Source organism: Argentina silus (assembly GCF_951799395.1).
Source record: "Argentina silus genome assembly, chromosome: 4".
NCBI lineage: Eukaryota > Metazoa > Chordata > Actinopteri > Argentiniformes > Argentinidae > Argentina > Argentina silus.
Genome location: NC_139658.1, coordinates 18,333,107 through 18,443,907, shown reverse-complemented (window position 1 = coordinate 18,443,907; position 110,801 = coordinate 18,333,107). Strand labels below are relative to the sequence as shown.

The following is a 110,801-nucleotide window of genomic DNA, read 5'->3' as shown; positions in this document are numbered from 1 at the left end:
GACCAGGCTGAGAGGCCGCATTAGTGGTAGTGGTGGGAGGATAGAGTGGGAGGGAGGAGGAGGGAGTCATAAATATCTTGTCCATTACCAGGAAATGGACTCCACTGTATTGGAAGGAGCTATGGATTTTTTGTTTAATTATGCACTACACAGCAACCAAGGCCATTGATGCTGTAATGCAGTGCTGCCTATAATATCAGACATGCTGCCTATGGCAGGCTGTAGAAAAGGCCCATCTTCAGTGGAGGCACAGGTCAGAATCTCACATGATCCACAGTGATCTGTGACACTCCACATTGATTGTGCTTCATACATTATGGTGATATTGATTGGTTCTCAGAGCTATGTTGTGTATGTTTTCATTGGAGGGACCCTTGCTGCCAAATCAAGCTAAATTCTGTATTTCTGACTCCATGCAATGTGCATACAGAGGCAGCCTGCAAGGATTGTTAAAGAGCTCTTAAGCATATTCCTCAACCTTGGTTGGACCCCATGCAAATATTGGGGGGAGGGGGGCATTCGCATTCTGAAAAGCTTGTTTTTACAAGTTAACACAACTTTAATTTAACACATTTGCATAATAAACCTCTTAACTACATTTACAAGGAACGGCACTTATGTGGTTTGGACAGTGTAACTGAGTCCTATCAGTCTGTGACCATCATGTAAACTCAGTATTCAATATAGCATTGTCAACTTGTATCCTTGAATATAAACAAATCAAGGCAGCATGAAAAATTACACCATTGATCTGTTGCTCATGTCGAATAATGTCATATGGAAGTGTACACACACATACACACACAGTGTGGTAGGATCAGAAACGTAATTGTCCACCAAATGGTTAGGGCTGGTATTGCTAGTCACGTAATTTGATTCTAGATCTGTTGCTTGAGACAACCTCTACCCACTGCTTCTACTAGCTGCCATGGCCTTCCACCCAGACATTAATAAACAGAACTGCTTTGGACAAACCCACAGTAGAGGCTAGGTCCTAATACAGCGCATATATTATAATCATCATTATAATCAGTAAAACTAGTGAGTGTTGAATGCAAATCTTTTGTGTGATTGGAGGTTGTGAGGTTAGTGGGTTCACTTACCACTGGTGTAATAGCGGGTTATTGCTTGGAAATGCTGACACAAATAACCAACATAATCATTCTGTAGACACAAACTATAATCAATGTTTTTATTTCATCTTTGAAAAACAATTTTCAGAATTGCTAGTTTAACAAAAAAAAAAAAAAGCCCCCAAAATATAATGAGAAAATCTTACGTTCAAGTTTTAGAAAATACTTTCTGTAAAAGTTTTCTGAACTCTAGATGTGAACAAAAGACTGTAAATCATGTTTGCACTATACTGTATGTATTCTGTATCTCCTGCATAGTTTCTGCTTAATATCAGCATGTTCATGACCCCTGACCCTTCCACATCATCAAGTCAATCAAGACTCCTTTTTAACATAAAACTAGATCATAAAAATAACATTATTTGACTCAGATATAACTTGCTTGTTGAAATCTCCATCTCTTTTCAACTGAATACTACGTTGGTCACTGTGGCACTGCATCCAGGACAGCTATAAGAGAGCAGCATCAATAGATTGCACCCCTTCAACCATGCCTTTATTTATTTTTCAATTCTGATTGGTGGCATTTAGGAATCCATACAATAAAGCCAACTCAATAATGACAAAATATATTGCAGAAAGATTCCCATATACTATGTAAGTGAAAAGGTTTCATATATTCAGGATTATAATATAATAACAATTATGAGACCTTGCTTTTGGAACGTTATGTTATGTTAAGAATAATAATTTTCAGGATTTTAAGTGTGAGTAATTGCAGGAAATACAACATCAGTAGCGTGCCATTCTGATACTTGGGAATGCTGAAAACATCTTCAAATCCTGTACTTTGTAAGTTTGGTGGAGGACCAATAAGAAAGCCCTTCAAAGAACTCACATACTACCTGACCATCATAGACAATCTTCTCTCAAGTGCAAATTTGACACTCTTGCAAAGTGAATGTTATTTTTTATTTCAGACATTTATGGATGTTTAGGTCAGGTAACATGCAGGGCCTTAAAAGTACAGGCTCCCTATACTTAAACAGAGAACCTACACGTGTAAAAGCAACCAGACTGAATCAGTATTCTGACTGGAAAAAAAATGAAAGAAGGGAACCTGAAGCTGAAAATGCTTTAATTGAATAGTAGTGTGAATATTTGACTACCCCAAACCCCTCCCACAACTCCCACCCACTGCACCAAAACAAAGTGTTGAGCTTTGGTAAATGTTGATCGCTATGAACTCACTTAACCTTTAGTGAAGTTTTCTTTTTCAGACATAACAATAACCAGTGCACCCTCCACCATCTCCCACCACCAGAAATGACATTTCACCATCCTACACATCTGACAAATTAAGGTGATTCTGACAGACTAATATGTTTAGGAATATCTACAGAACAGAAACCAGTATCAGGAAACATGGAGTAAATTCAGTACAGACATTTATCTGACAATGTAGACGTGGGCTAAACAAAAGCAATACCCACAGCCCCTTTTTTTTAATCCCAATGAAACAGCGGAGTAAGATTGTTTGGTAAGAGTATTTTATGGATTACTCAATTTCAGCCAAACATTTAAAGAGACAAATAACAGTTATATAATTGTAGAATGAACAAAAAAAAAAGGGGGGGGGGATGTGGAAACAACTGGTGCTTATTCCAAAGCTTCAGTTACAGAAAGAAACCTTAGGCACTTCATAGAGTGTAGTACTAGAGAATATGAGAAGGCGCTTTATCTCATCAATAAAAGAACCACAAAACAAATCTCTTTGGGATGCAGTGACTCTGATTGGGTATGTCCTCATACGTTCACAGCTACACTTGAGGGGGGTTTCTCCTGTTGAGCATATCTTGCTAAATCAATCCAGTTTTGGCCACCCATCAGAAACAGCTGCCACCCCTCAATGTGTACAACACCTGAGATATGGCAGTGAGTACTGTTGCCGTTCTGAACACTAGGCAACAAAATGAGAATCTCAGACAAACAGTCCCCCTTCATCAACGTTTTTTTTTTTCAGAATTAACATCTCACCTAAAAAGGATACATTTGAAGAGAATAATAGTCAAGTGGCAATGAGTTGGCAAAGCATCGAGTAAGGGCTGACGGTAGGGGGCTAGCGTATAATTGTGCTCGGCCTGGGCTGCCCATTCAATAGTCCCCCAAGCTAACCCCCAAAAAATATGGCACCCAGAAAGCTTGACACAAATTAATGTAACAATAATAATTCTGAAACAAGGCCTCAATTGATCCTCTGTGGCAGTGTTTATCAACTTCAGTCATAGGGCACTCCTGGTGTTGGCAGTCCAGTACTAACACATCTGACTCAACTACTCAACTAATAATTAAGCCCTTGATTAGTTGACTCAGGTGTGTTAGTACTGAGGAAGAAGAAACATGGGCAGCCTTGGAGGTACCTCAGGACCAGAGTTGATAAACAGTGCACTATGGCATAAGAAGTCCAAATTCTAGAAAATAAATCACTTGAAATTGTAACAAAACTATGAATTCTATACCAGTGCCCATTTAAAGGGCATTCAAAACAGGGCACCCATTTGATGCATCTCAGGGTTGATCATCATAAAGAGGCGAGGTTCATTCTACACCATTGCTTTACACAATTGGTGTGACACTTTGATTGTAATGGTCCCTATTGGCTGAAGATGATGTCATCTTCAGCAAATGAGAATGGAGGATTTCATATATACACATACCGATACATACACACTGTGGCTGTTGGTGTATGGCTGTTCTTCCTCAACATCCAAGACATTACAAAAAGTCATGGCCTGCACTTCTAACCAACGAATCAGACATTTAAAAGACATCTTAAAAATGTATAGAAAAACCTAAGGGTTGAAAAAGAACAACCATTTCTGCAAGGAGCAAAGCTTTTTCTTTTCTGTAGAAAAAAAAAGAAAACCGGATTAAATGTATTTTTCTTATTCAAAAGGCACAAAGAGGGAGATCCGTAGCTCCCCATGTAAGGTCTGGCCATATGAGGTCATGCCATACTGTATCATGTCATGTCATCTTATGTACTGTATTGTCATGTGTAGATGTGCCTTGCTGGCCTTGGATCACAAAGACCAGCAGGTCAGCTTCGAAAGTGAAATTCCTGAAGATCAATCCACTCAAGCGAGAAAGGTCCTTTAAAAACAGCCTTTTCATTCAGAACATTGTACTAAGAAATGGAAATTAAATCACTGAGTGTGGATTGTGAGGTTTCCCTGCAATCCTTTGGAGTCCCCCATAAGTGTTTATATTCAGATTATTGTCAAAGCAGAGGTGTAGAGAAGAGTCCTTTTTGTTGCTATTGGTGCTATAATTTTGTTTTGAGAGAAACAAAAGACCCGTCCAGTCTGAATGACCAGAGAAGAAGAGGATGTATTTGAGTCCTCATTCAAAATGAAAAAGAGCAAGTCACTTGTTTGTTGGATTGTTCCCAGAGCGGCAGTTTCGCAGCACCAGCTTACATTGAAGGAGGACAGATGTAGCAGTGGACAGCTGTCCAGACACACGGTTCAGGGCCAAACATTAACACCCACAGAGTGTGAGAGTGCGTGCGTGTGTGTGTGTGTGTGTGTGTTTGTGTGATACATGGTACAGAGTGTGTGCGTGCATGTAAGGTTTGGGATGTTTCTGACGATTGATTGGTGTGGTCTGGCTGACAGGGGGCAGACTGCCATCTGCTGGTGTGTGTGTGCATATGTGTGTGTGTGTGTGTGTGTGTGTGTGTGTTTGTGTACGCGCATGTATGTGTGTCATCAGGGGGCTCGTAGCTGCTGCAGTTTGGCATAGACGTCATCTGCTTCACTCAGCTCTTCAAAGACAGGTAGCAAGCTCAGCAGCTCTGTGTCCTCCAGGTCGTCAAACCAGGACACCACAGGCACCTGAACACAGACACAGACACAGACACAGACAGTTAAGACATAGACTGCAATACTTCCATGATGACGCTCTGAGTGAGAGAAGGCAGGTCAGCACTCACAGCGTTCTCGGGGTGGAAGATGTAGGAGGCTGGTGAGTTGTCCAGGATGAGGGTCTTGTTGAGCTGGCGACCCAGGCGGCTCAGGTCCTTGACATAGCAGCCCTGGTGAAACACACAGGACTCCCGGAAGAGACGTGTACGGAACACTCCAAACTCATCCAGCAGGTCTGTCACCGGGTCTGCATACTGCAGGGGGGAACAGGGGAGACGAAAAGAGGACATTTAGTAAAAGAATAAAGACAAAAAAGAGAGGGGGATAAGCAGGGAGCAGAAAAGAGAAAAGGATGTAACGTGAACGTGGTAACTTGAGTTGTTCTTTCTGGGCGTGATGAAACTATTATTGCTTATATCTACCAAATTAACAGATATGTCTTTATTCCACCAGGTGGCGACAAATACTATGGGAGTAAGCATTAGTAATAATTATGTGTGATGTGCAGGAGTAATGTTACCTTTGCAAGACTGGCAGTGAAGAGGACACACTCAAACAACTCGCCCATCCTCTGCAGAAACTCATCCACATGTGGCCTCTTCAGCACGTAAACCTGGAACGCACGACAACACGGTTAAAGCACCCGTTCTTGAAAGAAAAGCACGGCAATCTAGCAGTGATAAACTATCAATACTCCTCTAAGTACTAAATGACTAGCAGTGTCTGTTTAAGACTAGAGCACACAAGTCCCTAAGGGCAGCAATGTCTCCTGTGGGTTTTAACTGACGACAGCTACTCACTGGCTACACAGTCTACTCACCTGGAATAACATGCCTAAAGCGGTGGCTAATTGAAAAGGCAACAATGAAAACAAAACAAACATAAGTGAGCACAAGAGGACCAATCATCCACTCCTAAACCCATTTCACACGCAGGAACATGCTAGTAAGCTAACATCAGAAAGCCGATCTAAAATATGAATGTTTGGGGGAAAAATATAGTTCAGCCCTGGCTGCCTGTTCACTCTCCCTGTTCTTTCCTACTCATTCGGAGTTTGGGTTAGGGATCTCATCCAAGCATCTGTCTGTGTGGTCGTTCTGGAGGGCTCTTCTGGAAGTTGGCAGCCACCTCCTGAAACAAGTAATCGAGAATAGGCCGTGCTGGCGGGAACCAGCCTATCCTGGATTACTTGAACCGGGCAGAGGCCAGAGAGGAGAGCAGACTGTCCCACGATGTAAAAGCAGAGGCAGGGTAAAGGAGGACACGCTGACTCTTGAGTTAACTACACTGTAAAATCTAGTGTACGGTGTAAATCAATAAAAAACCTTTAAAATGTATATACTTGTCATCAGTACAAAGAAATATCCATTCACATATAATAATCACAAACATGGCTTCATGCAATCATCATGTGCATTGCAGCATATTTGAGGAGCATTAGTCTGCTTTTCTAATGGGTTGTAATTGCTGAGCATGGCCATAGGGAGGCATAAGTCGCTTATTTGTTGCAAGGCCCTTCATTAGTAAATGTAGAAGTGTAAATATCACTGTTGTAGTCATCCTCACTGCAAATTACCTGGTGTGTTGTTCCTTCAATTTCCACAGGTACAATGAAGTCAGCATTGCTGATGGGCTACAGGATCAAACAAGAAGAATACATATTTATCTCAATCACAAATGTTTTTTTTTATCAAATCAAGGTTGCAGTACCATGAAAAGGGCTTAATTGGTTTACATTTAACAAAAGTGGCAATTATTCAAATAAGGGGCACAGCGACAAATATTCCCAAAAGCATGAGGAACTTCATAATAATATGCATAACAGCCTCAAAAACAGACTTTCCGTACCAAAGGCAGTCAAAGTAACGGCCTGTCAAGAGAAACAGATCAGCAGGGTTCTGAAAGCCCTGTACAGTTACTGCTGTCTGCTTATGTCACATCTACTGGCGATTGATCTGTTGATGAACACCATCATCAGCTCCTCTTTCACTCTCACAGATACACTAATGAGGCCAATGATCCAGCTCAGGTGCACAACCCGAGACAAGCACACTCCCTTTCTTAAAAGAGGACTGAAGTGATACTATCCAAAGCAGTTTAAATGATTGACACAGCCTTTTCGGCCATCTTCCCACTGTCCAAACTATATTGTTCACCATCCATGTGTTGTTGTTTTCTTTTTTTTTTTTTACCTTGAAGGAGCTGTGCACCAGTGTCTCGTCCAGGTCAATGACCACACAGATTTTCCCCTCGTCCTGGGGGGTCACCTCGGGCAGCAAACTGGTCCCTGGGACCTGAGAGGGGCAGGGTGAGGTTTAGGGTAAGGGTCAGGGTAGGGGTAGGGAGGTCAAAAAGGACACAATCAGTCTACCTGCACCAATATAGGACACAGGCACACCTTCCTTCTCCGGCTAACTTGTACAGTATCATTATAGTGCAGTCTTCCTATAACTTGGAATCTCCCGACTATGAGTCTTTGCTGAAAAGCGAAGTATATTTTAAGTACAGTATAGAATGCTTTTGACCACTGTAAGCTATTGATTCTTATAGCCATGATTCTTGTAATCAGAGTGTACTGCAGTGGACCTTTTCCCACTAATCTGAGACAGCCATACACACACCCCACACTGACGATTAATTCCAGGGAATCATTTTATGACATGGAACCTATTCTCAAATGTTTTACATAACAGTTAATTATCCTTGAGAATTGAATGGAAGGAGAAAAACAAAGAGTATCTGAATGAGGGCAATAACAATTTAACACTTAAAATGTCTTATGCCTCAGTCTGTTGATGTGCTTGCGCATTCTACTACATAACATAAACATTGTTACAATTTAAAAAATAATTCCAATACTTTCAGACATTTTTCCGTAAACAAACTTGTCATATTACACACTGTCCCGCAAAGTATTCACTGAATCAATTTATTTCTTCAAAAAGCTTGTGAAAATAACATGTTATAATGTTTACAACGTGTTTGATGGTTAATGACCGAAACACAAAATACTCTGAAAACAGCAGCTGACAGCCTGGGCATCATAACCAAGTTGATCATTTTGGCTAACCACAGCCAGCGTAGTCTAGTCTACCCCCTTAAAACCACAGTGGCATTGTCCTTTACGTACTTGATGAAACTGGTAGCGAAGGTTTTGAAGTAGATCAAGCTAAACAAAGAGATGAAAAGACAGTTAACTATTTTCTACAGAACTATCAGTCATCCATCCCCACCCCACCAACAGGGTGACATTTCACACAATGAAAGACAGACCAAAATTCTAGTTCTAAATATAACAGTCATGAACTGTGCTAGGAAGCATTTCTCTATGAATTAAATATTTGCAACACAGTTCTTACATTGGCTTGAGGACAATACTGTCTGATGCCAGGAGCTGTCTGACACCTGGGAATTATGAGCTACAACAACCTACAACATGCTAATCTGACGGGTAACGCTAAGCTTACCCATGCTTTGTCTGGAAACTTTGAATAAAGACATAGTGTAGTTTAGAGCAACCAATAGCTTAGTAATCTTTGCTTAATTAATACACAACATGGATACTTACGGTACTACGGTCTCTTGACTATCACATTTGGCAAACATTTAAAACATCATCTGCCAAAGTGGGCTGTTAGCACAGGGAATATCTGAAATTGTCATTCAAATGGACATACGCCCACTTCACAATGCTAAAGGCATCTCATTCAAAAATACAGGGAACAGACATGTGAAGTCTGACAGCCTTTAAACTAAAATGAAATTATTGCCTTTTGTTCATTAAATTGTCTAGATCTCCATCCTCTATCCTGCCCCAATTAAATCCTGCAGTTAACTGGGGATTGAGCTAATTTCTGTGATGCCTGTGAGCAGTTTAACATATAAACTGTGTAGAGACATGAGTAATTAAGCCAGGAAGAAATGTAATTCAGAAAGTCACACTGATATTAATCAGCAAGCTAATGACCTGCTTACCTACTGACCCAAATAGAGTATGGACCAGCCCACCTGGTTAATTTAATGACTAGAGCCATCGTGATTCAGATAAATGTAAGGCCTCATTAGCCATCTGATCCCATAATTATATTCTTTATCCATAACAGAGAACAGTAGGCTAAAGGACAGACAGCATACACATTTTGGAGAATGAAGTTCAGTCTCTTTAGCCAACAACGTTAAGGAACAAGTTAGAGCAGGTAGAGGAAATGGTGAAGATAAGCATAAAGGCAACAAAGTCATCTAGTAACCTCACAATGGCCTTTGACAGGGTCCGATTAAGCTTGCGTCTCGTGTAAAATGGCATTTTCAACTATGTTTTTGACTGGAGTTTACACACAAACATGCAATGCTATTGTGATTGAGCATTATTGTGCCTAACTCTCATTATGCTCTAAAAAGTACCATCCAAAGTTAACAGCTAAGGCGGCGTGCAGTGCTACCTTGGCAATCGTCCCATTGTCCTCAGGAGGCAGTAGGGTATCCTGGGCAGGGGGTGGAGGCTGAGAGGCATCCTGTGCTCTGAGGCAACAGAAGAGCGCTTTGAAGATATTCCGGCTCCGAGGCTTCTTTGGGGAAGATTTGTTCACCTGGCCTGGAGGAGAGAGAAATAGGTCAACAAATGAAACCACACAACGAAGCACAACAACTAGCCTATCAAATGAGAGATGGAATAGTGTTTAAAAAGGGGCAGTCCAGCGAAAACTGCGATTTAAATCGAATCGATTTGAGCTTTATCTGAAAGTACAAGGATCTGTCCCGAGTCTGAATCTGTCAGATATTTTTTAGCCGAGTGCGAGCTTTCGTCACATTGTCGCTCATTAACATCTGCCAATAACGTGTTGATCTCAGTTTTCTAATCCCTTCCATGACTTCCACGAAAAAAACTAGGATTTTCGGCAGGTGGATGAACACAACTTTCTAACGCTAACTACTTGTAAACTGCATGAGAGGTACATTCAAAATGCCCACTCGGGTTAAAACAAGAAGTATACGGCCAACAAGTGAAATTGTGATGTTATCAACCCATCATTAGCAGAGTGGTATATCAGAAGAGTGGTGACAATTAATGGGTACACTTTCTATTGGCTAAGGCCAAGCAGCAATGTCTCCAGGCGCCGTTCCTTTACCACCGCGCCCATTGTTTCGAATGGAAGTCCAGTACACAGCAAGCGGACGACAACAAATACACGCCATAGTCAAAACAGCTAGTTCACAGCTACTTATTTGACAACATTGTAAAGTATGGCTATAGAAAAATTCAAATTAGTGGACATTGTCTTCCTATTATAGAAACATTAATTTCCATCTATATCTGATGGCATTTTTTTTCCAAAGTGCGCTTGGGTGCCATGCGCGACCTGTGTTTGGGCGCTTTTGGAGACTGAAATAGTTCCTTCACGCAAACCTAGGGAGCAAGTTGCCAGGCAACCATTTGCTTGCCTGACTAGCCAGTCTGATAAATATTGCTAGCATAGATTTTCATTTTCGAAATGAATAGATACTGCAATTTCAACCGCAAAACGTCTTAGTTATGCTGAAAGTTGTGTGGTGAAACCAATTCAAAACAGATTTTCCAAATGTATAGTAGTTTTATTGTTTTACTTGAGTAATCGTCTGCCATTTTCCTTGAAGCAATGAAAATAGATTGGTGCTTCAGCAGGAGATTGCGTCAAATGTAGGATTCATGGAAATTGACAGCCCATCAATGGTCAATCTGAGAAGAGAGGCATTGCAAAATGCAGCTGCTATCTAGCTAACGTTAGCTAGGTATAAAGCTAGCAAGCATTTTGTTCACATGGAGCTAGAGGTAATGTGATAGCTAGCCTACTTTGTCTTGTCTTGGGTGGTTAACATGCAGAAATCTAGCAGTAGTTGTTACAGCAGCCAATCGTGTGTTCGGTAATGTTATGTTCATGCTGAATACTCAGTGAATGCATAAATTATATTACCATGCCCAGCCAGTGGGCATGCTCTGTTTTCCTGATAAGTATAGGCATAGGATATAGCAGTTTTTTATGCATTGTGATGACTGTTACAAGAAATATTATCACATAGCAGTTTGTTATTACCAAGGGGTAGTGTGCAACTGAAATAAGAGCAATTGAAGTTGGCTGGACTGCCGCTTTAACAGAAATATATGATTGGTTGGTTGGTCAGTTGGTTGGTTGAGACGATTGAATGATGCGATGGGCAGGGCAGTCTAAATTAATCACAACCCTAAAAAAAAAAAAACCTGCATTCCTCTCTAGGAGAGAATACTGCTGCCACTGGATCCATCAAGCCTCTGTCACCGGCCTTTACTGAGGCTGACAGATCAGAGCGGAGAGGAAACTGATCCTGCTCTGTTTGTGACTATTTCTGCCTGGCCACAGTTCACAGGGTCAGAGGGAAGAGGAGAGAGCTGGCTCCATTTACAGGCCCAGGCATCTGGAGGCACAAGGAGGAAGTATAAAAAGACATTGACTGACTCAAGAGCAAGAGGAGGTTAGCTACAACCTAGTGCTGACGAACATTTAATGACAGCAAATGTCTATTAATAGACAAATACCAACATTGCTATTAATAGTCACTCATGTTTCAGCAACAAAAAGCAACTGATGAACAGAAGAAGCTGTTAAGTGTGTCAGGTACTTTGGTTGTGAAAAGAAAAAGGAGATGACATTGATTTGGCCTAATCAAAATGACTTCCTCAAAATGCTCCCAACTGGGTGAGATAAGAGACACACACAATCACAGTCTGATGTGAATGGAAAGCGGTAAAAATTTACCTCTCACTCATCAGTTATGAGTTAAATGCTTAATGAACTGGCCAAATAACTGGTGTGAATTTTAAACACCGTGTGAGGGGGAGGCGATGAGGCAGCACACAGACACGAGCCACTTCAAAACGTCTTATCATTTGCCGTCTCATTATCACAAACCAGGTTTTGTGGCTACAGCTGCGACAGCAACCTTTCTTTGATAACTCAAGTGTTTGCCTAACAGGTAAATGGCAATAAGTCCATAGAGCTAATGCATAAACATTACATAAAAACTTATCGGATGAAGTTACATAGATCTACCTGAAATGTGCCTGTTCTACTGCTGAAGCACTCCCACGGTAACAGGGGACCACAATAAAGTTTCAGTCCATGTGTTCAGTCTTCCTTAACTGTCACTCTGTGCTCATCCAGTTCAGACATAGCCTACTTCAGTCCGACTAAAAAAAAACTCTGACACAAGTTCCCTCAATCAACCTCAAATTAAATGTGGTTGATTGATAAGATTATTACTTGTTCTAGGGATTTGGTTTGCCCTAAAACACTCAACCCGTGTTTCAACCTGTCATTTTAAACCCGACGCACAAGATTCAGATTGTTAGCCTCGGATGGAACCTTCGTTTTGTTTCTTAGCAGGAATGGAACTCCATTAATCTATTTTATATTTGTACCTGTATGTAGACAGCTAGTGTCAATAGGGGACACAGGTGAGGAGAAGAAGCTGTGTAGATAGTTGCAGTTCGAGATTCAACCTGAGTCGTTGTGAAACATATCTGTGCTCCAGCACCATCCCCGCAGCACTAACCACTAGACCAGACTCTGGCACTCAGCTGGAACTTTCAGTGCAGTTCGTGCTCTACACCAAGGAATGCAATGCTCAACACTAACTTGAAACAAACTCATCCTACCATCTCTCTAGCCATCCCTTTCAGGGCATGTGACAAGTGACCGCCAACCTTCCAAAATGCTGTCATAAGCATAGCATGCTACCAATTTAAACTATTCCTATATTTATAAATGCCATTATGAGCAGGTATTTTCACTGTCATGAGAGGCACAAACCAAGTATCAAACACAGTGGGAGAGGTGTGTATGGTGTGTTGCTTAATTCATGGAACCATGACCAAAAAACATCCAGCCAGAGTAGTCACCCATCTGGACACAGGGACCTTCAATTAAATCCTACACAGCGACCTAGAACACAGTGCCTTCATATCAGCACACCATCGAATGTCTTTGAATGTCCTGTGACAGGCTCCTAGAGTAGACAGTGTAGTTAAATGGGTATGGTCTGTTAGCAGCCTAGTTCAAAGCCCTGAGCAAGGGTGAATAGTTCTGAAATGGTGTATAACATAATTTGCATGGCTGTCCGTTATTGCTCAGCACTACTTCGTGTTTCACCTTCAGCGAAAGAGGAACAATGCACATAATATGGATAATTTAGCTTATGAATGAAGTCTAACTCAGTGTATCTGCTTTGATCAATTAAATCTAAAAGTCAACCCAACGGATAACGCACATTCCAGGCACGAGCTACTTCCTAACTTTCGAAACGAAGGGGGCTGGTCTGTATCACAACAACCCAACCCCAAAAAAATTATTAAAATCGAACGATTTGGCTGCCGTAACAGAAATGCACTGTATCGGACAGCTTAACAGAAATGAAGTCTATGAACTTTATCCAGGGATAGGGGTTTCCTGCTGACCTGAGTGCTGTGTTGCCGGAGTCTGTAGCAGCTAGCTACGTTCTGTTCGTCAACGAGCGCGCGGAACGTAAAATGGACACCACACACACAGACACAGTGACAAATCCGAATCAATAATGTAACAGCAACGACTGGAATGACTTCGAAAATTGTTGCTTTAAATCAGGCACACTTTACATTAACTGAAAGAATATATAGTTGCCCTGACATTTCGCGTTCAATCACTCATTAGATAACTAGCTGCAATACGGTAGCCTCGCGCAAGTGAATCACGTACGACCAAAAGGAAAGAAGGTAAAGCTAATCGCTAGCTAGCGTAGCAAGCCTGGCAGCGACTCTCCCCACAAACAAGATTAAAAACGGAGAAAGTGATCTCATTGTTGATAAAAAACGAGGACTTACCTGTTTTGGACGGCAGTTGACTATCTTCTTTCTGCACTTGAGTGATAATAGAACTTTCCATCTAACAAATGCACAGCCCCTCAAAGTCCAATCCGTTCCCCCAAATCGCAGGTACTTTCAACATTCAGCTAGCTGGCTAGTAATCGCGCTTACCAACTCGTTGTGGTATCCAAATTATTCCAACAAGATTCCCTGTTTTTTGTAGAAATATTGGATAGTTGCTTGAAATTATCTTTTCCTAGTTCAAGCTACCTAATTTGTCTCATGAGGTGTATTGGTATAAAGTCACAGTCCCCTCTGATAGCTAGCTAACACTAGGAAAGACCTCGTTATTGCTCCAACATGGAGAATCCAGGCGAAAAAAGCAAAACAACCGAGGAAATGGGGCAGGGTGCAGTTTCAAGTTCCCCTTACTATTGATAAACAACCCCGAAGATCATAATCCTCAATAAAAAAAACAGAAAATAAATTGGTACAATAACCGTGTATTTTTGTACAAAGGAAGCTCGGTGTGCATATCAATTTTATAATTGGTTGTTTTTGTTATCAGATCCTTTGTTTTTCCTTTTCTGACGACTGTGGGCGCCTTGAAACCGTTCATCTTCGCGGATTGGATCTTGTGGAAGTGGGAGTACCACAGGCATTCTTCTCAAAGCGCTTCGTTCGGGGCGCATTCCTGCGTCCGCTCGTAGTCGCAGGTCTTGACAGCGCTCAAAATCCATACATTTACATAAACAGCTATAATTGCACTGTGTTGAATAATCGACTTTTATTCAGAAGCTTCATATCGGAAATGTAAATATGTGTACATTATTCTCATGGTAATGTAAACATGTTTATTTTATGTTACAGTAAGATATGTGTCACGTACATAGTGCAACTATTTGGTATAGGCCTATTGACAAAATTATAACTGTCTTGTAGGCTATTTGCGGCTACGGAGGACAAAGGTATACATTAAGGCTAGACGTAGTCGTTTTTGTTCTTTCATTTTTTTTTTTTTATATCTACAGCATTCTTGTTCGACTAGGCCTACAAATCGACCTAAAGCCCATTAGTTAACCCAATGCAATGTTTCACATCAACATCACGTCTTCATACACTGGTGATAATCCCTTGTGGTTACTGTGTGTATTGTGCTGTATTTTATGTTTGACTAAATGCTTCACTAAAGTTCCCCCTGAAAAAAATAAGTTTATATTATCTATCTATCGAATGAGAATCAAGCCTCCATACAGTACATTCTCCATATTTCTCGATAGTCTGGTCCAATTTGCTTGCTGCCATTAGTTTACTAATGTTTAACAAACTATAGAATCAATAAGATCTGCTTTCTTCAGCACAGTTTCTATCATAGACAATGATAATGTAGAGATCAGTATCTGATTCTCCATGACAATTCCACTTTTTGCAATATGGTCTGCAAAACACAAAGCAATTTACAAGGACAATATGTTTGTGTAAGGATTTGTTGAACTGATTTTACTTATTGTTCACAGAGATGTGAGCATGATGTTGATTATAGAGATATCACACTAAAGGGATGCACCAGCTAAAAAACAGCTGTAATAAATTAATCAAATGAAAACAGAATAAACTACCCTCTAACTATTGTCAGTGTGTAAAAACAAACAAGCAAAAAAATAAATATATCTGTATTAAAAGCTAATGAAAAACAATGTGCTGTAGGGTGGGAACTGTGATGGATTTTACAGGAAAGCTACATAACATGTTATGTGATTCTGTGGGCACTGATTGACATATGGCTGTGTGGATTGTAAAGAGTAGATTCTGTTCTTTGAAACTGCATTTTTGCTAAGGAAGTGAAAAAACAGTGAGAGGTAATTCCAACATTCTAGGAAGAAAAATGGAACATATAAAATGCCATTTAAATTATTCAAATGATCTTTTACAGGCACTGCTGCTTTGAATGTGTAATGTTTTTTCATAAATTATCATAGCCTCTGAGGACAACTATCACGGAGTAGCATATACATTAAATGAACCTGGGTAAAAGAGAGAGCGGAAGAGACAGCACATGTGCATACAGGAGAAGGGTGAGGTAACAGAGCAATCGAAGAGATTCATGCTGGATACCCATTGGTTGAATATGAGGAATTTATGGAAAACTATACAGTGGTCACATGATCCTCTACGTCTGACAGGAACGAGGGAGCTGGTCAGTGGTGAGAGGGACAGGATAAGCAGGGGACACCAGAAACCACAAGGGTGTGGCATGCAGTCACAGTGAAGCAAACTGGTTTAGTCCCTTTATATTAAGACCCTTGGATATATAGAGACAACATCACACAAAGTTAACAGAGATGATCGCTGTAACAAATGTAAAGATGCTACATAAAGCAGACACAATTGAGTTTTTGGCACATATTAGGGTAATTGTACACTTTACTCCACTGCATCAATCAATTTATCTTTCATCTGCATTGTAAACCACAAGCTGCATTCATGTAAGACAAGTGAAGGCAACTCCTGCACCATGTGATTTGCAGGAAGAGGCCAGTTCCCCCTCCTCCTTCCCATCTTGCCCTGAGGTGGCCTCTGCTGTAGGGCCCTGCTGTTTCCCGGAAAAGGGGCCTAGTGGGCAAACTGTGATGCCTGGACAGAGGGAAGCAAAGAGAGAGAGAGCGAGAGAGAGAGAGGGGTTCAATGCAGAGGTGATGAGACGTGGAAAAGAGTGGGGGAAAGGCGGGAAGACTCACACTCTTACATAAAACATTTATGTATAAAGCAGCTATAAAGCAGCACACTTGAGATTACTCACTTATCGAAAACGGAAAACATTCATTGAGACAAGGACCAGCAGCAAGAAGATAGGCTACCTGCTAGCATGGTTATTTGTATGGGGAGGAGGATTAAAACACGATGATTGATATGATTGTAGAAAATATAGGGTTTAGAGGGGATGCTGATCCTTCCAATAGTTGTAGGATGGTATACAGTTGTAATTCTGTTGCATGAATTTAGCAAATGTGGGTGTTAAACGACTGCCAATGCGAGACTCTAAAGACATAGGTAAAACAAATAACGTGGGCGCCCTCGTGTGTTAATTGGTTGTAAACAGCGTCAGCAAATTCTAGGTTTACCAACATCATTTGAAAATAACAATCCCTGAGCTCTAAATTTGAAGCATGTGAATGTTTTCCCATAATAATAATAAAAACATTGCCCAAACGAAGCCATGAGTTGGTAGAAATACATAAAAAGATTTGGATTATACATTATCAAACATAATAGCCTATCTCAATGCTATGAAAGTCCATACCTCACAAACTTCAGAATGTCAACAAAACTGCCAGATGTGAGGACATCCTGTTTTGCAGGGCATTTGTATGGAGTCCAGTGTAAAGGCGGGCCAGCCCCAGGGAGACACGTAATTTTTGGAGACAGGCCGGTTTACCGATTGGGAACTCGTATTTCCGAGTTTCCTACAGCTGCCGAACTCACCATTTTAATGCACATTTTAACCTCATATTACGGTAAAGTAACTTATACGATCGGAAGTGTGCGACTTGACGACAGCACGTATTAGCCTTTTCATACTACTGCCCAAGCCCTCTCTTCCGCCCTCCACTCGCTTCGTGCTCAAAAAGCATTGGAGGAGAATATGTAAGGGGAGGAACCTAGATCACCTCCAATGCGTTTTCAGTAGGACAGGACGCTGTTCTTGAAATTTACCCTACCAGGAAGCCTTTTCGTCTTACCTCTCGACAGAGTTAACGAATGTAAGTTGTTATTATTATTATTACCCATCACACTAAAGATTGTCGTATCACTGAATATTCCTGCTGTAGCTAGCTAGCTGTGTTCTGTCCTTCACAAACTAATATGGTATGGTATGTTCATTTGGTTATCGGGAACTAGATCCATAATTAACGTTAATAAACTAAAAGAAACATACTTTATACATACACGTGTGAATGCAGAATACTATTGACATTTTTACCATTACTGTCGAAATCAGCGTCTCTTTTCTGACAAGGAAGTGAAAGGTTACGTGGACACGCCCATCCCTACCAATCTAGACTACTGTTATGGCTCTACTGCTATGCAATGTATATGTAGCACATGTAGCTATAATGTCAAGCTAATCTTTGCAATGAACTTGTGTAATTTGGACATCATGCCACCGAATGCGTAGCTATAGGGTTAAATGTAGCCTAATTGGCGAAGTTGGCTACTTTGTGTTATCGGTCAATCAAGGCTGTACCCATGACCCATGATGACTGACATCCGCTTCTCTGTCCCATTCGTATCCTAGTCGTCATCATGTCGATTGATAAACACGTGTCCGTCTATGATGAGGAACATTCTTCAAAATTCATGAGAAAAGCGAAAGAGTCACCTTTTGTCCCAATTGGTAAGTTTAAAATTGCACTTGCAATCTAGATTGCAACACAATGGTTTTTTGTTTGTTTGTTTGTTTTTTTACATGTTTTCCACTCAAACACAGCTGTCTCCATCTTGTTATCCATAAAACCTATTAACCTATTTAGTGTCCTGACTCCAAGGTCACTCAGATAAAGACATCCAGATTTAGTAATCAATTCTGCACTCTCCCCTTGTGTTACAGGCATGGCAGGATTTTGTTCAGTCGTTGCCTATGGCCTGTACAAGCTCAAATCGCGGGGCGACACAAAGATGTCTGTCCACCTCATCCACATGCGTGTTGGAGCCCAAGGCTTTGTGGTAGGCGCTATGACCATAGGTAAGTCCTAATCCAATATGTGCAGTGTAACAGACACACAGGCCCCTACCTTATTAATTTACAGGGGCAATGTGTCACAAGAAAGAAGCTTCACTTTCCTAATATCTCATCATTGTGTTATCCTCCTCACACAGACCTTATAGTAGAACATAGCTCAAAATAATATGATCAATATTAGCCTCATTAACACTTTGATAGACACTGGTAGTAATTTAGTTTCAGTACATCAGTGTATACATTGATTTTAATGTCTTCTTTCAGACAGAAGGGTTAATATCAAATTAATTAACTCATGGTGTACTGTTCCTTGTCTTAAGAGTATATTGACTGGCTAACATCTGCCTGTTTTTAGGGGTGATCTACTCCATGTATAAAGATTACCTGGCCCCCAAGGACCCAGGTCAAGACAGCAAGTGAGTCTCCCAGCCACCGGTATGAGTCACATGGCCTAAATCTCTCCACAGTTGCTGTTCCTGTGATCGACCTGTAGAAATTGAATTCTCAGATTCCCATGGGACCATATACTATATTAAAAACTACCTCTCTTCAGCCAAAGTTAAATAAATTAATAATAAAATTATTATCTTGGATCATGTCAACATTTCATGTATATTTGCCTCACAACAAGTAAATCTGGATACTCTTGTGGATGAGTTAAATACATTTAAGAGGAACAGGACCAGCTTGAGACTGCTACACCCATAGACTCCTATGGCCAAACCATGTCCACCACTGACCACTGTTAACTTCACCAAGAAAGATTGTTGTTATTATATTATATATAGCATATTGATTATTTTCTTACATTTATTTTAATGTATATTTAAACTGTAAAATGTTTTGCTCTAAATGAACAGGCACAGAAATAGAAGAAGGGATTCTCTTTCTGACTATCCACTCTCTTAATTCAAGAGAAGCACTGCATAACAAAAAAACCTTATCATGAAGCTCACAGTCTCAAAAGACAGTCTTTTCAGTCCAGCCTTACAGTGATGTGTTCTTTGTACGTAATGAAAGTGAAGTATTTAATTATTTATCTTTGGGAGGCGACAAGTAGCTTTGAAATAAAAAATAAAGTTTTCTTTTGGACAAATATTTGTTTTATTTGGCATGATTTTGTCATTCAATTCTTACAAAATGTATGGTTTCAGCAAAACTCGTAACAGCCATAAACTGTTGATACTTTGGTTATGCTTTGAAAAAAAGAAAATACAAAAATACAGAAGTCATAAAATCTCTACTCGGTTTTACATGTACAAAAAGAATAGTACTGGCCTGGCTTTCTACACATACGTTCCCAAATTAAACTTTACAAGTGGATTATTTCTTTGTTTGAAGGTAACATGAAAATAAAAAATTGTGAGCAGAAAGACACACAGAGAACTTGTAGTTATGATAGATAATGTAATATAAGTGTTCATTTAGACAATTTGTATGTAAGATCTCAATGAAAACCTGTGTGGAACAAATGGTTCCCAACCACATTATTTGAAGTCTGACCAACTACTGTAGACTCCAAATGTAAGTGTATAAAGACTAACATCTAATAACAACTGTGTAGGTGGGGCCCAGTATTTCAAAACTTTAAATCTCTGATTATGTTTTGCGATCCAGGATAAGATCTATCAAGTAGATTTTTAGTATTAGGGATGTCAGACAGCTCGATCTGATCCTGGGTTAGGGTTTAATCTGATTCATTATTTATTTATTTATTTTTAAATATGTTTTTAGGGTATTTCTGCTTGATTAGGATAGAGACAGTAGAGATTGACAGGAAGGATGGGTGAGAGAGAGGAGGGATGACATGCAAGATATGTCGAGGGTCGGAATCGAACCAAGAACCTTGCGAATATATGGTATGCGCATTAGTGTGCTACGCCACTAAGCGTCCCCAATCTGATTCAGATTAAAAGTTTTGAAATAATGGGCCCAGGTGCTGAATTTAGCAGCAATACCTCTGACTTCATAGACATGGCCAAGCAACAGCAGAAGTATTAACTTTTCATTATTATGGGCATCAGACAAGCACTTTACCTCAGATGTTCATATGGGTAGAAATTTCTTTAAAAAAAAAAAAAAAAACAGACTGGCTTTCACAGAAAGTGGTCAGTACATATTTGTAAGTATGGCATCACCATATACACTCACCGGCCACTTAATTAGGTACACCTGTTCAACTGGTTTCTTGAATTAGTTCACTGTACTCCAATGGCCTCCACAGTCACCAGATCTCAATCCGATCTCAATCCACAACCTTTAGGATGTGGTGGAACGGGAGATTCGCATCATGGATGTGCAGCCGACAAATCTGCAGCAACTGCGTGATGCTATCATGTCAATATGGACCAAAATCGGAGGAATGTTTCCAGCACCTTGTTGAATCTATGCCACAAAGAATTAAGGCAGTTCTGAAGGCAAAAGGGGGTCCAACCCGGTACTAGCATGGTGTACCTAATAAAGTGGCCGGTGAGTGTACAATACCATTATCCATTAGAAATCGGTACAGTGACACAAGGGGACTTCTTTTGCCTCTACAAAGCAACAGATTGACAGGTGCTTTGGAGTGATGTGTCAATATGGCATGACATTAGTGTGAGGGTCACATCACACTATATAAAATTAGAGTCACTTGACCTAAAACATGAATTTTTATATTTTCATTTGTACATCCCACGCACCCGAGCATTGGGTGCATATCTTAATTTGAAAATAAATAAATAAATAATCTTCAACTTGTAGCGGAAATGTCCCAGTCATAATTGTAAGTGCTGGAGCTACTAGGCTATGGAATCAAATTGAATTGTTTTTTGTTTTGTTTTGTTTCATCAATACATAAAAATGAAAGTTCTCAGAGTTACTCTCACCAATGAAAGGGTCTCATAAATTAAATTCTACATGTGTGTACGTCTGAGGAAATCAACTTTTGGTAACATCATCTCACTATGTACTGTGTGTCACCCATCTAAAATTATTATGGCTTTTCAGAGTCATATGGAAATGCTGACCTGTTAAAAAAAGATGGCTAACTCGTAGAATGTTCCTTATACCAACTTAATCAAGAATGTTCAACATGATAACAATCAACAATTCATTGGGGTAACCCTCATCTGAATCAAACTGACCAATCGGTAACACTTTACAGATTTGCTCTATTTGTGTTGTAGTAATGCTGTAATTAATTAATGACTATGCACTTACAAAGGAATGTTAATCTTGTCATTAGTATTTACAGAGTTACCACACAGCTAAAGAGCAACTTAATGTCAAGTGTGACCGGCCAATCATAGTGTGACCTGCCTAGTGGGATGTCAGGTAAAGGGGTAATCCTCTGTGAGGGTTAGACTAGGGCTAGATAAGAGCACTTCAGAAGGTCTTGTATTAAGGCATAGGTGGAGCACTGCACTAGCCTGGTTTCAGTGGTCCCGTCCACCAAGTTGGGTCAACCTTGTGTGTGCTGTCTAGCTAGATTACCAGTAATGACGTTCACCTCTCCAATGCGTCTTCTATCTCTCCACCAGGGTGTCACTGTCCATGTCATTCAGCAGGTAAATGTCTGTGTGTTTCGACAGCCCCAGACGCATCTGTTAGAGGAAAGAAAGAGAAGGGAGGAGGGGAAATCAAAGAAGGAATGATTAATCTCACACAATTTAAAAATGGATTCCTTTAACATTTATGCAAGCACTTGATTGGTTTGATGTGTCATCAACTCATGCATGCACTTTCATATGAGCTAGGCTTAGACTATTTAATCTCAAAGCACTTTTCATGTGATTGTGGCCAGGATCGTGATCAGACACATATGTTGGAAAATATAGGGTTTTGTTTCAATTCAGAAAATTCAAAGAAATCCCATCACCGACGTCAATCAGTAACATGGACTACACCACTCAACAATACTTTTGGCTGACTGAGCTTTCTAACAGTGATATTTACTCATGATTGTGAAGTCAAAGTACAAAGTTCATGAGCATAAAATAAGCCAAGAGTAATGAGTCGCTTTGGAAGCAAACACTTAGGTTATCAGATCAGGACTTGCATTATGAAGTGGTTAACACCACCACCCACATTACTAATGAAGGTTTTTAACAATTGCAGATCGCATCTTGTATTGATTTTTCTCTTGCTTTGATTTTTCTTCATTAGAGGTGGTAGTGCCAGGAGGCCTGCTCACCTTTGGTGGAAGTCACATTATGAAACCACACAGGTATGAATAGTAGACAACACTTCCCAGTCACCCACCCTGTTCATCCACTAACACACACACACACGCAGCGTAATGTTATATTTTCCATTTGCTACCCGTGAAATGGTGCATGGGTGAGAAAACAGACTTGAGGGACAACACTTAAGTGAAAAGGCTTTACACAAGACAGTCATGTCATATGATAGGCATTCATTGATAACCTCAGATGTGCATTTGTTCAATGGATATTTAACTTTTGACAATTAAAAGGTTTATAACTATTAAGAGAATGTTAACATCCAATCTCATAGATGGACTGCCTGTTTTCCACATCCTTTCCACTTCAGTGTTGCGCTGACTGTGAGACTTGATGGGTGTCTTTGCACAGGTTGGTGATGAGCAGTGATGTGGATGAATCATTTACTTACTGCATGGACCTCCTGTACAACAGGTACTGCCAGCTTGTAACATAAGTGAACACAAATCATCAAATGCTTAAGCAACGCAATGACGACAGTAGACTGAATCAATCATATAATTCTCAATGAAACAAACACACCTAAATCTCTCAGAAAAAAGCTTCAACGAAACTGGTAGAAGCAAAGCTGTAACGCAACTCTTCTGTTGGACACCAAGACACAAGACACCTAGAAACATCCATGGTTGTTTTTCCTTTTATTTTGGATACATGGTGTTGCTTCATTCAGTAGTGAAAGACAGACACTGTCATATTGCTTACATCTACAACTTAGTTTTGCTCAAAACAGTTCCAACCGACTTAAAAGTCAGAAAAGTGCAAACATAGCCTGACTGTCCCTGTCTTATCATTGTATCAGAGAGAGAGAGAGAGGCACAGGTATGACAACAGATGGGTAGATGCCTCAGGACAACACTCAAATATTGTATAGTTATTTGAATTTTATAACCTGGGTAAAAATATAGTAAAATCCTTAAAAGCTGAATTATTTCTAGGTAAAAATAGATGAGCCTGACTATACAATAACTTCATGACGTAGGCCTACAAGTTGCACTTGGTCCATTGCTCTAAACATCAATAAAGTTGTTCTATTTGTGTATCTTCAATATTTAAACAATAACAGTGAGGGCAATCTGGTTGAAATATGAATTGGTTGAGGGCTACAACATAATTCTATTCTTTGATCTATTCATCAAAGGTTTTGGTGTAATTACAACAACCAAAGAACCTTATGGAAAGCACTGAGGCATTATAGGATTTACCCCAGTACACTTTAACAGTTCTGACACACACACACACACACAACATATCAAAAGTAACATTCACAAGATAAATGAACTATTTCATAACGGACAAGATGTTGTTACGTGTCGGTTGTAATGTTATTATAACAATATTATAGTATAACAATATTACTACTCATTTCACAGTACAAATACATCTCTACCAGTTTTATAACGGACACTTGGCAAAATGCTGAATAAAAAGGAAAGCAAGAATTCTTAAATTACTCGCCATGACACGGAAATTAGACACAAGTTAAGTTTCCATTATCCTTTTTTGTCACATCAAAATATAAACACCTTTCTATTCTTCTCCCCCGAAATCCTCAACTCTGGTTTCTGGTAAATAACACACACCAATACACATACAGATGTTTCCACACTGGCAAAGCCCATTGCCTTCATTGAAAATAGTGATGACTGTTGAGATGTTTTGATAATACTGAATAAAAGCTTATTGTTTGTATAACGTCTGTTCAACCCAAGATCCATGTACCCCATGTTTGCTTTTGCTGAGAGATGAGTAGAAACTTGACTGTACCGTGATTTCAACATTGAGCACAATTCAAAAAATGAATTCAATAACACCGTGAGGAATAGGGTATACTTACATTTCACCAAATAATAAAAAATGGTGTCTCCATGTACAGATTTATAATAATGGAAAAGCTGTAAATTACCAAATATATAGCAGCTGCCAAACAGACTTTGGTAATGAACAGGCTTATGATGTCAGGCAAATAACAAATAACTATCGTACAAAATAGATACGGACTGTTCTAGGTCGCACAAGGCTTACTTACAATTGATGTGCAGGTAGTTGAGAACTTGAGAGTAATACTGAAAAACGGATTTTTTCTTAATAAAGAGGTTGAATCTCAAGGTAACAAGGATCCTCTGAAGTGACTGACAGATCTCTACACAGGAAGAGGTTATTTGTTGTAATTGTGAGTTATATCACAACCTTCACACAACCCCATGTAGTAACTCTTCACACCATTAACATGTTAATTGATGAACACATGTTTTGTACTGTACTTAATGATATCTCCAAAACCTGTCTCTATAAACAAGGGCGGTCGCTCTCTCTTTGAGAGAAATGGTGAGTCTGTGGGGGTTAATTACTGTCCTGTTCAGTTTTAGGTGTCGTACTCTGGCTGTTCCTCTACAAGCAGAGTGGGTCTGTTGCTTACCCTGCTGCCCACGTCCAGACAAGAGACCCCCAGGGCAATCAGACACTGCCACACCTGTAGAGATGGGGGAACAGGGTGACAAAGAAAAAGGGCTGCATCAGTCTATTCCTCGTGATGGTATATACGGTCTTCTTCCAAAACTAGCCTTGCATTCAGTTCTCCAATAGTCAACATTGAAATGTAGCTTGTCATACGGATTGATATCCTCAAACTAGAGAGATAATTATCATATCTGGAAATATCTGAAACCTTTGCAGTTAACTAATTCAACTTTGTTCTCTGTACCACGTCAGTAGTGTTCTCCAATGCCTTAGAGTAATTTATTGCATATGGTGTAACATCTGGCAACTCACCAGGTAGGTCAGGAAGCACAGGTAGGCTAGGGAGAGGACGGCAACCACAACGTAGAGCGTCACACTGTGCAGGGTGGCCACGTAGACCACCACAAAGTACATGTTGATAGCACAGACCATCAGGATGATCACCCCTCCGCCAATCTTCCACACCCTGTGGAGGACATTCAGATTGATATCATTGCTATGCCTATCTATGTTATTTCTATCACATCTCTCTCAGTCTAAATATATAATACATTTGACTCAAAGTGATCTGGATGAGTCACGGAATTAAACGACTGAGAAGTCATTTTAATCCGCAAGAGTCGACTACAAAAATATCACTCACAGTCCATTTGCAAATTCACTCATTATGGATGTAAGACTGGTGAATGTCAGGATCGGGATCAAAGCAAACGGCAACTGTTGAGACAGAAATAACAGTCAGAACAACCCGCAGCCACTCCATATCTCAGAATATACACATCATCATAAACTAGGAAAACAAAAGGACAACATTTCAGCTTCGTCAGGACAAAGTTGGTCATCTCCAGCTTTAGAACCAACGGAGGAGGACCATTGGGATAATATGCCATAAGATCCAACAATGGACATGCTGCTTCCATTGCCATTAAAAATCGGGAAGACCCCCCCCACCCCACCCCACCCCACCCAGAACAGCCCCCCCTGTCTCCAGGATCTCTGACCTGCATGCTCTGTAGTACGTTGAGGAAGTCGTTCATGCCCGTCAGGCGCTGCACGTCCTGGAAGACGGCCACCAGCAGGGTGGGGACAATGGCAATAGAACGGGTCAGCAGCACCCGTGCGAAACGGGACCAACGCAGATTCAGGAAACCCTGAGACAAGAGCAGAGAGAGACCATTTGAATATACAGTAGACAAACATGAGGCACATACATACACACACACACACACACACACACACACACACACACACACACACACACACACACACACACACACACACACACACACACACACACACACACACACACACACACACACACACACACACACACACACACACACACACACACACACACACACACACACACACACACACACACACACGCATTCTCACCTCCATTACAAACTGTCCAGAATAAGTGCCTGTCATGGTGGAGCTCTGTCCAGCTGCCAGGATTCCTATGGCCCAGATGTAGAGGGCCGCAGGGCCAAAGAAACAGCCCAGGACCACCCCCTGTACAGCAACAGTGACAAGAGTACAATGGGTTAATACATAGTCGTCGTCGTCCCACCCCCACATGGCTATTCATTTTATCAATACTGAACAAAATGATTTTGGAGCAAAATATTTGACTGATATAGCTGCTGCTGTATATACATTTTCAAAGAGGTTAGGCATAGCGGTGAAAGGTTTTCAAGTTTGTTTCATCAATAAAAGACGTACCCCTTTATAGATGTCCACCTGTAGCGTGCTGTTGTCCAGAGGGAACAGATCTGTGTGTGGACTGCCAGTCTTATTGCACATTTCATTCTGTGATACAGAAAATAACACAACGTCACAAAAAAAGTACATCACTGGTTTAGGGGTGTAGCATTCATCTGGTTATTATTATTTTATTTTTTTTAAATATATTTTTAGGGCATTTCTGCTTTATTGGGGATAGAGATAGTAGAGATTGACAGGAATGATGGGTGAGAGAGAGAGGAGGGATGACATGCAGGATATGTCAATGGCCGGAATCGAACCAGGGACCGTGCGATGATATGGTATGCGCCTTAGTGTGCTACGCCACTGAGCGCCCCTCATCTGGTTCCTACGGTACAGCGCTTCACATGACACTTGTAACAGAGCGTTCTATACTAAAACACAATAAAAGACTCAATGATGTGTCTCTGTCTGTATTACTTATGCTCACCACTTCAATGTTGGTTTTCTTGTAGAAGGCCTGTGCAAACACAGCCACGACAAAGACGTTGATGAGGAAGGAGATGAAGAGAGCGACGGTCGACTCGATGAAGAAGTATTTGTTGGCCTCCTTCACCTCCTTCTTGTTACCACGATCTATTTGCCGAGACTAGACCGTGAAAGAAGATAACAAGATTCAAATGAACTGTTCATTATGTGAACAGGCATTCTCAATGACATCACACTTTCAGGTCTTCTAAGTGCAAGTCAATGACTCCCCAATTTGTTTTGTTGCACTATGTTGATGAAAGCCTCTGACTCCTGTGGTCCATGTCATATTTTAGCCCAGGTGAGGTGTGGGTCTCTTACCTTGACGAGGGCTGAGTGCAGGTAGATGTTATGGGGCATGATGACGGCTCCCACGATGCCCACAGCCTGCTCCAACTGCAGAGGGCCGCAGCCTTCACAGTACGGCACAAACATCCCCTTCAACAGCTCCCCCTGGTCCGGCTTCACCATGACATACTGGAGAGAAACACAACAGAGTTAGACATACACATACACACACAGACACACACACACACACACACACACACACAGCTATGGTGCTACATACAACTACAGAACTGGTCAAACTCCCTACAACCACCTACAGTATCTTCAACACAAGCCTGTTAAATTAAACTAGAGAAAAGGATAATCTTACCTCATAACCAAAGCTTATAGCCATGACGGTGATGAGAAACCCGAAGAAGGCTTCAAGTTTCCTAAGGCCTAAGAGTTGGCACATTAATGAATACACAAACAGAAACCAACACCAATATCTGTGGAATGAGTATTTCGGTAGGAGGAGCACTTACCATACTTATCTAAAAAGAGGAACACAAATGTGTCAACGATGGTGATGAGCACACCCCCCCATAGTGGAATCCTGTTGGGAGACAAAACAAATCAATCAAATGTCTGTTTGACCCCTAACTTTGCCCTCTACTGCAGCAATTATGTGAATTCAGTCAGTACATTTGTGAGTTTTGGTGGTAACGTGGTACTGTAGCTACCTGCCCACAGAGAGGAGGTTGAAGGCGATGGCACAACCAATGACCTCCTGCATGTCTGAGCCAATAATTGCCAGCTCCACCATCAACCACAGGATGATACGAGGAACCTGAGGGGAGGAATGAGGAACACAATCCAAAATTGTTGTGTGGTGTAGAGTGAGTGAGTGTGTGTGTGTGTGTGTGTGTGGAGAGAGAGAGAGAGAGAGAGAAAGGGTTACTCACAGCGGGATACTGGCGATTGCAGACCTCAGCAAGGTGCATCCCTGTGACGACCCCAAGGCGAGCTGCCAGCCTCTGCAGGAGGAGCCCAATGATGGTGGCTCCTAGGAGTACCCAGAGTAGCTGAGGGAAGGACAAAGAGAACAATACAAAAATGAGTGACAGGGGAGGAAATCATTCAGTGAAAAAGATGCAGACCAGAAGAATGGGAGAAGTATGCAGGCTACAGAACACAATATTATTGTCCACCCCGAGATATATTTGTCTCTAGTTCTATGTCCTATTATTAAACACAATACCTCTGTTAAGAGCATAAGCCCCTGTACTGGGCTGGACTGCGTCTGTGGCTGTACTTCACCTTAAATCCTGCTTTAGCTCCAGACTGCAGGTCAGACTCAATGTTCCCTGGGTCCAGATAGGCGATGCTCATCAGGAAACCCGGTCCAGTAAAAGCCCAGAGTTTGCGGAAACTGAACATCTGAAAAAGAGGAGCACAAAAAATTATTCAGGAACATAATCTTTTCTGGTGTATTTCGGGGGTAGTAGTTTTGAAAATAGCCCATTTCAGGGTAGTTTGGATAGTTTGCAGTAGCTGTTTGGAGTATTTGGGACATTTAGGGATGGTTTGGGCTAGTTGTGGAAGTTGTTGGGGTATGCTATACTTGGAAGAAATCCTGGACCTCCCAAAGACCCTGTGAGGTGATAGACTCATTAGTACCTGGGTGGCGTCCTCTGGGATGGGCACCTTCTCCTCAAAGTACGTGGAGAAGGGTTCCTCCTGGGCCACAGGCGAGGCCGGGGGGGAGATGGAACTGTACTGTGAGGCCTGGATAACCCCATTCTCCTGAGGGGGCTCCTCTGAGAGAGGGAGAAAGAGGGGGAGGAGAGAAAGAGAGAAAGGAAGATATGAAGTTTAGAGAGGGGCCAAGAGAAAGTGAAGGTGCTCGCCTACCGGGCAGCAAACGGAACAGCCCCTGCATACTTGCAAGCAATGGTCAGCCCCCAAACCCCTGCCCAATCACTCCACTCTTCCACCTCGACTGGTCGCTTGGCACCGGCGCCTCTATGTGGATACAGCAGCCGTGCTACTTGGTCACGGCTTTTCACTGTCCTGGCGCCCCGCTGGTGGAACGAGCTTCCCACTGCTGTCATGACTGCAGAGTCACTACCTATCTTCCACTGTAGATTGAAGACCCATTTCTTCAGGCTACATCTTAACTGTCCCACCTAAAGACATCTTCATCCCTACTACCCCCCTGTGCAAGTTTCTCTCCTGTAAATAAATACATTTAAAAAAAAAAAAAATTGTGACTGCCAATAACCCTTGGTCCTAGCATAAATTATTTTTTCTTATGATGACTGATGGATAGATGATTCACTTACTTAGTCAAATGTATTTGTTGTAAGTCACTTTGGATAAAGCCGTCTGCTAAATGCCATAAATGTAAGGGAAGAAATTAAGTGAAATACTGATCACACATGACTATGTCAGATGAGTGAAAAGCCTGTAATCGAATTATGGACTGTTGATGTGTGCCTTAAATGCTACCAAAGTCTATAAAACATCTGAATCTGATATAATAAGCCATACTCACTCAATTTGGAGTGTTCATTGCACCTCTTTTCCCTCATTTCCCAAAGGCTCCTGGCTGGCTTGGGTCTAAGTCCAATCCTCTGTCTAGCACTTGCAGACATTTATTGCCTACATTTATGTACTTCACGGAATGTCTCAATGACTTCCTATTTCAATACATGACTCAGGATGGTAAGGGCTGAGTTTGCAACCCTTGCTCTTCAACCCATGGAAAAAAATGATAAAAAGCTGTGTCACAATCGCCTGATTTCTATTGTTCCCCAATCACTAGGCCTTGCCACACACAGACACAGATGTGCAAGAACACAATCACACATCCCCTCTAACCACTAAAGTTCTTCCCAAATTAAAAGTCATGACCATGCTGTTTCTGCAAGAGCACAGCATGTCCCTTGACCCAGTGTCCTCTGACACTTTGAGTAAAAATGACATGAATTGTACCATATATAAATTAAATAATTAAATTAAGACAAACAAAAAAACATGAATATTAAGTATGTATTGTAAGGATATAAAATATGCAACAAAAAATAACTGTTTGAGGTTCACTATTTCGTGACAACGGTGATACATTTAAGCATACGAGTAAAACGATCACAAGAGTCTGACAAAACAAGGTTAAAATGTATAAAGTAGGAACATTATCTTTAAGAAAAGGCAGGGTACAACAAAAAAATTTTTTGGCGTAATGTGAATGTATTGTTTATAATGGCATTGGGCCTAAGCCTATATTCCCCCTTGTACACTGACCAAAGTAAGGCGTGGGACTGAGTGTGGTGGAGTGGGTCCTGTTTCTGTTATTGTAAGCCTACCTTCCAGGAGGTCTTCTTCCCGCTCTGGCTTCATCAGGGTGGGCTTGGGTTAAGGGGGTGGAGGGGAATCACTGGAAAGTCAGTGGCTGAAGATCTGCTTAGAAAAAGACAAATGTAAACGCTAAATGGCTAGGACTTATACACACAATACTGAAGACATATACATACAATACTGTAGAGAGAGACCACTGACACCACCAGCCAAGGTTGAAGAAATGTAAAACTGGACCATTCAACCTTGGAAAGGGTTAGCCTATTTACAGGCAGAGGTATCCCTCACGCCAACCACAAACAGATTCAATAGGCTAATCAACATTTATTTGAAATAAGTGAGAAGTCTTTGAAGTCAAACTCATCTCAAGTTTTTCAAATAATCGAGTTACATAGGCGATTCAACCCAGGTCTGGTATTTTCCTTTGAAGAGAATATTTTCCATATTTATAATGGGAAACAAGTAGGCCTAGTCCTAGCCCCCTCTTTAACCGTATTATAAATAACCTATCAGGGGAAAAAAACTGTAATATCAAAGTGACTCAGCGAAATACATATTGTATGTGCAATGCTTCCTACCCATTTCACTTCTCTCAAGGTCTATCACATTCAATCCTCTTATTTCACAAAGTAGCCAATGGTCTACTATCAACACATAACAAAGTATTCCCATAATCTGGAGATTATGGTTGTTTGTTTTTTTGTCAACCTTGGCCACAAACCCCTATCATTGCAAATAAGTTGGATGCGTGCGGGTATACTCACAAACAAAAAAAGTCAAGTCACCACTGCTGGTCATTCATTTTTCCATTGCAGAGAGAATGTTGGTCTGTGAAAGCGTGTGACTATGGAGTCATATGACCTCACAGAAAACTTACAGCGGGAGAGAAAGATTGTGGTGGAAAAGAGTGGGGGCAGTCCTCCCCTAGCAACAGTCTCCCCCCTCTAGTCTATCTACCAGACCTAATCTCTACAAAACAGCTCCATCACACCATATCTAGATGTCACCTCCCTAACGAACAAGGACATTTTACACCCTAATGACATACAACAACAACAACAGATGAGCAGTCGTTAATGTCTTGGTGAAGAGACTGAATGCCTCAGAGGGCAACTTCTTGGCATTATAACAATAGGAATAGGAGTTGACATTTAAAGCACAGGCAGATCTAGGGCTACCAGGCTAGTTGCCTGTGGGAAAAGCTGGGCAATTTTGGATTGGAATGCTTTCCAGACTGCATGAAAAAACACCATAATCTACTGGCCTTTCTCGACTAATATTAATACTACTAATAGAAACACCATTTGTGCTGGGCATTAAAACTACAAGTAAAGAAGATGACACAGAAAGGCTCCATAGTGGCAGTGATATACCAATCAATGACTGATCAGGGTCAGGCTGACCATTTCGGGTCAAATCTCAGGTTGAGTTGCTTTCAGTGAAAATAAATTGGCTAAAAAAGTAGCCATGCCTGCGGTCAAGATCCTGTAAAAGGCATAGCTACGTAGGCAATAAATGAATGACTTGTGTGTTCATACACCTACAGTACACTAAATGAGGCCTTTGCCAACTTGTTGTGTCACGTTGACATTGAGTCAAGAAATTCTAAAGTAGTAGGAAGGTGAAATTGTTCGACGTTATTTGCGTTGACCCTGTGTCGTTGTTTGCACTGACCCCCCCCTAGACATGAGCTAGGCTAGCCAACTTCCATCACCACAGCCCAAATTGGTTAGCTCTAAGTAACTACAGCTAACTAGCTAACTATGAACACATATGTGTATGCCAAGACCATAGAAGATAGATTTGGTTAGCTTGGTTGTTATTGTCATAATTATACTTGCCATAACTCGTACCTAACCTTAACTAGAAGTAGTTAGCTGGACACCATGTAACTAGTATAAATAATGCAAAACTGACAATTAGTTACTGTAGCAAGTTAGCAAGCTAGGTATAGCCTAGCTATATGAGCTATCTGGCTATATACACAGCCAGCTGGTGGTGTGTTAGCTTGCTAAGGCTACTTAACTTAAATTACATTAAATGGGAACAGCAGTTGGTATAAAAACGTACTTACCGGGGTCAATCTTATGTGGAAAAACAGCTGATAATTTACATTAAATTCCGATGACATAATATGTAGATATTAAACTGACATTACATTAGGACATAGTTGGCTAGCTAGCCAGCTGGTCAAAAGTCGACACAGACTCCACACACACTTCAAACACACCCACATTGTCATGTTATTGGATAGACATAATGTCATTCTCATGTCATTGGCTGTGGATATCCGTCACTCAGAAACAAGGCAGGGTAAAGTTTCGTCACTTTAGCAACGTCACCTTACTTTACTGCCCTCAAGTGTCAGAAAGAAAAAAAGGTAATAAAAAATGTAATAAAAAAAATCTCTATTTAATGAACCAACTGCAAAGGGTTAAGTATTCGGTCAGAGTTGTGGAAGCTACTCTGAACATTTATTTAACTAAATTACCAATTACTTAGGGAAGAAGTTGAACTAGACTAAAGCTACCCTTGAGAGAAATATGGTTTGTCAAACTAAAGCTAAAAGGAAAAAGTAGTTCACTACATCGAAACTACTTCTTCAGTAGTCAGTGAAAGATGACCAGTCCATGTGACGGAAGGTGTGCGACTGAAACACTAAAATCACTGAGAAAGCTGGTGAGGTGGAGTAAAGCGGGGAGACTGGAGGTCGTGGAGGAAGACATAGTAGGAACATTTGATGTTCAAGGGTTGGAATTATAGTTAAATTCCAATGGGTTTTTTGTTTTCTTTTGGAAAAATGTAGTAAGTAGTGACAGTAGCTTACTACACTGCTACATAGCAAAAACTACCAGCAAGCTACTGGAAAATGCTACGATAGTTGAACTACATGTAGTGGAACTACTCCCCAACACTGTATTCAGTCTAATTGTATGCTACTCATCTTTATGAGGATGATTATAGTTGGCCAACATTTTCACACCAAGAACATGATGTAAAAGTTGCTCATTCATAACATCTCAGATGGCTAAAGGGTCTTGTGTGTGTCATGAAATGAAGGCCCACTATCATACAAAAGAAACAGAAAACTGTATGATATATATGCCATTTTTATCCAAAGCAACTTACATTGCAGTGAGTGCACACATTTTTCAGTATATATGGTCCCAGCAGGAATCAAACCCACAACCTAAGCATTGTTAGTGCCATGCTCTACCAACTGAGCCACAGAGTAAATACAGTAGATACAGTAGATACAGTAAAGATAGAAAAACAAAGAAGCTATCACAGGTATGGGTTAATTTATTCCAATATTCTTATGAAAACAACACAATTACAGGAGCATGATTGTCAGAGCATGTCATAGTAATTAATATAATCTTTATACCAAATGTCTCACTGCAGAGAAATATTAATGGCAAGAGTACAGAAGCTCTATAACCAAACACTGCAAATATGAATTGTGACCATTGAGAGATGCTTTAGCAGAAACACACCCTACCATACAATGAATCTCTCACGTCTAGCAAGACGTCGTGGAATAGATTAAGGCAGACAAACTTATTCTATAAATTCCTGCATGTCTATAGAACAGATCAAGCCCCCTAGAGTGTACAGAAATTATAACTGTTTCTCAAGTCAATGCACAGAGTAATAATCTGTTGGCATGGCTATCTCTTGCTGTTCCACCACCTACTTTAAACTTCCTCCTGAGTTGACTCTTCCATCTTGGATGTGTCACAGGATTTATCCTCCAAAAGGATATTTTCAGATGCTAAGTTCCTATACCCCTCCTCTTCATCTTTAAACATATCAGTGTACTGACAAGTTCTTTCATCATCATAAAGGTGCAGTTCGTCATTCACCTCAAGCCCCTTTACTGCTACACATCCACCCTCCCCCTCCCCCTGCCTGCCATCACCCATAGCCCCATCAAAATCCCCATTAGCTGTTTGATCAACTGAACTTCTATGTTCCTCCTCCTCAGGGTTCATCTCTTCCTCAGCTTCTTGGCTGTTTGCAATTTCCCCTGCTTCGATTTGTATATCCTCTATCTCAACCAGGCACCTCTCACTCTCACAAGGCTCATTTGTGGCCCTCACCTCATCTCTACCATCCTCTATCTCCCCCTCCACTACATTATTGTTGCCTGATTTCCTAGAGTGGCTCCCTCCCTCTCCCTCAGTTACACAGAGCTCCTGGTTAGTATCTGCCTCATCGCTGATGTCCTCAGCCTCATGCTCTGACTCCTTCTCTGTCTCCGAGTCAGAGCTGTTTGTCTCTGAGTCCCCCTCGCCCCCCATGATGACAGTGTTCCCAGAGCCATGGCTATCTGTGCTGCTACAGGAAAGGGTGTCGTCTTCAGCCGTCCCACTGGGCTCCTCATTACATTTTTCATCCTGTTTTGTTGTTATCATTATGTCTTCCACATCCTTGTCTTCTTGAACCTTCAAGTCCTTTGCCTTTTCAAGAAAGACTGTTTCTCCACTTTGGCCTCTAACATCACCAGAGCTGGTTATTGTGTTCTCCTCCAGGACATTACTGCTATGGAACAACATCTCTTCTATACCTAAATCCACCCCTGGCTCCGGGCATATTTTGCTCTCCAGATCCAGTGTAGCACTGTCCTCACCTGCACTCTCTGGATCCCACTGCTCACCTCCCTCCTCTTCTTCATTCTCGGAGTCAGGCGCTGTGTGTTTACGGATCCGGTTAACTGCATCCCAGAGGGTCTTGGGGTATTTGGGCATCTCTTTATGTGTGGTGGTTTGGGACAGGATGGGGTTAACAGTTTCAACCGGTGTTTCAGGACTAGTAGAGGGGTCTGGAGGGGGTGGAGAGCTGGAGGGGGAGAGTGGAACTGAGGGAGAGAGGGGAGGAGATGGAAATTGAGACAGGGAGTTGGAGTCTGAGAATTCAATTGGAAGGGGTTCGGAGTAGGGACTTAAGCTTATATCTGAGATGGGGAGTGAAGCCTGATCAGGGAGAGAGTGAGGGTCTGTGTTAGACAGTGGGGTATGCGAAAGAGAGATGACCTGGGAGGTTGATGTCAACAGGTAATGAGAGGGAGATGGGGATCTTGAATGAGAGGGGGAAGTAGAATCTAAAGATGAGTGCGGGGGCGAATCAGGATAGCTAGGAGACGGGTTGAGGCAAGTGGGTATGAATACAGCGTCATCATGGCTCTGCTGAGGGCTGGGTTCTAGTGGGGGCTCATGTGTAGTTTCTGTGCCCTGTAATGATAAAGCCCCTATTTCAGGCAGAGACTCAATTGAATTCTCCTCAGACAAATCACATGTATGTTCCCCCAGCTCTCTGGGATCCTCATTATTCTCTGTTGATGGTAACTGATCACCTAAAGTAACATCATCCACTGTAATACAAACATCATCCTTAGCTTGACCAAGCTCTGATGGTGACACTAGCTCCATCAGAGCAACTTCAGAGCAACACTCAGAGGTACTCAACTCACTGTTCTTATAATTTGGCAGCTGTGAAAATTCACCATCCTCTGTCTGGTCCTGAACACTAGTGTCAATAACAGGGATTGCATCCTCTGTCTGGTCCTGAACACTGGAGTCAATAACAGGGATTACATCCTCTGTCGGGTCCTGAACGCTAGTGTCAATAACAGGTATTAGATCCTCAACACTGGAGTCAATAACAGGTATTAGATCCTCTGTCTGGTCCTGAACACTGGAGTCAATAACAGGTATTAGATCCTCTGTCTGGTCCTGAACGCTAGTGTCAATAACAAGTATTAGATCCTCTGTCTGGTCCTGAACACTGGAGTCAATAACAAGTATTAGATCCTCTGTCTGGTCCTGAACACTGGAGTCAATAACAGGTATTAGATCCTCTGTCTGGTCCTGAATGCTAGTGTCAATAACAGCTATTAGATCCTCTGTCTGGTCCTGAACGCTAGTGTCAATAACAGGTATTAGATCCTCTGTCTGGTCCTGAATGCTAGTGTCAATAACAGGTATTAGATCCTCTGTCTGGTCCTGAACGCTAGTGTCAATAACAGGTATTAGATCCTCTGTCTGGTCCTGAACACTGGAGTCAAGCAGAGGGATTCCTAGAATCCTCTCAGCACGCTCCTCTAAGGTCTCTCTTTCAGGGATCAAAGGTGAGGAGGGGGCAGATTCAGAGAGTTGGCTTGTCTCTTCTGTCTGCTGAGGTGTGTCTGTTTCCACAACAACCAAATCAGAGGGTGTATGTTGATGTTCATCTACATGTTCTTGTAACTCTGACTCTGTGAATTCATTCTCTGGCTCCTCATTCTCTGGCAAAGGGCTGATCTGGGTGAGAGAGAGGGTCTGCTCGGGTGTAGCTTCCTCTTGGTCTTGGTAATCTGATGGGCCAGGCTCTCTGAGCAGGCTTGAGTCTAAATCAGGAATAGGCGGGTCACTGTGTGACGGTGAGCACAAATAATGGACATGTTCTTTTTTAGGAGGGAAAATAAACTCCACTCTGACTACAACACAGGTTGCGTCAATGACTAGAATTCCACTACTGCTGTCAGACTCTGCGTCTTTCTTTATCTCCAGCCGCCTAACTTCAACGTCAATGGGATGACCATCAAGTTCAGGACTACTCTCTTTATGGTCATTATCCAAATCCTTCCCTGGTTCACCCTCTTCCCATCTGCCCCTCAAATAGCATGGCGAGGGACTGTCACTCTTGGCTTTGCCCATGTGACTGGGCTCCCTCCACAAGGGATACTTGACTGACACAGGAACCAATGGCTGAACCTCTCTTCCCCTGGATATAGGGGATGAAGTGTTAACATCTATGCTTTCTGGCAAGACAACATCTCCGTCTTCCTTACTGGGCAGACTTTGGAGGTTTCTCTCCCCTCCATGCTTTGGTCTGCTTTGGATGGCCCTGAGCAGCTCCTCCCTGTGGGCAGCCACCTGCTCGCTCTCCATCCAGTCTAGCGCGCCCTTCAGTTTGGGCTTGAGACTGCTGTCCCCTTTTGGGTCAGGGGGCTGAGCAGAAGCGCTGCATTCGAGCTGAAGAGGCACACCGGAATCCACTTCATCTGCAAGCTTATGTGATTCACTACTGTGACTGTCGCCATATTCCCCTGAGCCTACAGATACCCCTGCTGACTCTGTGGTTGGTACATTTGTCAGCGATGAAGTGCTGAAGAGAGGCAAGGAAAGGGGTTTTAGTGGTTCCTCGGCAGAACTTGACAAACCCGCCACTCCACCCATTCGGGACACTAAGCAGAATATGGTCTCTCTTCCTCTCCTTTTCTTTAGGCTGAGTTTCCTTCCTATGATGGCATTCGAATCCTCATTAAGGTTGGTTGTCTGAGGCTGTTGTGGGGTCTGTGGCAGAGATGAGAGGCTGGCAGCTTGAATGTGCATGTTCTGTGAATGGGCAGGAGTGCCTGTCCATGGATCAGCTGTAGCCTGTTCTTGATGCCTGTGCCCTCCAGGACCTGACCAGGTCCTCTGCTTCCAACCCCTTTTCAAAAACTCCTCCCCCCCATCTCCCCTCTCACTCTGATAATCTACAGAATAGTCCTGCTTCCTCGGAGTGGGCAGGGTACAGTATGTGTGTCTGTTTGCTCTGTGGTCCCACCCAGGATACATAGAAGTTATGGTTTCTTTAAGGGAATTTTTCTCCGAATGCAGCAGAAGTGGTGAAACGTTATGTGGGGAATTATAAGGCGGTGGTGGAATATAGCCAGGAGGTTGGCTGAACACCCTTTTCTGGATGCTTGTCTCATTCTCCTTGGTGTCTGATGTGTAGGTGGTATCTGGGACAGGGGGCTGTGATAGACGATGAGAAAAAGTTTGCTGTGTGTCCCTTTTCTCCCACTGTCCCCATTCTCTCTGCTGAGCAGGTAATCCTGACAGATGTAATGCACTTGCTCTACCTTCTGTTCTACTTCTGCTACCCCACTCCAGGACCCTGTCGCTCTCTGGTGCCCCCTGGGTCGCCCCCCAAAGCCCCGCCTCCATGCGCCTCTTCCTGGGTAGTGAGTGGCTGTAACGAGCCGCCCAAGCCTCCAGCTCCCGATAGCTGCTGTCACTCAGACTCCTCTTGGCCACCTCCCTCCTATAGCGGACAGGGCTACAGGGCTCCCACCTCCTCTGCCACCCCTCCCTCTGCATCCTCCTCTCACACTCCCTCTCTCTCTCCCTCTCCCTGGCTGCTCTGTGAGCCTCTCCCACTACCCATTCTCTCTCTCTATTCTCTTGAGCCTGATATTCCCTAAAGCCTTGGAGCTGGCGAGGCTGGCTGTCTAGAGCAAAAGGGAAATGAGAGGCAGTGGACGGCAGGTCTGGATCAGTCCAGTTGGTGTAGTCCTGTAGGACCCCTCCCGTCCTGGACCCCGGTACAGTCCAGCAGCTGGGCTCTCTGCCCCGATCCTGCCGCTCACAAAGGTACGGCTGAAAGTCTGTTGCCTGATGCTTGTCCTGATATCTATGCAAATAAAATAAATGACATGATGGAGAGAATACAAAGTTATCCCCATTCTGGTATTGCAGCGCACAGTGAAATACATTACAGGGCAACACCAACCAAACCATTTTTACTTAATCAATTATTTCATGTAGTAGATGCAAAACACAGAAAACTTGGTTAAAGACACAATCTTTAATTAAAAAAACAATTCAATGTCAGCCCCTCCACATAAAGCTGAGGGATGGGGTTGGAGAAATGTTACCACTCTCAAATTAATAATTCCAATTTGAACTCTGGATGCAAGGACTGACAGTCTGTGACATCAACATGGGAGTTTAAACATATTTTGAAGCTATACAGTGTTTGTTTACATTCCTGTTGTTTGTAAACATTGGAGTAAAACAACCTTACATTTTGGGTTATGGTGGGGTTATGACAGTTGAATTAAGCTCATGAGACATATATAAGTCATATATATCAAGAGTCAATCATAAATGTACTGTATATACATAAAAAAACGGCTTCAGGAATTAGGATCGTGGCTTTAAGCCATGTTAAATTTTAAGTAGCATGGGTTTTTAATCATACTTATTGGTTATAAACATTCTGCTCTCGTAAGGAACATTCTGCTCTGCTTTGCCAGCACACTACACTTATTTGTAGAGGTTGCTCATCTGACATGCTTTTAGACAAACATAGTACATTGCTTTGAAACAGCTTTTAGGGACCTGAACTCACGCATGTGTGTAGTTTCGTCCAGGAACAGTACCAAATTTGGCATAGTGGGGTGGTTGCCCCTGATTCCCAGCCCAGAACTCCATGACATAAGGTCCGAAACCATGGACTGACTTCTGAAATATTGTTCAGAAAAAGTGCATATTATTTGATTGTAAACATGTTTTTTTTCAAATCACATAACAGTAACGTACGTTTTTAGCTTTTTTCAGGACAAAAAAAGTGTTATTCAGTGGATTGGATGTACAACTGCAGTTTCAATGTTGAAACTGAAAATTAGACTTATAGTCCAGATGTAGTAGATCATGTCAAACTAAGGGCCTATTCAATTATCTTGCCGTTTTTCTATAAACATTTGTAAACGATACAGCTGCATATAACACAGTTATCCAATGACTATCACATCACAGATCACACCATACCTTTAGTCAGTTTTTCAAGATGAGTCCTTGCTGCTAGGGCACAGTCTGATGCTGTCCGAACTAACAAGGGAACTTGTTTTAAAAAGACAATGTTTTTCACCCCCGCCCCTCCACGCACCACACACCCTCACTCCCCCGTCACTGGAAGAGGCCGTCCTCCTCTCGTCCACATCCAACGTTCCCAATCAAAACACCACAGTGGAATTCTTTAATTAAGTCTTTAAAAAAAAAAAGTACACTCTCCCAGTTCCGTCATCCCCCACCTGTTCCTAAACTTAACAGATAGTAGAATGAAAGGTCCAGTATCACAGCAGTGGGAACATGGGACACATGGTGTCTCTACATACACATGGTCTAATGTGACACTGCGGTTTGAAAAAACAAACGGCTGCTCTCAAATGCTTACCTCAGCACTTTTTGGAAGTCAATTGTCTAGGGCCACAAAGCCTGTCCGCCATGAATTTATTGGACTGAGGATCTGATACCATTGGGGTAAGATTGAGGATTAGGGAGTGCAGAGGTGGACGGTTTTGGGTTCGGGAAGGAGATGAGAAATTAGAATAACCCTAGTACAGAATGATCGATCTATCCACATATGTCTCAAATAACTTTCAATTGAACAGACAGTTGACATCCATATATTTTATTGTTGATAAAAAATGTAATACATAACAAATACAAAAGAGGGAGATAAAAAATAAAAAAGAGAGAGAGAGAAATGGCGTATTCTAACAAATATACAAGGAGAACACGTGGATATACACAAGTTTTAAAAAAAAAAATGCAATTACTTTATTTATTTTTTCAGTGAAAAATATCCATCCAGTTACAACTGTATTTGTTCAACCTTTTTGATGTAAGTTTGTGTAATTCTCATACTTATATTTGCAACCAATTAACAGAATTTCATATTGCATTTTGTGGTGTAGCACCATTTCCATTTTCCTCCAATTTGCATTGTACATCACCACAATAATAGTCTATGTCAATATAAAAGGATTATTAGACACATTGTGTGACACAGTTGTGGACCACTGGTTGGGAGCAGACTCTGAATATAGATAGGGATCTGTTGTTTTGTCGGGTGAGCCATAGCACAGGGAGAGATGGAGGGGGGGACGGCTGGTCTCTCTTTCTTTGAAACTCTCCAGCGGAACAAACAGGCTTTTCTTTTCTGAACAGAAACTCTGTACATCAGCAGAGAGCAGTAGAGAGAGGGGATGAAGTGCGAACAGGCAGTGGGGGAAACAGCAGAATCTGTCGATGTTGACAGAATACTTGTGGAAAGAATGGAATAACAGTATTTTTGTGTGATGAAACCCTTCAATCATACAAAGGCCAGGCACTTCAAAAAGACAGACTTGAAAAGACAACTTGAAATCACTTGTGATTGACTATAGTAAGGTGACAAAACGGGAAAAGGCACTGTACACTGATTTTAGTTCAGTATGAACAGATGATGAAGAGGTCAGAGCAGTGTCTAAACACAATAACACTACGAAGGCCATCTCTTTTTTCAGTTTCCTCTTCTGGGTATCCGTCACCTGCAAGCTCTGCTTTTTCCCTCTGACATTGGAGATGTCTTGGGGTACAGTGTGCTGGCAGTCAAATACCCAATATAAAAACAGTGAGGCACTTATAACAGAGAGGATGTCTCAAAGACTCTCTCAGCTTAGTGAGTCAGATACAATGTTCTTCTCTATTCAACCTATTCTCCAAGCCTTGTCAAAGTGTCATTAATGTCGCAGCTCCTTCCTCAGTGTAGCACGGTAGATATTGATGTTCTGTGTGGGGTCACGGTGCACACACTCCACATAGAACCTCTGTGGCAGAGTGTTCCCATAGAAACCAGGTGTCCCGTGCTCTACACGGATCTTGGAGGAGAGATAAGCCACACCCCCATCCTTGCACAGGTGGGTCAGTGTGTCCAGCAGGAGAGGGTATGTCTCAGAAACATACACAATGTCTGCACCCAGCACCAGGTCCCAGTCAGAGGCAAAGCTGTTCTGGTCCTGGCCCCAGGAGAGAGGGAGGACGGCGGGAGGGGCAAAGGGCCAGCCAGAGTATGGCATATTAGCCGAGACATTGCTCTGCAGTTGGGGGATGGCTAAGGGGAGGTCTGTCAGGGTCACATCAGCTCCTGCAACAACAAATGTAAAGAATGCTATGTTTAAGGTGAAATGTTCGGGTTCATACACAATTGCTACGCCAAAATAGACATTAGACGGCAAACATTTTGTATGAAGAAGGTGTACAGTAGTCCTGGTAAGATCACAACTAACTACTGTGAGGCAAACATTACCGACCTCTACTGGACGGACAGAGAAATAAACAAATCAACATACCCAATCGTGCTGCCAAAATGCCAACAATGCCAGTCCCTGCACCTAGCTCTATGATGCGCTTTCCTCTTAGGTCGAATGTCTTTTCCTCGAAGTAGCGGCATAGCTGAATAGCCTTTCAAAGGAAATAGTAAATAAGCCTATTCCATGTTACTCAGAATCTCATTCATACTATTAGCATAATTACACAATCTAGCAGATTATTCAGCATGTCTGATTCTGTTGTAACTGTACTAAAGATGACTATAGACCAGCGATGAATTGATATTATGCAAACTTACAGCATCCCACACAGGCGCTGCCACGCCGAGGTTGGCGCTGAACACCTGGCTGATCTTTAACTCTTGACCGATGAATTTGTACACGTTTTCCTCTGAAAATGTATCAGCAAATAAGCTTTCGCCTACATAAAACGGGAATCCTTCTTGATCTCCATTTACAGCCATTGTAACAAAATACTTTGACTATATAAGCGACATTTCCTATGAGAGAAGCATGCGTTCAAAGCAGAAACTCAGCAGTTGGGTACGTTCCAGACCGCTGTTAATCTTCTCGGTTGCAGCGCGTTGAGTTCTGCTGCGAGCAGTGTGAAGCTAGCACAAACTGGCGCCAATAACGATAACCTTTCAAAGTAAGAGTCCCCTGTTTGAATAGGATTTTCTTTTTAAAACATGCTATTATCATTGTTCAAGTATTGTTGTCTTATTGAACAATATAAAATTGTTTGCCTCCAGATTATCAATACATTATACAGAATATATGTTACATAGAATAGATTACAGATCTTGTTCATGATACTTTGTCATGGAAATTCAGATATACACATTTTCATTATATCTACTCCACTGGAATAAATAGGAAGTATAAATATGTAATAAATATCTATTATTCAAGGATAGTTCCATAATAATTTCAGCTTTTATGTATACAAAACACATGTTGTATCACATCGCTAGAATGTCTACAAACTAAATATGTATTTATATAAAATATAAGTATTTGATATCAAAAAAGTGTCAAAGGGAGGCATCGGTTAATAATTGAATGAGGGACTTTTATTTTTACGATTGGAGGGCGACTCGCGATGACATTTGAGATATCATTGCTGCTCCTTTGCGCTGGCTTCACGAAAGTTTACTAATCAAGTTAATCTTCCTTATAATACAATTATATTTCCTAGTAACTTGCATTACGACTATCAACACTATCAATAGTTGTGCATTACTGTACAAAACAACCTATTCAGAGATTTCAGAAGAGGCAATCCAAGACACCTAATATATCACAATTTTAACTCCACTCACCGGAACTAAAACATACCACACCCTTCAAGATATTTCTTATTTTAAATTCCTCCTTTCTTCAATATAATAAACACCTGAGACAGCTATTTTCTGCAATATAGACCTCTCTCCCTATTCCACAACAACAATAAACACATACACGGGATGCACCACCCCCCCCCCCCCCCCCCCCCCCAAAAAAAAGATTTGTCTATAACTGTGTTATTAATAGTAGAGTTAAAAAACACATTGAAATATTGCACAGAACTGAAAATGTATTTCACTTGAACATCGCATGCTACCTGCGCTCATCCCCCACTACGACCAAACTGTCTGACTCACTGACTGTATGCAGGTTGCAGAGGGCCCCCTAAACTTGCGAACTACAGCCTAAAAACAAAACACCCCTCCCCCCCTCGTAAACGGTAGTTTAAATCAATTTTGATCTAGATCATGTAACATTTATTACAGTATTCTGCATAGTTGCGGTCCTCCGGATAAATAAAGATTACGAAAATATCGAAAAGATCCCATAAATAAAATCATTCCCCATTATCTGCAATATGACAACAATGACAAGACAATAGATTTTATTTTCAGTGTTTGGTATACATGAGCAGATAATCACAGGTATTGACAATTAACTCAATTCCCAAAGTCACTATCGGCTCCCATAAGAAATAGATCACCATAAGAAAAAGGCACATCAACAGCTTACTGGTAGAGTTCGGCTCACCATCAAGTGAAGCCCATTAACACTCATACCATTATACAGGTAGAATGTGCAAAGAAATTAGATACTCTGAATACTGACAATTACCATGCACAAACTGACAGAATGCTAAAATTTCCCCAACATGTGCAACAGCAATCAATGCATGTTCCTTTGGCTCATCAGGTGCGTCCAAGTGTACTGTTTTAATGTTCATAACAGTTTGTTCAATGGTGTAACAACACCATTGAAGAGTGCATGGTCAAAGAAATACATAGAGGCACAAATCTACAAAAAATGATATTTATTCCCTTTTCTTGATTTCACAAAATGGTACAGACCACTTTATTTAATAAAGTGGCCCTTAGCCTGAGATAATCGGAAGACTAGATTGAGAGTGGTAGCGTACATAAAGGTAATAAACATCCTCTGGTCCTGACAGACACCGTTCAGCCCCACTGCGCCTGGTCTAGAGGTAGGTCTTGGGTACGATGGGGTCTCCGTACATGCAGTCCTCCTCCAGGGCAAGGTTGTACTGGCTTCCACTTCCACCCTTATAGGCACTGGTCACAATCCTGAGCCAACCCTTCTCACCCTGGTTTGAAGAGAAAAGCAAAGTTTGTCTGAAAGATCAGGGGGAAATCAAGTTTCTATAGAAGTAATTATTGGCTGGGATAATTTGCCTCAATGTACCGCATCCAATTCTACAGTAGAGCAATCATGGAGTTTTCTGCTGTAGTTCCACATGAACATCACAGCAAACATGCATAAAGACTGCATCCTCCACACATTTCCACAGTGAAATAACATTCAGTCCATCATTTAACATGCAGGAGCAACATCTCGTCTGAATAAAAAAAAAAAAAGAGATATGACAATGTGGAAGTGTGGCATCTTCATGCATGTTCACCATTTTCAGAGCCATGCAAGCCAAATCAGTGGATGTCAACCAATACAGCTTAATGACAAATACCAATACTGCATTTAACAAGGGGCTTACCCAGGGCTCTCCCCAGGAGTTGCGGACGATCCAGTATTCAACACCGTTTTCCTCAACACCCCAGCCGGCCACAGACACAATGTGGTTGATGTCAGGACTCTCTACAAACTCTGAGTACACACCTCCAGTGTAGGCATCCAACTTGTCTGTGGCCATGATCCCACAGCTTTAGAAATGAAAAAAGTATTAATTTCCCTTAAATTGACACCATGAAACTAATAGACATTCACCATGACTAAAGCCAGTTCCAAACCTGATGGGTCCTCCAGCGTAAAGCTCAGCCTTCATCTTGTCCCTTCCGCTGACTGCTCCAAAATCACCCACTTTCCACAGCGTGTAGTTCTTCACAACATTGCACTCCCCAAAAGTGGTGCAGGTCCCACACTCGTTGAATGGTTTGCACTCTAACACAGTAGTGGAGAACATGCTAAGGCAGGGAACTCAATTGGACCATAACTCTGAATCAGCAGTGGCATTTCTGCATATCACAGACCAAAACAGTTCTGGAGTCCTGGTCTCTCTACAAAAAGGCTATGCATGTGCTGAGGGATAACTCACTCTGATCTTTAGCCTGGTAGTTGTTGCAGGTCTCGTCAGGGATGCCATGTTTGTTGGCATACTCCCACACCCCAGAGTGGTCACCGCCGTGACAGGAACCTGCCTCACCACAGTCAACTACATTCTGGACAGAGAGGTAGGCAGAGGGCCAGGCACCCTTTCGCTTGATGTTGATCCGATCTGACATGGGAACAAATACAGCAGTCTGAAATAAGTATAGAACACATCTGTTCACGAGGTAGAACTTCACTAGGCCAACTCCACCACAAAGAACTAATTGCATGAACAAAAGAGGAAGTGAACCTTTCATGCCATCATCCATCTGAATTTGGGCCAGTGGAGTCATGTGTGAAATGCCTGAATGCCAGGCATGTCTAAACAATTATTGAAATTTACTTTACTTGCAAAATAGGTTATTAGAGGTTAAGGCATGCTCAAGGCCTACCTGCCATTGCACTGGTGCTGCCATGGGCCCAGCAGGAGCCACAGTACTGAGGAATGTGCTGGTTGCGGGTAGTGCTGACATAGTTGGTGCCATTGATGTTCCTCCAGTCCCAGGCCTTTGGCAGCTCAACAAGGTTCAGGAACTCATGGGGACGGGCTGTTGTCCTATCAAAAGAAAGGCAGGATTGTCTTTTTTGTTATGCATAGTTAGTGTAGTGAGAGCAGCCCAGATGCAAGCATGATGGAAAATGCACTGACTTGGCCTCAGTCCCTAAATCTTCATGGTTCATTTGAGTACTGACTAGACAAAATGCAAAATCTGGCCAGATAGTTTACTCTAATATTGTTGGACAGCGGCCGTTTGTCAAGCAACCACAACAAGCATACGCTCAAACAGAATGGCAAGTACCCATAACCGTCATGCAAGCGTTTGGAGACGTCTACCATTTGTGAAATCTCATAAGGGTAGAAATGTCATTGCCATTTAAAATCAACAAAATAGCTTCCAAACGACACCTACAACGTCAGCCCATGCTACTTGTGATCCAGTCATCCTCACAATTCTAGTCACAGACTCAAGCCAGAACTTGGCTACCTTGTCTCCACCCTGGTATTTGCTGCCTTCATTGATTGCAAACGTCGGATAGCCATGACATGCTTTGCCTGCAATAGACTGACACGAGTCAGAATAAGAAATTCTGCTATTTATAGGTCCTATTCATTCAAGTTGTTGCACCAACTCATTCAGTTCATTATACTCAGGAACAAACTTTCCAGGCACTCAGACATCTTGTTAATGTTGGTCTTGAATGTCGCCTACAAAACCTATCAAAGTCAATTGAATGCAGCAGGTGCGCAGGGAACTTGTTGTTTTGCCTAGCTAGCACAAGAACACGGCAATATTAAGGTATGCGGAACGCATTACTTCCGTTAAGTGGATTTTATACAATATTATGTTGCTCAAAGTGAAATCACAGCTAAAACAAAATGAAAAGCATTCTATGCATTAATCGAATCATTAACACCAACTTGCGTAAATCAAAGACAAAATAACCTAATACTTCAGAAAATAACTGACACACTTGCTAGGATTAAAAATACATTATATCATACTTTACTCCGAAGAAGGTTTTCCTCAGCATGGGCCGATAACATGGATGATTCTCGTTAAAATAACGTCCAGCCAAGACCCCAGACAACAAACAAAAGAACAACAGCACCACACGAGCCATGTTGAACCGAGAAGTCATATGACTTTGGGGAAAGTTGGTGGGGCTTTTATACTGTCAGAGGCAGCCCGTGCGCGCGTTCCAGGACGACTACATTGCTAGATCTCACAACGAATGGATCAGAGTTGTACAGTATTTAACACACGATGCCCAGCTGCGCAGTCGATTACGCAGTACGTAAACATTGGTTGATGCACGCAGACTGACTGCATTTATGATGGAAATTTTGATACACCATTATGTGTGCAAGTTGATGTTTAGATCAGTGCTGTGGTCAGCTGAGTCAGAGGCTGCAACCATAGACGTGTTATTGCATCCAGGTACTCTTTGGCTGAGTGCACTCAAGCCGACAGCGTGATTGTCATTCATAAATAAAAGTGAAAGCAGTGGTTGGAAGAAACATCCAGATATTGTTCTTGTCCATATCAATCAAGCACAAATTGATTGTTTACTGCTTACTACGTCATTTGAGAATGCTGACGCATTTCTACTGTCAATTCGAATTATTTCATTGTTCAAAGAAACCAAGTCCAAGGCAGATTGTTTAATTATTTATTCCAAAGATCCAGCTTTTATATACATTGGTTATTTTCCCCAATGTCCAGAATGACGGGTTTGACGTTAGTGGATAAGCTAAAGCTGTGGCTACAAACAAATATGTGTTCGCCTGTTAAACTAAACAAGCCAAATTGCTCAAGCAATACATAGAAACAGAAATGGAGACAATCACACAGGATTACATACCTCATGTTTGTTGTAACTGTTGCGTTTATTGATTTCATAGCTGTGGTGAATTTTTTAATAATAGTGATATTACTTAGATTTTCAGGAAGGCAAGACACTAAGTGCAAACATGCAAATAAATGTAGTTGCACAACCATCATCCCCGTCAACTGTTAAAAGGACAGAAACAAATAAATTCAATGACAGTCAGTCTCTTTTCAGATTCTTTAATCACTGCACCTTTAAGGAGAGGAACTGAAGGGTGGAAATGCTTTCTAGGTGATCAGTGCATGTCATAGTAAAGGGGTGTTCATCAAACCTGGTCTTCAGAATATCAAGTAAGTGATGGCTTTTGTTCCATCCCATTACAAATACACCTGATTCAACAACCAATAATCAAAACCTAGACTAGTTGAATGAGGCATGTTGGTACTACAAACACTTTCACACCCCACTGTTCCCCTAGTTTAAGACCCAATCAACACTGGTGAATGGAGTGGAGGTGTGTTTGTCTTGTGGCAGTTGTGGAGTTGGTGAGGCCAAGGAATAGGGGTATCTGTGAGGGTTTTAGATCAGTCTCCTCCTCTTGCAGTCCCTCTCCATCTGGTCCCCTGAAGCAGCATTGGCCACTCCCAGAGGAGACACCATGTTCAGCATTGGGTCATCTGAGGCCTCGCCAAACAGGGCCATGAGTAGAGCCACACCAAAGCCTGTGGCACGCTCTCCCTGCATGAGAAAGAGAGAGAGAACCAGGACAGGTTATGCCTTGTCTAAGTGTTGTGGGGGTGAACTCGTGAGCTACCCGGTCATAATGAGTCATCTTGCCCAAGACTTGAAGGCTCTTGTTAGGCCCCAGGGCTAATCCCTTGGGCTAATCCCCAAAGTTTGTCTGAATAGGGATAGGCTAACATGGATCTTGAGTTGATAAACAGGTTTGATACCCCAATTAGTCCCAAATATTGTTATTGCGATTCCCATGTGATTGGGACAGTGACGCTGGTACTCACAGCATGGACAGGGGAGGCAATATCCACGTGGACCCAGACCCCAGGCCAATCGAAGCCCAGGTGGGAGCCGATGAAGAGGCCAGCACAAGAGCTCTGAGCATTCTCCCGGTCCTATTTGACAATAAGGACAATGTGTGAAACACTCAACATGATAACCATGACCTACATTTAACACAAGGGTTCAATCAGTTCAATCATGGTTCAATCAAAAATATTCATCATACATGGCCCATGGGGATATTTTCTTGATGGCAAATATACACTGTAGGAGGGTAATATATTAAAAAACACTACAATAGAATTTGGGAGAACAGTCCTAATGTGCCGCAGAACAATAACCCCTCAACAGAATGTGAGACCTGTGATCCCCAATTCTGCTCAGACACAGAAGTAGGACCCTGAATCCTGAATCCCTATCCCGTAGGCATGTGTGTGATTCTCAGTACTTGAGAAGTTTGCGGAGGTGTAAGCAATATAGTAGTTAGCCGAATCTTGCCCTTTCATAAGCCAGGTGGCCGAAGGCCTACAGAGAGGGGTAATTCTGCAGCACACTATGACTGTTGATCACGCACTGTTGATCATAAGTGCATCAGTGGAGTACGGCACTCACTGCCACAGAGTTCTTCATGTCAGCCACTGCTGAGGTGAACTCGCTGAAGTGCAGCTCTGGGCAGTAGACCAGAGGGTGAGCCAAGTCTCCACTGGTGCGTCCCGCACGCACACATGCCGCCTCCCACTGCTCGCTATTGGTCATTACTGCAGCATGGTACTTCCCTGTGGAGATTCCCTGGGAGGGACAGACACAAAGGAAACCATTGTTTGAAAGAAATAACAAATGACTATGTTGAATTTTTTTTATTTAGGACAGGTATGATGGCGATGTACTAAATTGAAAGTAGGGGAAACTTAAACACATTAAAACATTTTCAAAAATAATTGTAATGGAGGTTTCATTGAATTGAGCCCATGGATCTTAATTCCAAAGAACAGCAAACAGTAGCGTGACATGAAAATTGTGCAATATGCCTCTCAAGTGGCAATTTATGATGGTCAGCAAAAAAGCTGCTTACTTATGAGTCAGACCAAAGTCACTATTGCTCTGTATTGAGTAGCTAAAATACCCAGTGTGTTGCATGTGATCTTTCATCAAAGCATCATGAGGGTTATCACATGTTCTTGTGGCATTGTCACCATAAACTGTGCTCTGAGTTTGAGAATAACATTTTCAAACACTCCATCTGTTATCCTTCACTGTACCCAAAGAAACATTAAAATATCAAGTACATTGTCCAAGGCAACAGCAAAAAAGGAAGTGCACCGAGGTGCACCATTCGTGAGACTGTTTTGACACGTTTGGCAGGTTTTGGCTCCATGTCAATGAGGATGAAGAACAAAGGTGAAACCTTATGCTGGTTATTATGACTGTCACAAGCCCAAGTTAATCTTTGCACATATCAGTTTCTGTTACTTTCGACTAAAGTGCACTGGCTGTAAAATACAACATCTCTAATTACTTTTTATGAGCGGCTCCATGATCTAGCTACGCTGTCACTTCTTTGTGCCAGCATTTAATACCTAGCATTTAACCACCCCTGTTGTTGCATTCCTTTTTTTACCAATACAGTCCACTCAAAGAAGCAACTGCTTGGAATTCAGATTGTACTAAACCAGAGCATGCAAATATCCAGAGCTATATAAAGACAACAACATTTCAATTGTGACTTGTGTGCTTATCAAATGTGCACTCATAAGGAGTCTAATGTAGCGTACTCTGATCTCAAAGGCAAGTCATTAAAATTAATTTAATGGGCAAAACGATACAAATAATACATCCAGAGGTGATAATGAAAATCATGTGGGGCACCAACATAATGTAGATCACTGTGTTGTGTCTGAAGCTCCAGTGCTATTCCCTTGCAAGAGGCTGTAACCCACCTGTGCCCCCGTCAGAGTGGCCATGTCCAGGATGATGTCAGCAGAGAGGTCCTTGCTGGCATACACCACACCATCAGACAGCACCAGCCTGCCCTCAGCATCAGTATTGTTGATCTCCACTGTCCTTCATTAGAAAAACAAGAAAAGAAGGGAGAACTTTTTATTCATTTATTTTCAAACCATACATCCTTCACATGCAAGACAAACAGCATATGACCAAAATCTCACAGTATGAATCAACCACAAAGTATAACTCAATACTGTAACAAGTTATTGGCTAAATCAATCAGTTAATTTTTGGCACTGGGTTGCCAGTCAAGAAGTCAGGGACACACTCACTTTCCTGAGTAGAGAGTGTGGATATCATCTGGCCGTGTGGCAGTTGGGCCGACTGCATTCTCTGCGAGGCAGAACACAGCATGGAGACTATCCTTGAAGCCCTGAAACAAAGACATGTAATCTCACAGTTTGCACACAACCTTGTTGTTATAGATGGGCAATCTATAAATTGCAGACCAAGATTGGAGATTGGTTTGAAATGGCTTTAACAGCAAATCTGCTGCTCAGATTAGACATTGCTGATCTAGAATGAGTACGAGTATACCTTCCCCAAATCCTAACCTTGTCCATAGGAATGTGACACTGGCCTTAGATCAGTGTCTAGGGACAACTTCATCAACTTCGTAAGGTTGGGGGGTGTCGTGTGCCATCACGTATTGTCTTTCATATTGGGGCATTATGAAACCGTTTTAGACTGTAACAGTGATTAAGGGTGATACCAATTAAACAGAACTTAATTTTATTATCTACGGCTTTCTATTGCACTATTGGTCCGTATTGCTTGGGTTTTACTTGAATAGTGCTTTTATCTATTACCATTGCTTGTATCATGTTAACATGTAGGCTACTGCTGTTTATTTATTGTTTTCCTATCACTTTTCTTCTATTGTTTCTCTGACTTTTTATGTACAGCACTTTGAGCTGCAATCTCTGTACGAATGTGCTCTATAAATAAATGTATTATTATTATTCATCCAACTCCAGTAGACCTCACCTGTTTGACAGTGGCTTTGAAAGCTCCTAAAATGGCTGCTGCTCCACCACAGTCTCTCTTCATCCCTGGCATTGTGGTCTTATTGAGGAAATAAAATGGATGTCAATCATTTACACTATTGTAACTGAACACTTGTTTGGTAGCTCGCAACAAATATTTGAATTAGAGTCTAGACTTGAGGGACAACCCTTGAGGGAATAGATACAATTATCACTAGGAATATCAAATTAGGAATCCAAGACTTTATAACTTAGTCTTCGTTTTTTACCTTTCCCTTGATGCTAAGGCCTCCAGTGTCGTACACAATGCCCTTACCCACCCACGCAATGGTTTGGGTGGTACCAGCTGGTGTATGACTGAGCACTGCCAGAGCAGGGGGGTTAACAGCTGTCTTGCCCACTCCATAAATCCCTGAGGGGACAAACAGACAAGAGTAATTCAACAAATGATCTGAGACTGGTTGAACTGGATCACATGACATAATTGATTTTTCATTAGATCATAAAACAAATCTCAATACAAGCTTTTTCCCGCTGTGTAAAACAAAATATAATTTGTTTTAATAATAATAAACATTCTATGTTTTGCATAGACAGAGAGTTACAAAGCAGAGTGAAAAGACAAAGATAACCTGACACAAAACTCAGAGAAGGGAAGTGGAAGTGAAAGAAAAAAACCAAAATGACCACAAATGGTACAACCAGTTTGAAACCAGTTTGAAACAAGGAACAAACATAATTAATTGTATGTTGATAAGCAACATTTTCCCCCAAAATGTGGGTTTTAGTTTATGGATAAATCTGCTTAAAATATCAACTGTACACTTTCAACAAGGCTTCGCTTGGCTGCCATCACAACAGCTGCCTCCTGACTCTTCAATAGCTGACACAGTACCTCCAAAGCCCTTCTGTTTCAGTTCCTCTCCACGAATGATCACGGGAGTAATTCCCAGTTCAGTCCCCACAGCCTTGATCTCCTGAAGAAAAAAATATATTACATTTATGATAAACAGACAAACTAATGAGCGGGTTACCCACTGCATTTACAAATCAGTGTTTCATTTCTGTTGAAGAAGCCACTGCAAAAGAGCCTACAGGTTACTACTTATGTCCATTCCAAGTGGAATGGTTATACGCATCCTATCGTCACTATAGATTACGTTGGCACTGGATGCTACTGGCCTCTGTCATAACACCATACAGATCTTATTTTATGCCTTAAATTTTGCTGTCTTGTACATTTGTTTAGTATATATTGTATATTCTTTTGTATTGTATATTTTACATTGGTTGGCATTCTGCGGACAGCAAAGTAAGAATTTCGTTGTACAGGGAAACATGTTTTCTACTGTGCCAATGATAATAAACACTTTGAATCTTGAATCTTGAATCTCACTTACATCTAAGAAGTGATCAGTGTTCATCTCGTTGCACGGTGTGTCCACAATCCGTGCTGCCAATCTCACTCCATCTGCGGCATTAGAAAGACACTGGCAAGAACCAAAGGATGAGTCAGTGAAAATACATGTTTAGCAACATTTGCATCCGAGGTGTATGACTGCAAAAAACAACACAGGGGTTAATTTCTTCAATTAAACTATACCATACAATCCCTTAATCAGAGACGCAACTTGGCAGGAACTACAGCGTTGGCTGATGTGCTAACAAACTAGCATCAACAATATCTGAATCTAAATCAACTAAGTCTAAGTCACCACAACAGCTCAAGACAATGAGACAGAATCAAACTTCAGCAGAATGGTACCGTTAGTGTTGTGAGGTCCAGAGGTCCATTATCTTCGCCCACAGTGATGAACTCCACAGTGAGCCGCTTCTTCTCAGTCCTGCGGGAGGACGAGGAGCGGCGGGAGAAGAGGGGGAAGGCCCGGGCGATGGCACAGGCTGAGGCAAACACATCAGACCGCTCGCACACCATCTGGACAAGGAAAAAAACTAAACATTAATAATACAAAAGGTAAGAATGTTCAGACTGAAATTATAAGTCTTCTCGCATATTGTCCTTGATGAAAATGTTTTGCAAACACTAAGCAAAGGTCTGTATCTACTTGAGACTTTGGAACAGTTGTAGAGGTATGTAGAAGTATGTAGTGATCTATATTGCTTGCTGGGGCATAACCTTAGACATTTTCCATCTAAAAGGGTAATATAGGCCCTTATTATTTGGCTTCTCAATAGGCTACATGACTTAAATCCCAGTGAGAGGGTCTGACCAGGATGCAGCGATTGGTCCCTCCAGGCAGGCAGGTGCGGACAAGGCGGGTGAGGAAGTGGGCAGAGGAGGGGCTGTTGTGTCTGCTGACCCGGGAGGGCAGGGCTGCCACCGATGCATGACTCAGGTACAGAGGACAGCTGTCAGTGGGGTTCGGGTTCAGAGTACTGAGGGCTGCCTGCCAGACCTGGTGAAACAATGTTCATTCATTAGCACTAGCAACATGCAAATGTTTAAGATTCATGTTTTATGCGCAAATGTGTGACGAGATATGAATTGTAGATATGTGGTTTAGTGAATGTAGCTGCTTTTGTTTTCACACGTGGTATAGGCTCGGGGCTATTATTGCAATGAAGAGACCAAATCTCAAGTCATGATTTTCGCTGAGCAAATCATATCAGCTGACTTGCCCAAAGTACATCACGAGGAGGCGTACAGTAGATTCGTTTATATGTGGATGAAATGGAACTATAGCAAATCCTATAATTTACAACGAGAAATTTCTGTCAGACTCATAACTGATTCAATCATACAAACAGCTGAAATTACAACTGGGTTGAGTTAACTAATTATATAAGTACACATCTGCCAGGTCATACTATTGTTTTTTTTCGGTCAATATCTATATTTACTGGTGTTTGCCGGCCACCATTGTCTTAGGACTCATGATAGTTAGCAAAGATACCATTCAGAGCTAGCCGCTAGCAACCATTATTAGATCAAATCTGACTTAGAGATTAACTAGCTAGCTAGCCTACTAGTAGCTAGCTATTATGGACCATTATCAAAACAAAGTAGCTAAATAGCTACATCAGTATGGATGTTAATGCCATTTTATCATCAAATGTATTTCTTACATGCTATACTAATTGAGAGAGGAGAATGTTAGTCACTACTGACAAGCTAGCTGAGGGGGCTAACCCTTCTTGCTCAGCTAGCGTGAGCGGACAGACAGGTGAGCGCTTTGCCGGTGGAGCTCGGACGCTACTCATTTCAAGCGAGCAACAGCTCTTTATTTACTTACTTCCTTGCTAACAGCCGGCTGCAATTTCCCATTGACGTGAGTCCAGTTTACTTGTTGTAGGTTAGTCAGTTGACCGACAATCAGAACCGGGCGGTTTTGGGGCTCCGAGTCTCCGGCAGAAACCTTGAACTCGAGCACCACATTCGCCATCTTTAGAGCGACAGAGCACCCATGGATGACCTTTACACTTTCAGCTTGCTGTAGCTACATCCTGCATTTCCCAAAAATAAAACCACCAAACACATATTGTTCCATGTTTATTTAAAAAAAATCTGCTGACATCCACAACCGTTAAAAAATTACAGTACCATTGGGACCGAGCAGTTTCTTTTCACACAGAACATCACAACATCAACAATGATTTCACATTGCAGTCTGTGCAACTGAACTTGGGCAATGTCTTGGATATGAAGTTTTACCCATGATTTCAGCTCAAAGAGCACTTGAGCAAACATGTAAAGCGTATATCTTATACAGAATTGAAAGGGAAATGAGTCCATTCCTTTCCAATTAACAGATGATGATTCATTACAATCAGTAAAATAGTATCGAAGAGAACTTCATCTTGTGTTGTCTTTGTGGAATGGGTAAAGCAGCACACCTGCTAGGTAGTGGGTGTACTTCACCATGATCACTCCCCCTTCAGGTCATGAACACACTGTACTCAATATATTTTTTTTGCCATTGTTGACAAAACACTTTGACCTTTGTACAACTTTAAATTCTAAATAAATAATTAGCATTTCATATTATACAGGAGACAGTAGTTACAACCATGATACCAAACCCATCAGTCTTTCGATATGTGCAAACTGCGAGGGGGATAATATATTGGGAAATCGAGTCATGAAAACAACAGAAAACAGTCAACAAGTGATTTGAATGTACACCTTAACAGAGACTACCATTGGTAAAAAGAGACATGACCGTAGTGTGGGAAAGTACAGCTCTCAATACAAAAATGTATGTTTGGTAAATGAATCAGCCAATGTTGTTCAGTCACTGACAGTTTTTTTCCTCTTAAAGATAGAAACCAATGCACATCGGAATGCGGAAGGATCTGCAGTGACCAGAGGTCCATAAGAGCAACACCAAAATATACTAATGTTCCTCACTCATAGACATATGGATAAAGCTTGCGATAACATTAGACAGATGGTACTTACTTTTACACAAAAACACACATTTGCTCCAAAATCAAGGAAAATGAAGATTTATCAGTAGTCTTCCAAGAGGGAATTTAAGGAGTGTTTTTTCTGCGTTTGTTGCAGCAATGCCCATGTTCTATCTGGACATGGGATATAGTCAGGTGCAAGAGGATATTGGGGCAGACAGTGGGTGTGTGTGCAGGCCTGTTGCAAAGTTTAATAGGGACATTTGCTGTCCGTCCTCTCTTATGGATCATGCACTCAACACATCTCCATGAGCCATACAGCAAGGGATGCTGGAAGGATGATTCTTCAGATGTTGATTGGTAGTCAGGAAAGGCAGTACGCATTGAAGTACAGAATAAGACCCTCATACAAGCACACCAAACATCCACCACACAGACCTACCAAAAGCAAAGGAATGCATCACTAAAACTTTGTCCCAAATAGAATAAGTATTAGAACGACCACTATAACAGTGAGAATTAAAATGACCAGCATCTTTCTGTTTTTCTTCTGATACTGTTCAGCCTGCAAGAAAACAAAGGGAGAACAAAAGTACACCAAAGCTTAAACAACAGATAATATATTAATCCTTTTCATGGACATAATAATAATTTGGCTTAATTAAAGCTATTAAGCACAACTCAATGTCAAAAACACCAACAATGTTTGATATTTTGTTCTATTCACCTTTTGTAATTGTTTTAAACCATCTTCTGTTTTGACACATGATTGCTCCACATTGAAGTCAATTCTGTCAAGTACTGTGCCCTGATGTTGGAATAAGAGAGTATTATTAGAAGAACATACATACAGTCAGGCATATAAATAGCTCATACTGGCATATACTAATTCTACTGTATGTTAATATGGTGCATTTTAGCCATTTCTAGTCATATCAAAGTGAGCAAAGTAACAATCAATGGCTAAATGGACTGCGATATATATATGATGTTAGTTTAAATAATATGAAGTAAAACTGTATATTAAAATATATATATATATATATATATGTATATGATGTGAGTAAAAATAATATGAAGTTTTGAAATACGACTGTCTCTCACAGACCTGTTCCACCACCATTCCAGCCAGGTCTCTGAAGATCTCGTTTAGGTCGGAGATGGACTGAACAACCTGTCTGATCTCTCTCTCTCGCTCCTCCACCAAAACACTGTTCTGTTCCACCAGGACCAGCTGGTCGTCTGTGAACCCCTGGGGACCCAGAAATATATGGGTTGAGTGATTTTGTTTTTGGGAATATTATGTGTCAGGCCAACAGCACACAGATTTACAGTCCAAAGTAAACATTTTCCTTATTTTGATAATGTACTCATTGTACCTTGCAAACTCCAGAGCATATTTCACAGTATCTCAAGACAGAAAACTTAAAAAAAAAATTGTAATGCTACCCATCTAAAAAACACTGAAGGTATGTAAACATTGTCTGTGGATGTATACATTAACCATATGGGACTGGATTCATACAGATTAGTATTGTTACAACACAGCGGTGACTTCCTCTGTTACATCAAGATAACGCTGAACAAAGAGCACGTGCAAGTCACGACTGCTGAGGTATGCTTTGCTTTCTGGTGTAACTCACCCTGTCATATAGTGCAATGTCTTCATCCTCCTCCATTAGAGGACCGGAGTCAAAAAAGTGCTTGGATCTTTCCTCCCGATTCTTCATACCTGCAAAAGAAAGCATCCATGATAGTAATTACATTAACATGTCATATGGGGGTGGAGGGAATTGAATGTGTGCTAAGAGTGTTCAAGAGACGTGTGAAGGAGAGGGGGGAGGCAAATATTGGAGAGATGTTTTCTTTACACTAGAGATTTCCAAGGAGTGAATGAATTCACAAGCATGTGACACACCACTGCTCCTCCAAGGGAGCGCTCTCACGTTTCAGGTAGCTGGACTGTGTGTGTCTGAAGTTGGTGGACAAGTCCTGAAGGCTCTGTGCCAGCGAGGACACAACATTCCTCAGCAGCTTCTCCTCCTGTTCTGTGCAGTGGCCACAGCGAGACTGCAGGCCTGTCACTGCACGCTGACACCGGTGGAACATCTACACACACACACACCCACACACAAGAAAGAGAGGACAAAGAACCGATGAGAGAAAGAGATAAGTACTCAGAATCCAAGAACAACATGTCCTTCCACAAGAATGTATCGCAATAGTCGACGTGCAAATTAAAAAAAAAATTAAACTAGTCTCCAATGTCACCAGATCAACTGTTCACTGTGTGAACTCATAACAACATTCATAACAATACGATTAGCCAGGCACTCTCTCTATAGGCGTTGTCTTTTTTTAGGCAGATATTTTCAGAACATGTTGCTTGCAGTTTCCCAAAACAGTGGTTTCTAACCTAATGACTTGACTGAATGGGCCATTTCTATGGACTTCTATGGACCTCTTCTTACTTGCCTACCTGTGTGATCTCCTGAGTGGTGATCTCTATGGCATGCTCCTCCTCACTGCTGTCGTCCAGCGTGGGACGGTTCATGTGCTTGTCATGAAGGGCCGCCAGCTCCTTCATTTTCTGCCGGACCCGAGTGATTTCATATTGTATCTGAATGCCAAGGCAACAACGTGTTAGACAGAGTAGAATGAGCAAAAAGACTATTGCATTTTAAATTAGATAAGGTAGGGCTTCCATGAGTTGGTGGTGTAATTCAAGTGGTATGCTAATAGTGAAATGAAGACTGAATTTCAGTTTTCACAAACTACACCCACTCAACCAAGAACACACCATTCAAATGTGTAAGTAGGAGAGGGCTTTACACTAGTTCTTACCTCATCCACCCCATCTACCCACTTGGGGGGCAGCCTCTTAGTGACTCCAATGGCAGCCTCTGGGTCAAGACTGATCCCTGACACCAGGGCCATACGGTCATCAGCCAGCTGACAGGAACAACAATAAAAAATGACTTAAGATATACTCCATTTGAGACTGTTGTTTGCAGACTTGCAAAGTGAGGCATCTAATTCTTCGATGCGCCTCATTAGCTGCGGAGGTTTATAATGCAGTTCAGAAATGAGGAAATTGGACAGTACCTCATCAAGCTCCTAATGTGATTGGCAGACACCAGCGCAGTCCCATCCAATGAGGAGAGAGGAAGAGGTGAGATGGACAGAAGTGAAAGAAAGTGAGCCCCAGACAATAAGCAGTGAGCAGAGACATTTTGCATGCACTCTCACAGATGAGGGATACAGAGGTTCCAAAATGTAAAAGTATATTTCAGTCAGGTTTGAGGTTCTACAAACTTGTGTCCCTAAATCAAGGACTGAGATTGGAGTGTGACTGCAAAGATAATACAACCCCCTCCCCAAATGAATAACCACAAATATGGAGAAAGAAGAGATGCAGGCATGCAGTACTTATGAGAGAGGAACAGAGCCATAAAACAAGAGGAACACATCTCAGATGTTCCAGGAACACCTAGTCTATATGATGGTTGAATTCAAACCCTAGTAAACAGTGGGTATGTTATTCAATAAAACTGGAAAATCCATTGCCTAAAACACACTTTTCTCAAAGTAAGATCTTACGTCTTCATACTGTATCACCAAACACAAAGTGTTTTTTTTAAATTTTATTTTAGCATCTGGGTGCTCAGTACCATTGGCAACATCAGCAGTGGATCAAAAGTGAGGGAATCTGGATTGAGATCTAAAATTAAGAAGGTGCAAGACATAACAGCAATCTCTCAATGTAAACATAACCATAGCCTGTGAAAGAGAAGGGAGAGGTCTGAACTTAACAGTGCAGGATAGGCCTATATGAAATGAAGCTACAATAAGCATTGTGACTGCTTTTGGCACTTGTTCTGATGTATCATTGATTCACTTACTTGAGACAAATGAACTTATCGCTCTGGATAAGAGTGTCTGCTAAATGACTGAAATGTAAAATAAGCTTACACCAAAATCTCTCCAACTAGGTTACTGTCTCAGGTTTAGTCATATGAGATAAAGAAGTATAGAACAGTACCACAACCAACAAAGAGCACAAGATCAACTAAAGTAACACAGGTGGGGACAAGCAAACACCTAAAGAGAGGTTGTAGCAGGCAGCATGCATCCCAGCAACAACAACAACAATAATAATAATATTAGTAATAATAATAATAAAAGTTCAAGGCAGATCCAAAGGCCACACACTACTCAATACACACACACACATCTAATGAAATGTAACACGACAAATGTTACATTTGACCATCTATAACAGAGCCTGGTGGTAGTTAGCAGCATGCACTGTTGTGGTTTCTTTTGGCCAGTACTGTTGTCCCTAAAATGAATATCAACTTCTGCCTTCTCCTTTAAATTAGTTCCTTTGCATGACAAATGCATAGCTCTAAATGATTTTCTCATTTAGAAAATGCATGCACCTGAAGGTATGCAATAAGATGAGTTGGCAAAATATGTTTGGCTGCACAGGAAATGCAAATTAAGGACAACAGAAGTCCCACAATGCATGCACTCAGGCAGATGTGTGCTATCGTGGTACGACTAGCTATAAACTTTGTTTGACAGGCACCTTGCTTGTAAGTAGCTTGACAGCTAAACCCAGCAAGTCAAGTAACCAGCTTGTTTTTGGTAGATGGCCACTAGCTAGCTAACGAGCAGCTATGGTCTAGCATGTGAATTTGTTAGCTGGCTAGCTATTCTAAATCACACACATCAAACGTCAAAACGATCCAGACGATTAACGTTAGACTCACCGCAGCATTGCTACGTGTACTCAGAGTACGACGGGGGTCGTATGTACTCACTTGCTCTGCCAATATCTGCCGATTTTGGATTGCATTGTTCCGCATTAATAAGAAGGCATCGGTCAGGCGCCTAGTTGCCATGATTAATTTACACACGAAGAATGTACTGATATCAAATAACAAGCCGTAACACAGCGGCTAGTACGACGACAACCTGCAATGGAAGGTAGTTAGCTAACTAGCTAGCATGAGAGCTAGCCTGCAAAAAGCAGGCACACTCGCCCACCGGCTTACAGTGCCAGAGAGAAGGTAGCGGGGTTCCTCTCCCTCTAACCTTATGAACAGATCGTTCGTTCTCTCTAGTTTTCAAGCGATACGCAAATTAAACAAACATGACCGATACTCTTTGCATTCCCTAACAAAATTGAAAGCACCGAGTCGGTTGATGTGGCCTCCTCTTCGACTACGTGGAAAACGTAAATATGACAGAAGACAGCAGTAAGTTCGTTCGATTAGTCTGAACCGGGAGATGGCCGTGGCTAAATTGGGAAGGGCGGAGCGGCACGCTACTGCGGCGGGTCTCCTTGTAAACAAAGCAGCATGTCGTTTCTTTCAGAACATACATCATGTTCTTTCCATCCATATATGATGTCCTTTTTGGATGGCACATACAGCGATTAGTCATTTTCATCAATAGCAAACACTTTGGCATGTGAAAATACAGAATCCTGACCCATTACTCCACGTGCGTATCGTCATACATTGTTTTGAGTCAGCTTTGAACGGGACATAAGGCTCATGCCCGATTCCTTCATACTCATGCTCGTGCCGGGAGGTCCCGCTATAAAATCGAATGTAATCAGTAGTTACCCGGTGCGCCGGCTGTGGACTGGGCGAGCTTAACGAATGCTATTCATGGTCAAGCACTTTCAGATGAAATATCACATTTCACATTAAGAGTCCCCATTTAAGCCAACGCATACAGTCATACGTAGTTTAAACTAAAACTAAAAGTTTAACTATGACTAAAAAGTAGTTTATCTCTGATTACATGCTCTGGTTTAAATACATTATTCGAAAAGTATAATTCATAATTTAATGGCTCGGGTTGTTGTTGATTATATTGACTAAATGTATAATGTTTTCAATTTTGAGATTTTATCTTTTTACTCAAGTATGAACCCTAGCCCGATATGCCCAAATTGTGTGTGTGTGCGCGTGTGTATGCCAAAATTACTTACTTGTCATTTCACCCACTATGGTTTTATTGGACAATCTACGGTTAAATCAGGTGAGCATGATGTAATATATTGAAAATTATTACCATTTCAAAAGCCTATTCATCCAGTACCATATGAAGACACATTTGATCACACATGACTAATTATTAATATTTGAGAAATCAGATTAAACGCATAAAAAGCACACACATAATTAAACAAAACATTTATTTTTTTTAGAAAATGACAAAACCTTGTCTACACAACTAAACTCAAAGCCACTGATTTATGAAGCAGCATTGTAAAAGAGGTTCTCTTTTTAACCCTGCAGACAACTGCAATGACTAATACACCATTTTAACAGTTCAGAAATCATGTCATCTGTTTTTACACCTCATTGTCTATTTGCAAATGCATGCCAGTCTGGCAGCATTCCATTTGTCCAACGCAGAAACAGCCAGGGATGATAGACTCATGACAAAGAGGTCCCGCCCTCTTCCTCTCCATGGTCATCCTGCTGCATCCAGAGTAGGGTGAAGTTGCCTGACACTGGTCTTGGGTCAGTTATGCATTTTACCCCCTTAATAGTTAATGTTAAGATTTGGGAAGGGTAAGTGGATCCTAGACTTGTGCTTCAGGGAAACATAACACTGTCCTCTGCCATGGTCGACCCAAAGGCATCCCTCTCAGTTCATCATGATGAAGTTGGACTTGCAATGAGCTGAAACACAGAAGAAAAAGATAATTACTTGTATATTCAATGTTCATGGAAATGAAAAAAAGTGTAGATGTCATTCAATACTATTCGATGTGTAGATGAATTGGATCATAGCAGATTCAGTATGAGAGTGACGCTGACCGATGAACTCAGCAACAGGGTCATGTTCTCCCTCTGTGCGGATGGTGCCAGCAATGCTGTCGTTCTCAAGGATGGGCAGGAATAGCTGAACAAAGTCTGAGGTGTAAGGGGGAGCAATCACATCCAGCACCTTAAAGAGAAGACATGTCAATAAATGTCCTGAATGAGAACAAAGGAGGAGCAAAGTGGGTAAAGAGTTTACAATGGTATCTCCTTAATATGTCTTGATATATTAATTGGTTGTATATTGTTTGTCCTCTGTGGCTCAGTTGGTAGAGCATGGCGCTAACAACACTTAGGTTGTGGGTTTGATTCCCGCTGGGACCATATATACTGAAATGTATGCACTCACTGCAATGTAAGTCGCTTTGGATAAAAGCGTCAGCTAAATGATATATATTATTATATATATTAGTTTGAGCAGGCTTTACCTCAGTAACAAAGTAGCGGATGAGTGAGATGTCCGTGTTGAGTTTCTCCAGGCACTTGCGGATGTAGCCGACCACAGGCAGCACATAGCCACGGCTCAGCAGGTGAACCATGCGGTCTAACAGGGTCTTCTTCAGCTCCATCTGGGAGGGGGGCAACATTCACAGTCAGGTGGGAGGTCATCCACTGACAGCAGTTTCAGTGGATTTTGAGTGGGCTATCTCCACAGACAGACAGACAGACAGACAGACAGACAGACACACACCTGCTCCATGACGTCTAGCTGGGAGTGTTCTGTCTCAAAGAGCTTGATGAGCAACTGGAGGACCTGAGGATGCAGGAGCTGGTGACATGTGCTGATCTGGGGAACAAAGAACAAGAGGTCAATTTCATCTAACTGTAACAAAATAAAGCTTAACAATCGAGCTGTCATCTGAATTTGGGGGTGGTGGGGAGTAAAAGCACAGTCAGTTGGAAAAGGATCCCTACCTCGTCCAGAAGTGCTAAATGGACAGGTGTGTGGTCTGTCTGGAGCTGGAAATAGCGGGGCTCAGACACGGTCCAGTCCACCCACTTCAACACCCCCATGGCAACCACCGGGAAGCTAAATATGGACACAGCCGCAAAACACATATGGTCACCTGGAGGTCACCCAGAGGTGGTAACAAGGCTCATTCCCTCTCTCATACTTCAGCCACACACTGTAGTCATGGCGAGGCTGACTGCTGGTCTCAAAGTTGCCTTTTACATTCTCTCAATGGTTACGGGTAGGATTGGGGTAGGCTAATTGGATCCTAGATCTGTGCTTATGGGCACCTTATAACTTGAGTACTTTGCTTACCGGATGCACTGGTACAGAGTACTGAGTTCAGCAACAAGCTCTGTAGCTCCTTTGTTCTCATTGCAGCACAGATTGTGGACCGTCTCTATGGCCTTAGAGGTCGACTTCAGCTCATCCTTGTTAATGTTAACTCGCTTGTTCTGGGATGGGATGACAAGAGAGGTATGGCATTATCTAGAGAACTTTTCTTTGGGCAATCTTTTTTATTGGACTGTATTCTTCATCACTGCATGTATGACCAAATGGTCTGTGTGAGAAAATAAGAGCGTCACGAAACATTTGTTAAGACTCTGTGACAACGGCTCCCGAGGTTCCCCATACCTTTTTCCATGTTTCAACCACACTAGCAGCGTAGGCCAGGATGTGAATGTATTTGTGTTTATGGTCCTGGTTGATCTTGGAGCCTGGCTTGAACAGCGACTGCATGAACAGGTCCAGGAAGGCAGGCACTCGGATCTAAAGGATATTGCAAAGCAATCGAAAAACGTGATCAAAACACAACATTGTATTGCTGAAAGAAGATCTCAGTTTAGGCTACCAGGAGTTAATAACATATGCCATTTAGCTGATGCTTATATCCAAAGCGACTTACATTGCAGTGAGTGCATACATTTTTCAGTATATATGGTCCCAGCGGGAGTTGTGTCACTCCTTTTTTTCTAGGCAACCAGTGAACACATTATTGCTCTGTTTAATCTAGGATGTATTCCTTGTGAAGGTGGGAATTGACTCTATCCTCTCACCAGCTCCACAGGAGGTGGGTCCATGCTGCTAAACATCTTGAAGAGGACAGTGATGTCAGCAGGGTTGAGTGCTTGTTTAGACAGCATGGCCCCTAGGGCCTGGCAGGCTCTGGGGTAGGCTGCTGCTGTGCCCAATGCAAGGGTGATCTGACTGGCATCATGACCCCTGAGAAACAGAAAACAGTCAAGTATCATAATACCACAATGAAATGCTGAACTTGACAATTCTATCTAGACTGTTACACAGATGTGTCATACATGTATGCATTTTTAAATAAGATGATCCCTAAATACAGGGTATCTGCAGGTTTCAAGAAGTTACATTTAAGACATTTTATAATGCCACTTGGAATTCAATTTAATTCCAAATTCGCAAAAAAATTATAGCCTGACCGATACCAATTTACGAGAGACAAAATTCACCAATTTGAAATATATCTGCCATTATATTTTCTCTCAGTGGTGAAACGAAAAACAACAAAACACAGGATTTTTTTTACAACAAAACACAGGATTCAGAATATAAACAGTGCCAAAAATATCCTATTATTGCTGATTCAGCTAATATATTTTATTAAGACTAGTCAATATACTGTAGGTACAAATCCATAGCTCAATAATGACCTGAAATGATCGGCACAGATAAATAGAGCAACATTTACTTAATTTATCTGCACAGTTACTTTTTCTAGGCTATGCCAAATGGGAATTGCACATTGATAGTGTTAATAGATAAAAAGACTGATAAAGAGATTTGCTGTGAAAATATACTGCTAGAATAACTCCTGCACTTTGTTGCCAATCCCTGTTATGTCCAATAGTAGATAATTCTAGCCCTCCCCAAGACAAACTTTAGCTATCGTGATACATTCCTCTCTCCTCACTAATGTCAACAAACCTGCCGTGCTCCATTCTGTAGCTGCTTGTGACAAAGGTAAGACGTCTCTGAAATGAATGGATAGCTAGCCATGTTAACTGGTGAAAGATTATTTGTAAATAATATCTGAATGTGTGACTCCTTATGCCGAATAACTCTCTTTAGTTAGCATCTTTGCTAATTAACTGCAGTCCAAATAACTAGCGTATCACTGTATCAGTGCAATATGTCACCTCTCTGCCAGACACGCATAGTGCAAACGAAACGTAGCAAAAATAGCAGGTAGTCATCTTCCGATCACCCAATTGTTCTAAGATCAATGAAAGCGTTATTTAAGACATTTCTAAGGCCCGCGGACACCCTGAAATATTATGCTAACATTAATAACTTGACAAATCTTTTTCCCTCTGATTAGTATGAAACTAACATCCTGATATAACAGTAATCAAATGGTGTAAAGAGAGCTAAGTGGTACCTTTGATGTGCTGATTTTTGCACCTCCTGGCCGATCCTGCGCATGGCCGACCCTCCTTGTTCCTCCTGAGACAGTAGGGACATCATGGCCTGGGCAAACAGGTACGTGTGCTCCCCGTGACACACCATCTTCTGTTGGACAAAAAGAACAGAGAGAACAGTTCAGCACCAACCACAGACAATACAAAATACCCAAGACAAAAGACAAGTGGCCTGGAACACCATGTGACGCAGTGCTGCCAATGTCCTGCTGCAATTACACATTCATTAAATAAGGCAAACTGCTTTCTATTACTGTACGAGTTCTTTGAAATGTGCTGAAATCCTCTCATGTATTCCCATATTCACAAAATGGTCAATTTAAAGATATGAAACTTCAGAGAGACTGACAGCGAACTCCGGCAGGTTCTTCTCCAGGTTATCCTCTCCACCGTCCAGCAGCGTAGCCAGAGACGTCCTCAGAACTCTGGAGAATACCTCCAGCTGCTGACACGCCGTGGACACACTGGTGATCTCACCCTGGTACCCTGCGTCTGAAATGAGCTGGACACACACACACGCACGCACACACACACACAAAATCACCATTGATCACATGTAAACATGCATGTGGTGGTTGCTGTTGTTGATGTTGTTATGATCTACATGTATGACTAGGCTGTATGACCCATTATCCGTAAACAAGACAGCCCATGCAGGTGCAATAAAAGGATTGTTAAACATAAAGTGTAGAAGTGTTAGAACCTAGGGGGGCACAGCGTAAGCTTAGTTGTCTTAGTGCACAACGCACTGCGAAATTGCAAGAGTACATGCCTGACACTAAGATGTGACAGTGGCTGTTGTGAAATGTTCTTAACTGTGGGTTAATAGTACCTTAACTGTGAAATTGAGCATGAGGCAGTCAGGGTGGGCCTCGGCCAGCTTGTAGAAGAGGTCTCTCCAGGTGGTGTGGGCTATCATCTGCTCCAGCCAGGCAGGCGTCTGAACAAACACACAGGGGAATTATTACAGGGTAACATACCAAACAGTACAAAACAAGGAGATTGTAATGGATAATGTTATGTTATTAATAAAGTTGTCTTTAAAGGGAAAACTATGAGGAAAGATGAATGGATGAACAAACAAACAAAAGAATGCCACTCCTCAGCACCTGTGACATGAGAGTCCAGCAAAAAGTTGGTTGATTGTAAATCGGTTGTAAATCACTGGTCAATGAGAATTAGATCTGACAACTCACCTCTCCTTCCACAGTAAATATGGAATCAGCTTTCTGAGGGTCAAAGTGCTTTATCAGAAGACTCTTCAAGTGATTCTCCACCCGCTCCTGCACTTGAGCTGGCTCTACACCTGCAATACAAACAAAGACGAAAATGTATTTTATCAAGTACAAAACTGTGCCCTGACTGAGTCTTTCCTGTACATATGACCTGACAGGGAGAAACTCTGGGCCCTAGAACAATAATATAAGTTCTAATGGCCCTGTTTCATCTTATGTGGAGGATGCCAATGTTTACCCATCTGGATGAGCCACTCTGCCAGCAGGTTAACAGTCTGAGCCACAGCAGAGTAGTTCTCAGAGAGGAGCTGGATAACATGCTCAGGTGAGCCACCAGCTTGGAAATACCTATGGAAACAGAGGCCTCTTTGGTCAATGTTTTGACTGCAACTGTACACTAATCAAGCAGTACTCAAGGTACATTAATGACTAGAGTTTCTGTCACGTTCAAGAGTTTGAAAATGTAGACGTTTACGTTTTGAGGGTGTTGAAGACAGCAGGCTCCATGATGTAATCCCTGCTGGTGAATTTCTGTAGACAATCCTCCTGAACCTTCCCATCGTTCTCCCCTTCAACATAACCGTCCTCCTGGAAGAAAGTCATATCACTTCAGCAAAGAAATGTCTGTACTTCATATTGTGTGAGGATGGTAGCTAGACCCACAAGTACCAAGCAATATCGCTAAGGCTGGAGTGTAGTTTAGTTACCATATTGCCATCGCCGGATCCATCCCAGTCTCCAACTGTCCCGTAATATTCCTCGTCCATGATGACGAGTGTACAGTGTAAAACAAGCCGATCTAGTTAGCTTATTATGCTGGAAGCAACAATACAGAAGGGTCTGTGTGTTTTCAAAACAGTTAACTTGCTAGCTATCCATCAGGAGGATGTGGCCAAAGCAATCAGTAACATTTCATGTCCATACTAGTAACCTACATGCGCCGCCTTGTGGCTTGGAGGACTAATGCATGGGTTGGGCGCAGGCGTGTCTGAAGTGGAGGTGCTTGAGGGTACGAGTAAACAAAGGAGCGGACCTGTAACGTCATAAATGCTGAATCCAAATCGGTCCCATAAAGATACATTATTTTAATTAACCCTTAACACCAGTCATGTCATGTCAGAGAGGCTTGGATAGGTCGGTGTGAGAAAAAAGGCAAACATTCCACCTAGCCAAGGTGTTATTTTTTATTTGGTTCTTTCAGATGCTATGTGCCTAGATAGGGTAGGGCTAGGGGTGGATATGAAATTCAGCAAGTGTATATCACAAATAAGTCATCTATATTGTTGTTCTTTGTATAGCCTTTATAACAACTGATTTAAGATCTTTATACATCATGAGAGAAAAATAAAAGCAGGCTGACACTTCTGGGAACAAATATTTTTTTTATTCCATAATGCAAACTGCAACATATGAATTACATTTACCCGAAGGCAGGAAAAAAATCAAATTATACCCGTGGCAGTTAAATCACACAGTTCTTTATGTTAGCCATGTTGAAAATCCAACACACATTACTTTCATCTACAGCCTAAGTGGGCATTCTATCAAGTACAATTTCTAAGCACAAACATAGCTCAGACGAAAACTGAACTCCAACAAATCAGTTCAGTTATTGCTCAGATAAATAATATTAGCTCTACAAGAGGAAAAAAGGTTCACATTGTTCAGATGGATGTACAAAACTGTGGGTTCCAAAAAAACGGATGTCCAATTGACTTCTTTTGGTTGAAAAATCCCTGCATTGTTGTTTACACATGCAATAAAGTCGGTGAAGTGAAAATGTTTCCACATTTTATTCTCCTTCGCAGTTGGAACCTCAAGCAGTACAAATCTGCATCATGTCATTGATTGGAAAGACGAGTTGATTGGCTGAGAAGCCAGCCACTATAACAAAACAGTGACAGAAGTCTGTAGCTCTGAAAAGCAGTCTGAGGAAGAAGGAAGTAGCACCGTTGTCACCAAGAGCAAGATCAAGGAGGAGGATAAATGAAGAGCACAAGGCAGAGTGAGAGGGAGTTCAGTTATTCACTCAGAGCTGCAACTTCAACCAAAACTGATGATCATTCAAAAACAGTTTTGTTGGTCTTCACTTCCTCTCTTCGCAGTCTGGTTGTGTACAGCTTATACAGATATAGTCCTCCTTCTCTGCCTGTTCAGCAGACAATCCCACACAGACCTGGTGGAACCACTGATTGCAGTTGCCGTCACATTGGACCCAATTCACCTAAGAGAGAGAGGAACACACACTGGTCAGCTTACAGCCAAGAACAGGGTCTCGTTCGTTGGGGTGGAGCTTTCCAAAAAGATTTAAACATTTGAGTAATGGCTGTGTGGCCCTTTACCCCATAAGGTTCACTTTTTATATAGCTTGTACAACGTGAAACAGGTGTAACTCAGAACCATAATGCATTGCAGTCCAGGAGGTGAGACTAACCTCTTTCCCTTCTGGCTCTCTGCACCACGGGGCAGCACACAAGGATACGTCATTCTCCGAGTCCGATGGGGAGAGGTCAGAGTGGGTGTTGGTGGGGGAGGTGGTCCCCTTGGCCTCTTGGCTCCTCTCCTTGTTCATTTTGGCCTTCTTCTTGCGGGGCTTCTTGGCTTTGTCCTTTTGCTGCGGGTCTGAGCCCTCCTTGCGCCGCTTGGTCTTCTTGCTCTGGCCATTTGTAGCCTCCTTCCTGAGACAGGCTGCTCCGTTCTGGTGAAAACACGCCATGAAATATGATTAATGTTGAAACATACAGTACCAGTCAAAAGTTTGGACAAAAACTTGCCAAGAGTGTGCAAAGCTGTCATCAAAGCAAAAGGTGGCTACTTTGAAGAATCTAAAATATAAAACATATTCTGGTTTGTTTAACACTTTCATTAGACAATACCAATGCTTGAAGTAGCTTGTTACCTGGTTGTGTGGGGAGGGGCTCCCTCCCTGAGAGTGGTGCTGGTGTTGTTCCTCCTCTGTGCTGTGCTGGGAGGTGGGACTGTCGATAGACCTGGGGGCCAGTCTGGTGAGAAGGGATCTGTAGAGCTGCTGAGTCTCAGGCAAAGTCACCTGAAGCAGGAATCCCTCCACCATCAACTCCTCCAGCTCTGGGCTCAATCCTATAACAGACACAAAACACATGGTGAAAATGGGCTGTATTCAGTGACACATTGATAAATAAGTGAATGCAATTTGTGTTGAGGTGCATTAGGTCCTGACCTTGCAGAGGAATGCACTGATGCTCTGTGTAGAAAGATACACCATTCATTTCCTGACTTGGAGATGAAGACATCCCAGAGCAATGTCTCACCTGCAAGAGTAACATAGGTATAACAAAGTTAGCGAACAAAGTAAGTGACAAAAAAAAAAAAAAAAAGTATCTGTAGATTATTATAACAGAAACAGTAAACAACTAGCATAAACCACCAGGGTTATCAAGAAAGGCCAGAGTAGCAGCCTACTTTTCCATTGGCCTCAGCGGTGGGGCTGTTCCAGCGCTGCTGCGTCAGAGACACCTCCTCCAGCATCCCCTCGGCAGACGCCTGCTGCACACGATGCTGCCAGCGGACCGTCCTTTCGATGAGGAAGCGAAGGGCATCCCCCTCGGGCAGACGCACCCGGATCCTCTGCAGGGACGCCAGCAGGGGCAGCACCCTATCCAGAGGGGGTTTCTCCGAGCGCCTGCACAGGGGGCACAGCCAGGCCTGGTCGGGCCAGGTGTCCTTGGGCCCAGACACGCAGCCACAGTGGAAGGCATCTCTGCAGAGTTCGCACTGCAGCATGGCGCCTGACGGGGCCTTGTGGCACACACACACCCGGAGAGCACCACTGTCCCCTGTAGGGAGAAGCTTGGATTCGTTGGAAGCCCTCAGAGCCAGAAGAGTCTCCATCTCCTTCTGACGCACCTCAGCCAGAGTGGCCATCTGCAGAGGGGGACAATCACAACAGTATTAAAGGTACATAAGAAAGAAATTGTTAACAAGGCAGAGTTATTAAAGTAAGTAAATAATTAAGACATGGGTCCTCCTTTCTTTCTTTATCTTTCTTTCTTTATCTTTTTTTTACAGAGTGGGAGAGAGTGAAAGCACATACAGCGGAGGCGGAGTCCTTGCTCTCTAAGAGAGCTCTTTCCACGTCACCCAGACAGTCCAGCTTTGCAGAGTATTTGTTGCTGCCCTGTGCCACTTCCTTTGCCCTTTTAGACTTTTGAGTTTTATGAGGCCCCGTTCCAACCTCACACCTGGGGCACAGCACCTGAACACACAAAAGGTACAGTAGGGAAAACCCTGAGTAAGCACAATATCTTATCAACGCTTGCATTCTACTTGATTCTATCAAGCAACATACTGTGGAACACAATATTATTATGTGTACTGGCATTGTCATTCTAGATTATTTACCTCCAGCAGAGAATAAGGGGAGTTCTTAATCAAAAAGGTTTTGGCTGCACTCTCCTTCCAGGCCTGCACGTCAGAGACCAGGGCCTCCAGTCGAGAAAGGGGGTCAAGCCACACTGGGATGGCATTCGCTCGAAACACCAAGTCAGAGAGGCTGTCCAGCACGGGTATACGCCCTCCGAGCTGCACAGGCACGCACACACACACACACCCGTTAACAATGTAAACATAATATTTTATGACTAGCTCCATACACAAGGGTTAATACACAATATACACAATATGGTTAATACACAATATGGTTGGAAGACACAATGATGTAATTATTGACAATCAGCTGAGAGATCAATAAGATAATGGTGTGTTTAGCATGTGAGAGATGGGAGGAGAATGTCAGTCTTATACCTGTAGTGCCTCTGCCTCCTGGAGCCACTCTTTGGCCCTATAGACTGCATCCTTAAGCAGGAAACAGTTGGGCAGATCGGCAGGGATGCTCTCCACCTCCTGGATGGCTGCTTCAAGAGTTTCCACACAATGACGAGGCCTGGAGGAAAGAGCAGCAGGCTTTAGAAATACTCCAATAAACATGATGGAACACAGCATTATAAATCAATACTTCAACTTATTTGTAGCACCTAGTTTTGTGATGATACGCAACTTGTTTCACAGTTCATATGGTTAAAGTGCTCATTTATCCCACTGGCACACGATGAGGTGTCAGACCTTTCGTCTAAAGTGTACACCAACAAAAATAGGACAGATCAATATAAATCAATAGTGCTTGTAGACAGTTATTATGGTCAAGTCAATACCTTACATCCCACTTCGTCAAATTGAACACTTACTGTCTACGACGTCAAAATAGCAACTGTCACCTGATTTCAAAACACGTTGCTGCTGTCCAACTGGTTTCTCTATGTAAACTCTGCTGTTGGCCAGCCGAGCACTCTCCAAACACCCTGATCCAGTTAATCCACCAGGAAGCAGCTTTGCAAACCTTGCACATTTCACTCCCTCCTGGCTGAACTTCTAAGCAGCTTTTCATAAGGTAGGTACCAATGCTATGTATCCATCATGTCAGTGTCCTTCACTTTGTTTCCCCCTTTTACATTTAACACTTATCCTGTTCTGGGTTTGCCAATAGTAATAATAATGGCTTCCCAGTCCATATGGGCTGAACCACAGTTCATTCCAAAGGGATAGATATCATTCTATAGTATATTAACCAACGACTGAGCCACTCTCCACCTCCCCTGCCCGGCCCGGCCCTCACCTGGCCTCCATGAGGCTGAGCGCCCGCTCCTCCCAGTGCTCTGACACGGTGAGCAGCTCCTGCAGACGGGCCATGGCTCTCTCTACAGAGCCATGAGGGGCCAGGCCCACCCCCTGGTCTATCAGCCTCCTCATGGTGTCCAGACACAGACTGTGGGGCCTGCTGCTGGCCTGCTGCACCGCCTCCAGCCAGCGCGCCTGCTCCAGCCTCTCCCTCAGCGGGGCCAGCTGGGGCAGCTCCACGTCCAGGCCCAGGCTCACGTCCAGCAGGCCCTGCAACTCGGCAGGGCTGGGAGCCTCGTCGGAGAGGAGCTTCTCGCTGCGCTGCTGGAAGTCGTCCACTCTGATCAGGAGGTCCTGATGGCAAATGAAAAGGCGCATTTAGGGGCATTTTACGTGGTTTGTGTTGAATTTGACTTGTCCAGTGTTACTCCTGGAGGACCACAGTAGGGGATACCCCAAGCCCAGTACCTTCAGTAAGGGGGCCTGACGGATGCTGCAGGGCAGGTTGTGTAGCTGCCTGACAAACGACCTCAGCTCCTCCACAGTCAGCAGGTTCTGGCTCTGAGACCTCCCTCCTCCAGACCGATACCTAAATACACAGAGACAAACTGAATAAGGCAACTGGAAAGTTTAAGAGAAATGACTAAACCACAGAGTACAATAGTTAAAATACTTCAAATTAGCATCCTTTGGCCTCAAGGTGTGTGTGTGTGTGTGTGTGTGTGCGCACACATGTGTGTGTGTGTCAGTGTGTACCTGGTCTGCCTCTTCCCGTTAAGAAGCTGCTGTGCCACCACGGCACACTTCTCAGCGTCCACGGTTACTATGCGTAGCTGACGCAGGAGGTCCGTCTTGGGGAAGGACTTCACCTCCGCCTCCTCCACCAGAGAGCGGAGCTCCTCCAGGCCTGATAACAGAGCGACAGTTCCACACTTTAAAACAGAGGCAACACATCTACAGAGCTGTTCCATTTGTGTAAAATAGTCAATTGAGCTCAATACCATATACAAAAGTGTGGTGATAATATTCTATATCCAGGTCAGGAAAATGTGAGGCGAACATATAAAACAATGACTGAGGAAAATTAACTCACCTGCTTTCTTGTCTTGTTTAGCCTCTAGTATGTCACTGACATGAGAGGCCCAGTTAGTATAGGACTCTGCACGCAGCCTCACCGCCTCAATCATGGGGTACAGCTCAGCCATTGTGAACCTGTAGCTGTAGGTAAAAACAGATAGATACAAATCAGGTGTCTTTCTAAAAACTCTAATGTTAACTGCTTTCCCAACCGAATATTGACTAGCCAGATGAAAAATGTTTTAATGACGAGGTCTTGGAGGTAAAGGTTCAATGTAGCTTAAATTGACTGAAAAGATCTCTCTCCCCCTTAATGTGAAGTTGATCCACATGAACAATTTCTGTAAAACATGGGAATCTATGTAAAATGGGGACAATTGCTGGAGATATCAACATTCTAATGTGGGCATTCACAGTTACAGTGGCAGTGGTGAGACTCACTTGAGCTTGTGGTTGTTGGGGTTGCAGGAGCAGAGGTCCTGGGCGTGGTGCAGACACACCAGCTGGTTGGGGCTGCAAGGACAGGTGAGGGCAGACAGGTAGCAGGTGGTCCTGCACTTGGAGCACTGCCTCTCCTCATCTGGCAGTAGGTCATATTCTGCCTGCTGGGACTGTATTACACCCTGGGGACACGCACGTGCGCATGCGCGGGCACACACACACACACACACACACACACACACACACACACACACACACACACACACACCATTAGAGGAGGGGAGAAAGTGTTCCTCTGGGGCTGCACATCTGCTTTGGTGCCTCTGTGCTGCATCTGGAAAAATGCTGCATAAATGCACTTCATCAGATTTTGTTATGTTTGGTTTGAAATTCTTTGCTTCTTTGTTCATAATCTAGTTACAATGTGACCAAAACAAAAATTACTCCATTTGACCCCCAGAGAAATTCCAAGGAAGTTAAGAGATATAGCATCAGAGACATAGCTTCAGTATCACTGATGTCAGTTGAACCATGAAAGGTATCCTCACTCACCATTTTGCAGACTTTCTCCCTCAACTCCTTCTCCTCCTTGATCATGATGGTCATGTCCTTCTGCACAGCTGAGGCCAGGACCACGTCCATAGTATTTGCCTTGCCGGCCATCTTACAGATCATCTCGTCGTGGGAGAAGACACAGTACCTGTTGAGCTGCCGGTAATGGTTCACACACAGACGACCCATGGGCATCTGAGGACAAGAGAGCAAGGGCCTCTGGGTTAGAACTACACTCTACTACAGCAGTGGTCGCCAACAGTGGTCCTCGAGAGCTTGGTGTCTGCAAGTTTTTATTCCAGCCAAGCACTGAAACACCTGATTCTTATATTTAATTGTTCGTCAGTACCTTGATTAGTTGAATCAGGTGTTTCAATGTTGGGCTGCCACAAAATCCTGTAAGCCTGTAGCCCTCCATGACCAGGGGGTATTGACTGCTTTTCAGTTTACCAAATCATTCACCCTTTCATAATAAGCGTATTAAGGGACCTTACCCAGTCCATAGTGCTGAAGTTAACAGCCTCAGCGAAGTTGAAGCCCTGGTTGAATCCGCTGTGGTAGGCTCTGGGGAAGGTGATGACAAACTCACCAGCACACTGATTGGTACGATAAATCTAGAAAAAATAAAAGGTTAGGTCTATGCTACGCCTGCACACCGTTTTCATGACCAACTGCAGAAGCCCATATCAACGGTTCTCCTTTCTGCAGTTTTGATAGTGTGCGTTTGTTTGTTTGTTTGTTTACCGGGACGCCAGAGTTCATGAGTGTGTTGGGGTTCATGATGGTGACTAGCTGGTGCAGGAGGTCAGGCTGGGACTCAAACAGCTCAGGTACCAGTTTCTTCATCACCGCCTCTAGCTGCTCTGCAGCGTATCCCGGAGCCCCATACCACGTCTTCGGCTCCCCCCTGGGGACAGGAGGACATTTAGTTAAAAAAAAAAGAAAAAACGCTATTATTGCAGTAATCACTTAGAAGGTTGCATTTTTACACACGCATCGCTACAATATCACCCCCATATTGGGCAACTGAGGCTCCTAAACAAGACAATACGTATTTGAGAAGATACCTTGAAACAAAAAAAGAGGAGGCCATTTGTTTTGATCTCTGCAATGTGTTACACTATACTGTAAAACTAATGGTGTGTGGGGGCTGAGAGAGTGTACTGTACCAGTGAAGGTAGTTGATGGAGTAGCTCCAATGGTCCTCGATGTGCCAGCAGAAGGAGGAGAAGCACATGCCTACGTAGAGCCAGGGTAACTTCATCCCACAGATGTCGGCCGTAACGTGAGTCAGCACTGAGGAATCCATCACTGGCATGTTGTTCAGGTTCCAGCCACTGCTCAGGTAATCCTGCAGGTCAGAGACAGGGCTCCAGGTGACTCACTGAGCAACAGTGTCGGGTTTCACGGGCTAGAGGTTACAGCTACAGGACAGGTCTCTTTTGAGATCTAAAACCACTTGGTCAAAGATGATGCACTGCTAGTCTGCTACCATGTTTAATGAAGCCAGTGTAAACCAAAAAAAGCACTTAAAATACCTCGTCCTCGGGGGAGACTTTGAATCGTCCGTTCGGGATGGGAAAACCGCTCCCAAACTCCTTTGAGGCGATGTCCGCCCCATACTCCACAGTGACGTCCTCCTCAATGGTGCCGACCAGACGCCAGAACTCCTTCTCCACCAGCTCTGTAGGAACCATCTGTCAAACAGAGAGCATATTTAGTTATTCCACCTGTTTCAAATGGCTTCCAATGGTCTGGTTGGAGCGTGGTGCTTAAAACATCAGATTTATTCCTATGGCCAAATACTGAAAATATGAGTTAAACATGAATTGCTTTGGATAACGGCAAGTGCTAAATGACTGTTTTCCTGTTTCCACATTCAGACTAAGCACAGATTTGTTACATGTACCTCATCAGTAATAAGTTGATGTAGATCTACTGCCAAACTTACATGAACTGGCATGTTGAAATAGTCTGACTTGAAGGAATCAGCCATGTCTCCAAAAGATTGTAGGTTGTAGTCCCTGCTGGCCTGCTCAAAGCCAAAGGCGACCTGAGGTTTGCCGCACTCCTGCAGGGCACACAAGACAGGATATGAACACAAATTTAACATCTCAGTCCTAACTGCCAAAATCAACACCAACAGGAAATGGCAGTGAGCCGATGCCAAACATAATTTGACACACAGACATTGAACATGTTGTTTTTTTCACCTGTGCCAGGCACTTGGGGCACCTCCAGTCGCCTTTGGGGATGTCGTGGAGGGGCGGGATCAGACAGAAGGTGTGGTAACTGTCGTCACAGCCATCACACAGCAGCAGTCGGTCCTCATCGGTCCCGCTGCCACACACCGGACAAATGTATTGGTCAACCTGAGGAGACAGCACAGGGGAGAGTGAGCCTTCTTTTCTGCTAGTCGGTCAAATAACATACCAAAATAGGACATATTGGCATTCATGCCTCACCAGGATGGGTGCCATTTGCTGGCGGTAGATAAGAGTTAGCTATCCCATTATGATGTGAAGCACTTTCCAAAAGCCCTACATGAATGCATGCCAGTTTTCACAGTTTTTATTGCAGTGATAATGAAGAGACATTTGGCTCAGAATGGCTCATTACAATAACATATAAACATATTACTCACTGCGGGATCGTTTTTTATACTAAGTGCATTTTCTTTCTCGACGACTGGCTCCACATACTCTATGGGTTCCTGTTTCACCTGCACAGGCGTGACTTTCACTGAAAGACATGAGTCACATGGTCAACGGAGGGGAGCATACATGACCTACCTACCATACCAACAATCTTGGTCTACATTTTTTTTGTATTATTTAGATTCATGTTCATTTAATTTAACTGCTGACTTGGTGTGTGCTTTTGTTTATTGAACAGAAGGAAGTGAATAGAAAGGAAGAGGTAGACATGAAGGAGAGTTGTGTGTCAGAATAGGGGTGGAACTTTCATAGCAGTGTTTATGGGTAATGTGTAAGGGTGACAGAACTAACAGTTAGACCAACCCCCATCCTTCATCTTGTGAAATATAATGCACTTGTTTGAAGGCTATGATGCCGAAAGGTGGTCAGTTCTTACCAGGTTCTGGCTTGGCCACACATGAGCCCATCCTCCTCCTCAGGTTGGGCCGGTTCTCAGAGTCTTCCCCTTGCTCAGCCTTCACACAGCCTCCCTGCAAGAGAAACAAAATGAGAGAGTGCAAGAGACACAGAGAGAGAAAGAGAGAGAGAGAGAGAATCAGGAACGATTGCACACACACAAAGCACTGGCACTGTGTTATACACAATGATATCCAAAATGCATGCAAAGTTGCAAACCATCTGGCCTACAGTGGGAACTTGGACATTGAGTATTTGTTTAACTAGGTCGTTCATTCAGCCAGTGGGTTGGGGTGGGGTTTGGAGTGGAGGACCTAGGGGCCATTGAGGGGGTAGAGTTGTAATTATTTGGGACCGAGAAGGAGGCTCACCTCTGCTCTCATACGCTTGGCTCTGCGGGCAATGCTGCAGGTCTCCACGGGCTGGACAGACTGGCGCTGAGGAAGGTCATGGGGAGTATACTCCTTATCCTTGGTGTCATTGGTCAAGGTGGGCTTCTGCAGAGAGAAACGGTAGATGTGGCATGTCGAGTTTTGAGTTCACACACACAAAGTTCCCCAAACGTGATGTATAATCTGATAGACTAACAAGATATCAGCTACAAGGTAATCTTCACCTGCGTCAGATGGATTTAGTCAATTAATCAGAAACAAATCAGAAGCTCTCATGACAACATTCGCAACATTCTCTCTCAACATGACCTTGTTGTTGAGCTGAAGCCAGCTCCTTGTCACTAATAATACGTTATATTTTATTCTCATACCATCTGGCAAGTAAACCAAGCGCTTGAAACAGGGATTGTGGTTATTTAAGTTCCTAGTTGTCAGGGCTTTGGGGTTACATTTTCAAAGGTTCATCAGCTTTTAACAAAATAATTTACAATAATGATTAACGTTGTTTATGATTGTATGATGACAAATACAACTCACAATAATCTAATTCAAAATCCAAATTACCCATTACTATACACAGAGTCAACTGTTGCATGTTTTTGTTTGCCAGATTAACACCGCGGCAGTTGGCTTTGGTCTTTTTGTTGAAACCTCTCAAATGACCAAGAGGACTGACAATGTTTGGGGGACCTATGGAGACAGGACTCAGTAAAGACAGAAGTCATGCCAGAGACAGAAGCCTATAAAGGGGAGGGAGGAGGAAGAGGGAGGGAGGGGAAAAAACGGGGGTGGTCAAGGGCAGCAAGCTCAGCAGCATGCACTGCAGAGGATGAGGTGCAAACCACAAAAACCAGCAGGGGCCCCAAGGTAGATGAGAGGCTACAAGACACAACTGAAGTCAGCACTGAAAATAAACATGGAGGGAAACCAGCACTGAATCATACAATATTTACCCCCTGGGACAAGAGCTTGCTATGACGATATTGGTTTAATGGCAGTTTGTCGTCAAGTTTCCACCCATGTTTTTTAAATGTCCCAGGCCTCTGCTACATCTCAGTTTGTGTGCCACACTGAAAGTCACATTATCAAAACAGGAGTGGACCATCTGGTCCGATTAAAAAAAATAATCGGCTAGAGGGAGGAAGGGACAGTGCAACAAGGATGACGAGAGAGAGAAAGAAAGAACATCTGACTTACCAGAAGGTTGGCTCCAGTCTGGAACAGGTTGTAGGGGTACAGGATCCTCTCATAGTGTGCCCGCAGATGAGATCCTATGGCCTTGCCCGGAGCAAAGCCCATCTTTAGGGATATCTTACTCCATCGCCTCTCTCGGCAGACCGCATCAAAACCTCCCTCATCATTCACCAACTGGGGGAGGAGGGAGTATGTGAACCAATGTCGCATGCGTATGCATGTGTGTAAGCATGTATATCTTTGTGTGAAACAATTGCAGAGCATAGCACCATCAGTAGCAAACATAGGACACCCAAGCTTACTTTATAACATATTTTTGTGCCCTGGAAAATAACCAAGAACAACCCGCCAGTTTTCCAGTTTCCTGCATTCAGTGTCTGCCAGAAGTAGTACATACCTTGTTGAGTTGGTACAGGTCCAAAATCTTTCTTTCCACATGAGGGATTTTCAGGGTGCATCCTTGCAGCTCCCAGAATTTAGCTATTTGATCCAGGAAGTTGAGCTTGACTCTGGTCTGAGCCTATGCAATAAACAAGAGCGCACAACGCACATTACATATACCACCCTACAATACCACACCATCACATGGTGCATTACATGCATAACATCATATTTGCATAATCAGACCATGGCCATTAATCCTCTGCTACTTTTAATTGGAGATGACAAGAGGACATTCACATTTAAACAAGCTAATTGAATCAAAGGGGGTAAGGGGAGGTCTGAGTACCAGTGACCTTTGCCCAGATGTCATCAACTTTCTCTACAGGGCACGTTTCAGAGGCCAAGGAGCACTCTGGATTCAATAGGCACCCTGCTGCTGAGGGTTAAATGGCCTGTTTAAACCCTGGGTCTATTAAAAATGTCACTCATTGCATCAATGTAGCCTTCACTTTTCATTTTCCACATGGCTGATACATGTATCTATCTATTTGATCTGACTTTTTCTATTTTCAAGCATTCATAAGAGTAGGATAACAATAACAAAATTCACAAGAAAGGCAAGCCTTGCCCCGAAAAGCTCTTCCCTTCCCATGGCATTATAAAAGTTTATTCATTCTAACAAATCAACACTGGGTTACAGTACATACCTACACAAAGTTCATCAAGATAAACAAATAGATATATAGGTCATACATTCATTAGCATTTGTAAACATTCACAAGAATTTATAAATATTCACTTATGTAAAGGTATATATGAAGAGATATCATGGATAAATATGAACATGCCTCAAGTTCATTAAGCCTCTGTATCCGGGGAGTGAAGTGCAGTCTGTCCACATCACACGCAAATGGCGGCTGCCAGTTCTGCAGGAGTTAAACAACACCATCTTGTTAGCCAAAACTCACTGAGCAGTTACTAACCTTTTTCCTAGCTGATCCTCCATTTTAGAAAATCATTATCCGTTGACCTACAGTCTACTGTGGCCTAATTGAAAATACATCTGAATACGGTTTCTACACTGCTGAGGGACTGTGTAACATGAAACATTATGTTCCATAGGTAGAGCTATACACTGGCGGACATTCACATGATTTCCCTTTTCTGATTAGCATACCAAACAAGCATTTTATTTAAATTTTTATCTTACAGATTCATACAACTACTTTATCTTGGTGACTAAGGCAATAGGCGTAGAAAAGCTTTAGCCTATACAATCTGTAATGTAAAAAAAACAGGTATATTTCTGTGCTCATTCTTATTTCAATGGTGGAATCACATTATGTTTCAGCACTGGTCCATTAGATTAGCTATAAAGCTAAGTCATTATAAGTCTATTATTTGATATAGGCCTAGGCCCTGTTGTTTTCTATTAAACATTGGATACAGAAATGTTTGCCTTGAATGGACAGGTTCTACAGCCTCCCTTATCTTTGGAGACTATACTGGCTGTGACTTTGCATTACAGCAAGTTTAAGCCATCTCAGGGTTTAAGTATCTGTTTAAATGTAGGCCTACATAAGATTATTCAGGAATACTGAAGTAGTCTACAAGTCTAAACACATTGATCATAATACTTCAAAGTTATTCCTACTCGTAACTTTGATTCATGATACTTCAAAGTTATTCCTATTCAGCCATATCGACAAATAGCAACAAATGGCCTTGGCTATCCCCTTACTGTTTTAAAAATCTGATTCTTAAGATTTCCACCTTTAACCAGACCCTTCGGACAACAAAGAACAAACAATTTTCACCGGAGACCTTGAGGTGAATCAACAAGGATCATTGAGGGTCCAAGTGCCCTGAAGCCATCAAAAATGCTGAGAAAAAAAATATGGATCCCCAGGGGCCTGGGAGGAGGGGTGTTGATGAGACAGCCATAAATTTAGCCTCCATAGATGACCCTTTGACTCTGAGCGCTCTGTCTGCAGCACACAGCCCAGATGGGGGCATGGTTTATGAAACAACAGGCCTGCATTTCCATCAGCCTCTTTGTGGAGAGGAACTACAACAACAGGGGCATTGCATATTTAACCACTCCCCTTCTGCACAAACAACGTCCATCCTCTGGACAACTAGGCCTAACCAAAATCATCCATTATTAGGCTTTACCTACTACAGTACAGTACACACACCTGATTAATTTCAGTAATGTGCTAATCCACAGCGTTGTTGCAGGTTGACCATGAAAGGGGATGACAAAAGGGAGCAAATAACACTGAAGCACTGTATTTGCAATATAGGCTAAGTGGGCCTAAATGATGGAAGAACTATAACATTATAGCATTGAAACACTTATTTTTTTAAAGCAAAAACACCATAAACGCTACAAACACATTCCAGTAATGCATGAGAAGGCTACATGTCGCTCCAAGATAATTAACACACTAGGGCACAATCAAGGCATAAGTGTGTGAAATTTTTTGTAAACAAAAGCACTGACGCATACTCAACTAGCCTACATTAAAATAATCTAGGTTGAAGGCAAGACAATCTCATTTCAGTCAGCACAATAAGCTGTCCCTAATACCCTAGAGGAGATTTTACAAAGATATAAAAGGTGCTCACTCCATTACCTAACATGACTATGATTAGAAGTAATTCTCCTAACCCAAATCTTGCACTACAGAACCAGGCAAGATCCTCCCATGTTCGGAGGTCCACAACAATAACCCTCTTTTACAACGAGCTTCTACTCCCTTTCTCCATAAAGAGTTTGATACGATGCACGTAGCTGGTTGCCACACGACACGGCAATCCAGCATCAAAATACGGCCATGTGAATATCAGTTCACTTGATATGTAAAATATCCTCCAATTGACCAATGTAAAAAAAGAAATCTATTAAAAGAAATCTTTAACACGACTTGATAAATGGTCTTATTTCCGTGTCGTATCACAACAAACTCCAGGAAGTTAGTGGGTAGCCCATCATCTAACCACTATTTTTCTTTTCTTTTTTGCAGATTTACTTAGGTTTCACATTTAAAACGGTAACGTATAGGATGATGTTGCGTCGAATATAACCATTAGCTACTTTGAAGTAAGTAACTTTGTCGCGAGCCTAGGCAAATAATGATACGACGCGTGCTTGAGGGTGCACGCGCGCACACACATACACACACAGCTACGTTCGCATAGAAGCTGGCAATTCAACTCAAGCCGCAATCCGCCATGTTGAAAATCTGTCTAAAAAGATAACTTAACGACTAAACATATTGTCAGCAACTGTTGGGTAATACGTCCTGCAAGAGTTTGAAATGGTAGCGTGAATTAAGATACTCACCTGCGGTGGTCGGACCTTGCAGATACCAGTTTTCTCTGCAATAGGCCGTATTTTGTTGATATACGCAAACGGGTCGGCAAATTCCTCCCAACTGGGCTCAAAAACAGGACACTCCGGTGGAGCAATAAATTCGTTGGGCTGAGGTTGGGTCATCGTTGCATCTTCGTTCTAAATAGTGGCTAATTGCAATTCATCGTAGCCTATTCTAATTAAAGTTCAATAAAGCTTGCCCTCTTTGAAGAGCTTCTCCCTTTAACTCGGTCAATTAAGAACATCACTACTCAGCACTCACTCATCGAAGTCGCTCAGGCATTATCTGGTTGTGGGGGACAGCTCTGACTTCCGCTTCAGAAAGTAGAGACAGAGAGGGATACGGTCGAGACCACTACAAGCACTACTGACAAAGATGGACACTCAGTCTCTGTGCATGGACCACAAACAAGGCTTTCTATATTATTATTAATCCAAGCAAGCTGTCATTTATAGAGCTTCAAATACGATAATATTTGTTAATAAACAAACTGAGTTGCACAACAGTTTCACTGTTTCATTAAACTAATGGCTAGTTAAGTAATGAATCACACAACTGAAACTATCTATGGAATATTTAACGTATATTTGAAATAAACATATATGGCTGAAAAATCGAAGCAAAATGAATACAGTTTATGTTAAAAGAATTTAAAAGTATAAACCTATACATACATATATTTTGATTTGATTTTACAATACAATGGCGTTCAAATAAATAGATTTTTTTATTTGCCATTTGATTTATGTTTTGTGTGCCATACGTAATAGATGTGCGCATTCATATTACAGCCTCGTGGTGACCGGGACTTGTTTTTTAAATGGACTCGATGAGCTCGTTGATTGGGTGTCGTTCCTAGGTGGATGATGTGGAGAAAGAGCTCATAGATGGACTTTTTAAGTGACGTGCATAATACAGAAAAACATATTATCGTGAATAGAAATCTATGATTCACCCACATTATTAATAAAAAAACTAAAAAAAAACTGAGCCCATAAACGTCTACTTTGTGTCAGTTATTTTATTTGACAGTTACAGTTCTTAGAAAGAGAAGCATCTCAGATAAGACGACAGCAAGAGATCTCACGTAGACTGGGGTAATTTAGGCCTCAATGCAGATGGAATGTAAATTCCAGAACACAAGTCCATGAGGAAATACAGCTAATTAAATGGTGTCTCTCGGCAGTAAAGGGGCAAACAGTGCAGCAGACCAGCAGTCAGAGCCCATGTGGCATATCAACAGAAAAAAACACTGTCACTTCAATGTACAATACTAGCAACAAATGCATACATCACTCTCACCAAGAAGTAAAGTCCCTCCATTTATTCAGCACAGGACGCTCAGGTGGGTGTGATCAAGTCTGCCAAGATGATTAGCACAATGTCTCCATTCATGCAGTACATGCCCAAATGCTAATTGTTTCAGTTAATTTTGTATTATCATCTGTATAGGTTGTGTTAGTAGAATCAGAGATAGTATAACACTATAAATCACAACGAGAAGGCAATAACAAATCTACAGGTGCATGTAATACAATTCCATAGGCTGTTGAGTTAGCCCAGGGTGAAAACATAACACCAGAATAGGGGTTAGTTACAGTATTGAATTTCACATAACAGATTTAAAATTGGACATTAGGTCTTAGAACCATATCAATACCAGTGTTGATTAGTTGAACAAAGGGACAGAGAACAATTGCCCTTTACTGAACAAACGAGCCACGGATAAGACAGCACCCAGCACCAGCCAGATGGCCAAAGTGAAAGAATAAGGAGTTGTAGAAGAACACAGATGTGCACACTATCTCTGATGTTTCTCCAGGTTCTGACAATGCACCACACTAGGCATGGCTCACCCGCTCCAGTGCAACATAGAAGCTCTTTTTGTCATCCAGGCAGTGCCAACCAATGGGTCCAATCTCACAGTCTGCACAAATGAGGTACTTGATTCGGCCCACATCCTTGGTGAAACCCACATTCTCAAAGGTGTACATGTCGTCAACTAACCAATGGGCAGTCAACGTGTCCCCATCCACAGAGCCCTCTGTTTGGCTGATGGTGGTCTTTTTCCGCATTAAGGGCAGGAACAGCTATTGAATATTTAATTTAAAAAAAAAAATCAAGTCAGACTCTTGGCAACCACTTTTTCTAGTTAGTTTACCATTGCATACAACATAATAAAACAACACTGGACTTTACCAGACCTGGGTCAAATACATTAATACTTTCAAATACTTGACCTGCCCTTGATTTAGTTTGCCTTGTACAATATAATCAAAAGGAATAGCCACACAACTGCAAACAAAATGCTAAATGAAAATAATTTGGCATATCTTAAATTCTTTAAAAAGTATGTGACGGATTTGACCAAGATCTAGGCAGTGCATACATGCAAGCAACAGTGGCATATGGAATATGACATTAATCTGATATGATCAGAAGTGATACAAGGCCTACATACTCTCTCCTGTCATTCAATTACGACATAGAAAAACTTCTAATAATTTGGAGATTCTAACATCGCATCAATAAATGGCTAAAGCAAACATGAGTGTTGTGTGAAATGTCATTGATGGAAAAATACCCCAGACAATAGCCTAGTTCTCTGTTAGCTTAGGTGAACCGTACCTCCTTCTCTGCAAAAACAGCCATTCCTGGGCAGAGAACCTTAGATCCACAACGTTGGCACAGAACTGACTTGCTATTCTTTCCATCCTCTGACACCAGCGCGGATCGGTCAGTGGCAGTACATCCCTCGGAGGTAGAGCCTTGATCATTGTTGTCCATGGCGAGCGTTGGCTGATAGCAAATTATGTGGCAAGGGAGGACATACAAAACACGACTAAAGGTAGTAGCTAAGGCAGTCAAATCTCTGGAAAATATTTTCCCACCAACTTGGCCAGCCTGACAACCTTCGGTAGATAACTAGCTAGTAAACCAACTTGCTAGCCGGATAGGCTAATATGAGAACTTCGAGGCGTCTCCTCACCACTTTGCAGATCATTCACTCGGTGCTTATTGTGTGCAACAGCACTCTTAAAAATACTGCTACTACTTACAAAATAACCTATAAAACACATGCATTTGAACTTAATCACAATATAATTAACTACAGCCTCAGATAATAAATATGGTCCACTAGACTAAAAATGCAAGCAATGCTGGACAGTTTTCTTCAATTGTGCACCCACTAAAACATTCCGTTCGGAAAACACACTCACACGTAGTTCCCGACTCGTGTTTGGTTGTTTATATTGATTACCTATCTTCATTTGATTATTTGCATTACAAAAATGAATACAATTGAATGTAAACGCTGTAAAATTATATTTAATGGAATTTAAATGTTTCAAAACACCCCAAAAAACAAGAGGTTATTATATAAGATCAACGAAAATGTTTACATTTGTAAAGAATCCGACTACATAATTTTTATTTCATATTCGTCGAATTACTCATTTGTGTAAACTCAGTGTCAGTGGAGATACTACAAACACAAAATGGCAAAGAAATGTCCCCCTTGGCGAATGGCCAATCCAGTTGAACACGATATTTTGATTATCATCATGACCTGGTTGTTTTAAAAGATTTTGTAACCATTGGAAATAATTACATAACATAACTGTCGCCATCTCTAGTTCCTTCAAGCTGCTTGTCAACTGTAGAACTCCATATTTCTCTCATCTTGAAACAGGTTCACCTGGTTTGCGAGGTCTCAAACTGTATTTACACTGGGTAAAGAAAGCTTCCAACATCAACATGCTCCTAACCTGAAGATGACACAAATAGGTGCCATCAAATGATGCTAGACAATATTCAAGATAATGTTATCAAGGCCATAAAGTAAAATATGTGAGATATTCGAAACTTTGTCATACTCATTATTCATATCCTATGTTGCACGTGCTTTTAACTCATCAGGACTTCTTTTTAGCGTTGCAGCTGTCGTGACTTAATAACTTCAAAAGGTCAAGATCTATTAGTTTCATTATGCATGTTTGAAAAACAATGTAGACATTTGTGGACTAACCTTTTATGGTTTATATATCAATACTCAAATGAAGTGGAAAATACATTGCAATGAAGACATTTTGAGTAAATAAATGTTATGACCAAAATAAAAACAATGTTAGCACGTGCAAAATGTGAGGAAAGTTCTATTTGGGACAGAAAAGGCATGTGCTAAATCAGTTTCCCGTTTTACCATTAATAAATATTTATTATGTGTTTACATTTCAGTGAAATGTATGATTCATCACTTGTCTACACAAGACACAACACAAAGTCAAGAATACACAGATTGTTTAGTCTTTGTAATAAAGCCGAATAAAGTCGACTTTAAAAATAAAAAAGTCTTAATAAACAGCAGTTCGAGAAAACCTAGCAATGGAGGTCAAAGTTCAATCGTGATTTGATTGGGTATAAGGAAAACAAAGAAATACGGTAGTTATCATGTCTGGAGATCCTAATGATGTCCACTTGACTGCAATATTGGCCCATCTATTTAAAAACTATTTCCATTGGCCTAAGGCACAGGAAAACTAAAAGAGGATTTAATACATACTACATGGCGGACCCCATGCAGTGGCTTATAGTTTTAATTGTAATAATAACATATACTGTAAGGTGCATTTAACCTTTAGAGTTCTCATAGCATCCTGAAATATAGCTTAAAAAGTAAAGGATCTCAAGCTGAGAAAGATAAAAGAGTTGACCTTTTCCCAGATTTGCTCATTGTGCGTTACCTGGTCATTTCCGTTCCAGCAATCAGACTTTGTTTGATTGAAAAGGGATGAGGGGGAAGGTAATATAATATGCCATTTAGCTGACGCTTTTATCCAAAGTGACTTACATTGCAGTAAGTGCATACATTTTTCAGTACATATGGTCCCAGTGGGACTCGAACCCCCAACCTAAGCGTTGTTAGCGCCATGCTCTACCAACCGAGCCACAGAGGACCAGAGGAAGGTGTACAAGCACCAGGTTTGTAGGAAAGAAATGTAATTGTGGCCTTCCATTACCTTTATACCGAGGTTGGGTTTGATTCTATCAAAAGTAATTGGACAGAATTGAAGTAAAATACTGTAACTGAACTGGTGAGTAGCCCATTGTTTTTGATGACGATTTTTCAATTCATGAGCTGAAGTTCAATTAATTTCCTGAATCAAAATGAGCTGACCCCAACCCGGACTCATTCTATCGCATAGCCCCTTTCCAGAGCTTGATTTAGAAAGTTTAGGATAAGAGTGACGTCATTGCTACCTCACTTACAGTATGCCTCACAGAGGTTCCCTTCAATTAAGGGAACATTTCAATCAATCTGGTAAAATCCCCCCCCCTATTGTTCTTCATGAGCTATAACTGAGCCTTGAGCCCCATAATGATTAGAAAGGTGGGTGCTGCATCGCCGGGATGCCTCTCAATACAGTAGTTCACTGGCTAAAGCTACTTTAATAGTGAGAAAGGAGCCCAAGCAGAAAACACAGCCAGAAAACCAAGTATGACATGAGCAAATCAGGAGAGGAGAAGAGGGGGAGCTACGGGTGACCATGTTGACTTCCAGCAGCACTTTCAGGAGGAGGGGGTTGGTGGGGGGGGGGGTTGAACCCCCCCCCCAGGGAATGGCTGAGGGGGACACAGTCGGCTTGTCAGAGGAGGGTGTCATCCGTGCAGCCTCCCTCCAGGCCATAGCGGAACTCCTGCAGGTTGGAGACCCCGTAGAAGTGGATGAAGGCAGCCGCTACCACCAGCACATGGAATATCTGATGGGAGTGGAACTAGAGAGAGAAAATGCATGTCGCAATGAGAAGATGAGGACTTGGGAGATGAGCAGGACAGATAAAGGATGAGAAAGATTAACTAGTGAGACATTACGATTCAAAGTAAGGTAGCCAGAGCTGATCGATTCATTTGGGTCATATTCAAATTCTGTGAGTGATTGATTGGCCAGCAATCAGTATCAGCCAATATTGGCAAAAATGCACACAATTGGTGATCGGACGGTTTCTTTAAAATGTCAGATTATTCAGACCGATTATTGATTCTAATGATGGTCATGTAGGACTCTTTTGTCAGTGCTCTCCAGCGTGCCTACAATGAGATTTCCATTTTCTTCTCGGTCAAAATATTGCCAAATTTAGCACAGGCCTACCCTTCAAAGATTTTCCCGCACAAGAACCCGCCGCAGATCATCCTGGTAGGCTCTGGGATGTCATCTCATAAAAGTAAAGTTTGGCAATACATGCATCTGGTAGGTTGGTAGTGTGAGATTGCAAAATTGCAGACTTACCCAGATGTCACACTTGCCGGGGAAGTAGCGCTCAGGGATCCGGGCAGCATACAGTCCAGCACCAGTGATGTACATGGCGCCCATCAGGTAGAACCAGCCCATCTGGCCCACTGTTGTGGCCTTGACAAAGCCCTCCTCGATGGTAAAGTGCATGGTGGGGACAATGCCGCTCAGTCCCAGACCCATGAACACTCCTGGTGAGACATGGAGGGAAGGGTTTGGTGGAGGTAAAGCAGTGAATAACGACCACATTGAAGAATAAAGTCAGTGTCGAGGATTAAATCAGCTTGAGACATGTACAAAATGTAAAAAACCAACACAGTAATAACAGTTATGCGAAGAAATGTGCGCTTGCCATGTGTCTGTCACACAGCATTCACTGACACACAGACAAAGTGAACGGTGGTGCACCTGCTCGTGTAGGCCTGTGGCGGGGTGTGGAGAAGCGGTCCCACTGGGCCACTATGATGGCGGCGATGCCCAGAACACAGACGATGGTGAGGTAGATGAGTCGTGGCTGGGGGGAGCAGTAGAACGAGTAGTAGAGCCAGGGCACAAAGGAGCCCATGATCAGCAAGGCGATACCCGAGTAGTCAAGCCTGAGGAAGGTAGGTGACGGATAAGCAACACAAGGGGATTGGGTTGGTTAAGGGGAGTGATTGGATTTATACTACACATTTCTTATGCTTAGAAGCTGATGCCAGGAATACACTGGGTGACGTTATCGTCGTCAGTAAATATATTACTGTGTTATTAACACAGAAGTAAACACTAAACAGAAGTAAAATCGTTTTGAATCACCATCAATACAGTGTACAAATAGAATTAAACTTTTTCAGTGGGGTTGAAATGATGACAAATGACGCCAATGACCCTGATATAATCAACACAGAAATTGTTCAGGGTGAACAGGAGGTGAAGAGGTGTGGCCTTACTTGGAGAAGGTGCGAGACACTTTTTCAGAGTGGCAGTAGACGGTGTGAAAGAGCCAGGAGAAGCTGAGACAGAGCACGGCCCCCAGAAAGAACATCCCAAACACCACTTTCTCCTGCAGGGGGGCCATGAAGTACACGTTGGGCCGCAGCAAGGTCAGTGTACCCAAACAAATGAACAGGATCAGCCCTGGGGGAGAGATCGTGAGGTCGTCAGTAGTGGATACACATTGATTCTGACAGGTAGTTGAAGCATAGTTCGCTAACGCCAAGGTTGTGTTCAATTAAATGAAATACACATAACATTTTCACCGTACTACAATGGCCTTGAAAAATCTACAAGGAATGTGGAGCGATAGGGTTTCAAAGTAATAACTCCCAAACAATGTTTCTATTGGCTACGGCTATTAGGGAGTTGATTTTTCCTGGCTGGTACAGCCACTCTGTTGTCAAATCATAGCTCACAATGGAAGCGCTATATATATATATATATATATATATATATATATATATATATATATATATATATATGCCATTTACACAATGGAAGCTAGCTAGTACTAGCCTAGTTTTAAACAAACAGCTCATTGTAATTGACTTAATTTTGACATCCACAGGGGACCCAGATTTAATTTGTAGCTCCTTTAACCGAATACATCTGTTAATTGTAATTTGCTGCGGATAAAAGCATAATCAATATCATCCAATTGTTGTAATATACAGAACTATCGTTACTATGTAGAATACAGAGCAATCCTATCCTTCCCCCCCCCCCCCCAACAATGACCTGAACATAGGGCTTTCTGAACATGCCAACGTAACATGACCCTGGTAGAGGGAAGATAAACTGAACAACCTGATGTAACTTGGGGGTAAGGTTCAACATGTGACAATCAAGTCTCAGCCATTTCTAACTCACCCAGAAGGTGGGTCCAGATGTTCCCTGTCTCTGTGTGAATCCTGAAGATACTTCCGAAGCAGGCTCGGAAAGAGGGCATGGGGGGCCGGTGTCCATGTAGGAGGTAGTCATTGTCCTTCAACCACTCGGGCAGGACGTGAAACGGGATCACCCTCCAGCGCCCCTCCCAAACCTGAAACAGATATGGGTATTTTACTTAATTAAATCATGTTTTACCACATAGCATTGTGTAGATTTAAAGTGATACAACAGGATATTTTTTTATAATTTTAGCCATTAGTTCTAAAATGGGCGCACAAGAAGCAAAAACGGGTCCCAATAAGCCTATGCTCAACACACACAACACTGTGCACTTAGAATATTTAAAGTAGTTACTAATAGATCTAGAAGTACTAAAACAGCCATAATATCGATATATGGTATTTATTTGTTGTTGAATTGTGAAAAGGAAGGACACAAAGCTTTTTAAAAGATTAGCCTACTGAGTATCAAATGACCGGTTCTACCGGGGGAGAGAAGAAAAATTGCTTTAGGAAAAGTTATTACAAGTTATTAAAAGCATTACAGCCGATGATTTTGTTGCCATGGTAAGTAAGTGACCAAGAACATGTATTATACACGTACAGGCTATAGCTCCATTTCAAGACCAAAACAGGAAGTAAAAATAATATTAATGCAGACGAAGTCACGAAAATCCTGTAGCATCTCTTTAACATTTTTTAAATTATTTATTTATTTATTTTTATACAGGAGACCGTGTCAAATGACAGCGCTGTTCACCACAAACTCAAAAATCATTCCCATGTATGAACACGCTGAGAGGGGAGACCTCATGGAGACATTATGCTTACTTTGTGTACAAACTCTTCCATCTTCTCCATGGCATGGTGAGCCTGAAGGGGTAATGTCAGGACCTCCCCCACCTCGTCATCATCCTCATCCTCATCTTCATCAGCAAGGACAGAGGCCCCCTGCAGATACAATAGATGGCCATTTTAGTTTTTTGGGAAGTAACAAGAGGAAACACTACATTTTAGGGTATTTTTCTCTCCACTCTCACCTCTGACAGGGCGCCTTTGCCTGCTGCCTGCCGCTTCCCCTCCTTCAACAGAGGTCCCAGCTCCATCAGCTCTACATCTGGGACACGGCAGTCCTCTGAGATCCGGCAGTCTGCATCACTTGCAGACCCGTTTCGGCCTGACATAGGGAGACTGCCTGATGACTGCCTCTGTGTCCTGTTGATGTCTGGCACTTCAGTGTGCAATTTACACCACTGACAAATAAAATAATATTGTATTATTAAACAGGTAATAATAAACAGGTATGCCAGATACTTAAGTTTCGTATTGCAAGAAATCACTTTACCTGTACACCTGGTGTTGACTTTTGGCAGGTCAATGCTTCCCACCTACAGACTGTCCTTGCTTAGTTTTGCATTCAGAGCTGAAAGCGAAAAGTGAGTGATTTGCAATTGTCATCCACTGATTTATCGTTACAGGGAAGTGACAATTTTACCATGACATAGATATACACAAAAGCTTTTATTTGAGTGCATTGTGTACTGACGTGACGGGCCATTTAGCTATGCAATACTTTTCAAGTACCGCTGTGGTCATATTTACTAGCTAGCTAGATAAAAATGTTTTGCACTAGAACATATGAACAATCTCCATATCCATATCTTGTGAGACGGCTGAAATGGTAGCTGGCTAGCATGATCGAGCTAGCTAGGAAACAAACAAAACTGGCAAGTGTTATCATTGTCAGCTCTGTGGCTAGCTTAGACAAAGGCTCCGACACGAATATAACTGAACATGGGAGTAACGTATTCCCCTTCGGCTCCACCAGACTCTTATTATGTGGCTGACAGTATTTTGTTGACGTACATTGTCAAATTGTATATAGCTACCTAGCATATTATGAGCCAAAAGCTAACGCGTAGCTAGCTAGCTGCTAGCGTTAAAAAAAACAGCAAGCCAGGGCACCTCGCTAGATTAGCTAGCTGACTTGTTTCGTGCATGATTCGGTGAAAATCTAACATCTGACGGTAAGATCAATAATACATAATAGTCAGACAAAACTGCTGCTGCAATGTGTTTGTTAATATTGTTCCAATTTTTCCATTGAACGGACGTTGTGAGCCAACATTACCTGATTCTTCAGACGGTAAAACGAAATGTGATCCCTTCCGGATTTTCACAAAAACAAGCCGAACCTCCGGGACAGTCACCCAACACCACGCTAATGAAATGACAACCAAAAGTCAATGCTAAGCTGCAGCGCTCCGTTTTGATAAATAATGACGCAGCGTCACCATCTAGTGGGCACAATGGATAATGCTAAACTGTAATGGTTGGGTTGAGACAAACCGTTTCCCCTCCAGCCTTGCCCTTCTTGCCCTGGGATCAAAAATGTAATAGCAAGGTGGGGAACATTCAACCCAGCCTAGGTGGAAAGGGCAAATATGTCTACCTATGGCTATGTTAAAAAAATATAAATATAAGATAGGTCATGTGAGAGTATCTGGAATTAATATTTTAGTTTAGAAGAATCACATTACAAGCAGCAAGTACTTGAACACAGAAGAAACATGATCCACTTGAATAGATGGTTGGTGTCCATTTACAACCACTGAATCCTGTGAAGAGCAGGACCAAGTATCACTGAGAAAGGCTTCACAAAATATAAGTCCACATGGTCACAGCTTCTACCCCCAAACTAATTGTCATCCGTATCTCCAATCCACAGTAATCCCTAAATCTTGTCGACAAAGGGGACCTGAACTGTAGGCTGTAGAATGAGATGAAATTTCCCAGCTCCCTCTCAGTCCTAGCATTTGGAACAGACCCCAGACCCTGCCCAAACACAATTAGTCCATGTGACAGCACTGCCACAGACAGAGCCATGTTATTCCATAATGAAACTGATTGGTGTTTCCAAATTATGTGGGGTTATTTTCCCCCAACCCCCCCCCCCCACACACACACACACACACACACACATTTTCCAAGGGATTTGAGGGAAGCTAGGAGTGCCACCGAACTGGCAACACATAAACACAATGACATTATGGAGCAAGTGACGCCAGAAATACATTACATTTACGGCATTTAGCAGACACAGACGCAAAACAGGAGTGGAAGAAACTTGACATTTTATTTCATCAGCAAAGAATCTTTCAAAGAGTAGTGCAATGCAGATAGAACTCAAAACATAACATGTCAGGCATATCACAGGCATAAAAAAGTATAGAATAGTCACATTTACACTTAATCTATCAGAAATCCAATGCTAAAGAGTTGAGTATACAAAGATCTCCATCTACAAACATACATTTGTCTCAGCTGAATCAGATTACAATGTACAATATCGTAGCGTATATCTGCAAAAGCTGTAACACTTAAGTGCATATGTATTGTTTTGTGCATTTAAAGCAATGCCGGGCCCTCCTCATATAAGATAAGCACTATACCCTCTGGGCATAATTCCCTACATGTATGTATATGCAGTTTATAGTTTATACCCCTACCTTTGAGGGACACTGAAAGCCAAGAACATCAATAATGAATCGAAGCAACACCTCACCGAAAAATACAGCATTTGGACTGAAGTTGAGTCTTGGTTTAAGCCAGTAATAATACAAGTGTAGGATTTGGTTTCAAGTGAACATTTCAGAAAAGTACTTCTGTCCGCAAAAGAGCCCTCATATTGTGTAAATAACATTTCAAATAGGCAGGAAGGCTCTTCATCTAAGACTAGTTGGGAATATTGCTGTTCACGATTGCGTTGTGGGAGTTATCTTAAGTTTCAAGATCAATTCTGCTGAAAGTATTGTAATCATTCTCAAAGAAGCTTTTATGGAACAGTGATGTCATCTTTGCATTGAGGAGCCCCAGGGAGTGGCTAGCAGGAGGGTCCACAGGCCAGTGGCTAGAAGGCGAAGCGTTGACTCTGCCGGTAGCCCAACTTGTCCAGGTTGGGATTACAGGCAAACTGGATCATGGGAGGTGGACCACACATGAGGATCATGCTGTCATCACTGGGGGTTGGCAGGTGCTCCTGGATCATGTCAGCATTGATGAAGCCCTGACTGTACTCCCAACCTGAAAGACGGGTGGAGGGCATTTAGAGATGTGAGGGGAGGGACACTCAGTGATCCAATTCTATGGAATGTCAATCTAAATTAAAGGTTGCCATAGAATTATGTTTTCTGGTTAAACAAGTAAATGAATAAAAGGCACACTCCACCCATTCTAACAGAAGGCTCAGGGGAGGCAGAAAACAGGACAGGCTCATTGTAATGCATGGAATGGGATGGGTTTCTACCTCCACCAACCTCCCATGAGGCACATGCATACCTTCAGGTGCTCTATCAACTGTAAACCACAGCTTGAAGCGGTCTGGGTGCCTGACTTGGATCTCTTCTAGCTCATCTCTCAGGAGGATGTCCTCCTCTGTCTGTAGGTAACACAAAACATACACATCATCATTCAGCGTTAACTCCCAACCTAACCAAACCTATGAACTGCATGCACATGAGGCTTATGTTAAGTGGAATTACCAACCATTCATTTAACTATTCATTCTTTATTCAGACTGATAACCCCATTGAGATCAAAATATATATTTGGCGGTACACTGTGTGGGCCACACACCTGATTGGCAAACAACAGGCTGCAGGTGGTCTCGTCACTGGGGTCCTTCATGATAGCTCGCACCAGTTGTAGCATAGGGGTGATGCCTACAGACATGGATGGTAGTGCTATAAGACTATGAAGCATCAGGAGCTAAAAAGCACTAACTCAGCATTTACTTGTGGGCTAGCAACAGATGAGTGATGAGGTCTGCGTGGCCAGGAGTAGATTCACCTGTTCCTCCAGCTATCAGACCCACAGAACTGGCAGTTTTCATCTCGGCAGGGGACAACTTTGCAGGCTGAACTGCAAACTGCCCTGTGGGGTGACCAAAAAAGATGATATGAACAAGTGGTCAGACTTTACACAATCCTGAGACAATCTTCTTTACAAAGGGTGTTTGGAGTGCCACATGTGTAATCTTATCCAGAACAGAATTGATACGGGAATTGTAAGTTGTGTCCATCATTCTGGGTGTTGGAATACTGACACACTACAATGTGTTGGAGCCCGATTTAATTGAGGTAGACACACAGTGCCAGCATACTCTTTAGACAGGTATTATTCGATAGATCTTGGGGAATATAGTTATAATAAGGAACTAATTAATTAATCATATTCATCTATAAATTAAAATCTCACCTAAGTCGGGATGCAAATATAATCAGTCATGGAAACACAAACCTAAAATACACATTTCTGTGCAGACTGTGTCAATATCAGGGGTGTGACAACTGACTACTCTTACCATGGCCCTTGTACTCCATAAGGCCTACTGGTCCTTTAAAGCTCACTACATCACCAAGCTCAAGACTCTCCAGGTACTGGGACATCTTGCCTCCATCAGGAAACTTGGGGTTGACATTCCTAAAATAGATCTGTGCAGGGATTCAGTTGGATTTCATTATGTAAATCATCTTAGATCAAACAATGACTGTACTCAACTAAATTACTGAATGTGCTTATGTGTTTTCTTCCATGTACAGGTTCAGTACATTACATGATTTGCGTGTTTTGACAGGCTACCTTCACAACCAGGTCCACATATCCTCTGTCATCATCACTGGACACAGGGGTGTACGGCCGGACAACCAGTTTACCATCAATATAGGTAGAGAGATAAACATGCTTCCCTGTAGGAAATAAATGAAATACTTCATGACAAAAAAGAAACACTTAAAAGGCAGGGTAACATTTGTTTATAAAAAGGCAGGGTGTGGCTTGATCCACTGAATGTTCTGCCAAGTGACTCATACATCATAACCAGTGGGTTTTCTACTTTCCACGGGTGCAAAATGTACTTTGTAGAGTAGAACAAATGCAAACTACTTAATGCATCAAACAAAAAAATTATTGATTAAACAAACCGGCTAAGCTGTCCAAAACCAACAGACAAGGAGGGGACTGTGAGGACTTACCTACAGGCAGTCCCAGGACATGCTCTGGCGTGGGCAGGGCAAAGCGGAACCTACGAGTATCATGGCTAACCACCTACACAGTATAAAAGGCAAAGGGCAGGAATGGAAATATTGAGCTACACATAATTTGGTTTTGCCACATTGTCAAAATGCAAGGATAGCATCTACTAGCAACAAAAATGACAACATAAGCAAAGAGCAGCTCTTTTCCTTTCGGTGAATCACAGTACCTCCTTATCGATTAATCTTAGCTGGTGTTTGAGTTGGGGGTCCAGGGGATCCAGGAGGGTCAGCGGAAGTTTCTTCTTCTTGAGCAGGTAAAGGGCTACAACGATGACAGTGGAGAGCAATACTACCCCTGCAGTCACAACCACCGTTGTTGTCTAGGATACATACACAGGAGGAACACATTGGACAATGAATAAACTATAAAATACAGAGCTCTCCCAATGAATAGGCCTATAATATAATAACTTGTGTTAATATAATAACTTGTGTACTCATAATAAGGCCTGTATTACAGAGGAATAGGAATTACATGGGGACCAGATGTAAGAAAACATGCTTAAATACAGTACATATACGTTATTACAATTAATTAAGGGCATATTTGACCTGCAATTACGTCTACAGCCTACTTAAAAGGCATACACTTGATAGCAGGGCATGCTTCCAGAATATTGGGCGTTTGGCGTGATATGGACTAGGACAACGGAATCCCTGAACAAAATATCAGCCTTCCACAGTCTATTTCAACAGTTGGTTAATTTGGCTGAAGATAGCATCATTGCTACATTTGCACCATAGTCCAGTCTAGCTGCAACTGCAACCCGAGGCTTCCCTTTCGGATTGCACGAAAATGCATAGACGAAAACAGAAAAGCACACCGCCGCACTCAATCGTTGAATACAAACCTTCTTCAAGATATCCTACTTGTTTGTTGTGTCGTTCCTTCTTGCGGAAAGTTTAAATGAAGTCAAAATACTGACTAGAAGAGAGGTTTGATCAGTTTTTTCCTGTGGCGGTGGTGTATTGCGAGTGTCGGCTAACGCAAGCGCACGCTTTCCACTCAAGTCCCATATCGAGGGGAAATTGTGCGCTTGCACTCGCCGGGGCCACGTATACACCACCGCCACAAGAAAAAACGCATCAAACATCTCTTCTGGGGAGTATTTTGACCTAATTTGAAGCACAGTTGACTGCTGGTGCGCTAGCTGAGGGTAGGTGCTTTGTGGGATCCGTACGACTAGCGCAAACGTCTTAAATCTCAATTTCAATGGGGTGGCTTTATATTTCTAACGGCGACTGTTAAAGAAAAGTCGATAGCTCGCTCAGTCAGTACCAGGTATATGGTAAAAAAAAAGACAGATGGGTAAACCCTGAATAGGTAGGTAACCCTAACGCAAATAATATTGACCTAGCAGAAAAAACTATTCAACAACAAAAAGGTGCGGGTCAACGGAGTTTACTCTTCACTACATCACTGGTCAGTACTCTATGTATAACTAGACTAGGCTAGCTACCCGTTAGGCTAGCTACATTTACCAGATTATATTTGGTTACAAACATGTAAGCAGGCAAAACGGTTCTTACCAAGGTTTGCTTCATAACGAGCCTGTATCTTGGGAGCAAGGTCACATTAGCGAAGCAAAGTTAGGTCATTACCGGAGTCACACCCTCGAGATGCGAGGATGGTAGGGCATATTTATAGGCTGCACAGAAATATAACCAACTTCCGTTTGAGGGAGATCGAGCTGTACACAGTATGGCATGCTGAAAAGTCAAAATTGTCTCTATCATCATAATCCACTTGCAAGAAAATAGCCACATTTGGTGTTAATCTAATGTATGGTTTAGGTAGGTTAGGGGCTGAGTGGTTAGGTTGAGTGTTTAAATACACATTTCAGGGGGGAAAAGAGTCGTGCTTCCTGCGTTGCAGCGTGACACTACCAACTGATATTAGGGAATATCTTCGCTACAGCAGGGGAGTAAAATATTCTGCCATAAAAGGTAACAAGTGGAGGTGTTGAACAGCGAGGATGCAAAATGTATTTTCTGTTGGAAAAACACATCAACTTCATATTTACCTCAAAAGACTTTTACTGTTTTACTGTTCATCTTAAAAAATACATTTGGAATAAAACATAATCAATATGCATTTTTTTTTTTTTTTTTTTTTTTTTTTTTAATAATCTGGACATAGTTAGTGCTTATTTTCTTTTACCAAAAATAAGTGCAAATCACAAAAACTCATTTATTAGCGTCAAATAATGCCTTCACCAAGTAAGTCCTTGAGGTAAATATGCCTAAGGATTGTTCAGGCCTTATGCCAAATACGAGCTAAAAACTCAAAATGGTGTTCTTAACTGTGATCACAGATTTGAATACAGTGAAGACAAGATGGCATCCGCAAACTCAACAACACTAGTCTGGCACTGTAATGTAAAAGGGCCCATCTGAGAGTATTGGGATTTATCCCTCCTCTCTTTATCCTGACCCTTTATCCTCCGCTGCAGTCAGTCACTCAGACGATCAATTATCGAGCGATGATCTTCTTCACATAATTGCGGACATTGCTGTGGAGCTGATGAGAGGTGGCACTGAAGATCTCAGTGGCCAAAGCCCTGGTCTCCTCTGACCCATTCCACAGGGCACGATACACAGGCAGTGTGTACTTCTGCTTACCCTGGGGACACACAGAAAGACACAAATTAGTTGGATAACATTACAACCAATAATACTGTGTAAAAGACAACAAAAACCAGAATTATTTACAGTTGTGTCTTTTTGTAAATAAAAAAAATGGTTAGCAATAATGATGTTTTGTTAGCTTTTCTGTACCTGGCAGCTGAGGAAGTCGCGCACATGTTGGTACCCTGGCTGATGTTGGTTTTTCGCAACAATCTGGGCCCAGCGCAGTCGGAGCTCTGCATTGTTTGATTTCACAATGTAAGGGTACTGCTCCTCCAGTCTCTCCATATTACCTGGTCAAGGCCAGAGGGAATGCGCATCATTTGTGTGAACAGCTGTGCAACATCACTTAGACCATCATGTATTCTCAGTGCACTGAAGCCATCTACTATTTTGCCCAAGGTTGTCCAATCTTGGTCTCGAGACCCACAGAGCGTGTGAGTTTTAGTTCCAGCCCAGTATTAACACCACCTCATTCAATTTATCAACTAGTCAAAGTCAAAGTGGCTTTATTGTCAATTCTTCACATGTCAAGACATACAAAGGAATCGAGAGGACGTTTCTCACTCTCCCATGGTGAGACAGATAAAGTGCCCAGGCACAACAGATAAGACATACTAAAAGTAAAACATTCAATAAAAATAACTAACCATGAAGTCCCATGGATCCTCAGGACCAGGATTTTTAAAGAGATCTATATTATCTGTATACTGTCTGTGAGAAGCAGCAACTGTTGGAGGTACTATGTCCTACCTGTAGGCAGTGGGGGTTTCGCCAAGATCTTCTCTAGAAAGTAGACAGTCTGGTAATTCTTCCAAGACTTGATGTTGGTCTTGTTGATGCTTGCTATATCCAGGTTCTCTGCACCCCACAGCTCTGCCAAATGTTCTGCAGGTTTCATTAAGCTTTGGCCAGCAGACAGGTCAGGGAGGTAGGGCGGCCAACCAGCTACATTGAGCCAGCTATCAAACTCTAGGCCTAGGAAAGAGACAACAGGCAGGGAGAGCTCAGTTTGCAGTCACAAGCTCACAGCCACTTTCACACATAAGGCATTTACATTGCTTTTTACCCTCAATCTTGTGGACTCCCTTCTTCTTAAGGTCAGGGAAATACTCCAGGAAGAACTCCAGGGCATCCTCTGCCATAACACTGCAGAACTTGAATTTGTCAACATAGGCCTGTGAAATAAATACTCAGTAAAACAAGGCATATGTTTACATTGCCTCCCCTGCGTTCTCAGCAAGGGAGCCTGAATAGGAACAGTAGAAAGAGGCCTGGGGCTTCAAGACATCATGAGACTTCGAGGAAGGAAATCTAAGCTCTCTATTAGGATATCTATGAGGCTCTGTTGCACAACTAATGATGTCTTGGGGTCATAGTGATGGTGGACAGATGAGATGAAAAAAATAAATCAGCTTCCAGTATCAAAAAGCAATGCCAACCTTGAGGAAGCCATCAAAGTGTCTCTGGTCTCCCGCCAGGTGGGCCAGGTATGAGACGAAACAGAAGCCCTTTTCATAGGGCGTCTCATTGTAAGTGTCATCGGGGTCAACACCTGAGGAGAGAAAGACCGCTTATTCAGAACCAGTAATCAACTGCATCAGGCCTATGATAGGTATTGTTAGGAGTATGGTTCGCCATATAGTATATGCTTCTCAATTGTCATGATGGTATGATTTTAGATTCCATTTATTAAATGTTACCGTTGTTGCAACATAGTGCTTTTCCAACTAGAAACAAATTGAATTGATTGCAGGTCTTCAGAAACAAGCTAATGATGTTTTGAAGCAATTGTGTGCTTATTGTACATTATGTTTGACCTGGTTTGATCTCCACACGCAGTTTATTGAGAGGGTGGTCCTCTCCAGTGTTGTCCATGTGCTGTCTGAGTAAGGCCCTCCCAGTCGCCGCCTCCAGACTAGTATAGGCCTCGCCTGCAAATAATAAACAGTTGACCAGAATTAAACAACGTTGAATTGCTATAAAGTGTCAAATAATTTCCAGAGATGTAGAAAAGTATCTTACCATAAAGCTCCCGGCATACTCTGCGCTGGGCGTACATGGTGAAGCCCTCGTTGAGCCAGAAGTCACCCCAGTTGGCGTTGGTCACCAGGTTACCAAACCAACTGTGGCAGATCTCATGCACTATGACATCAGCGAGCGAACGGTCTCCAGCCAGCAGGCAGGGGGTCACGAAGGTGAGGCAGGGGTTCTCCATGCCTCCGAATGGGAATGACGGTGGCATGAATAGGACATCATACCTGGGGGCAGAGAAAGTAATACAAAAAAAGAAGAAATGGTGAAATAAGACAAACAGGTCAAATCTTGGATTTGATACGGAGATCACGTGGCAAGGTGCTCTTTGAGCAAATCATATTAATGCTTTGTGGGGAATCTCACCTTCCCCAAACATAGGGTCCAAATAGTTTCTCCCCCTCAGCCAGGAACTCCTCGATGACTCCGTCAAACTCCTGCTTAGCAGACTGCAGTAGGCATGGCTCTGTCCACACTCTAGTCCTACAAGATAGGGAATCATAAAGATGGCCAAGTTAAAGATTAAAGATTAAAGTTCACTTCAGTTATCTATATGAACTCTGAGCAAAATGCTATGTGTTTCTCAAGAGACTATTCAACTCCACATTGATCATGAGGTTCAATGATTAGGTGAAATACATTGGTTAAGGTATCATCCAATACTTCTGACAAGTGAGAAATGTGGGCTGTACTATTTAATATACAAATAAAAATGTGGCCAAATGAACACCTTGCAACAGACAGGACAACTGTCAAACAGTGATTAGAGATGAAATATGCAACAATATTACCTGCAAATAGCATAGTCCTAAATGTCAATGGTGTATCTGTACAAGAGACTATACTAGAGAATGTTGCCCACTGTGCTGGATAAAGCAAATGAGGATAAAGCAATACAACTAAATGTCAATGAGACCTAATAATCATGCTGTCTGTCTATTCACTAACCAGATGAGACAGCAGAGTGATTCGCTCACCTTGGTCCTACTTCAGCAGACACCAGATCCCCCACAGCCAGAGCCACCAGGTAAGAGGGGATGGGCTGCTCCATGGAGAAGAGGAAGGTGTTGTCTGCCTTCCTGTGTTCAAACTTGTTGGCACTCATCACTGCTGTGAAGCCATCAGGGACCTGTGCGAGGGAGACAGGGCAGTCTTTGGACAAGATCACAGACTATTGTCGGATAGTGACACAGCCAATAGAAAGAAGGGTATTCAGAGCATAGGTAACATTCCAGTCTTTTTAACAACCATACGAACTGCGATTTTCACATTTCACACAATTTTAAAGTGGAGTTGCACTTTATATATTGCTCAGCTTTGTGATTTTCTGTACTAAAAATGATATATACTGGACCTATACGCAGGGCGTTCTCTAAATGCCGAACTTAAACAGAGTGTTGAACAAAGTGAGGTTGAATGACTGTGTTAACAGGGTTTCCAGCGCATAGAACAAACAGGATGATGACCAAAAAAAGATAAGAATGAAAAGGAAAAAAAAAAAGAGGCAAAAAAGATGCACAGCAATGTCTCTCTTTACTTTTCCTCCCCCTGGACCCTGTATCAGTCTCCTTCAGGGCTCACCTTCATTGAGGCTGAGTAAGTGCTCTTGACTGCCGGAGTGTCGAAACAGGGGAAGAAGGAGCGGTTGAGTACAGCCTGGCCCTGCGTGAAGACGTAGGGCTTAGCCTTCCCGGCTGTCTGCTCTGGATCCAGCCAGCAGACCTAGCGAGTAAGGGGGCAGAGAGACCAGGGCTTGAGTGTAGCATGTCACACATTACCTGCACAGCAGCTGAATAGGGGCTCTTAGTCATGGGCGTGTGGAAGCCGGGGAACAGACTCCTGTTCAGCACGGGGAAGCCAGAAGTGTAGAGGAAGGGCTCTTTCTTCTCTTCAGTCTGGGAAGGCTCCAGCCATGACATCTACAGATATGTCATATGGTTTAATAAGGGTGATGCAGTATGCCTACTGATTAGAGAACCGTAGTTTGTCACATGGGTGGCACAGGTGTAAACAATACTTGCTGGAAAGTACAGACAGTATGCAACCCCAGCTAATCGTTGATGCTTCGGTAGAAAACTCTGACGAATCACATTGAAGTAAAACAACTTGCTAGAAAGTAAGAGGTGAATGGCATGCCTACCCCCGGTCCATCAGACGCAATGTAATTGATCACTAGTCGAAATTCCTCTTCACTTTTGAGAGGTGAAGGGAATTTCACAACCAGCGTGGTGCCATAAGTGGTGAAGTTTCGCGTGAGAAATTCTACTTGAACTGAATCAGAGTCATCTTCCTTTCGCCCGTAGGACACCTCCTGCATAGACAGAGAGGGGTGAATGTCCAGGAGCAGCTCGCTCTGTGAATCTTGGACACATTTCAGCTGCAGCGTTTCGGTTCCTCTCAAAGTTTTCTTCTCGAAGTCCACGCTAAGATCTAAGTGGAAGTGTTTTATCTTGAACTGACGAAAGCTTGAGGACGTGGCTACATCCTCAGCTAGATCGGAGTGCAGTTTGAGAGGTGTTTCCATATTTTCTGAAGTTGAATGAATGAGCTAACGTGATTTATTCTGTTAACTCCTACCAGCGCAGTGTTTGTGGCTTCCGGTGTGTGAATTTGTATTTTGCGCAAGCGCAATGCTACAGAGAGGTTTGACGCAAAGAAAAACATTTGAAACATTTTAATTCTTTATACGAATTCTTGTAATATGTGGTCCTAGTGTTGTGTAAACTGAAAAAGCAAAGGCTGTTAAACCTGTAACATTATTTGTAACATAACCTGTAAATTATTAATTTGTTTAGGGTCCCAGGCATGAATGTGGCATATGATATGTATGACAGTTACTGTTTTGTATTTGTGCAATGTTATTATTATGAGAAGGTTTTTTATTTTATTTTAAAAAAGCACAATTTCCCCTCAAATACGTTGACAAAGTATTTATCTCTTTTTCTCATCCAGAACTTGATCATGTGAACAACTATGTCCACAGCCAGATGGCGATCATGAGTTAGATAGAAAACGCAAAAAAAGAAGAAAAAAAGAGTAGATTGGACAGATCAACGTATGAATATAATATGAAATACAGTATGAGGACCCACTTTTTATCAAACATACTCATGCGTGTTTTGTACAGTATGCACTTTGATAGCAGTAATGACACATTACAGTCTCACTCAGTGATTTCTGCAGACAAGGGAGCATTTTCACATACACTCAAATAGCTTTGGAACAATTATTTATATGACATCTGTAGTGCTCAAGGAATGCCATTAATTTGACTTACAAAGCCTACATGAGAACAAAGACATACAAAATCAAGTCCTTCATGTTTTGGTTATAATGAGGTTAGACAGTTATTCTAGTCTCAATGGGGCATTTATAAATCATAATCATCATAATTAGGTCTATATGTTGATGTGGTCGCTTGATTTTAATCTTAGCATGTGTAAATACTCAGTATTTTCATTTTCATGTAAACTTATACATATAAAACGTTTATATAAAGCTTAGTGTGAAGATATCTCCATTTATGTCCATTTATCCGTTTATATTTCACCAGTCCATATTCCTGTATGAATTCCTTTTGAGACCTCTGAAAATAATGATCATGTTTGAGAACATAATTTTTGAGCAGTTGCTGATCAGTGTCTTTCAATACCTGTTGCATGATGGGGATAAAATATGTCCGATTTGCACCAAAAATTAGATTGCTTGAGAGTTACGAGTCGCGAGATCGAGGCTCACGCACATTTTAGATCCAGGTGCTGTGTTCCTGGTACTTGCAGTACTGTGGGAGGGGTGACTCATGGATTCCTCATTCTGACCGCTCCCTGTCTGTCGAGGGAGCGGGGCCTTGGTTCTCTGAACTGGCTGCAATGGTGCCATGACTTCAACTCCTCATTCACCACCTGCCGAAGAAGACCGCTGGAAGGATGGTGTGAGTACTCCCAGAACGAGGAGGAGCATTACAGTGTGACATAGGGGGGCAAGGGCCTGGGAGCCAGCTGAGGATGCACAGGGGCCTCTTCGTACCAGTACTCATATCTGCTGGAGAGACAGGGGGGAGCGGCCTATGATAGATCCTTCCCATGTCCATCTCAGGTGCGTAGGCCAACCCCTACTCACCGTAGCCCCTGTGGAAGCTGGGGGCTGGGGGTTCTGGTCAAAGCCAGGGAAGATAATGAGCGTGTTTGAGAGCGTAATTTTTGAACAGTTGCTGATCAGTGCCTTACAATACCTGTTGCATGATGAGGATAAAATGTGTCAGACTCCTTCAGTGCCTTCATTGTAGGAGGCACTTTTCATGACCAATCATAGAAATGTGTTCTTGACACGTGTACCTGAATCAGGAAAAGCCCTTATGCCGTGATGTGTAGACTGTGGTAGGATATAAATCATTATGGTATTTGAGATTCCATAAACGTACATGTTCAGTTGATGGTTGTGTGTTGTGTGTGTTGTGTGGTGGTTATTCAAAGAGAATTCATAGGACATTCTATTGAGGATTTTATAACTATTAGCAGCCATGTTTTGTCACTGCCATGAGACATGGATAAACTGCTCCAGCCTGTTCTCGCCTGAATTCTAGTCAGGTCAATCTTGAACTCAAACAAACCCATTGAAATAAAGTTAATACAACACTTGTATTACATTCTTTATTTATTCTACAGAGAAACATTTTCATTTGGTAAAAGAATAACTAAATATATTTTTAGAAATATTTATGATAGTAGTACTTAACACATCAATAGGTCCACTTATAGAAACAAACTGCTAAACCAACCATGAAAGAATGTTCATAACAGATTTTTCACTGTAAAAAAGGGAGGCACACAAGGTAATGTTGTGGTCTGATGCTTCATGCCTTAAGATGATTTTCACTGCTTGTGTTGAGGTATGAAGCCACAGGTCCTCTTTGATATTATGCCCAGTCTTTCCCTAATACCATCACCAAGTCCAATGGTGTAATAAATTAATGAATAAATAGGCTCTGTGAGGGAGGAGGTAGGGAGCCACCTCTCATTACACCTGACTGGCAATCTCAGAGTCGTCCTCCACCAACCACTGCACTGGGGTCCCGTCAGTAGCCCTCTGGAGGACCCGTTTCTGGGGCGCCTGCAGATGTGACAACAAAAAAAAGGGGACATTGTTTCAGCGCCTTGTTTAAAAAAATCTATCTTTTGTATGTTTAATTGGTGATAACATTGTTACTATGATTTGTAGGTCATGTCACAGTATAGAGAGGGCAAACAATTTTAAGTCAGTGCCTACAAGCATGGTGGTGCAGTTACTGTACTTGCAGTCAGCGCTGAGAATTATTTTTATTTTAATCCCTGTTGCAAAGAGCAAGGCCTTAACCACAGTACATTTCACACAACATAGTAAGGTTGGTATATATAGGTACAATAAACCTATAGACAATGTGTACAATATTTTGTACAATACCTAACTCTGTGTAGCTAAAACTGCACCATTCAGAGCACCTTAATGCAAGAACATGATAGTTCAGCCATAGTATAAACAATGATCCAAAACATGGGTGAAGATCTTTCCCTACAGTGAGCCACATTAAGTTAGCATGACATTGCGTGACTCAGAAGTGATGTTGACTATGGGAGGGCCACAGATGCACGCTCTCCCACACTGCAGCTGTCTGAATACCTCACAAACCTCCTTTGGATTGGATGTTCAGAACCTCCCCTGCCTTGAAATGAAGAATGGTGAAGTGTAAGAAGCTACCAAAAGTACCACTACAGCTGTCCACCTTCTTTCAACCCCGGGTCAAGTAAATCATAGCATAAGACAGTAAAACTATACAGGAACGAGTCTACGACATGACCATTCCCACGCCATGCGCTCTGAAAAAACTCATAATAACCAACACTTCTCTTATGATAACCAATGTCTCAAAATGACCAACTCTTGTTTTATACTAATAAATACTGTAGTTAATTTTGTTACAGTTTGTTTTAAGGCATTGCCTTATAAGGCATTGCCATTCCTCTTTCATCCCCCTTGACTTTCCCAGTGTAACTGAATATGTTGCTTTCTGAGGCAAACCTCAAGGTTATGTGCAGCGAGCCATCTGTGAAGCTGACAAAACAGCCACAAGGAGGCCATGGGGTGGGGCTGGAATAATGTATCAAAGTCTCTTTCTCTCAATACAATTCAGCAAGTGTGCTCATTGCCTGTGAACAATGGGGGAAGAAAAACGATAGTGTGAATATGATACAGCGGAACCTGAAGCAATTCAAACCACCATTAGATGTCAAACCTGCTGAGGCACACTTGGCATGTTTGTTCTGTTGTTCATCTAGGTGATGCTTGTTTTCGTGTCAGGTCTGGTTGCTAAACTCATTCATTTACATTGAGTTAGCTCCAAAAGACAAACATTTCTAAGGTGCTCTTCTTTCCATGGAACTAGTGACAGGCCTGGACACAGACTTTCACCAGAAGCCATGTTAACTGATTTGAAATTCCCCTTTCATCCAACACTTGTAGGACACCTGACAGTAAAGCAAAGGGCGTAGGAGTCAGCTGGACATGAGAAGGGACACATTTTGCTCGGGGGATCCGGGGGCAAGCCACCCTGGGATGATTTTATTAAATGCTAATTTCTAGTGACTTTTGAGAAAACAATTTTAACTTATAATTGAAGCAAAGAACTGGCTAAGTCATATTAGCACACCCCTGTCACCTGAACTACCTGTCTTGCGAGTTATCAGACAGATTAATGTGGATGGAGTCGCCCTAGCTAACACAATCAACCATGTACTCTTTCCCTGCTACTGTACAAGACAATATTCAATATGAGTTTTCCAAACAGCCAGAATTATCCAACATCAGCTAGCTACC

The 110,801-nt window shown here is 42.2% G+C and overlaps 14 protein-coding genes across 19 annotated transcripts in view; 1 reads left to right on the top strand and 13 right to left on the bottom strand.

The window, feature by feature from the left end:
• Positions 1-1,184: 1,184 nt before the first annotated feature.
• LOC310803947 (carboxy-terminal domain RNA polymerase II polypeptide A small phosphatase 2-like) lies at positions 1,185-14,200 on the bottom strand. Of its 2 annotated transcripts, XM_083668946.1 has the most exons (8): positions 13,866-14,200; positions 9,439-9,590; positions 8,130-8,168; positions 7,192-7,293; positions 6,576-6,632; positions 5,520-5,612; positions 5,068-5,253; positions 1,185-4,969 (listed from the first exon to the last, which is right to left on the bottom strand). In XM_083668946.1, the coding sequence occupies exons 1-8, from the start codon at positions 13,924-13,926 to the stop codon at positions 4,844-4,846; spliced, it is 816 nt and encodes a 271-aa protein (XP_083525072.1). In that variant the 5' UTR covers positions 13,927-14,200; the 3' UTR covers positions 1,185-4,843. The 2 variants fall into 2 exon arrangements, with proteins under 2 accessions (XP_083525072.1, XP_083525073.1); XM_083668947.1 differs by lacking the exon at positions 8,130-8,168.
• A 3,270-nt stretch (positions 14,201-17,470) lies between these two features.
• On the top strand, positions 17,471-19,686 carry LOC310803946 (HIG1 domain family member 1A, mitochondrial-like). The gene is made up of 4 exons (XM_083668945.1): positions 17,471-17,608; positions 18,145-18,243; positions 18,457-18,591; positions 18,944-19,686. The coding sequence occupies exons 2-4, from the start codon at positions 18,153-18,155 to the stop codon at positions 19,006-19,008; spliced, it is 291 nt and encodes a 96-aa protein (XP_083525071.1). The 5' UTR covers positions 17,471-17,608; positions 18,145-18,152; the 3' UTR covers positions 19,009-19,686.
• Positions 19,687-19,829: 143 nt separating this feature from the next.
• On the bottom strand, positions 19,830-33,330 carry slc11a2 (solute carrier family 11 member 2). Its single transcript, XM_083668944.1, has 17 exons — positions 33,205-33,330; positions 31,139-31,232; positions 29,451-29,590; positions 29,091-29,210; positions 28,736-28,855; positions 28,514-28,620; positions 28,316-28,386; positions 28,162-28,229; positions 27,825-27,980; positions 27,466-27,624; positions 26,994-27,080; positions 26,664-26,783; positions 26,270-26,419; positions 25,912-25,985; positions 25,581-25,734; positions 25,228-25,281; positions 19,830-22,172 (listed from the first exon to the last, which is right to left on the bottom strand). Exons 2-17 carry the CDS (start codon positions 31,170-31,172, stop codon positions 22,095-22,097), a joined length of 1,692 nt encoding a protein of 563 aa, XP_083525070.1. The 5' UTR covers positions 31,173-31,232; positions 33,205-33,330; the 3' UTR covers positions 19,830-22,094.
• An 8,072-nt stretch (positions 33,331-41,402) lies between these two features.
• On the bottom strand, positions 41,403-43,541 carry LOC310804073 (EEF1A lysine methyltransferase 3-like). The gene is made up of 3 exons (XM_083669165.1): positions 43,335-43,541; positions 43,057-43,168; positions 41,403-42,851 (listed from the first exon to the last, which is right to left on the bottom strand). Exons 1-3 carry the CDS (start codon positions 43,497-43,499, stop codon positions 42,448-42,450), a joined length of 681 nt encoding a protein of 226 aa, XP_083525291.1. The 5' UTR covers positions 43,500-43,541; the 3' UTR covers positions 41,403-42,447.
• Positions 43,542-44,909: 1,368 nt separating this feature from the next.
• On the bottom strand, positions 44,910-48,300 carry ctsz (cathepsin Z; the record flags this gene model as incomplete). Its single annotated transcript, XM_083669265.1, has 6 exons — positions 44,910-45,643; positions 46,049-46,214; positions 46,302-46,452; positions 46,607-46,786; positions 47,052-47,215; positions 48,164-48,300. The coding sequence occupies 6 exons, from the start codon at positions 48,298-48,300 to the stop codon at positions 45,518-45,520; spliced, it is 924 nt and encodes a 307-aa protein (XP_083525391.1). The 3' UTR covers positions 44,910-45,517.
• A 517-nt stretch (positions 48,301-48,817) lies between these two features.
• Positions 48,818-56,420, bottom strand: npepl1 (aminopeptidase like 1). Its single transcript, XM_083667986.1, has 12 exons — positions 56,252-56,420; positions 55,229-55,414; positions 54,763-54,933; positions 54,398-54,487; positions 53,893-53,974; positions 53,267-53,409; positions 52,999-53,076; positions 52,284-52,384; positions 51,945-52,068; positions 50,620-50,796; positions 50,010-50,120; positions 48,818-49,728 (listed from the first exon to the last, which is right to left on the bottom strand). The coding sequence occupies exons 1-12, from the start codon at positions 56,399-56,401 to the stop codon at positions 49,570-49,572; spliced, it is 1,572 nt and encodes a 523-aa protein (XP_083524112.1). The 5' UTR covers positions 56,402-56,420; the 3' UTR covers positions 48,818-49,569.
• Positions 56,421-56,495: 75 nt separating this feature from the next.
• On the bottom strand, positions 56,496-62,589 carry stx16 (syntaxin 16). 3 transcript variants are annotated; one of them, XM_083667987.1, is made up of 8 exons: positions 62,141-62,589; positions 60,210-60,317; positions 59,845-59,985; positions 59,312-59,474; positions 59,009-59,097; positions 58,474-58,617; positions 58,093-58,173; positions 56,496-57,930 (listed from the first exon to the last, which is right to left on the bottom strand). In XM_083667987.1, the coding sequence occupies exons 1-8, from the start codon at positions 62,270-62,272 to the stop codon at positions 57,829-57,831; spliced, it is 960 nt and encodes a 319-aa protein (XP_083524113.1). In that variant the 5' UTR covers positions 62,273-62,589; the 3' UTR covers positions 56,496-57,828. The 3 variants fall into 3 exon arrangements, with proteins under 3 accessions (XP_083524113.1, XP_083524114.1, XP_083524115.1); XM_083667988.1 differs by having other exon boundaries at positions 62,192-62,589; XM_083667989.1 differs by lacking the exon at positions 62,141-62,589 and adding an exon at positions 60,471-62,134.
• Positions 62,590-63,560: 971 nt separating this feature from the next.
• nelfcd (negative elongation factor complex member C/D) lies at positions 63,561-69,746 on the bottom strand. Of its 2 annotated transcripts, none has more exons than XM_083668371.1 (15): positions 69,558-69,746; positions 69,326-69,438; positions 69,089-69,198; positions 68,812-68,921; positions 68,448-68,555; positions 67,965-68,117; positions 67,576-67,706; positions 66,224-66,389; positions 65,802-65,936; positions 65,481-65,620; positions 65,129-65,243; positions 64,905-65,000; positions 64,642-64,782; positions 64,211-64,340; positions 63,561-64,072 (listed from the first exon to the last, which is right to left on the bottom strand). In XM_083668371.1, the coding sequence occupies exons 1-15, from the start codon at positions 69,615-69,617 to the stop codon at positions 64,038-64,040; spliced, it is 1,743 nt and encodes a 580-aa protein (XP_083524497.1). In that variant the 5' UTR covers positions 69,618-69,746; the 3' UTR covers positions 63,561-64,037. The 2 variants fall into 2 exon arrangements, with proteins under 2 accessions (XP_083524497.1, XP_083524498.1); XM_083668372.1 differs by having other exon boundaries at positions 69,326-69,435.
• Positions 69,747-70,212: 466 nt separating this feature from the next.
• On the bottom strand, positions 70,213-85,318 carry kdm5ba (lysine demethylase 5Ba). Its single transcript, XM_083668399.1, has 27 exons — positions 85,005-85,318; positions 82,504-82,581; positions 81,669-81,791; positions 81,275-81,445; positions 80,057-80,182; positions 79,666-79,759; positions 79,217-79,314; positions 78,786-78,944; positions 78,524-78,643; positions 78,111-78,269; positions 77,742-77,923; positions 77,317-77,479; positions 77,067-77,186; positions 76,573-76,767; positions 76,021-76,202; positions 75,596-75,720; positions 75,259-75,409; positions 74,971-75,091; positions 74,501-74,856; positions 73,633-73,771; positions 73,231-73,410; positions 72,923-73,084; positions 72,292-72,753; positions 72,050-72,140; positions 71,750-71,949; positions 71,285-71,548; positions 70,213-71,074 (listed from the first exon to the last, which is right to left on the bottom strand). Exons 1-27 carry the CDS (start codon positions 85,155-85,157, stop codon positions 70,937-70,939), a joined length of 4,512 nt encoding a protein of 1,503 aa, XP_083524525.1. The 5' UTR covers positions 85,158-85,318; the 3' UTR covers positions 70,213-70,936.
• Positions 85,319-86,052: 734 nt separating this feature from the next.
• rabif (RAB interacting factor) lies at positions 86,053-88,206 on the bottom strand. Its single transcript, XM_083667742.1, has 2 exons — positions 87,664-88,206; positions 86,053-87,125 (listed from the first exon to the last, which is right to left on the bottom strand). Exons 1-2 carry the CDS (start codon positions 87,820-87,822, stop codon positions 86,877-86,879), a joined length of 408 nt encoding a protein of 135 aa, XP_083523868.1. The 5' UTR covers positions 87,823-88,206; the 3' UTR covers positions 86,053-86,876.
• A 139-nt stretch (positions 88,207-88,345) lies between these two features.
• On the bottom strand, positions 88,346-95,394 carry adipor1a (adiponectin receptor 1a). The gene is made up of 9 exons (XM_083668415.1): positions 95,327-95,394; positions 94,541-94,618; positions 94,236-94,448; positions 94,027-94,146; positions 93,176-93,347; positions 92,260-92,446; positions 91,736-91,923; positions 91,325-91,518; positions 88,346-90,812 (listed from the first exon to the last, which is right to left on the bottom strand). The coding sequence occupies exons 3-9, from the start codon at positions 94,377-94,379 to the stop codon at positions 90,684-90,686; spliced, it is 1,134 nt and encodes a 377-aa protein (XP_083524541.1). The 5' UTR covers positions 94,380-94,448; positions 94,541-94,618; positions 95,327-95,394; the 3' UTR covers positions 88,346-90,683.
• Positions 95,395-96,307: 913 nt separating this feature from the next.
• On the bottom strand, positions 96,308-100,937 carry cyb5r1 (cytochrome b5 reductase 1). Its single transcript, XM_083668863.1, has 9 exons — positions 100,821-100,937; positions 99,458-99,610; positions 99,228-99,300; positions 98,836-98,942; positions 98,558-98,687; positions 98,044-98,127; positions 97,831-97,916; positions 97,534-97,633; positions 96,308-97,278 (listed from the first exon to the last, which is right to left on the bottom strand). Exons 1-9 carry the CDS (start codon positions 100,833-100,835, stop codon positions 97,106-97,108), a joined length of 921 nt encoding a protein of 306 aa, XP_083524989.1. The 5' UTR covers positions 100,836-100,937; the 3' UTR covers positions 96,308-97,105.
• Positions 100,938-101,098: 161 nt separating this feature from the next.
• Positions 101,099-106,537, bottom strand: rnpep (arginyl aminopeptidase (aminopeptidase B)). The gene is made up of 11 exons (XM_083669191.1): positions 106,093-106,537; positions 105,534-105,674; positions 104,930-105,081; positions 104,319-104,435; positions 103,944-104,179; positions 103,739-103,852; positions 103,361-103,473; positions 102,988-103,096; positions 102,672-102,896; positions 102,069-102,211; positions 101,099-101,913 (listed from the first exon to the last, which is right to left on the bottom strand). The coding sequence occupies exons 1-11, from the start codon at positions 106,474-106,476 to the stop codon at positions 101,764-101,766; spliced, it is 1,884 nt and encodes a 627-aa protein (XP_083525317.1). The 5' UTR covers positions 106,477-106,537; the 3' UTR covers positions 101,099-101,763.
• A 2,050-nt stretch (positions 106,538-108,587) lies between these two features.
• The window catches only part of inavab (innate immunity activator b), a 15,912-nt gene continuing 13,698 nt past the window's right edge, over positions 108,588-110,801 (bottom strand). For both annotated transcript variants that reach the window (XM_083668759.1, XM_083668758.1), the window contains exon 10: positions 108,588-109,061. In XM_083668759.1, coding sequence (XP_083524885.1) covers positions 108,969-109,061 — 93 coding nt within the window. In that variant the 3' untranslated portion in view covers positions 108,588-108,968. The remainder of the gene's footprint in view (positions 109,062-110,801) is intronic.

Coding starts and splice junctions, on each gene's coding strand:
- LOC310803947 (XM_083668946.1), bottom strand. CDS start 13,926: ATGGAAAGTTCTATTATCACTCAAGTGCAGAAAGAAGATAGTCAACTG. Junction 9,591..13,865: donor TCAACTGCCGTCCAAAACAG/GTAAGTCCTCGT, acceptor TCTCTCCTCCAG/GCCAGGTGAACAAATCTTCC. Junction 6,633..7,191: donor TGGTGCACAGCTCCTTCAAG/GTAAAAAAAAAA, acceptor TTGATCCTGTAG/CCCATCAGCAATGCTGACTT.
- LOC310803946 (XM_083668945.1), top strand. CDS start 18,153: ATGTCGATTGATAAACACGTGTCCGTCTATGATGAGGAACATTCTTCA. Junction 18,244..18,456: donor GTCACCTTTTGTCCCAATTG/GTAAGTTTAAAA, acceptor CTTGTGTTACAG/GCATGGCAGGATTTTGTTCA. Junction 18,592..18,943: donor GGTAGGCGCTATGACCATAG/GTAAGTCCTAAT, acceptor GCCTGTTTTTAG/GGGTGATCTACTCCATGTAT.
- slc11a2 (XM_083668944.1), bottom strand. CDS start 31,172: ATGAAGCCAGAGCGGGAAGAAGACCTCCTGGAAG. Junction 29,211..29,450: donor TCCCAGAGGACGCCACCCAG/GTACTAATGAGT, acceptor CCTCTTTTTCAG/ATGTTCAGTTTCCGCAAACT. Junction 25,986..26,269: donor ACGTACTACAGAGCATGCAG/GTCAGAGATCCT, acceptor CTGTCTCAACAG/TTGCCGTTTGCTTTGATCCC.
- LOC310804073 (XM_083669165.1), bottom strand. CDS start 43,499: ATGGCTGTAAATGGAGATCAAGAAGGATTCCCGTTTTATGTAGGCGAA. Junction 43,169..43,334: donor CAGCGCCTGTGTGGGATGCT/GTAAGTTTGCAT, acceptor TTCCTTTGAAAG/GCTATTCAGCTATGCCGCTA. Junction 42,852..43,056: donor CATTTTGGCAGCACGATTGG/GTATGTTGATTT, acceptor TTGTTGTTGCAG/GAGCTGATGTGACCCTGACA.
- npepl1 (XM_083667986.1), bottom strand. CDS start 56,401: ATGGCGAATGTGGTGCTCGAGTTCAAGGTTTCTGCCGGAGACTCGGAG. Junction 55,415..56,251: donor AGCCGGCTGTTAGCAAGGAA/GTAAGTAAATAA, acceptor TTGTTTCACCAG/GTCTGGCAGGCAGCCCTCAG. Junction 53,975..54,397: donor ACACTGATCACTTCTTAGAT/GTAAGTGAGATT, acceptor TTTTTTCTTCAG/GAGATCAAGGCTGTGGGGAC.
- stx16 (XM_083667987.1), bottom strand. CDS start 62,272: ATGGCAACTAGGCGCCTGACCGATGCCTTCTTATTAATGCGGAACAAT. Junction 59,475..59,844: donor CCACTCAGGAGATCACACAG/GTAGGCAAGTAA, acceptor GTGTGTGTGTAG/ATGTTCCACCGGTGTCAGCG. Junction 58,174..58,473: donor CTGGAATGGTGGTGGAACAG/GTCTGTGAGAGA, acceptor TTCCAACATCAG/GGCACAGTACTTGACAGAAT.
- nelfcd (XM_083668371.1), bottom strand. CDS start 69,617: ATGGACGAGGAATATTACGGGACAGTTGGAGACTGGGATGGATCCGGC. Junction 68,922..69,088: donor AGAGTGGCTCATCCAGATGG/GTAAACATTGGC, acceptor TTTGTATTGCAG/GTGTAGAGCCAGCTCAAGTG. Junction 67,707..67,964: donor AGAACCTGCCGGAGTTCGCT/GTCAGTCTCTCT, acceptor TTTGTCCAACAG/AAGATGGTGTGTCACGGGGA.
- kdm5ba (XM_083668399.1), bottom strand. CDS start 85,157: ATGACCCAACCTCAGCCCAACGAATTTATTGCTCCACCGGAGTGTCCT. Junction 77,924..78,110: donor AAGTCTCCCCCGAGGACGAG/GTATTTTAAGTG, acceptor TCTGACCTGCAG/GATTACCTGAGCAGTGGCTG. Junction 73,772..74,500: donor CTCAGCCTCATGGAGGCCAG/GTGAGGGCCGGG, acceptor TCTTTCCTCCAG/GCCTCGTCATTGTGTGGAAA.
- rabif (XM_083667742.1), bottom strand. CDS start 87,822: ATGGACAACAATGATCAAGGCTCTACCTCCGAGGGATGTACTGCCACT. Junction 87,126..87,663: donor CTGTTTTTGCAGAGAAGGAG/GTACGGTTCACC, acceptor AATATTCAATAG/CTGTTCCTGCCCTTAATGCG.
- adipor1a (XM_083668415.1), bottom strand. CDS start 94,379: ATGTCAGGCCGAAACGGGTCTGCAAGTGATGCAGACTGCCGGATCTCA. Junction 94,147..94,235: donor GCAAAGGCGCCCTGTCAGAG/GTGAGAGTGGAG, acceptor TTGTATCTGCAG/GGGGCCTCTGTCCTTGCTGA. Junction 93,348..94,026: donor TGGAAGAGTTTGTACACAAA/GTAAGCATAATG, acceptor TATCTGTTTCAG/GTTTGGGAGGGGCGCTGGAG.
- cyb5r1 (XM_083668863.1), bottom strand. Junction 98,688..98,835: donor ATGTGGACCTGGTTGTGAAG/GTAGCCTGTCAA, acceptor ATCCCTGCACAG/ATCTATTTTAGGAATGTCAA. Junction 97,917..98,043: donor TCTGATAGCTGGAGGAACAG/GTGAATCTACTC, acceptor CCATGTCTGTAG/GCATCACCCCTATGCTACAA.
- rnpep (XM_083669191.1), bottom strand. CDS start 106,476: ATGGAAACACCTCTCAAACTGCACTCCGATCTAGCTGAGGATGTAGCC. Junction 104,436..104,929: donor TCTGCTGAAGTAGGACCAAG/GTGAGCGAATCA, acceptor CCTATCTTGTAG/GACTAGAGTGTGGACAGAGC. Junction 102,212..102,671: donor GAAACCCCCACTGCCTACAG/GTAGGACATAGT, acceptor GGCCTTGACCAG/GTAATATGGAGAGACTGGAG.